Genomic DNA, 144,179 nt, shown 5'->3' on the forward strand with positions numbered 1-144,179 from the left:
TAATCTTTGAGTTAAATAGTCAATTGAATGTCAAACAGAAAAAAATAAAATTGATATTCACGTTATCTTGCGAGACCATTTCCATTGAGTGATTGAATGATTCAATGACACTTAATTGTCAGGAGGTATACAAAAATGCTGGAGAAACTCAGCGGGTGCAGAAGCACCCGCTGAGTTTCTCCAGCATTTTTGTGTACCTTCGATTTTTCAGCATCTGCAGTTCCTTCTTAAATACTTAATTGTCATATGTACATGAAATGCGTTGCTTTGCATACAACCCGGTAAAATGACCTAGGCGGTACACAAGTGTTGCCACGTTTTGGATAGACAAAACCAGGTTGGGTTGAAATGCACTGTGCTGAATACAGTCTAAGCTTTTACTTACCCTAAAGTCCCTACATTATTTTGTATATTTCAATTACCTGACCCATGTAATTTCCCCGTGAAAAACCGAATATTGTTCAGCCGCTTGCGCCAAGGCGGAGGATAATTCTTTGGAACGGGAAGAACACCATTAATACCGCTGCGATCCAATCTGCGGTGGGAGGGGGGAAGGGGGAACATTTAAAATGTTGAATTAGCTAGCAGTCAATTGAAAGGTTCGAATCTGCGAAAGACCAGCGGGAAGATAGCGCTAACTGGCAGAACGTCGCATCATTAAACGCATACACGATATAGACACAAAAAACCTGGAGTAACTCAGCGGGACAGGCAGCATCTCTGGAGAAAATAAATGGGTAACGGATCGGGTCGAGACCCTTCTTCAGACACCTATTCCTTTCTCCCGAGGTGTTGGCTGACCCGCGGAGTTACTCCAGCTTTTTGTGTCTACGGTTTAAACCAGCATCTGCAGTTCCTTCCGACAATATACCAAATTGGTCATCAAATTCACAAGGATTTTAACATGGCCTTCACTATATTGTTTATGTTTTAGACACAAAACGCTGGAGTAACTCAGTGGGACAGGCAGCATCTATGGAAAGAAGGAAAGGGTGACGTTTCGGGTAGAGACCCTTTTTCAGACTCATTTATGTTTAACTAACTCTACTTTTTGATTACAACAATTACAACAAAACGCGTAATTAATTGTCCTATATACCGGCAATGTACTTATTTCGCGGAATAACACAGAGGTAATCATATAACAATTAATAATACAATTATTTAATAACCGCCTTTAGAAACACCATTTGTGAGATGAATCTGAGTTAGTCTGGAATCAACATTTAAAAGAGAATAATACACAAAATACAACTGATAAACCTCATTGATGAAGATGTTGAAAATGTAATCAACTCGCGAAAGTTCAATCGCGTTGTTATTCAAGAGCAAGCCTTTAAAACAATGAAATCGAGCGGAAAATCTTGCAAATGCACGGGGGTATGTTGGTGTGGGGGGGGGCTGGCGAGGGGTGGGGGAGGGGGGCGAGGGAGGGCGCGGGTGGGTGCCGCCGCCGCCGCCGCCGCCTCTCTCTATGCCTTGCCCGGACCAGTAACCCGGTCACATCAAATTCGAACAGACCAAACGCCTATTTCCAGCATTTTCTGTTTCATTTCGTTCTCTCTAGGCGCCAGCTGAACATCCCGCGACACATTCTGATCAAGGATGAGTTGAACATTTTATTTTGCAACTCATTTGCTTTAAATGGAACGACCATTAATTTCCGTTGGTGCAAAACTCAACACTGGTGAATGTTTAAACAGGGCTATCTCTCCGTGACTCTAAATCAAAACTGATGCCATTAATGGATATCAACTTTAAAACAGGGTGGACACATAATGTCGTTTTACCGGCAGGATAAACAAATAAAATGTATAAGATATAATATATATAGATATATAACTAAAATGTATAAGATATAATATACATATATAAATATGTATTTTATGATATATATGAGTATGCATAAATGCTTATATGTACTCACACATATATATATATATATATATATATATATATATAGATGTGTGTATATATATATATACATTATACAGTATATAATGTATATACATTATGTATTATTTATGTATTTTTAAGCTGTATATATATATATATATATATAATATCTGTTAATAAAACGTACATCAGCATTTGAATATTGTTGTACACTTTGTCCCTAATTACGAGGGAGTTCAATAATCTAAACTATCTTTAATCTTCTGAAGATAGACACAAAAAGCTGGAGTAACTCAGCGGGCCAGGCAGCATCTCTGGAGAGAAGGAAAGGGTGACGTTTCGGGTCGAGACCCTTGTTTATAATGTTGGCAGCGAGGGAGTGAGACAGATCGATTTGTTTGCTAATGTTATTTTATAATTTTGCTTTAAAAAAAAAATCCGATTTATGAAACCGCAATCAACTTCGTTCAAATTCAAATAAAAATGCCCCCGGTGAAATTCCCAGTGGACTTTGATGCGCTAACAAGGATAAAATGATCATGGTTGTTTCTGTTGTGTTTCCGACGCTGTAGTTTGCAGTGGTCATCCCCGCAGTTGCCAGTTCCCTTTGCTGCCCCATCTCACGGCGGCTATGGGGGAAGAGATGCACATATGGGAACGAGACGCCCAGCAACAGGGGGAACGCTGTACAGACTATTGGCATTTCTTGGCGATCTATTCCCACCAGAAACGAGCGGGGAAATTTAACAAACCGATTGCATTTAAATGTGTTGCTAATTGAATTCTCAAGCACACCAACCAAGCCGTGCAGTTGCAGTTGCCAAACACTTCATCCCAAACACTTCAACTCCATTTTAAAACAGAACGCTGAGTGCAGAGTTGGCCTGAAATCTAGCAGCCCAGCGACTTTAGAAAGTTGCACTTCTCCGCCGTTGTAAATCGGAGTTGGTGGGTTTTTTTTAGCTCGCTGTGGATCAAGGTGTTGGGCGAAGGGGAAAACAAGGCCAGATTTACAGTTGTTTGTTTTGGAATTGTGCTGGCGATGGACATGGAAATTTTGTGTGTGTCCGTCATTGGATCCCGGGTTGCTGGTCGCTTTTCCATTGGTCGCTAGGAGTTGATAGGCACGCAGACCTCTCCTCTGCTGTAAAACGGAGCAGACGTTTGCATCAATCAGCCGGGGGTGGGTAGATGACAGTGTGCAGGGGGCAAGTAGGATAAACTCAATAACTCCTCTCCGCTAGCCAACGACATGCTAACTGGCACTGAGAGAGATGTGAACACTTCTGGACCTCTGTAACTTTCTGCGTCAGTCAAGGGCCGAATTTGTCGACGAATATTGTGGTTACTTTTCGTTTCCATTTGGGAAACTTCTACAGTGCACACACATACACACACACACACACACACCGCCTCTCAACCTCTCGCATTGGTGTCCTTGCGAGGAAAGAAGTCTGGGGGTTTGATTTGCGCGGCTGAACGAACGCACCCGACTCGGATAATATGAGTGAGAGGAGACGGTCGGCGGCCGCTCTCAGTACACGGGCCCACGCCTTCTCCGTGGAAGCGCTGATCGGGACTAATAAAAAGCGGAAAATCCAAGAATGGAGCGAGAAGACGATGGAACTGAGTGTGGACAGTATAAACCAGGACCCGGCGCTGGGAGACAACGCGGATTCAAGCCAGTGTATGGAGGTCAACTCTGGTTAGTGGCAACGTATCTCCAGCCGCGCTCTGCACACGCGTTAGAAGGGAACGATACACGCGTGGCTCGGGACCCGGACAACCCTTCATGGGAAATAGTTAATGCTCTGTAAAAATAACTCCCTCTCTCCAACCTTGTATTTCCCCTCACCCCTCCTCCCCCTCCCCCCTCTCTCTCTCTCTCTCTCTCTCCCGTTCCCGCTTGCATGGGTTTTCGTGAGAGGGAAGCACATATTCAGTTCCGTTTTTTAAAACATAAACGCAGTTTCTGCCTTAAAACGTTGGGACCGGCGCCGTGCACGCCTTTGGCCGGGTGTCATGTGCCGCCGCGTTGCCGCTAGCAGTGGTCTGGATTTTCTACGTAGTGCCGTTGTCGGGTCGCGGGTGGGGTGAGAGTTAAGATTTTAAAACTCGTTCCCACCGGCAACACTTCTTTCCCGTCCTCTAGCTGGCTGGTGGGTTGTTGAGGTCGTTCCCTTGGCGAGGAGTCCAGTTGTAATTGTGGTGCATGTCCCTAACCTGAATGACATTCAAGCACCGATGTGAGATCTCAAACTTGCTTCGTAAACTCCGAGCGAACAAGCAATTTCATTGCACCCCAGCGTGTATGATACGAAACTAACCTGAAGCAGAATAAACCCTGCAGAATGTACATATATATTATATCGAGTTGCTGATAAACCTCTGTGTTCTGCATTTGAAACATCCCTCGAACACCAATTCTCCCCGCCCGCTGCATTGTAATTAATTCAGAGACGTTTAAAGTCTCTCAGTCGTGCCCGTTTCACGGCAGTTTTCGTACAATCCGTTAGCTTTCCCCGCTCGCCCCTGAATGTGAAGCGATGATCGCAGTTCAATATCCAAATTCTGCCCAAAAATGATTTATAATCATTAAATCGCCAAGTGAATCCACAGAAAATATTTGAACATGAGCCCCAACAAGATTAAAATGTGATTTTCATGTTATGGAATGACATAAAATAGTAATTCTACCCCTGCCGTATACTGTTCCCCAGTGCACCTTCTGTGAATGAAGATACATATAACTATGATTTCATCTGACTCACAATACGCCTTGCAAAATGTGTTTTTATATTGTATCGTGTTGCTTACTGAATTGTATTTTAGGGCAGAGAAGCCCCCGATCGCTGTGTGATTTTTAATTAATTGAGAGTTAGACAGAGTGTGGGGTGTGAGCGCGGCAACAGCACCTGACGGTCTTGCCTGTCTCGCTGAGTTCCCTCTATCCAGCGCGCTGTGATTCACCGCGCTTCTCTTCACACGGGGTGAAGTTCCCTGCCCGTTTTAGCTCTTAGTCCCACCGCCGAGCAGTCACATACCCCGCCTGAAATAACACCCCTGGAGTCCCTACAATGTCAGAGTTACCACATGACACCATTTAGGATTTAATATAAAATAATAATACTCAATTAAATTAGTGTAGGGAAGTAAATGATTGCGGCAGGCATGCCCATTAAAATCATGATACTGTTTCTCTGCTTACTTCTTTCTGGCTTTTGTTTGAGTTGTAAAAGTGAAATCCATCTGCAGAAATGGCCCTAATTCGGCTTTGGTGCTTGGCAGAATAGTACCGTTTCCGACGGCGTGTATGTCCACCGTTTCCCAGGCGCGGGCTACAGGTAACGGCACCGAAATGACAGGTGTTTGGCCCCTTTGTGCTTCGCGATGGAGATAATTACACATTTCCAAGTTGCCTCTGGACTGCGTTTAAAATGGCAAAGGAATTGGCGTTGACATTTTTTTTGAAAAAAAAAATAATTCTGAGTGTATAGAAGCTAAGTGAGCGGGCACGACACTTCTGGCTGGTAGGGGAAGCATTGGATTTTGGGTCCCGCCAGCCCTGGGACTTCAGCTCTTGGTGGCGACGAATATTCCTCGACAAACAAAACAACTGTAGCGACTTAAATGGCGATTGTTATCCTCCTGTTAACCGGTTAGAAGAATATGCCCCGTCGCATCGACGAACTCTCATCCTGAATTTAAAAAATACAGGATATTTGAACGAGTGCTACAAAGTTATGGAAAAGCGTCTCTCTCGCCTGAAGTGGAGAATACATTTTCTTTTTCAGCGAGAGCCTCCACAGATATTGCTTCAGCCAGTGAAAATGAGCAGAAAAGTACAATACAATCTGCTGCTGAGACCATGTAGGACTTGCTTTTACAGAGAGGACTGCTGTTTACGTTCCAACACGAGTTCGCTTTCTTCTGCAGAATTAATTTTGAAACAAATGCCTACGGCTGATCCTAAAATCAGTTTATTAGTAATTCAGAGGCTGTGAAATTGATGTTTCAGAATTGGCTAATTATTCAAAAAAGGACAGAGGGATTTGGAGTTGAATATGGCTGCGGGGAGTTATTGGTCAAAGTGCTTTACAGGGCACGCTGATGAAAGGTCCCGACCTGAAATGTCGACCATTTCATATCCTCCACAGATGCTGCGCCACCCGTCCAGTTACTCCAGCACTCTGTATTTTTTTGAACTCCCGAAGACAGCATCTGCAGTCTCTTGGGGCTCAGAGCTGTTCCGTTGTCAGTGTAGAAATTCGCCCTCCAATTCAATCCTTCTCTCCCCCCCCCCTCTCTCTCTCCCTCTCTCTATCTATCTCCCTCTCTCTCTCTCCCACTCACACTCACACACCCCCCCCCCCCCCCACACCCACCCACACACCCACACACACACACACACACAGAATAAACCACGCTTCAATTAAATGACTTTTGCCCAATTTCCAGTAATGGTGAAATGTAATTTTAACAATTGGAAAAGGGCAGCCCCAAACAAATGAAATATTCTGGAAGGCTCCCCACCCGAAACGTCACCTATCCATGTTCTCCACAGATGCTGCCTGGCCCGCTGAGTTACTCCAGCACTGTGTGTCCATCTTTGGTATAAACCAGCACCTCCAGTTCTCTGTTGCTGCAAGATGATGTGAGCCGGTAGTTAAAGCGCCAGTTCTAAACGCAAACACAAATCTTTCTTCGTCGTTTAAATGTCTTCTACACTCGGTACTTCGGGGAACCTTTTCCATGGCCGTTTACTCCGGGTACGCGTCTATGTATACTTTGTAAACTTTTAGAGCATTGTTAATATTAACACCGGGGCCTCGGGCACCGATGTCTGCTGAGAACCATTCTCGATTCACATTTACAAACATCGAGTGAATAAGCGATTCTTTTTGCATTTTTACCAGTATTTCAGTGCCTGAAACTTCAATGCCACCAATAATCTCGAATATGAGGGCCTACATTTAGTAGATCAGTTTACTTGTAATTCCAAGTCTCGGAATTAGCTAAACATTCAAGAAGCTGGAGGACTGGCGGCTCCAAATGTAATTGGGAAGGTATTTACAATAAATATTTTGCAGCGCAACTTGTTTTGGGGTTTTGTTTTTGTTACACTGCAAGGGACGATAGTTAAGACGTTTTACATTCGACCTAACATACGGTTGGGTAGGGACGCCATTTAGTATTATATGTAATGCAGTTTGAGATCAATATTCTAGTTTGGGAACAACTGTGGAATATTTTACCAAAGGCATCCTCGATCTCCATTTCTAGAAGTAGTTTCACCTCAGTAGAACAAGGATTTAAACCGTGAGAATTGAAAGAAATAATATTTTAAATATTTTAGTAGGCACCTTGTTTCAATGCCAGTTTTATACTTCGAAGGAATAATGTCGATTATGCTATTTATTTAGGTAAATCTGCTAATATTTGGATCGGGCTTGTGTTTAAAGTCTTTAAACAGCGATTGGGATTTTTCTTTGGGTGTATATATTGGCAAAGGCGCCTGAGTATTTGGGAACGGACAATTTTGTAGTTTGGACCGATTTTTTAAAAAGTGCACCTCATGCTGCAGGGATATTCGAAATCCACTTGAACGATATAATACATATATATTCAGTGTAATATTTGTCGAAGGATTACTTAGAGGGAGAGACACGTTAGTTTAACGTCCTATCTCCAACTTTAGCAATACACCATTGTATTAATTTAATTTGGAACAGGCAATGTCATAGCTCTTTTTTAAAGCAAATATTAAATATTTTTAAAATAATCTTGCGTGGGATCAACGCGATCTTCGAGATGAGGCTAGGTTCCATTTTAGGACACATTAACTTGTTTTACAGTGTGTTATCTTGCGAATGGTATACATCCAGTTGGGGCGAGTTTTATAATTGGAATTGTGATCAAACTTTGTATTCTAAGCGAGAACGCGAAGTTGTTATAGTCGAGTTCTGCAGAAAATACGTTGCCTGAAATTATCTGAAGCACTTGAATGAATTGATGATTATTTTTTTGAATCTCAGTATTCGTACCATGAGTACATGTTATACATTGGGCGTAGTATTTTGGAAATTGGTGTCATTTCTATTTAAATTACAGCACCATAGTATTTATTGTAAACTATTCTAGTGTAAATTGTGCGATGCTTTTTCACGGTGCGAATGCAATTTGTACATCATCTGGTAGAAAGGACAAAACACTCATATATATTGCCACAATACAGTTTTTTGTAGTATTCCGAGGTTGTATAGTTTCACCGCCATAGTTATGACTAATAAGTGCTGAAGCAGTATTACGAAGCTAATGTAATACATCGGAAAAAATTCAATGTAATATTTTTGAACAGTCTGCATATTTTAAATTTCCTACTATTAAAAAGACTGTTGGGCATTTGCTGTGATAACATTGACGAGGCAGTATTTTAATCTCGCTTATTCGCGTAGAAATGGCTAGATTGTATGCTGTAAGTACGTTTTATTGAAGAGACAATTTTCAACATGATTTCTTTAAGGGTGCAGTTTATAATTTTGGTGCAATGTCTTACTTAGCACAACAGATATTTTAATTGGAGGTGAGGAGGTTTTGAAGAACCGGTGACACAAATCAGCTTGATATTTAAACAATTGCGGGGAGAGGGGGGGATCTTATAGAATTGCGGGAAGATTGAGGGGGGATCTTATAGAAACTTACAAAATTCTTAAGGGATTGGACAAACTAGTTCCAGGAAGATTATTTCCGATGTTGGGGAAGTCCAAAACTAGGGGGTCACAGTTTAAGGATAAGAGGGAAGTCTTTTGGGACCGAGATGAGAAAATCATTTTTTCCCGAGAGTGGTGAATCTGTGGAATTTTCTGCCACAGAAGGTAGTTGAGGCCAGTTCATTGGCTATATTTAAGAGGGAGTTAGATGTGGCCCTTGTGGCTAAAGGGATCAGGGGATATGGAGAGAAGGCAGGGATGGGATACTGAGTTGGATGATCAGCCATGATCATATCGAATGGCGGTGCAGGCTCGACGGGCCGAATGGCCTACTCCTGCACCTATTTTCTATGTTTCTATGTAAGAGGTTAGTTGAGTTTAGAGATGCAGCGTGGAAACAGGCCCTTCGGCCCACTGAATCCGCACTGACCAGATATCACCCCGTACAATAGTTCTGTCCTACACACTAGGAACAAATGAGCGGAAACAAATGAGCCGACAACCCTGCATGTCTTTGGAGTGTGGGAGGAAACCCGAGCACCAGGAGGAAACCCACGCGGTCTCGGGGAGAACGTACATACTTCGTACCGTCAGTGGGTCTCTGACTCTGTGAGGCAGCAACTCTACTGCCGCGCCGCCGTGCCGCCCAACCTGCAAGGATTTCAGAAACCCTGGCAATATTGGAAAGGAACTGGGATGTTTGGAGCAATTTATCACGCTTTACCTTTCCCCCTTTAACCTACCGAATCTTCAAAAACAAAATTAGGTGCCTAATGCAAGCAGCCCTCTCTCGCGATTTCTCCATACAGGCATTCTGTTCCAAAACATCTAAAGTGAAATTTTACCCCCAATTAATATTTTGACATTGTTTTTTTTTCAAAATTAATTGCAGGGAAAATAAATATACAACGGGCTGCAGTTCATTTTTGGCGAGGAGTTAAATTCTAAATCCAGCTCCTCACGTCCTGGCTGTTGAGAAAATAATACGTTCAAACCCAAGTTATTGGGAAAGTGTTTTAATAAAGAAAAATTATTGCTGAGGCACAACATAGATTTATCTAAGTAACTCTATATTTAGTTTTGAACTGTGTCCACTTTTAGTTAACTCTTAGTTTGGACACGGAATATCTGACAAAGAAATGAAAACTCAGAAAGCATTTGGTCAAAGTGTCCGCTCATGAAGGTGTAACAGATTGCGATATACCTTTACAATCAAATATTGGCTATACTTTTTTCATCGTTATCATTTGAAAAAAAAAAAACGGGTCTGCCTGATAAGATTGTTGTACATTGCTGCCTTTTTCAAAGAAAGGTGCATTTCTTAAATTGGATTTTATACACAACAGCTGTTAAATGTTGTAATAGTAAAGGTTTATTCTAACAAACAAGAACAATCTTTGTTGCAATTTCTGTTTAACGTTAAAAGAGGCGGCATTAAATTAAATAACTAATCACTGTAGTATTTTTGAACAAGCATTTGAAGAAGTCATATATTCCATTTTTTGACGTCTTATACGTATTAGTTGATGCCTTATGCAGTTTTGTGTTCGATTGAGAAAAACATAATTTTAATGCAACAATGTAGTGAAAGGACTGTTGGCGGAATACAGCCATTTATTTTGATCGATTTTTAAAAAATGACATTTATCTTTCTAATTTGTTTAGGAAATAACTACAGATGCTGGCTTACGCCGAAGATAGATACAAAATTCTGGAGCAACTCAGCGGGACAGGCAGCATCCCCGGAAAGAAGGAATGGTTCAAGACCCATCTTCATACACAAGAGGGGTCTTCAGTCTGAAGAAGGGTCTCGACCTGAAACCTCACCCATTCCTACTCTCCAGAGTTGCAGCCTGTCCCGCTGAGTTACTCCAGCATTTTGTGTCTATCTTTCTATTTTGTTTGTTCTGCAAGAGATAATATTTGATTTCAGTGTTGTGTTACAGGAGCAATACAAAATGCACCCACCTAATGTAAAAACCACCCGTAAATCTGCCGTATTTACATTGAAACATATAAGATTGTTAAGATTGTTAAGGGCTTGGACACACTAGAGGCAGGAAACATGTTCCCGATGTTGGGGGAGTCCAGAACCAGGGGCCACAGTTCAAGAATAAGGAGTAAGCCATTTAGAACGGAGACGGTGAAACACTTTTTCCTCACAGAGATTTGTGAGTCTGTGGAGTTCTCTGCCTTAGTGGAGGCAGGTTCTCTGGATACTTTCAAGAGAGAGCTAGATAGGGCTCTTAAAAATAGCGGAGTCGAGGGATATGGGGAGAAGGCAGGAACGGGGTACTGATTGTGAATGGCGGTGCTGGCTCGAAGGGCCAAATGGCCTACTCCTGCACCCATTGTCTATTTTTTCTGCTATCCATCAGGTCCTTCTTTAAAAGCCTTCACATCATCTATCATACCAGCTCCCCGAAACATTTGCTTGTTGTGCTCATCACCTCCTGTGTGATCATAGCTACATTGTGCATTTTCTTTCTACATGAAAGCTCTGAACACCAGGCATAATGTGTCTACATCTTCAAGCATTGCCTGAATAATATCTTCCTCGAGAAGTTCCTTGAGAAGAACTTTTTTCACACAGAGAGTGGTGAATCTCTGGAACTCTCTGCCACAGAGGGTAGTTGAGGCCAGTTCATTGGCTATATTTAAGAGGGAGTTAGATGTGGCCCTTCTGGCTAAGGGGATCAGGGGGTATGGAGAGAAGGCAGGTACGGGATACTGAGTTGGATGATCAGCCATGATCATATTGAATGGCGGTGCAGGCTCGAAGGGCCGAATGCCTACTCCTGTACCTAATTTCTATGTTTCTATGTTTCTATGTTTCTGCCTGAGCAGATCTTGCAAACCGTTGCAAAATGACAATCTATTCTTAGGTATTCATCTCAAGATAAAATATTAGCCAGGGTTCTTTTATATTTCAGAGGAAAACAGGCCTTAACATTACGGATTATTTGGAATTAAAAATAAGAAAGCAAATTAAAGGCATTTGGATAAATATATACAAAGGAAGGGTTTGGAGGGCTCTGGGTCAAATGCAGGCAAATGGGACTAACCTCACATGCCAATTGGTTGGCATGGACAAGCTGGGTCAAAGGGCCAGACTCCATTCTGAACAGGCCTATGACTCCATCTGAAAGGTGGTACCTTGTACAAAGCACCATTCTTCCATGCTACACTTGGTTTTAGCTTTTGATTGTGTTCTCCAACATCTAGAATGGGACTTTGATCCATAGTTCCTAGATTCATGGTTGCACAATTGAACAGGACATGGGGGGTTTGTGTACTCATCTTATCACCTTCTGGTGCTTGCTTTCAAATGCTCTCCTTTACACATCTCTGTATCAGACCCAACTAATCTTCCCCAATGTCATCATACAGTCTGTTGTTGATGTCAGCCTATTTCCAGCATCATTGTGTTGTGTCCGGGTGCAATCACCATGCATTTGTCTTACAGTCATACAGCCCTTTGTCCCAACTGGCCTACAACGACAGACATGTCCCATCTATGCTAGTCCTCCCTGCCTGAGTTTTGCCTACATCGTCTACATGTCCTATTCATGTATCTGTCCAAATGTTTCTTTAATATTGCGATGCCTCCTGCCGCAACTACCTCCACTGACAGCTCGTTCTGTACACCCACCACCCTCTGCGTGAAAAAGTTAACCCTCAGATTCCTATTAAATCTTTATCCCCTCACAAAAATCCTACGTTCCCCGGTTCTCGATCTCCCCACTCTGGACAAGAGACTCTGTGGATCTACCCGATCAATTCTTGATGCATCATATATTCCAGTCGTCTTTCCAAACTACTTACAAATATTGGTCTGCGTGTTTTATGGTATTTAAATCCCACCACCGCCCCATTCTGTGTTTTAATGTGACCATGGAAAGTCCAATAGATTAACTTCTGCCCCAAGACTAAAACTCCCTGCCTGGGGCTTTTCATTGCTGTCCCATGATGGAACCATTCTATCTACACATCAATTAGAACGTGGCTGGAAGCATGCTTATATCCGTATAACCATATAACCATATAACAATTCCAGCACGGAAACAGGCCATCTCGGCCCTTCAAGTCCGTACCGAACACTTATTTCCCCCTAGTCCCATCTACCTGCACTCAGACCATAACCCTCCATTCCATTCCCGTCCATATACCTATCCAATTAATATTTATATGATAAAACCGAACCTGCCTCCACCTCCATCCTTGAAGTATAGAAAATTACGAGAGGCATACATAGGCTCGACATTCAAAATCTTTTCCCAATGGTGAAAATGTAAAAGACTAAAAGGTGAGAGGGGCAAAATGTAAAGGGGTGTTTTTTACATCGAGTGTTGGGTGCCAGGGGTCGTGGTGAAGGCATATCTGATAGTGGTGTTTAAGAAGCTTTTGGATAGACACATGGATATGCAGGGAATGGAGGAGGGATATGGATCATACATGCAGAGGAGATCAGTTTAACAGGGCATCATGTTCGGCAGGGACATTGCGGGCCGAAGGGCCTGTTCCTGTGCTGTACCGTTATAGCACAGAACACAGTATCTGTGCTGAACATGATGCCAATACCGTCACGTATCTGCTTGCACATGACCCAATCCCTCCATTCCTCACACATCCATATGATGTTTCTGACTGAATCTGGTCTGAAGATGAGTCTCGATCCAAAACGTCACCCATTCCTCTCCAGAGATGCTGCCTGTCTCACTGAGTTAATCCAGCATTTTGTGTCTATAAAATATTCTGACTGTCTACCCTATTTATGCCTCTCATCATTTTATAATGGAGATACTGTTCTATGGAGATGCACTCAAGGAATTGCAGAATCTGGTTTATAAAACAAAAAGACACAGAGTGCTGGAGTAAGTCTGTGCCTGACCAACTGAGTTACTCCAGTACTTTCACTGACTCCGAACATGGTCCACTCCAGAAACATCAGGCTGATGCGCCAGTCCTTTGCACTCTATTCTGTACTGGTGCTTTCCTTCAGATGGAGCTTTAAATGCAGCCACTCAGGTGAGCAGGCTTCTATCAACATCTCGGGCAACATCACTGAGGACAGATTGCTTGATTGCTGCCCCATTGTCATTTATGAAACTACAAAACGGCTGAGAGAATCCTACATTTTAATAATAACCGCACTTTGAAAAAGTCATACTTCATTGACTGCAACACACGTAGCTATCTCTAAGGTCATGGAAGCTACTTCGTGTGTAACGTTGTCTTCTTTTAGAACATAAAAGTTTGAACAGTACACAACGAGAACAGGCCCTTCAGCCCACACTGTTCATGCTGAATGTGATGCCAAGTTAAGCTAAGCTTCTCTGCCTGCACATGTCCAGATCACTCCATTCCCTACATATCCATGCGTCCAATAGCCTCTTAAATGTTACTATTACTTGTTGCCTCCAACACCACTCCTGGCAGTGGATTCCAGGCACTCACCACCTTCTGTGTAAAAAAATAATTGCCCCATACAGCATAAATCTATGCCCTCTAGAAACATAGAAACATAGAAAATAGGTGCAGGAGGAGGCCATTTGGCCCTTTGAGCCAGCACCGCCATTCATTGTGACCATGGCTGATTGTCCCCAATAAATAACCAGTGCCTGCCTTCCCCCCATATCCCTTGACTCCACTAGCACCTAGAGCTCTATCTAACTCCCTCTTAAATCCATCCAGTGACTTGGCCTCCACTGCCCTCTGTGGCAGGGAATTCCACAAATTCACAACTCACTGGGTGACATTTTTTTTTCTCACTTCAGTCTTAAATGGCCTCCCCTTTATTCTAAGACTGTGGCCCCTGGTTCTGGACTCGCCCAACATTGGGAACATTTTTCCTGCATCTAGCTTGTCCAGTCCTTTTATAATTTTATATGTTTCCATAAGATCCCCCCTCATCCTTCTAAACTCCAGTGAATACAAGCCTAGTCTTTTCAATCTTTCCTCATATGACTGTCCCGTCATCCCAGCGATCAATCTCATGAACCCACACTGCACTTCCTCAAATTAGGAGACCAAAACTGTACACAATACTCCAGATGTGGTCTTACCAGAGCCCTATACAACTGCAGAAGAACCTCTCTACTCCTATACTGAAATCCGCTTGTTATGAAATCCTCTAGTCTTTGACATTTCCACTCTGGGGAAAATGTTGTGGCTGTCTACTCTATCTATGCCTTTTCCAGGCTATCTTCTAATATTAGTGTTAGGTTATTTCCCAAATCGTCCGTACCACAAACATTTGTGAATTTTGTTTGTCCTTCTTCCAGATCAATGCTTAATAATATTTCAGCCTACTTTTAGTAGAACCTTGTAATGTTGAACTAGAGGAGAACAGGAGAAAGGTCTGTCTAAGTCACTCAGCTCCACAGATGTACTTTGTTCAATTTCCATGCTGAATGGAGTCATTAGGATCTGCTAGGCTTCAGTCTGAAGTTACTTAATGGCCTGTCTTTTTGAAATGGATTAGCTTGGCTGGAGTCTCATGGATGAATTAGTCTGAAACTTCCAAGAAGAGCTAATGAGATTAATGATGGTTAATGAGCTAAAAGCAACAGAAATGTTGTATAATCATCACGAGGAAAAATTAATTTAGCGTGGTATTAGTAAACCATAAACTATTTGGCTGTTAATAAAGGAATGTGATAGCTATTGTACAAAATAAATGCATTAATACCACTACATGCTGTTCAATTGCTATTTAATATGTATATTTGTCAATTAAAGCAGGTAAATTATGCAGACTGTTCCGACATTGAGGGTCCTTTTACAGCACGTGATTAACCCAGTAGCTGACATATATCGTCTGAGTGTTGCTCACGATGTCCAGGCTTCATTTGACTTTTAGCTCAGGGTAGATAAAACATTCTCTGGAACAGAGCTGACTACAACTCATGAGCAGTTTGGAGAATGAATCTAAAAATACCTTGAATATAAAGGATAAAAGAAACACAAAAATGTAGCAGTCCCAATGCACCTTCTTAAAAATGTGTTTCACATTTGTTACTTTCAAAACTTCAGGCATTAATCCTGTTTCTAATAATCTCCTGAAACCATGACATGATCAATTTCCCTAACCATTTTTTAAGTATACTTGTATTGGTCCATCCAGCTTTTGTACTTTAATTTCCTTTAGCTCTCTCGGCCTGTCAGTGACTGCCCTGTCTGTAATTTTCATTTCTTTAAGGTTTTCCCCTTCCTCCCTCCACTTCTGAAACATTAACTCACAGTGTTCCAAAGTGCTTGTAAGGGTAATAATGTAATAAGACCAAGACAAAACAGGCAATCTGTGCACAGCAAGATTCCTCGAAAAATCAAATACTCGGAGAAACTGTTTGGTGATTATGTGATGTTGTTAAATGATGGTGTGACACAGTTTAGTTGATGGTGCGTCACTGTTTCACGATGGTGTGACACTGTTTGTTGATGATGTGACACTGTTTCATTGATGGAATGATACTGTGTAGTTGATGGTGCAACACTGTTTCACAATGGTGTGACTGTTTTGTTGATGGTGTGACACTGTTTCATTGATGGTGTGACACCGTTTTGTTGATGATGTGACACTGTTTGATGAATGGTGTGACACAGTTTTGTTGATGATGTGACACTGTTTGGTGAATGGTGTGACACTTTTTGTGGGATGAATGTTATAAATCAGTTGGATCAGCTATTATAAATCAGTTGGATTTTCACAAATGCTTGACATTTCTCTTACTCCTCCCTAACATTTGAACCTTATTCTACACTCACATTCTTCATCTTGACATTATATCTGTCCTTCTATTTCTACTTTTTAATTTTAAACAGAAATTGGATTTCTTTAAAACGTCCTGTAGTTTTGGGTCCTTTGCTTCCAGTTATCTCTGTAAAATGCACATTTAAAACTTCATTGTTTCAATACTTCTTAACTCCCTTAAAAGGTGAGCATGCAAACTATCGAGCCTCATGAACAAGTGCGTTTTCCCCAAAATTCAAGTCACTTTCTAATTAACTATCCATGTTAGACTAACCCTTCTTCTGCTCCCCTATCTGTTTTACCACAAGTTACATAAAACTGGAACAATCCTAAAAAGCACGCTTTTAATATATGTGAATGTATTTACTTTGAAGACCATACCATCTTCTGCCAATGTGCCAATTTTCTGTGCCAAGGTGAATTAGATGGTCTTTATGTGATTGCTCTCTATCCATTCATAGCTAGAGAATGAATTGTGATAGGTTCTATCCCCCTTGCCCACACCCCATACTTACCTGGGTCCTGCCAAGAGTTACACTTAGCAAGTTCTATATCCTGTGCATGTGTTACATCCCCAGTACCATTGTTCCAAGGCATTACAAACATAGGTTGCTATATTTGTAAATGTTAGCATTTACAAACATACGTTGAACCAGACTTCGCCACTCCTTCTCTTTATCCCTCCACTATCCACGACCTTGTTGAAAATCGAGTATTGAACAAACAGAAAATTCTCTAATCAAAGAGCTTTGTCTCTGCCTTGAACGTGCCACAAACTATCTTCTCTGATGATAGTTACTCCACCTCTCCCTCACTGAGGCTGAAGAGATCCAGTTTGACTTTGAGCCAAGCTTCGAACACATCTCCTCTCCATCACCAATCCCAACTTGTCGCACACACCTGGTAACACTCATCTCCATCCTACATGGATTACATATCCACGATTATTTAAACACCATTATTAGCCTGGAAATGTACCTGAATTATTCCAATCTCCTCTTGGCTAGCTTCCTGCATCAATGTCTTGGGCTAAGCTCACTAAAAAGCTTTGTACTTTTGCTGTGCAAGTCCTAGTTTTTTCCCAGGTCCTATTTGGACATCATACCTGTGCATGGTGACTATATTGGCTGTTACACCAGCGATATCTCAAATTGCCAACTTCCATCTTTGCTTTCAACATTTTTCATTGTCTTGCCTTTCCCTATTTTGGCTACCTCCTTTATTCCTGGAAACCTCCGATCATTCTGTGCATCTCCAATTCTGGCTTTTCAACATGTTAAGTTTTAAAACTTTCAGTTGAGTTTAGAGGTACAACGAGGAAACAGGCCCTTCGGCCCACCGAGTCAGCGATCCCGGTACACTGGTGCTATCCTACACACCAGGAACGATTTACAAATGTTATCAAAGTCAATTAACCGACAAACTTGTATGCCTTTGGAATGTGGGAGAAAACCGTAGCACCCGGAGAAACCCCATGCAGTCATGGGGTGAACGTGCAAACTCCGCACACATAGTCAGGATCGAACCCGGGCCTCTGGCACTTTAAGGCAACAACTCTACCACTGTGCTACCAAGCCATCTCTTTTAGTCCATGTACAAAGGTACAGGTCGAGTGAATGCACCGAGTCTTTTACCCAGGGCTGGGATATCAAGATGAGAGGACATAGGTTTAAGGTGAGAGAGGCAAAATGTAATAAGATCCTGAGGGGCAACATTTTCACACAGAGGGTGATGAGTATATGAACAAGCTGCAAAAGGAGGTAGTTGTGACAGGTACAACAATAACATTCAAATGATGACACAAAGCGCTGGAGTAACTCAGTCAGTCAGGCAGAATCTCTGGTGAACATGGATGGGTGATGTTTTGGGTCAGGACCTTTCTTCAGACTGATGAAACGGTCCTGATCTGAAATGTCACCCATCCATGTTCACCAGAGATTCTGCCTGACCCGCTGATTTACTCTGGCATTTATTTCTTTTTTTTGTAAAGCAGTATCTGTAACTTCTTGTTTCATTTGGACAGGTACATGGATAGGAAACGTTTAGAGGGTAATGGACCAAATGTGGGCGGGTGGTACTAGTGTAGATGTGGCATCTTGGTCGGCATGGGCAGGTTGGGCCGAAGGGCCTTTCTGTGCTGGATGATACGATCACTCTTACAGTGCATTCAGAAAATATTCAGACCCCTTCACTTTTTCCACATTTTATTTTGTTACAACCTTATTCTAAAATGGATTAAATTCATTTTTTAAACTTCAATCTATACACAGTACCCCATAATAAAAAAGCAAGCAAAAACAGGTGTTTAGAAATGTTTGCAAAGTAATTAAAAATAAATAACTGAAATATCACATTTACATAAATATTCAGACCCTTCACTCAGTACTTTGTTGAGGCACCTTTGGCAGTGATTACAGCCTCAAGTCTTCTTGGGTATGACGCTACAAGCTTGGCATACCTGTATTTGGGTAATTTATCCCATTCCTCTTTGCGGATCCTCTCAAGCTCTGTCAGGTTGGATGGGGAGCGTCGATGCACAGCTATTTTCAAATCCCTCCAGAGATGTTCAATTAGGTACCTGTCCGGGTCTGGCTGGGCCACTCAAGGACACTCACAGACTTGTCACAAAGCCATTCCTGCGTTGTCTTGGCTGTGTGCTTAGGGTCGTTGTCCTGTTGGAAGGTGAACCTCCGCTCCAGTCTGAGATCCAGAACGCTCTGGAGCAGGTTTTCATCAAGGATCTCTCTGTACTTTGCTCCGTTCATCTTTCCCTCGATCCTGACTGGTCTCCCAGTTCCTGCCGCTGAAAAACATCCCCACAGCATGATGCTGCCACCACCGTGCTTCACCATAGGTATGGTATTGGCCAGGTGATTTCCTCCAGACGTGACGCTTGGCATTCAGGCCAAAGAGTTCAATCTTGGTTTCATCAGACCAGAGAATCTTGGTTCTCATGCCTTTCAGCAAACTTCAAATGGGCTGTGATATGCCTTTTACTGAGAAGTGGCTTCTGTCTGGCCACTCTACCATAAAGGCCTGATTGGTGGAGTGCAGCAGATATAGTTGTCCCTCTGGAAGGTTCTCCTATCTCCACAGAGGAACTCTGGAGCTCTGTCAGAGTGACCATCAGGTTCTTGTTCACCTCCTGACCAAGGCCCTTCTCCCCCGATTGCTCAGTTTGGCCAGGCAGCCAGCTCTATGAAGAGTCCTGGTGGTTCCAAAGTTCTTCCATTTAAGAATGACCGAGGCCACTGTGCTCTTCGGGACCTGCAATGCTGCAGAAATTGTTTAATACCCTTCCCCAGATCTGTGTCTCGGAGGTCTACAGACAATTCCTTCATCTTCATGGCCTGGTTTGTGCACTGTCAACTGTGGGACCTTATATACACAGGTGTGTGTCTTTCCAAATCATGTACAGTCAATTTTATTTACCACTGGTGGACTATAATCAAGTTGTAGAAACATCTCAAGGATAATCAATGGAAACAGGATGAACCTAAGCTCAATTTTGAGTGTCTTAGCAAAGGGTCTGAATACTTATGTAAATGTAATATTTCAGTTAATTCTTTTAAATTACTTTGCAAAAATGTCTAAGCACCTGTTTTAATTTCTTCATTCTGTGGTATTGTGTGTAGATTGATGATAAAAAAAAGAATTTAATCCATTTTAAAATAAGGCTGTAATGTAACAAAATGTGGAAAAGATGAAGGGGTCTGAATACTCTCTGAATGCACTGCAAATACAGAGACTGATTACAGATGTATTAAGTAATCAGCAAGGCAAATGGAATGGTGTTTTATATTAGAATTGAGATGGAGGTAAGGAAGTATTTTCATGACCACACAGGATCTCGAAGTGTCGCTTCCCTGAAATTGTCCACACTGGTTTGTCTGAAGAATAGAGTTGTGAGTCTGTGGAATTCTCTGCCTCAGACGGCGGTGGAGGCCGGTTCTCTGGATACCTTCAAGAGAGAGCTATATATATGGCTCTTAAAGATATGGGGATATCTTAAAGATATGGGGATATGGGGACTTAAAGTCAAGGGATATGGGGAGAAGGCAGGAACGAGGTACTGATTCTGGATGATTAGCCTGATCACATTGAACGGCGGTGCTGGTTCGAAGGGCCGAATGGCCTACTCCTGCACCTATTGTCTATTGTCTATTGGTCCAACCTGAAAAGTTGCCTGTCCATTCCCTCCACAGATGCCGCCTGGCCCGCTGAGTTCCTCCATCACTTTGTGTTTTTACTCAAGATTGCAGCATCTGCAGGTCCCTGTGTCAGCATCTTTCTTTTTCAAACCTATGTTGTCGGGGATGTAAAGATTTACACTCACAATGCAGGGAAGCTAAAATGTAGGAAAGGCGACTGGAAGATGATTACGGACCTGTGGTTTTATGAATATCACATATGAATATGTAGAACGAAATATCATTTTGTTGAAAAATATTATCTGTTGCATGTTATTGTTGATTAATCATTCATAAATTTGTAGCATTTGGCTGTTCTGACTCACGGCTAAAAGTCTTGTAGACACAAGGAACGGCAGATGCTGGTTTACAAAATCACACACTAAGTAAGTACCACACACACTAAGTATCTGTGGAGTAACAATTACAGCACGGGCCAGGCATCTCATCTAGTCCGTGCCGAGAACATCCCCGATGAGCGACCTGCGCTCAGACCATTCCATTCCCTTCATCCATATTATCCAATTCCATGCATATCTATCCAATTGATCGATGAACATCGATGAGCGATGCTTTGAATCAATGTTTTAATGCATCCTGATTAGATATAAAGGCAACTTTGCACAGAAGTGGACACTTTGTGAACTAACAGCAGGCAGAGAAATGTAACGAGAAGATGGACTCCCCATTCTGAAGACGTTCATGTCCCCCACTGGAATATCTACAAGAAACGCTGGAGATCCAGTCTGATCACTGCCAGCTACCCCGACATCTAGTCCAAGACAACACAACCATCCCTGCTCTCTACAGACCGAATGCAACTCAGAAAGATCAAACGATGTCTAATATCTAAATGGTGTCAAGTTGGGAAAAGGGGAAGTACAACAGGATCGGGGGTCCTTGTTCATCAGTCTACGAAAGTAAGCATGCAGGTACAGCAGGCAGTGAAGAAAGCGAATGGCATGTTGGCCTTTAGAACACGAGGAATCGGATATAGGAGCAAAGAGGTCATTCTGTAGTTGTACAGAGCCCTAGTAAGTATTGTATGCAGTTTTGGTCCCCTAATTTGAGGAAGCACATTCTTGCTATTGAGGGAGTGCAGCGTAGGTTTACAAGGTTAATTCCCGGGATGGCGGGACTGTCAAATGCTGAGAGAATGGAGCAGCTGGGCTTGTACACTCTGGAGTTTAGAAGTATGGGAAGATATCTCATTGAAACATATAAGATTGGTAAGGGTTTGGACACGCTAGAGGCAGGGAACATGGCCCCAATGTTGGGGGAGTCCAGAACCAGGAGCCACAGTTCAAGCCATTTAGAACGGAGACCAGGAAACACTTTTTTCTCACAGAGAGCGGTGAGTCTGTGGAATTCTCTGCCTCAGAGGGCGGTGGAGGCAGCATCTCAGGATGCTTTCAAGAGAGAGCTAGATAGGGCTCTCAAAGATAGCGGAGTCAGGGGATATGGGGAGTCGGCAGGAACTGGGTACTGATTGGGGATGATCAGCCATGATGACAGTGAATGGCGCTGCTAGCTCGAAGGGCCGAATGGCGTACTCCTGCACGTATTGTCTATTTTCTATTGACGGGAATGTGATATAAACTTGGATATTGCTGGATTCCGGGAAAAGGCCCATCGTAGAACGTCCTACAAAAACACAGGCGAAACTAGTGGAAAAAGGACGGAATTGGGTTGAAAACAAAAATGCGCAAATTGTTGGAGTAACTGGGCAAATGAGGCAACATCTCTGGAGACATGGACAGGCGACGCTTTGGGTCGATCTGAAATATCACCTGTCCTGTTCTTCAGAGACACTGTCACTCCAACACTCCGTCTCTTTTTTGTTGTAAATCGGCACCTGCAGTTCCTTCTTTGTACGGAATTGGTGTTAATTTGCCCCCATTCACGCATACTGATCATTCGATTCATAGCTTGCTTGGGAAATTCTGCAGGGGACGAGATTGCAGGAATCTCAAAATTAATTCAATTAAATAAGAAAGCGTGTTAGCTTCGATGTTAGCTTAGAGAGAGTACAGAGGAGATTTACTAGAATGTTGCCTGGGTTTCAGCAACTAAGTTACAGAGAAAGGTTGAACAAGTTAGGGCTTTATTCTTTGGAGCGCAGAAGGTTAAGGGGGGACTAGATAGAGGTTTTTAAAATGATGAGAGGGATAGACAGAGTTGACGTGGAAAAGCTTTTCCCACTGAGAGTAGAGAAGATTCAAACAAGGGGACATGACATGAGAATTACGGGACTGAAGTCTAGGGGTAACATGAGGGGGAACTTCTTTACTCAGAGAGTGGTAGCTGTGTGGAATGAGCTTCCAGTGAAGGTGGTGGAGGCAGGTTCGTTTTTGTCATTTAAAAATAAATTAGATAGTTATATGGATGGGAAGAGAATGGAGGGTTATGGTCTGAGCGCAGGTATATGGGACTAGGGGAGAATACGTGTTCGGCACGGACTAGAAGGGTCGAGATGGCCTGTTTCCGTGCTGTAATTGTTATATGGTTATATGGTTATATGATTTGTGTGATACTATTCGGGGCAGTGAGGGTCGTGGGAGCAGAGTGGCGACGGGCATTAACTGTGCTATAAAAATGGCAAGGAATGGGAAATAATGGGAAAGGATAGGGAATGTTTAGAGGAATATAAACCATATGTGGGCAAATAGTTCTAGAGCAGATGGGGCATCTTGGTCGGCATGGATGAGTTGGCCGAATGGTCTGTTTTCGTGCGGTGGACTTTATGACGTTAATTAATACACAGTACAGAAATGATGCTACGCTTTACATAATCACTATATTAGGGTCGATGCCTCTTGTGAATCCCATCCGTCTCATTACGGAAGATAGGCACAAAATGCTGGAGTAACTCAGCGGGACAGGCAGCATCTCTGGAGAGAAGGAAAGACGTTTCGGGTCGAGACCCTTCCTCATTACTAGACAATAGACAATAGGTGTAGGAGTAGGCCATTCGGCCCTTCGAGCCAGCACCGCCATTCAATGTGATCATGGCTGATCATCCACAATCAGTACCCAGTTCCTGCCGACTCCCCATATCCCCGACTCCGCTATCTTTGAGAGCCCTATCTAGCTCTCTCTTGAAAGCATCCAGAGAACCTGCCTCCACCGCCCTCCGAGGCACAGAATTCCACAGACTCACCACTCTCTGTGAGAAAAAGTGTTTCCTCGTCTCTGTTCTAAGTTTCAAAATGAATCATAACATGGATGCACATTTATGAGCTGTCTTCCGCCAACCATTCCCGGCGTTTAGCGCTTTCTCAAATCCAAACATCTATGGGATGGGTAATATCTCGTGTATCAAACCCGAGTCGTCATCTTGCTTGTAACAACAAAGGCTGTTGCTCATTCCCCGCTGAGTTACTCCAGCACTTTGTGCCTATCTTTGGTATAAACCAGCATCTGCAGTTCTTTGTCCCCATTATCTGTTTATCTCTGTTGATTCCAACAAGGGGGTTAGTTGCACAAGGGGTGATTCCTGGTGCAGCCTTCCACATAAGGAACGATCGCAATGAGATGGGCGAAGGTTTTTTTCACACCAGCCGATAGGAGCGGGATGCGCAGTGCATCAATTTGTTCAATACGTGTTCACTTTGGTCCAAACTTTTCTCAGCTCTCAAAACAAAAGGCAAATGGTATGGCCTCCTGTAGATGCTACCTAGCGGTATAGAAATCGTGGAACGCGCTGGGACACTGTCAATGTCACCATTAGATCATGTAGTTAACGCATCCCAGAACGGAATAAAGAAAAACGCGTAGGGACGAACTGCAGATGCTGGTTTAAACCGAAGATAGACATGCTGGAGTTGCTCAGCGGGACAGGTATCAACTTTAGAGAGAAGGAATGGTGGCGTTTCAGGTCGAGACCTTTCTTCAGACTGAGTCAGGGGAGAGGGAGACTGGAGATGTGGGAGGTTACGCAAATAGCAATGAAATGTAGATTGGTTCGTTGTTGGCTGAAGGGGAGGTGACAAGGAGGCACACAAACAGCAACATTAATCAGGATAGACAAAAGTGCTGGAGAAACTCAGCGGGTGCAGCAGCATCTATGGAGCGAAGGAAATAGGCAACGTTTCGTCCCGAAACGTTGCCTATTTCCTTCGCTCCATAGATGCTGCTGCACCCGCTGAGTTTCTCCAGCACTTTTGTCTACCTTCGATTTTCCAGTATCTGCAGTTCCTTATAACCATATAACCATATAACCATATAACAATTACAGCACGGAAACAGGCCATCTCGGCCCTACAAGTCCATGCCGAACAATTTTTTTTCCGCTTAGTCCCACCTGCCTGCACTCGTACCATAACCCTCCATTCCCTTCTCATCCATATGCCTATCCAATTTATTTTTAAATGATACCAATGAACCTGCCTCCACCACTTCCACTGGGAGCTCATTCCACACCGCCACCACTCTCTGTGTAAAGAAGTTCCCCCTCATATTACCCCTAAACTTCTGTCCCTTAATTCTGAAGTCCTTCTTAAACAAAAAAATTAACCAGGACGGCAGTGAAGCTAGAACTAGAGTTGGACAGGACGGGGAGAGAGGGGAAGGGGTTAAGATTCTAGAAAGCGTCCAACGTTGTAAAATGCGCGTTAAACGTCTGGATCAGCTAGATGGAAACATCAAACAATCATGGGACGGGTAGAATCAATAGAAAAATAAACAGGAACTGTCTGCAACAATAGACAATAGACAATAGGTGCAGGAGGAGGACATTCTGCCCTTCGAGCCAGCACCGCCATTCAATGTGATCATGGCTGATCATCCCCAATCAGTACCCCGTTCCTGCCTTCTCCCCATATCCCCTGACTCCACTATTTTTATGAGCCCCATCTAGCTCTCTCTTGAAAGCATCCAGAGAACCGGCCTCCACCTCACTCCACTCTGAGGCAGAGAATTCCACAGACTCGAATCTCTAACAATGTCTGTCTGTTTTTAACTATATGTCCCGCTAAACATTTGGTGGAGAAATAAAGAACTGCAGATGCTGGTTAATGCCGAAAAAGACACGCAGTGCTGGAGTAACTTGGCAGGTCAGGCAGCATCTCTGGTGACATGGATAGGTGATGTTTACGGGTCGGGGCACTTCTTCAGACTGATGTGGAGGGGGGGAGCTGTAATAGCGACGAGGCGGATGCAGACACAAGGAACTGCAGATGCTGGTTTACAATAAAAAAGATACAAAGTACTGGAGGAGCTCAGCGGGTGAGACAGCAACTGTGGAGGGAATGGACAGGCAACGTTTCAGGTCGGGACCCTTCTACAGACTGAATCAATGCTATTGCATCGGTTCTATAAAGTCTCACACTTTTGAATAATTCTCAATAGGAGCTGATAACAGGCGGCGGAATTCCTACAACTTGTTTATTAAAAATGCAATGAATAAATGGTAGATGATTATATTGACAGGGAGGAGTTTTGAGACGGCAGACAAGCATATCTTTTGCACACAGTATACTAAAGATTAGGGTCGGTATAAGTGCACAAAACAACACCCCCGCCCACAGTGTCGGATCAGTTGGGTGATTGCATTTAACATTAGGATGCAGTAATATTCAGAATTGTATTAGATGTTGGCCTATATGTGACCTATCCCCACTGCCTGATGAAGTGCTGGGGCAACAGCGGTCCAGGCAGCATCTGTGGAGGGAATGGACAGGCGGCGGCTCAGGTCAATAGACAACAGACAATAGGTGCAGGAGTAGGCCATTCGGCCCTTCGAGCCAGCACCACCATTCAATGTGATCATGGCTGATCATCCCCAATCAGTACCCTGTTCCTGCATTCTCCTCATATTCCCTGACTCCGCTATTTTTAAGAGCCCTATCTAGCTCTCTCGTGAAAGCATCCAGAGAACCTGCCTCCACTGCCCTCTGAGGCAGAGAATTCCACAGACTCACAACTCTCTGTGAGAAAAAGTGTTGCCTCTCTCCGTTCTAAATGGCTTACCCCTTAATCTTAAACTGTGGCCCCTGGTTCTGGACTCCCCCAACATCGGGAACATGTTTCCTGCCTCTAGCGTGTCCAAACCCTTAGCAATCGTATATGTTTCAATGAGATCCCTCTCATCCTTCTAAACTCCAGAGTGTACAAGCCCAGCTGCTCCATTCTCTCAGCATATGACAGTCCCGCCATCCAGGGAATTAACCTTGTAAACCTACGCTGCACTCCCTCTATAGCAAGAATGTCCTACCTCAAATTAGGTCGGGCTTGGAAGGCGGGCGAAATATTCTGACCACAAAACATCCTACAATGTGAAGAAGGGACCCGATCCAAGATACAAGATACATTTAATCCAGAGATGAGGCATGACCTTTCTTCAATCTATCTTCGGTGTAAACCAGAATCTGCAGTTCCTTCCTACACAAAACAGCTTACTCTTCCGAGCGGCATTGAATTGGAGTGTGTGGATGGAGCTGGAGAAATGTATTTCACTGTATTACACGCTCCGTAAAACACAAGAGGTGGTCAAGGCCGTTCAGTGTCTGCTGTGTCCATGTCTGAAGCCTCCACTGCCACTCATCCACTGAGTCTCACCATTCATCCAGTGTCCATTCATCGCTCCAATCACTCGCCATTCGCATTACACCCCCCCCCCCCCCCCCCCCCCCCCCCCCCCCCCCCCGAGATCAGCTTTCTCCCCACGATTTAAACATTTCACTCCCCAGCAACCTTAAGTCGCATTATATGAGCTTTCAATAGTAAGTAACAGGGCTAGCGAAAGACTGAGGCATTCTCTTGGCTGTTAGATGGGATTTTACTTTAGACTTTAGAGATACAGCGCCGAAACGGGCCCTTCGGCCCACCGAGTCCATGCTGACCAGCGATCACCCCGTACACTAGCACTATCCGACACACTAGGGACAATTTTACAACATACAGACCGGTACAGTCCGGGACTGCATGACTATGACTCTAATCATCCAGTGTCTACAGATGTAATCACAAGGAACTACAGAAGCTGGTTTATATCATAGATAGACACAAAAGGCCTGGTGTCACTCCGTGGGCCAGGCAGCAACCCTGGAGAACATGGATAGATGATGGATTGACTAATATGTGTAGATATTACTCCATGTTCATCTCAGCGGAGTGATTAGCGTGCAACGAAGTACATTCGGTTTTCGAACATTCACACTGCAAAAAAATACTCTGAACATCTTTCCACTGACTTTCTGGATCGCGTTTCCTAAAGTATGAGTTTTAGTGATATTATCACTTCCAACCAATGCATCGTCCCATGGTTGCAGCGAGCTTTGGCTTGGCCTAAAGTCCAAAACAGATCGATCAAAACACTCGCAAAATCGAAGTCCTGCAAATATAAACTGAAACCAGGAAATTCTGGAACGGCTTGGCAGCTCAGGCATAGGTCTGATCTTTGGCAACATTTAAAGAACCCAATTCGATTTACATGTTGTACCCTTTATCTGTGTGGATGGCTTGATTATATTTCTGTATATCGTTGACTGGATAGCGCGCAAACAAAAGCTTTTCACTGTACCTCGCTCAGTACATGTGCCAATAATACACTAAACGAGGACACTAAACCATGTGAGCAGTTGTAACTGCCTGGGCATGTGTGACATGCAATTTATTTTACACACAGTGCTGGAGGAACTCAGCAGGTCAGGCAGAATCTGTGGTGGGGACGGACAGGAAACATTTCGGTCAGTCTGAAGAAATGTCACCTGTCCATTCCCTCCACAGATGCTGCCCGACTCGCTGAGTTCCTCCAGCACTTTGTGTTTCACTGAGGAGTCCAGCATCTGCAGTCCCTCTGTGTGCAATTTAATTGTATTTTTGTTAAGAATGAGAAGGCATATGAACTATGGGAGAAAGTTACTGGGTGAAATACTATCAATTATTTTAAAATTCAGAACATTGTTTATTGCAAAGATTTATTTTATTCTATTAACTGGATATTGTGAAAGAAAAAGTAAAAATAAGGCCTAAATTTATCTATATACTTTAGTCATGCAATCTGAGTGAGTAGGTCTTGGTTAGATAATTTTCTTGTAATAAAGCATTTTTATGATGCAATCAATGGATGATGATGCTTATATTGTGAAATGCATGGGCCCTTGATTAGTTTCCATTTCTAAGTAAATATTAAATTTAAAAACAATGAAGGTAATACCAATATTTAGAACATTGGTGTTAGAAAAGTACATTAAAATGGGGACAAAAGGAGCTATAGATGCTGTGCCTCAACCCGAAACATCACCTGCCCATCCCCTCCGCAGATGCTGCCTGACCTGCTGAGTCCCTCTGGCACTTTGCGTTTCGCTCAGTCATTAAAGTGATTAAAAACGGGTAAAATATACTCCAGATTTTCAAATGCTTAAAATTACAGACATTTAGAAAGCCTAGTCAGAGATAAGTGGCCTTTGAAGTCATCGCTCATCGTTACAAGAATTTCCCTTTGGTCCTGTCCAACTGTGATATGCAATTGGCAGTGTTGCAGATGCATGGATTTATGATCAAGGAATCTCAAGATGTGTGGAGCTGCCAAGGTGATGACTGAGGTTTATAAACCTTTTAATTAAAATTCTACACTCAATTCTAAATAGATTGGCAGAATTACATCTTTATATATAGAGTGCAGGATTTAATTAAATTAATTCCTGTTTGCCAATTAATATAAGATATATGGTGAGGAGCCAAATTGATGATGGATCCTTAGCTATATTGCTACATCAGTTTACTGTATCTACTTCACAGTTTACTCCTTTCATTTTGTCATTGGGAAAGTAGTGACATTTGAAGGTGTGGCAATATATTAGTGTGGTTATAGCAGTGGCTCACTAACAGATAACATGGAGACAAGCAGGATAAATGTGTGAAATTTGCATTGGCAATCTGTAACTAGTGGAGTGCCAAGGATCAGTGTTGGGAGTTCAACTATCTACAATCTGATATCAATGATCTGGATGCAGCACAGTGGCATAGCTGGTAGTCCAACTCAATGCTAGTTAGTAAGTTGTAAGGAAGGTAGAATGTGACAATAAAAATATAGGTAGGTTAAGTCAGCATGCAAATGCATTTGTGGATGGGGGGAAATGCAAGATGATATACTATGGAAAGAAGAAAGACGAAAGATTGAATGGTGGAATAGGCTTGATGGGCCAAATGGCCTAATTCTGCTCCGATCATTTATGAATATGATCTAATGAAATTAATTATTTAAGTAGAGTGAGACTGCTATCTGTGTATATGATAGTGAAGTCATTGATCTACATGACAATAAAATACTCTTGACACTTGACTCTTGAAACTTACGAGGCATAGACACGGTAGACAGTCACAATCTTCCCATGGTGGAAATTTCAAAAACTGCAGCTTTAAGATAAGAGTGGCAACATTGACAGGAGATGTGTGGGGCACGTATTTTACAAAGGGGACAGTTAGTGCCTGGAACCCGCTGCTATGACTGGAGGTGAAGGCTAATGTGATAGTGACTTTTACAGGGCTTTTAGATGGATATGCATAGAATAGAGGGATATGGATCACACGCAGGCAGAATGGATTAGTTTAGTTTGATATCATGTTGGACACAACATTGTGGGCCGAATGGCCTGTTCCTGTGCTGTACTGCTTGCTGTATGTTCTATCGACAAGACCAGCTTGGTCCAAAAGATGCCCCCACACTGCCCAATGCCGATCTGTTTCACTCTTGCACTGTGGTTACATGGAAGCTGTGATCTCAGATAGATGTCGAGTCCATTCACAAGCAACGATGCCCTTATTCACACCTTCCCGTAGCAAATTTGAATCTGCTAGCCGATCTAGTTGGGAGCTCGCCAGGTTGGAGTTTAGCTTTAGTCCAGTTTAGGGACAAAGTATGGAAACAGGCCCTTCGGCCCAGCGGGTCCATGCCGACCATCGCTCACCATTCACACTAGTTCTATGTTATCCCACGCTCTCATCCACTCCCTACACACATGCAGACAGCACATGAGATCGGGCTTGAACCTGGGTCTCTGGAGCGGTGAGCAGTGACTTTGATGGTTGTGCCACCACACTGCCTGCAAAGATTCACCACTTCTAAAGGCACAATTATCACACTTGCTGGGATTAAACTCCACCTGCCATTTCTCCTCCGCCCATATCTGTATCAGTCTTTATCCCACTGTATCCCATGACAGCTTTCTCCATAGTCCGTGACTCTAGCAGTTTCTGGTGTCATCTGTGTCTCTGGCACTGAATCGAGAAGTAGTCTGCATTGCATATTATTGGACTGAAAATGAATGCAAATCAAACTTCACAGTTAATCTTTTAACTTTTGGCTAAAAGCTGAGAAATTCCAGGTTTTAAATCATTCTTCTCTGTCATGAATTTATTACAGTACATGTGTGCATAAAATCTTATGGCACGGATTTTTAATATACTCGTTGGAGTGTCGAGAATCCCATCTGTTTGTCAAAGGTGTTTGAGATGTTGAGCGTTTTGTGGATGAGAGCTCACTCTAAAATATCTCTGTTGGTTTAGTTGAGTTACCCTTGTAGCGCAGCGTCTGGGACCCGGCCTCGATCCTGACTTTGAGTGCTGTCTGTGTGGAGTTTGTATGCTCTCCCTGTGACCATGTGTGTTTTTTCTATGGGTGTTCCGGTTTCCTCCCACACTCCAAAGACATACAGATTAATGTGGGTTAATTGGCTATGGTAATATTGTAAATTGTCCCTAGAGTGTAGGATAGTACTAGTGTACTAGGGGATTGGTGGTCGGAGTGGACTCGGTGGGCTGAAGGGCCTGTTTCCATGTTGTATCTCTAAACTAAACTAAACGGGGCACATCACACTTTGGAGTTAGCCTGGTCTGCCCCTGTAAGTCCTTGGGTCAAGTACTTCCTCTTGAGATGTGGTAACTGCTACTTAAGGTCAGTTCAAGGCTAATTGTTGTTGTTCGAAGTTTTTGGGAAAATAGCAGCGGCTTGCCGCTGCTCCTTGTTCCCCACCTCCATTACAGGAAGAAAAACAAAAAGAAAATAATTAGAAGGGCAAGGAACTGCAGATGCTGGAATCGTAGCAAAACACAAAGTGCTGGAAGAACTCAACGGCTCAGGTAGCCTCTGTGAAGGTTGATGTTTCAAATCGGGACCCAGCTTTAGACTGAAAAGAATTAGATACAAGGAACTGCAGATGCTGGTTTACAAAAAAAGCCACAAAGTACTGGAGTAACTCTGCGGGTCAGGCAGCATCTCTGGAGAACATGAATAGGTGACGTTTCAGGTCGGGACCCTTCTTCATTATAAAAAATTGACAAAGTGCTGGAGTAACTCAGCAGGTCTGAATAAGTGTCCTGACCTAAAACATTGCCTATCCAGGTTCTCCAGAGATGCTGCCTGACCCGCTGAGTTACACCAGCACTCTGTGAAACGTCACCTATCCATGTTCTCTATCCAGGATAAATGGGGATCCTGTGGATAGGGTGAGCTGTTTTAAATATCTGGGAGTCCACATCTCTGATGTTGGTCATCATGGTCATCACACGCCTCAGCACTCATGAGTAAGGCAATTGCCTTTACCACCTCAGGCAATTGAGGAAATTCAGAGTGTCTCCGAGGATCCTCCAGTGCTTCTACGCAGCGGCTGTGGAAAGCATCTTGTCCGGAAACATTACCATCTGGTTTGGGAATTGCTCTGCCAAGGACAAGAAGGCTCTGCAGAGAGTAGTGCGTTCGGCCGAACGCACTATGGGAACTTCACTCGCCCCCCCTGCAGGAACTATACAACAGGAGGTGCAACTCCAGAGCAAATAAAATCATGGGAGACCCCTTCCACCCCTGCAACGGACTGTTCCAGCCGCTACGGTCAGGCAAACGCCTCCGTTGCCATGCGGTGAGAACGAAGAGGTTGAGAAGGAGTTTCTTCCCAGAGGCCATTCGGACTGTAAACGCCTATCTCACCAGGGACTAACTTTACTGAACGTTTTTCCTTCCAATATTTATTATGTAAAATAATATGTGTGTGTTTATGATTGTGTTTATAGTTTGTTTGGTTGTTTGTCTTTTTGCACAGAGTCCGTGAGCATTGCCACTTTTCACTTCACTGCACATCTCGTATGTGTATGTGACAAATAAACTTGACTTATGACTTGACTTGACTTCTCCAGAGATGCTGCCTGACCCGCTGAGTTACTCCAGCACTTTGTGTCTTTTTTGGAAAACAATTAGATTTATTTTATTCACCGAATTTGTTTATATCTGTTATTCAACATGATTCCTAGAATGTGAATTCTGGTATACAAATTTAAAAATGAAGTCTGACACCCTCAAAAGTCTTCCACAAAATGGATATGAAATTGAAACGACGGTATGGAGGGGAGAGGCTGGGGAGGAGTTTATATGAAAGGCAGAACTGTTGGTAAATGAGACATAGGTGATGCTCGCTGTCTGCAAGCCTGCTTGCACAAAATGTTCATTTGTTTTGCACACTGAATGTTGTATTTTAATGGGTTACCAGGGCAGATGCATTTAGACTGTACAAAGTTAGTGGTATTAAGATGGAGAATTAATTTATGGAATGCACACAGAATAGATTCTCAGATCAGCACCTCAGGACACAAACTGAATGAGACAGAGCACTACGTCAAGAGTCAAGGGAGTTTTATTGTTGTATGTCTTGCAACAGCACAACTGATATGTAATCATATAACTCTGTAAAAACTATAAATAACAACAAAAAAGGTTCAGTATATATAAAAAACACAGACTAATAAATAGACAATAATAGTGTAAATTCAAAAATAATGCCCCCAAGTTCAGAGCCTATTTGATGTTTGTAGTGTTTAATAGCCTGATGGGCTTATTGAAACATGTAAGATTATTAAGGGCTTGGACACGCTAGAGGCAGGAAACGTGTTCCCGATGTTGGGGGAGTCCAGAACCAGTGGCCACAGTTTAAGAATAAGGAGTAAGCCATTTAGAACGGAGACGAGGAAACACTTTTTCTCACAGAGAGTGGCGAGTCTGTGGAATTCTCTGCCTCAGAGGGCGGTGGAGGCAGGTTCTCTGGATACTTTCAAGAGAGAGCGAGACCTGCCGAGTAATTGGTGGATACAGGAGAAAGGAATATTTGATAGGCAGATGTTTGGAACTAAGGGCAGAGATTAAAAGAGAAGGTATGAGACAGAAGGATTGAGGTGTTACTTGGATTGGCATGGACCCCACTCTGTGCCTTGCTTTGCTTTGACTAGGACTGAACCCATTGACCCATCTTCCCAGCCAGCAACCCCACAACACCTCACCGACATGGTCCGACAACCTATCTGAATGATTAAACGTACATTACAATGTGCCGCCAGTTCATTAGAGTACAGTCAGACTCCACGTCCGTGACGACTAGCGATCACCCCGTACGCTAACCTATGCGCATTAGGGACAATTTTACAACTTATCGTAGGCAATCAACCTACATACCTGTACGTTTCGGGGATGTGGGAGGAAACCAGAGCACCTGGAGGAAACCCTCACTGGTCACGGGGGAAACATACAAACTCAGTACAGACAGCGCCCATGGTCAGGATGGAACCAGGTCTCCGGTGCTATAAGGCAGCAACTCCCCCACCATGCAACCGTGCTGCCAACTAGGCACCATTTCAAAGAACAGCAAGTAAATTTCCTTGGTTACACAAAAAAGCTGGAGAAACTCAGCGGGTGCAGCAGCATCTATGGAGCGAAGGAAATAGGCAACGTTTTGGGCCGAAACCCTTCTTCAGACCTTCAGATCTTCAAGTAAATTTCCTTGGTGTCCAAGTATATTTAGACCTCAACCAACAGGGAAAGAATACATTTTTTGACCACTATCACAATGAGTATACATTCTCCATAACATCGATGACTACATGTCTGAAGTATTCTGCTGGATGTGAAGCTATTTGGGTGTTGGAAGGTTCTTTGAAGTCCCAAAGCTTTCTTTCTCAACTTGACTTGCATTTTACACGATATGATTTGGTCTTAAATTGTCCTTTGAAAGAGTCAAGCCATTAATTTTGTTGTGCCAACCACAAACGTGTGGCCCACCATGACTATTATCAATGATTCTAGCTGTCAGCAATTAATATCAATCTTACTAACGATGCTTCATCCTTAAAATGCTTTCTTCTGTGTCCGCTGGACTGGAGGGCGGCAGCTTTGACCACCCCTGGGCCGCGGAGTTTGAACCGGCCCGTTCGCGAGGTTTGGTGAGCCGCGGGACTGACTTACCATCACCCGGTGGGGAATCGCCTCAGCGCAGAGGGAGAAGACGAGGATAGAGACAGCAGCCCTAAGATTTTTGCCTCCATCACAGTGAGGAGGTGCTTGGTGGACTCACTGTGGTGGATGTTAATTTGTGTTTACTGTCTGTTCTGTTGTTTATTATTGTATGCATGGCTGCAGATACCAACATTTCCTTCAGACCGTAAGGTCTGAATGACAAATAAAGGATCTAATTCTAATTCTAATCTAATTCTAAATCCTCTTTTAAAATAGCAGGCCTGAAGACACAATAAAACCTGAAGACAGGGGATGCATGGTGGCACAGTGGTAGAATTATTGCCTTACAGCGACAGAGACCCGGGTTCAATCCTGACTATGGGTGCTGCCTGTACTTTCTCAATAGACAATAGACAATAGGTGCAGGAGTAGGCCATTCGGCCCTTTGAGCTAGCACCGCCATTCAATGTGATCATGGCTGATCATCCCCAATCCGTACCCCGTTCCTGCCTTCTCTCCATATCCCCTGACTCCACTATTTTTAAGAGCCCTATCTAGCTCTCTCTTGAAAGCATCCAGAGAACCCACCTCCACCGCCCTCTGAGGCAGAGAATTCCACAGATACGCGACCGTGTGGGTTTTCTGCGGGTGCTCCAGTTTTCTTCCACACTCCAAAGACTTGCAGGTTTGTAGGTTAATTGACCTCTGTAAATTGTCCCTAGTGTTGGATAGAACTAGTGTATCTAGTCAATCGTTGGTTGACATGGACTCAGTGGGCCGAAGGGCCTGTTTCCACGCTGTATCTCTAGATAAACTAAAACTAAAAGTATGTCATTGTTCATCATATGACCGAAACAGATAAACAAAAGCATGAATAAAAGCATTTAACAGTTTTGATTGACATGTAGGGAATAACACGAGACCACTGGTATTAACAGTTACTGAGTTTGAGTGAAATAAAATCTAATATTTTCCTTTCTCCTTTAGCTGATTCTCTGATGCCATTGAGTTTATTTAATGAAATAAATGATGTGAACAATTAAGTACATGCTGTGCATGTAAGCCAGGAAGTGAAGCTGGAATATTGAGTTCTGGAGGGAGAGAATGAGCTAGGAAATACACATCACACGTGGATTCTGGATGGCACAGGGTGAATCAGTCATGTCTTCCGCCACTATTCATGATGCAGAAAATCCACATGATGTGAAGGTCAGAAACATGGGCTTCGATGCAACCCTCCCCATAATTACAAAGCCTTAGGGGCGACGTGGTAGAGTTGCTGCCCCACGACACCAGAGACTCAGGTTCGATCCTGACTACGGGTGCTGTCTGTACGGCGTTTGCAGGTTCTCCCTGTGACTGTGTGGGTTTTCCCTGGGTGCTCCGGTATTCTCCCCACACTTCAAAGATGCGCAGGTTTGTAGGTTAATTGGCTTTGGTAAAAAAATTCTAAATTGCCCCTTAGATGTAGGATAATCCTAGTCTACAGGGTGATCGCTGGTTGGCGCCGGTTCGATGGGTCAAAGGGTTTATTTCTGCACTGCATCTCTAAAGTCTTAAAGTCTAAAGATACATTCATGTATTAGATATGGCAACATATTAAATTAATATATACATTAATACAATAATTAGATTTATTAAAAATGACCACAGTGCATGAAAATGATGAAACTCTTCCAAAATTTGAGTCATAGTTAGGGAGGTAAAATTTACAAAATTGAGAGAAAAATCCATGAGAGTTTGTCTCCAAAAGTGTTCCACTCAAAGTTAACATACAAATAGATAAATTCTACCAGATAAATTCTAAAATTCGATTCAGATGCTCAGAACTACCTTTATCACTTAGTTCCTTGTCTGTGTGTGATACCATGCGTCGGAGGATATCTCTAAGTTCTAAAAGAGAATCTCGACAAGACTGAAAACAAAGTCGAAGACAGAGCAGCGAATTGAGGTGATCTTGGTTAATTTAGTCAACTTTATCCTTGTGCCCTGGGGCGGTGAGTTGTTCACATTGAAAATTGTTTCCATGACATCCTGAGGTCACATCGTTGTTCAACTCAAAGATGATTTTCAAATAAATCTAATGTGAAGGGAACTTGCATCAGCTTTTGCGTTTGCCCTGAGGGCTGAATTCCACCTGGCAGCTGGAATGAAAAGTAACGGAAATGGCAAAAAGTATTTTTCAGACGTTTGGGCAAAAGAAGGCCATATGTCATAGTGACTGAAAACAGTTGCTTCACTCAACCTCACAAACCTCATGAACCAACGATGATTATTACTTGAGTGTTAGTTAGTTAGTTAGTTTAGTTTATTGTCACGTGCACCAAGGTATAGTGAAAAGCTTTTGTTGCATGCTTTTCCGTCAGTGGAATGACAATACATGATTACAATCGAGCCTTCCACAGTGTACAGATAAGATTGGTTTAAGAAATTGGGTGTAGTTTCTGCCTTTTTTATTTCTGATGTTTTGCATTGAAAGATACAGCATGGAAACGGGCCCTTCAGCCCCTCGAGTCCACACTGACCAATGAGCATGCGTTTCATTAATTCCAAGTTATCCCATTTTCTCATCCACTCCTTGCAGACTAGTGGCAATTTACAGAGGGCCAATTAACCTGCAAACCCACACATCTGTGGGATGTGGGATGAAACTGGAGCACCCGGAGAAAACCCGCATGGCCACAGGGAGATCGTGCAAACTCCACACAGACAGCACCCGAGGTCAGGATCAAACCTGGGTCTCTGGTGCTGTGAGGCAGCTGCTCTACCAGCTGTGCCACTGTGCCGGCCTTTCTAAGATCCAAATCTTCGGGATATTGCTGACATTAATTAATGCTGTTGGTCATAGAGTGATAGAATTAAAGAACTATTCGATTAGATTAGATTAGATCCTTTAATAATCCTTTAGAGGAAATTACAGTGCCACAACAGCTTCAAGACAGCCATAACACCACACATTTCCACAGATAGCTTCCATACTTAATAAGTTAAAATACAATGAATGAATACTAAAAAAATGCAAAATTATTTTTGTGCATTATAAAACCTTATAGCAGCTGGTATACAAGACTTCCTATATCCCTCAGTTTTGCACATTGGTGCAATCAGTCTCTGACTGAAGATGCTGCTCTTGATCACCTTCAGGGCGTGGAGTGGGTGAGTGGGGTTGGTCATTATTGAACCCAGTTTGTTCAGAGTTCTGGCCTCTGCCACCTGCTGGACCGTTAGTTGCTCAGCCCCGACCACTGAGCCGGCCTTCCTGATCAGCTTGTCCAGTCTGTTTTTGTCCGCTATTCGGGCGCCTTCTCCCCAACAGGCCACAGCAAAAAACAGAGCACTGGCCACCACTGAATGGTAGACACTGCACAGTAGGGGTTGGCAGATGTTGAATGACCTTAGCCTCCTTAAGAAATACAGTCGACTTTGTCCCTTCCTGTCCAACGACTCTTCCAGCCCAGCTCACTGTCAAGCTGCACACCAAGGTACCTGTGGTTGGCGACCACCTCCACCTCAGTGCCCCTGATGGTGATTGGTGTTGGTTGAGTCCTCCTCATCCCCCTCCTGAAATCCACAACTATCTCCTTGTTTTTTGTGGTGTTGAGATGGAGGTTATTGTGTGCACTCCACTCCACAAAGTTGTTAATTGTGTCTCTATACTCCTCCTCATTGCCCCCTTTTATGAGGCCGACAACAGCTGTGCCATCTGAACATTTCTGCACAAAGCAGCTGTTGGTGTTGTACAGGTATTGGCAATCCGCTGTGTAGATGGTGAACAGGAATGGAGCCAGCACAGTTCCTTGTGGAGCCCCTGTGCTGCTCATGATGGTGCTTGAGACATTGTTCTGTGGGCGCACGTATTGTGGTCTGAGGGAAAGGTAATCCAAACACCACAGTACCAGTTATGGATCCACCTTCATCTTCTCCATCTTCTCCCCTAGCAGTCGGGGCTGAATTGTGTTAAAGGCGCTTGAGAAATCAAAGAATGTAATCCTTACAGATGCTTCAGGGATGTCCAGATGTGTGTACGCCCTCTGCTGCATGTAAATGAGGGCATCATCGACACTGATGTTGGGCTGATATGCAAACTCTAAAGCATCCATTTGAGTTATTCAGCATGGAAAGAGGCCCTTCGGCCCAACTTGGCCATGATGACCAAGATGCCCCATCTACACTAGCCCTATTCCCCTATGCTCCACCTACTGTACTTGTAATTGATCTGATTGCATTTATTATTAACATTATCTGAACTGATTGGATCGCATGCAAAACAAAACCTTTCTTTGTACATCAGTACATGTGACAATATTAAATCTAAACTTAAAGAGAGGCACTGAGCCATCATTATTTACGAGCAAACTCAGAGATTCTGCTTCACAAAATGTTAGCTAACAGTGGAACGTTATCTTTTTCCCCCTGGCTTGTTCAATGTGTTTGTCAATGTCCCACTGAACACAGAATCGAGGGAACTATCTTTCAAGATTTATGCATTTAACATGGATAGTTAACAACACATGGTGGGGTGTTATGTGTGGGCAATATATACATGTCAGTGAGCTACAGGGTTGCAATTCAATTGAATGTCTCTGAAAATGTCCTAACCAGTGAATAAGCCCTAGGCACAGCATTGGTTTCCAGCTCATTTACTACATTCCAGTGTCCCAGCTGTTTGATACTTTGCATATTATTTAGTCTGAGAGTTCTATCACTCTATGATCAACAGCTACAATCAGACCATAAAATGGCCTCTACTTGGCCATTAGATAACGTCTGATCTAGCTGCCGCCGTGTGTCGACATATCCCTGATCTTCCACATGTTCCCTCCCTCACCTCTAATATCTCTGTGTTACCAGGTACTTCGACATTCAGTACAGGATTCAGTAAATGTCTCCTCATGTCTATGTCCTCAAAGGACTGGAGCCCTTGTCTTCAGTGTGCAAGGCACAGTGGTGCAGCGGTAGAGCAGCTGCCTCACAACCCCGTGGTCCTGGGTTCGATCCTGACCTCGGATGCTGTCCGTGTGGAGTTTGTCCGCTCACCCTGTGACCACGTGGGGTTTAGTTTAAATGTATAAACAATGAACTGCAGATGCTGGTTTCTACTAAAGATAGACACAAAATGCAGGAGTAACTCAGTGGTTCAGCTCTTTGTGTCGATCTTGCGTTTCAGTTTAGTTTATTACTATTGTCATGAGGTACAGTCTTTTAGTTGTGTGTTATCCAGTCAGTGGAAAGACCAGACATGATTACAATCAAGCTGTCCACTGTATAATGTTTACTGCAAGAAAGTCCAATAAAGTCCGATTAAGGTCTCCAATGAGGTCGATGGGAGGTCAGGACCAGCTTCCTCCCACATCCCAAAGACGTGGTGGTTTGTAGGTAAATTAATCCTCTGTTAATTGCCCCTAGTGTGTAGGAAGTGGATGAGAAAGATGGAACTAGTGTGAACAGGTGATCGATGGTCGGCACGGACTCAATGGGCCAAAGGGCCAGCGTCCACGTTGTTTCTTTCAACTCAATTCAATTTAAAACCAACCTCCTAGTCCTAGTATCCCCTGGTACGGCCAGTGACATAGTTTGACAAACCTTTGCGATGCTTTGGGCTGTTCTGCAACATTGTATAATTGCAGGTAAGCAAAAAAGCTGGAGAAACTCAGAGGGTGAGGCAGCATCTATGGAGAGAAGGAATAGGCGATGTTTCGGGACGAGACCCTTCTTCAGACTGATGTGGGGGTGGGGGGGGGAAGAAGAAAGGAAGATGCAGAAAAAGTGGGCTTGTGGGCGAGCTGGGAAGGGGAGGGGAAGGAGGGAGAATGCAGGGACTACCCAAAATTGGAGAAGTCAATGTTCATACCACTGGGGTGTAAACTGCCCAAGCGAAATATGAGGTGCTGCTCCTCCAATTTACGGTGGTCCTCCACAACACGGTGGCCATGGAAGAGACCCAGGACAGAAAGGTCGGGTTTGGAATGGGAGGGGGAGTTGAAGTGCTGAGCCACCGGGAGATCAGGTTGGTTAATGTGAACTGAGCGGAGGTGTTAGGCGAAGCGATCGCCAAGCTTACGCTTGGTCTCACCAATGTAGAGAAATTGACACCTGGAACAGCAGATGCAGCAGATGAGGGTGGAGGAGGTGCAGGTGAACCTCTGCCTCACCTGGAAAGATGGCTTGGGTCCTTGAATGGAGTCGACTTGTTGCTGTCAGAACTGTAGGGTACCATGAAAAACATGACTATAGTACAAAAGCTGACAGCATGAGTTGTGAAGTGAGCACACAGGAAGGAAGAGAACAGTGGTTTAATACAACATTCAGTATAAAGAGTCAGGAAATCAGGATACAGCTTTATAAGACTTTGGTTAAGCCTCATTGGGAGTATTGTGTGCAGTTACGGTTGCTCCATTACAGGAAGGATGTGGAGGCTTTGGAGAGGCTTCGGAGAGGTTCACCAGAATGGTGCGTGCATTAGGGGGATGGGCAACAAGGAGAAATTGGACAGGCGTGGATATTTTTCTCTGGAATGCCAGAGGTTGCACGTAGACTTGATAGATGTTTATAAATGATGACATCTATAGAGAAGGCAGACAGTCAGAACCTTTTTCCCAGGGTGGAAATATCAAAGACTACAGGGCAGAGCTTTGAGGTGAGAAGGCCAAAGTTTAAAGGAGATGTATCAAATAATTTTTTTTAAATGATGAGAGGCATAGATAGGGTAGACAGTCAGAATCTTTCTGAAGATAGACACGAGTGGCACGGTGGCGCAGCAGTAGAGTTGCTGCCTTACAGTGCTTGCAGTTGCAGCACCAGAAATGCAGGATTGATCCCGACTACGGGTGCTGTCTGTACAGTGTTTGTACATTCTCCCTGTGACCGCATGGGTTTTCTCCAAGATCTTTGGTTTCCTCCCAAATTCCAAAGATGTAGGTTAATTGACTTGGGTTTGTATGCTTGGTACAAGTGTAAATTATCCCTAGTGTGTGTAGGAGAGTGTTAATGTGCAGGGATCGCTGGTCGGTGTGGACTGACTGAAGGGCCTGTTTCCGCGCTGTATCCCTAAACTAAACCAAACACGGATAGCTGGAGTAACTCAGCAGATCAAACAACAATCTTTCCGCTTAGTTGTAAATGTCAAAGGCATTTGAGAGCATAGATTTAAGGTGAGAGGGGCAAAGTTTAAAGGAGATTGTGCGGGGCAATTATTTTAAACGGAGGATGGTGGGTGTCTGAAACGCGCTGACAGGGGTGGTGTAGAGGCACATACGACAGTGGTGTTTAAGAGGCTTTTAGATAGACACATGGATATGCGGGGAATGGAGTCTGAAGAGTGAAAATGTGCAAACTCCACACAGACAGCACCTGAGGATAGGATTGAACCTGGGTGTTTGGTGCTGTGAGTCAGCAACTATTGCTGTGCCACCATGCTACCCAAAGCATCAATGTCAAAAGGCACAAAGTGCTGGAGTAACTTAGCGGGCCAGGCAGCATCTCCAAGAACATAGATAAGTGACATTACAAGTCAAGCCCCTTCGTCTAAGCATCAACATCTTTCAGTAATGCAAAAATGGAAAAATGGGAGTTTTGTTCAATACAGGCTGCTTTGCCTAATTGACTCATTTGTAATGCTGTAGTCAACCATTTGGCCAGTTAGCTTTGGCCAACACACAATCTACAAAAATCTGACCTGAACATAGTTTTCACTGAAATATTTTTGGCAAACAACTGATTTCCACTGAATCCATTTTTATTTTGCCTGAATATGAAGGTTTTTCAGTCAGAATTGTGATGAACTTGTTAAATGAACATTTTTAGAATCAATTCAGTGTTTGCTACAACATAATTATGGATATCACTTCATTAACTGCCCAAGATCAATGATGCTTTTCTAGAATCCTAAACACAGGTAATTAGCGTAAAATGGCACCAAGACATGGCAACTCTTGCATATGGACTCAGTGGGCTGTTTCTATACATGTGGTACCTCATCGGGATTGTACTTATATATGGCAATCTTACTGATCTGTATGCAAAGAAAGTATTTCACTGTAGCTTGGTACCCATGATAATAAAGAACCATTGATTCCACTGATTCTAAGTCTCACAGTAATTCACAGAGATTTACAATAGATACAGTAATTCACAGGGATTTACAATAGATAGAATTATCTACAGAGCCTTTTATTTGATATGATTTCTAACTGGATAAACAAAATTTGCGAACATGTCATGGAATGAAGAAGGGTCCCAACCCGAAACGTTGCCTGTCCATTCCCTCCACAGATGCTGCCTGACCCGTTGAGTTCTTCCTGCACTTTGTGTTTTGCTCAAGATTCCAGCATCAATTCCTTGTAGCTCCAAAAACAGAGTTAACTAAGGAAGACACAGTGCTGGAGTAACTCAGCAGCATCTCTGGAGAACATGGATGGGTGATATTTGTGGTCAGGGCCCTATGCCAAACTTTTCTACAGTGTTCATTGGTCATCAGCAAGGCGCAGATGCTGACAATCTGAAATAAAAACATGGTTGTTGGGAAGAAGCTGTTCTTGAACCAGGAGGTCACAGTTTACAGGCTCCTGTATCTTCTTCCCGATGGCAGGAATGAAATGAACGTGTGGCCAGGGTGGTTCGGGTCTCTGATGATGCTGGCTGCCTTTTTGAGGCAGCGCCTCCTGTAGATCCCATCGATGGTAGGGAGGTCAGTACAGGTGATGGGCCTGGCAGTGTCCAACATGCTCAGTGGGTGTTCGAGTTGCCGAACTAGGCTGTGATGTAGCCAGTGGCATAACTCAAAACTATCAGGCATCAAGTCTCAAAATGTTGCCATAGTCATGTTCGGCTAATGTGCAGTTAATATAATAAAGTTGCAGCTCTGCAGTGTAAATAATCTGTAGTGCAAAAATGCCTCGAATGATGTTAAGGAACTTTATACAACAACTTAAAGCAGTTGCACCTTTAATTTAACAAAGCGGGCAAAAGTGCAATCTGGGCAAAAGGAGGAGGGGAGATATGGGATAAGGCAGAGTATAGATCTTTAAAATTACATTTTAAAAAGGTGATGATATGGGTTTAGGTTTATTATTGTCTAAGAGCAAGATGATAGTTCTCAGGAGGCCAGCTCCAAACTTTAGGATTAGATGACTATTCCAGTTTCTAAAGTTCCTAAGAGTTAAGCCAGGAGTGTTGTCATATTGTCATATGTACCAACACTTGCTTCATAATAGGCCTGCAGACACAATAGTCATAATAAGCAAAAAATTAATAAATCAATAACCTCAATACGAGTGCAAAAAAACCCAAATTCCTTATGGAATCAAAGACAATCTATAGAAGTTCATAGGGTTTATTATGTGTTATTTAGTTTAGTTTAGTTTAGGTTAGAGATACAGTGTGGAAATAGGCCCTTCAGCCCACCGATCTGTGCCGACCAGCGATTCCTACACACTAACACTATGCTACACACACTCAGGACAATTTTACATTGATACCAAGCCAATTAATCTACAAACCTGTACGTCTTTGGAGTGTGGGAGGAAACCAAAGACCTTGGAGAAAACCCACACAGGTCACAGAGGGAACGTACAAACTCCGTACAGATAACACCTGTAGTCAGGATCGAACCCGGGTAAGCTGTAGCTCTACCGCTGCGCCATGTTCCGCCCCTTATCTATGAGTATTTCTTTATAGACCTGTTCTGCTGCTGAAAGTTAGAATTTCCTTGTTCCTTTGTCAGCACATTCAACACTCTCTGTTGACTGTTGATAGTTGGGGGGGTTAGTGTTGTGCAGTGTTCAAGAACCTGATGATATTCTTCAACTTGGTGGTCACGGTTTTCAAACTTGTTGTACTTTCTATCCAAAGGCAGGTTCTACATTTCAGACTATCCTTGGTCGGACTTTGCTGGCTTTACCTTGCGCTAAAAGTTATTCCCTTCCCATGTGTCAAGACACAGTGAATAGCTCGATTGTAGCCATGTTTGGTCTTTCTGCAGGCTGGTTAGCACGAAACAAAACTAAACTGAACTGAGCATTGTATTGGTGTTTGTGGTGAGTAGTTTGCGATGTGATTTCCTGCGTGTGTTTGCAGAGTCGCAGCTGAGCTCGGATCAGGAGCAGAGCCCTTCGGCAGAGGGGGAGAGCCCAGCACAGCACACGGCCTGTTCCTACAGCTCTCCCACCGAGCTGGGTGCCAACCCACCCTCCTCCCTCACAACCTCCTCCATGGACGAGATTCAGATGGAACTACAATGTGCTGACCTGTGGAAGAGGTTTCACGATATCGGCACCGAGATGATCATCACCAAGGCGGGAAGGTTGGCCAAGATCTTTGTTTAATCTGTTAAATCTGTGCCATTTCATTAACCTCGGCCTGAAATCCTATTTTCAGGCTAAATCTTCCCAATGCTACAATGCCGGAGGAACTCAGTGAGTCAGTCAACATCTGTGGAGGGAATGGACAGGTGACATTTTGTGTCTTCAGTCAGCCTTGAAGAACATAGACCAGGGAGCTCAGCAACAGGCCCTTCGGCCCATAATGTTTGTGCTGAACGTGATGACAAGGCCATTTCTTATCTGTCTGCATATCTATGTGCCTATTCAAACGTCTCTTAGGAAAAGGGGAAATGCAACGAGACCTGGGTGTCATGGTACACCAGTCATTGAAAGTAGACATGCAGGTGCAGCAGGCAGTGAAGAAAGCGAATGGTATGTTAGTATTTATAGCAAAAGGATTTGAGTATAGGAGCAGGGAGGTTCTACTACAGTTGTACAGGGCCTTGGTGAGACCACACCTGGAGTATTGCGTACAGTTTTGGTCTCCTAATCTGAGGAAAGACATTCTTGCCATAGAGGGAGTATAGAGAAGGTTCACCAGACTGATTCCTGGGATGGCAGGACTTTCATATGAAGAAAGACGGGACAGATTCGGCTTGTACTCGCTAGAATTTAGAAGATTGAGGGGGGATCTTATAGAAACGTACAAAATTCTTAAGGGTTTGGACAGGCTAGATGCAGGAAGATTGTTCCCGATGTTGGGGAAGTACAGAACAAGGGGTCACAGTTTGAGGATAAGGGGGAAGTCTTTTAGGACCGAGCTGATAATTTGTTTTTCATACAGAGAGTGGTGAATCTGTGGAATTCTCTGCCACAGAGGCCAGTGAGGTTGGGGTTGGATTGGTAGATGGTTGGACAAAGGCCAGAGATGAAAAGGCAGAAGGGGTGAGATAAGGATAGGTGTGTGCATTGTGAAGACAAAGGGAGGTGTACAGGTGGAAGGGGAGGGAGGGGACAAATGGGTGTATGTCCAGGTGGTGGGGCACAGGGAAGAGGTGGGGATGATGAGGGGGAATGGGGTATCCAAGGGTGGTGGATACATGGAACAAGCTGCCAGAGGAGGTAGTTGAGGCAGGTACCACAACAATATTGTAAAGACATTTGGACAGGAACATGGCTAGGAAGGGTTTAGAGGAAAATGGGCCAAATGCAGGCAACTGGGACTAATGTAGATGGGGCATGTTGGTCAGCATGGACAAGTTGGGCTGAAGGGCCTGTTTGGGAAGTGTATGACTCTGAGTCATGAAGTAATTCATGTTGTCATGTCAAATAGCAAATAAAGTACATTAATATGTTTCACAAAAAGATTTAACAAGGTCACTCCGACACAGTCGTGCTGGAATAACTCAGTGGGTCAGTAGTCTGTACATTCCCTCCACAGATACTGCCTGACCCGCTGAGTTATTCTGACATGTTGTGTTTAGTTCTGGATTCCAGCACCTGCAGCTCCTTGTCATATAGTTAAAGAACCACACAGCGTGGAAACAGGCCCTTTGGCCCAACTTTGAATCATAATCATACTTTATTAGCCTAGTATGTTTTGAAACATAAAAGGAATTTGATTTGCCGTACAGTCATACCAATAAAAAGCAACAGAAACCACAAGAAATACATTTTAACATAAACATCCGCCACAGTGACTCCTCCACATTCCTCACAGTGATGGAAGGCGAAAAGAAAGTTCAATCTCTTCCCTTCTTTGTTCTCCCGCGGTCGGGGGCCTCGAGCCTTCCGTTGTCATGGCGATCGTGGTTCCCGTAGCCGGCAGTCTGGCCCTCCACGTCGAGGCTATCAAGCTCCCGTATCGGGGGGATCTCAGCTCCCCACGCCAGGCAATAATACCCCGGGTCGAACCTCTTGCAACTTTGGAGCTTCCCGACATCGGTCTCTACCTTATACTGCGAGCTCCCATCTACACTAGTCCCTATTGCTTTTGTATGGCCCATATCTCTCTAAACCTACCCTATCCATGTACCCGTCCAAATGTTTGTTAAATGTGTGATGGTACCTGCCTCAACTACCTCCTCCGGCATCTCATTCCACCCATCACCCATAGAGTCATAGTCACACAGTGTGGAAACAGCCCCTTCGGCCCAACTTGCCCATGCCGACCAACATGCCCCATCTACATAGTCCTACCTGCCTGCATGCGGTCCATATCCCTCTAAACCTATCCGATCCATCAATAGTCTAAATGGGTAGTGAAAAATGCATTCCTTTTCTGTGAAAACAAACTTGCCCCCTCAGGTTCCTATTAAATCTTTTCCCCTTCACCTTAAACCTTAAACCTATGCCTTCTGTAAACATGCTCACATATTTATACATCCATGGTCATGCATTCTTCAAATTATCATAAATTACATACATCAAGAAACACTCTCGGCTTCTCCCACCTCTGCAGCTCTGAAGACTTCCTGAATGCAAAGGGATGCCGCCAAGAATGAACAGGACTTGGATTCATGAGTTCTGAAGTTGCCAGCATCTGTTAGCCATGCAGACGTTGAAAAAAAGAATCTATTCAAATCAAAATTCCTATAAATTAAAAAGCTAAAATAATTTACTTAACCTTTCCCCCCCAATATTTGCATTTTTTGAAATGATTTATTAATAGAAATGTTGATCTGAGCTTGTTGGATTTTTTTTGCCCAAGCGTTTGAGGTCATTTTTTGAAAGATTTCCATCTGTGATGCTGCCAATTTCTCCTGGGTGGTACCTGCCGCTACTGATTGCAACATCTCTCTACGGTCCGGGGGAGATTTGCTTTACATGCAATGCCTCGGTCAATGAGGGGAAATCTTTTGTGTCTCTGCACTCAATGGTCCCCAGTGAACAGGAGATGAATATAGTTTAAACAGCACGATATAACACACAAGGAACTGCAGATGCCAAAATCTTGCAAAAAAGACAAAATACCAGAGATACTCCAGCGCTTTACATCGCCAGAGACCCAGGTTCGATCCTGACTACGGTTGCTGTCTGTACGGAGTTTGTACATTCTCCCCGTGACCTGTGTGGGTTTTCACCATGGTTCCTCCCGCACTCCAAAGATGTGCTGGTTTGTAGGTTAATTGGCTTTGGTAAAACAGGCCTGTTTTCCCGTTGTATCGCTAAACATTAAAGACTAAACAGCGGGTCAGGCAGCATCCCTGGAGAACATGGATAGGTGACGTTTCGGGATGGACCCTTGTAGGGTGGGGGGGGGGGGGGGGGGGGGGGGGAGAGCTAGAAAATAGAGTTGGGGGAGTGGGACACAGCCTGGCAAGTGATATGGGGATACACTTGAGAAGAGAGGGGGTGGTGTGGTGAGTAGCTGATGGGTAGAGTGAGTGATAGAGGCTGGAGGTGAAAGGGAGACAAAAGGGTGTTAGATATGAAGAGAAGAGAAGTGAAATGTAAAGCTGGGGGAAGGCATATGGGTGGGTGAAGAGGGTGGTGGGTTCCTGGACTCTGTCAGTGGTGGAGGTGGAGGCAGATATGATCGTGGCATTTTGGGGGACTTGTAGATAGGGCACATGGATATGCAGGGAATGGAAGGATATGGATTGCGTGCAGGCAGGTAAGAGGAGGTCTTGGCATCATGTTTGGCACAGAAGAGCCTGACCTGTACAGTACTCTTCCTTGTTCTGTTCCATATGAGGTGGAATTTCATTAGTTAGAGGGCGGTGAATCTGTGGGGTCAACTGTGGAGGCCAAGCCATTGAATATTGTTCATGCAGATATTGACAGATTCTTGATTAGTACACGTGTCAGGGGATATGGGGAGAAGGCAGGAGAATGGGGTTGAGAGTGAAAGATAGATCAGCCATGGGCGAATGGAGGAATAGACTTGATGGGCCGAATGGTCTAATTCTGCTCCTATCAATAGACAATGGACAATAGGTGCAGGAGTAGGCCATTCGGCCCTTCGAGCCAGCACCGCTATTCAATGTGATCGTGGCTGATCATCCCCAATCAGTACCCCGTTCCTGCCTTTTCCCCATATCCCCTGACTCCGCTATCTTTAAGAGCCCTATCTAGCTCTCTCTTGAAAGCATCCAGAGAACCTGCCTCCACCGCCCTCCGAGGCAGAGAATTCTGCACGCTCACAACTCTCGGTGAGAAAAAGTGTTTCCTTGTCTCAGTTTTAAATGGCTTCCCCTTATTCTTAATGGCTCCATTCTAAATGGCTTACCCCTTATCACTTATCAACGTGAACCTATTCCATAATTGAAGGTTACCTCTAAACTCTAGTGCTGTTCCAAACGCTGCTGGAGTTCTGCTTCGTCCAAGGAGGACCAAACAAACTGTTGGTTTGGAAAATATCAAAGCATGGTTTCATACTTTCCACTCTCCGCAGAACAGCTGCTTGCCCAACCTCCCCACCAGAGGTTAAAGGATTAATCCATGTCCAAACATACTGCAAAGAGAGGAAGTGTGTTCTCTAAGGCACATCAATTCTGATATAAATCTGTCATCACCTTCAACCTCATTGACCAATTCTAGCAATTAGGCTGCATTCAGGAGGTTTTTATTCTGAAATTTATTTTTCTCACAAGTTGAACTCTCTTTCAATGGTCACTTATTTCACCCTCTTCTCTGGAATTCGATGGCCAAAGTGATTGGTTGATTAAAAGAAACAGCATGGAAGCAACCCATTCACAGACTATCGATCATCCCTTCACACTAGTTCTATGTTATTCCACTTTCTATCCACTCATAGAAATATAGAAAATAAGTGCAGGAGTAGGCCCTTCGGCCCTTCGAGCCAGCACCGCAATTTAATATGATCATGGCTGATCGTCTAAAACAGTACCCCGTTCCTGCTTCCCCCCCCTTCCCCCCATACCCCCATATCCCTTGATTTATTTTGCCCTAAGAGCGAAATCTAACTCTCTCTTGAAAACATCCAGTGAATTGGCCTCCACCGCCTTCTGTGGCAGGGAATTCCAAAGATTTACAACTCTCTGGGTGAAAAAGTTTTTCCTCATCTCAGACCAAAATGGGCTATTCCTTATTCTTAGACTGTGACCCCTGGTTCTGGTCCCTCCCAACATCAGGAACATTTTATTGCATCTACCCTGTCCATTCCTTTATGAATTTTATATGGTTCTATAAGATACCCTCTCATCCTTCTAGTTTCCAGTGAATACAAGCCCAGTCGACCCATGTTTTCATCATATGTCAGTCCCGCCATCCTGGGAATTAACCTGGTGAACCTATACTGCACCCCCTCAATAGCAATAATGTCCTTCCTCAAATTAGGAGCCCCATTGCACAAATACTCCAGGTGCGGTCTCACCAGGGCCCTGTACAACTGCACGAGGACCTCCTTGCTCCGAAACTCAAATCCTCTTGCAATGAAGGCCAACATGCCATTAGCTTTCTTCACTGCCTGCTGTACCTGCATGCTTACTTTCAGTGACTGATGTACAAGCACACCCAGGTCTCGTTGCACCTTCCATTTTTCTAATCTGACACTATTCAGATAATAATCTGCCTTCCTGTTCTTGCCACCAAAGTGGATAACCTCACATTTATCCACATTATACTGCACCTGCCATACTTCTGCCCACTCACCCAACCTGTCCAAATTAACCTGCAGCCCCATAGTATCCTCATCGCAGCTCACTGCCATCCCAGCTGCTTAGGGTGTCATCCGCAAACTTGGAGGTCACATTTAATTCCCTCGTCTAAATCGTTAATATATATTGTAAATAACTGGGGTCCCAGCGTTGAGCCTTGCGACACCCCACTCGTCACTGCCTGCCATTCTGAAAAGGACCCGTTAATTCCCACTCTTTGCTTCCCGTCTGCCAACCAGTTCTCTATCCATGTCAATACCCTACCTCCAATACCATGTGCTCTAATTTTGCACACTAATCTCTTGTGTGGGACCTTGTCAAAGGCTTTTTGAATGTCCAGATACACCACATCGCCTGTCTCTCCCTTATCCATTCTACTTGATACATCCTCACAAATGTCCAGAAGATTATTCAAGCTTGATTTCCCCATCATAAATCCATGCTGACTTTGACCGATCCCGTCACTGCTTTCCAAATGCGCTGCTATAACATCTTCAATAATCGACTCAAGCATCTTCCCCACTACCGATGTAAGGCTAACTGATCTACAATTCCCTGTTTTCTCTCTCCTTCCTTTCTTTAAAAAAGGGGGGTTACATTAGCCACCCTCCAGTCCACAGGAACTGATCCAGAGTCGAGAGAACATTGGGAAATGATCACCAATGCATCCACGATGTCTAGGGCCACCCCCTTGAGTACTCTGGGATGCAGACCATCAGGCCCTGGGGATTTATCTGTCTTCAGTCCATACAGTTTACCTAACACCATTTCCTGAATAATGTGGATTCCCTTCAGTTCCTCCCTCCCACTAGATCCTCAGTCCCCTAGTGTCACACCCTATACACTAGGGGCAATTTAGAGAGGGCTAATTCACCTACAAACCCGCATGTTTTGGGGATATGGGAGGAAATCGGAACACCCAGAGGCAAGGAGCCACAAGGAGAACGTGCAAACTCCACACAGGGAGCACCAGAGTTCAGGGTGAAAACTAGGTGTCTGGTGTTGTGAAGCAGTGGCTCTACCTGCTGTGCCACTGTACCCAACCAACATGATGTGTTATTTCCAGGACTAAATAGCTTGGGGCCTGATCTGCTGCCAGACCACTGTTTGTGGAGTTTCATAGCAGGTGGGATAAATATCAGGGAACTTTGGACTGTCTTGGCTGCTAATCCGACTGCCCCATCCAGAACACTCAGCTGAAATAAATAAGAAGTTACTGACACCAGACAAATAACATCTGGTTTTGTTTGCCTTCGTTGGTTGGGGCATTGAGTATAAGTGCCAGGAAGTCATGATGCATCATTACGGGACTTAGGTTAGGCTGCATTTAGAGCATAGCATACAGTTCTGGTTGCCCCATTACTGGAAGGATGTGGAGCTTTTGGAAAGGTTTACCAGAACGCTGCCCTTGTTCGGGGAGTATTAGTCACAGGGACAGACTTGGGTTATTTATTCTGGAACATCGGAGGTTGAGGGGTGACCTGAAGGAAGTATATAAATTTATGGGAGACATAGATAGCGTGGACAGACCGAACCTTTTGCCCAGGAGGGAAATATCAAATACTTGAGGGCATAACTTGAGAGAAGGGCCAAATTTAAAGGAGATGTGCAGGGCACACAAGTTTTTTTTTAATAGAGGATGGTGGGTGCCTGGAACGTGCTGTCAGGGGTCGTGAAGTAAGCAAATATGGTTAAGGGATGATAGTGGCGTTTAGGAGACTTTTGATCGGCACATGGACATGCAGGGAATGGAGGGATGTAGACTTTAGACTTAACACTTAGATACTGCATGGAAACAGGCCCTTTGGCCTACCAAGTCCACGCCAACCAACAATCACCCTGTAAACTAGCACCATTCTACACACTAGTGACAATTTACAATTATACGGAAGCCAATTAACCTACAAACGTGCACGTCTTTGGAGTGTGGGAAGAAACCGGAGCACCCAGAGAAAACCCACGTGGTCACAAACTACGTACCGACACCTGTAGTCAGGATCGAACTTGGTTCTCTGCCGCTGTAAAGCAGCAAATCTACCTCTGCGCCACCGTGTCGCCCCCATGTGGATCATGCGGGCAGGCAATAAGAGTTGGTGATGTCATTGTATTCCACACAGACATAGTGGGCAGAATGGCTTGTTCCTGCACTGTTCTATAGAGCATTCTACATTGTAGGTGTTGCAGCATATGGGACTCAGGGCCCTAGCCTAACAAAAACCAAAAGGCTGACGGAACAGCCTTCTCATTCCCATTCCAAGTCAACATCTTGAACAGAATAGACTCTGCAAATGGTTTGCAACAAGTCGCTGAAAGTATAACGGGGAAAGGATTGTAAAATAATCACACAGATGTTACTAACCATTTTAAGGAAACACTTTCAGAATCCTACTCTGTTCTCATTTCATTCCGGACTACATATACGTGTCTAACATTGAAAAGTTTAAAAGCGGAGGAAATCCCTGGGGCAGTCAGTGTTAATAAAAATAGGCCTTTAATTCCACTCCCTAAACAGTTTCTGCCATATAATTTCACTTTTACTTATTCCCTAGTCAATTTTTTTTTTGACTGGGGGGCAAAGGCGACAATGGGAACTCGCATTGAATTTCAGTGCATTGAATTCTGAGCACACACCACTCTTGCATTATGCATCTATGTCACCACTTATTCCGTGCTCGCTAGGCCATATGTAAAATGGCTGGGGCTCAAAATGCCTTTGAAAGCGAGTTTGAAGCTGGACAAGAACAGACAGCTTGCAAATCAGGTTCAAATGGAATGAACCCTCCTTGGATTGATCAGCCTTGCCCAAAGAACCGAGTCCCCCTTTGTACATTTATTCCACGAGTGCAGAAACAAAACAGCAGCTAAAAACACTAAACACAAGGAATTCTGATACAGCTTCCTTGTTACATATTTGAGGATAAATAGTCCATCATTTTTGATACTGTCTTAAAAACTTCATTGTATCGTATTCAATTCCCCAGAATTTGCTTTCTACACCAAATTTCCCATTGAGGATACACTACTAGTTACAGAGTCCTGTCATTACAAAGACTGTGCACTAATTCCTGTCAAATACTAGAGCCACTTACACTCGTCCAATCATTCAGAACATGTCTCCTCATGATAACGCGAGCGGACATATTAATTGGCTGATTATCGAGCTACTGCGGAAGCTGGAACTCTAAAGTAACGCTGAAAATAGTGGAAATGCTCGACAGGTCAAAAGGCAACAGGGGATGGCAAAGAAACAGGACCTAGCCTCAACTCTTTCTTTCATGGTTGAAATGCCGGGATTGCAGAAGAAAATTATGCCCGACATTCCCATGTGTTATGAATAACACACAAAAAAGCATCTTGCATTAAAAGCATTTAATTTTGACGTATTGAAATTGAGTTGTATTCAATGCCTCAGAATCCATGGACTCTATCAATAGTCTAAGGTGGTGACAGATGAAATGAGGTGTATATTGCTTACCAGAGGGCAAGTCGTATGTAGAGTTGGTTTAAGATGGGTGAGTGTGTGTGTGTGTGTACAACTTAAAAGTCGACAATGAGAAATTGCCCCACAACTCAGACCCTGAGGACCAGGAAACAAAGAGAAGAGTCTATAGCAGGGCATTCGCTGCCCCAACAATTACCAGCCTGTTTGTAATCCCACTCGGGGGATGGTAATAATTTGGGAGATTTCAAGAGGAAAAGGTGAAAACAAATAACCTTTGAACCAATCTGTTTGAATGTTTTTCATAGGCGAATGTTCCCAGCCATGAGAGTGAAGGTTCTGGGACTGGATCCACATCAACAGTACTACATAGCAATGGATATAATCCCTGTTGACAACAAGAGATATAGGTAGGTATCCGCACACTTTGTCCACTCTTCACCACTGTACGGAGATTTAATTTGTTGCAAATTGAAAAATTTATTTTGAAAGAACCCACACACAGGGTAGTTGATTCAGTCTGAAGACGGGTCCCGATCCGAGATGTCACCCGTCCAATGTTCTCCAGAGATGCTACTCCAGCACTTTGTGTCTTTTTCTGTAAAACCAGCATCTGCAGTTCCTTTTCTACCTTCTGCAGGAAAGTTGGCTCACTAGTTCTGATTTCCGCTTTGTAGTGTTTGCTCCTCAGGATTGATTATCAGACCAACATGTGAACAGTTTTAGCTTAGGTTAGTTATGAATTTGCTGAAAGCATTCCTACTCAGGTGAGTTGAAATAGACAAAGCCCTTCGGCCAGGGTCAAGGAAAGAGCGTTCATTTTGCGGCCCTGTTTCCACCAATCTTTCCACTACCATGCACAAGCAGCGCATGAAGCAACAAGACAAACACTATTGTACGCAGATGTGACTTCAGCTCTGGCTGAACAACATCTAATCTTGTGTGTGGACTTGATAATAAGAAGAAGGCCCTTCGGCCCACCAAGTCCATGCCGACCATCAATCGGCCATTCATACTAGTTCGATGTTTGCCCACTTTCTTGAAACCCTTCTGTGAAAGATTGCATACATTGTCCTGATCCCAATGGACAAACTGGGGATCACCTTTGGGTGAAGGCAATGCACTCATCCCTCCAGTGGATATAGACATCAATTGGTCTACCCTTATATAGCACCTCACTCTTCCCTGGGTGTATCTGAACAACAATTGAGGAACAAAACTTTGCAGACAGCAAATCTAAAGCAAAAACAGAAAAGGCTGTGAACACTCCACAGGTTATTCTCATAGAGTGATACAGCATGGAAACAGGCTCTTCGGCCCAACATGCCTATGCTGACCATCGACACTAGTCCCAGTCCCCCCTGGCCTTTAGACTTTAGACTTTTGAGATACAGTAGGAAAACCGGGCCTTTGACACACCGAGTCCATGTCAACCAGCGATCACACTAGGGACAATTTACAATTTTTTACCAAGACCAATTTACCTACAAACCTGTACGACTTTGGAGTGTTGGAGGAAACCGGAGCATGCAAAATAAAACAGGTAGAATGTACAAAGACAACACCTGTAGTCAGGGTTGAACCCGGGTCTCTGGCGCTGTAAGGCAGCAACTCTACCGCTGCGCCACTATGCTGCCTGCATTTGGTTCATATATGCCTCTAAACCTTTCCTATTAACTCTGGTATAATCTGTCCTATTAAACGTTTCAGGCATTTCCTGTTTCTATTCAATCTATGCAGGGATGCTTTCAGCAAATCTATAACTCTGGCAGGTTTATCCTGACACAACTGTCCCTCCGTGCTTTGTGTGAAGGCTTGAGAGAGATTTTTGGAGATACTTTTTACATCCACAGCACAGCCCCATTGCAAATAAATCATTCCTCAGAGGTAGCGAGACCACATCTGCACACAACACAATATTAGAACTTTCGTCTCAACAGGGCACTATTTAATTTAAGAAACAAAACAAGGAACTGCAGATGCTGGCTTACAAACAAAGACACAAAGTGCTGGAGTAACTCAGACATGAGTGAAGAGGGGCCCCGAGCAGAAACATTGCCTATCCATAGAGGCATAGAGTCATAGAGTGTGGAAACAGGCAGTGTGTGGAAACAGGCACTTCAGCCCAACTCGCCCACATCGGCCAACAATGTCCCAGTTACACTAGTCCCACTTGCCTGCGCTTGGTCCATATCCCTCCAAACCTGTCCTATCCATGTATCTATCCAACTGTTTCGTAAATGATGGGATAGTCCCAGCCTCAACTACCTCCTCTGGCAGCTCGTTCCATATTTACCAAGTTACCCCTCGGACTCCTATTAAATCTTTTCCCCTTCACCTTGAATCTATATCTTCTGGCCCTCGATTCCCCTACTCTGGGTAAAAGACTCTGTGCATCTACCTGATCTATTCCTCTCATGATTTTGTATACCTCTATAAGATCACCCTTCATACTCCTGCGCTCTCATGGAATAGAGACCCAGCCTACTCAACCTCTTCCTATAATCTCACACCCTCTAGTCCTGTCAACACCCTCGCAAATCTTCTCTGAACCCTTTCAAGCTTGACAATATCTTCCCTATTACGTGGTGCCCAGAACTGAACACAATATTCTAAATGCAGTCTCACCAACGTCTTATACAACTGCAACATGACCTCCCAACTTCTACACTCATTCCATGTTCCAAAGGAATGCTGCCTGACCCGCTGAGTTAGTCCAGAACGTTGTTTCTGTTATTTAATGGAATAGGTATCTCCACTTTTGTACTCAAATCTTCCTTTAGTTAAAATTAGTTCCATTTGGAGATACAGCATGGAAACTGGCCCTTCAGTCTATCATGTCCATGCTGACCATCGATCACCCGCCCACACTAGTTCTATGTTATCCCACTTCCTGGTAGGCGGCAGATCATTTACAGATGTTAGCAACAAATATTTCTTACTCATTGTGTGTGTTTGAGAGGAAGTGATTAACGGTTTAGGGAATACAAGGTCAAAGGAGAAATGTGTAAATAATAGGGCATAGATACAAGGAACTGCAGATGCTGCTTTACAAAAAACGAGACAGTGCTGGAGTAACCCAGCGGGTCAGACAGCAACTCTGGAGAACATGGATAGGTGATTTTTTGGGTCAGGACCCTTCTTCAGACTGATGGAGGGGGGGGGGGGGGGGGGGGGGGGGAACTGGAAGGGAGGTGGAGGCAGATGTAGACACAAGGAACTGAAGATGCTGGTTTACAGTAAAAGAGAGAGTGCTGGAGAAACTCAGTGGGTCAGGCAGCAACCATGGAGGGAATGGACAGGCAACGTTTCAGATCGGGACCCTATTTCAGACTGAATCAATGGGAATATCTAATGCTATTGTATTGGTGCTATAAAGTCCCGCGCCAATCCTGTAGTGTTTAATAATTCCCATTTAATAAGAGGCCAATAAGTTGGAAAAGAGAGATGGAGGTTGGGACAAAGCTGGCCAGTTTAAGAATCCTTGGGACAGGTACATGGATAGAATATGTTTAGAGGGATATGGGCCAAACGCAGGCAGGTAGGATGTGTAGATGGAGCATTTTAGGCAGTGTGGGCTGTATAACTGTAGACAAGTATAACTCTATAACTATCAGTGTTAGATGGATACAGGCAAGTGGGGTTTGATGAGCAGACAGATGGAGTAAGTGACAAAGGCTGGAGGTGAGAAAGATGTCAGATAAGGGAAGGAGTGAATTGCAATGCCAGGGGGAGGAATATTGGTGGAGGTGGGTGTGGATGGGCTATGGGGGAAATGCATTGTTTTAGGTTCTGCTGAGGTTTTCTGATCTCAGGTGTCTCTGTCTGCAGATATGTTTATCACAGTTCGAAATGGATGGTTGCAGGGAACGCAGATTCTCCAGTGCCTCCTCGGGTCTACATCCATCCAGACTCCCTCGCTTCAGGAGATACGTGGATGCGACAAGTTATCAGCTTTGATAAGCTCAAACTCACCAACAATGAGCTGGATGATCAAGGACATGTATGTAGACCGCAATTATTATACAGTTTGCAGTAATGTTTATGCTGACCTCGGGCTCTGTTAATCTACCATCAGGTACAGATGCTCAAGTTAATGGCTGATAGCATGAATTAATTATCCCAGGGGAATCAGGGACCAGAGACAACATGGGCAAGGTGGGACTAGTGTAGATGGGGCATCTGGTAGGGAATTGAAGAATACAGTTGAACAGAGGGATCTGGGTATAATCGTGCATAGTTCCTTGAAGGTGGAATCTCATATAGATAGGGTGGTAAAGAAAGCTTTTGGGTGTGCTAGCCTTTATAAATCGGAGCATTGAGTATAGAAGCTGGGATGTAATATTAAAATTGTACAAGGCATTGGTGAGACCAAATCTGGAGTATGGTGTACAATTTTGGTCGCCAAATTATAGGAAGGATGTCAACAAAATAGAGAGAGTACAGAGGAGATTTACTAGAATGTTGCCTGGGTTTCAACAACTAAGTTACAGAGATAGGTTGAATAAGTTAGGTCTTTATTCTCTGGAGCGCAGAAGGTTAAGATAGAGGTCTTTAAAATGATGAGAGGGATAGACAGAGTTGATGTGACAAGCTTTTCCCTTTGAGAATAGGGAAGATTCAAACAAGGGGACATGACTTCAGAATTAAGGGACAGAAGTTTAGGGGTAATATGAGGGGGAACTTCTTTACGCAGAGAGTGGTGGCGGTGTGGAATGAGCTCCCAGTGGAAGTGGTGGAGGCAGGTTCATTGGTATCATTTAAAAATAAATTGGATAGGCATATGGATGAGAAGGGAATGGAGGGTTATGGTACGAGTGAGGCAGGTGGGCATTGTTCTTGGACTTGTAGGGCCGAGATGGCCGGTTTCCGTGCTGTAAGTGTTATATGGTTATATGGTTATATGGTTATATCTTGGTCGGCAGGGACAAGTTGGGCTGAAAGGCTTGTATCCTCTGTGACTATGTGACATAGGTTTAAGGCGAGTGGCAAAAGGTTTAATAGAAACCTAACAGGCACCTTTTTCACTCAGAAGATGGTGGGTATATGGGATGAACGTCCAGAGGAGGTAGTTGAAGCAGGTGCTGTAACTACATTAAAAAGACACTTGGACAGGTACATGGATATGAAGGGTTTAGAGGGATGTGGGCCAAATGCTGGCAAATGGGACTAGTACGGATGGGGCATCTTAATCAACAAGGACAACTTGGGCCGAATGGTCAGCCTCTGTGCTGTATGAATATGTATATTTGTAACATAAATAGACACAAAGTGCTGGAGAAACTAGCGGGCCAGGCAGCATCTCTGGAAAAAAAGGATGGGTGTCGTTTCGGGTTGGGACCCTGCTTCAGATTATCAGCATCTGTGGTTTCTTGTTTTATATTTTATAACATTTCAAAGCATTTCAGCGTAGCATTTTCCAATGCTGGAGTGGGAGAGGCGAGAGGCTGGAAGTTGTTGTGGGGGTCGAAGCAAGTTCAGTAGATGATCTAGGAAGGACTGAAGGGTCTCGACATGAAACGTCACCCATTCCATCTCTCCAGAGATGCTGCCTGTCCTGCTGAGTTACTCCAGCATTTTTGTGTCTAGCTCGGAAGGACAGTTGGATTAAGCTGCATGTATTTCAATGTGAGTGGCCTGAAAGGTAAGGCGGATGAACTCAAGATGTGAACAGGTAATTGCAACTGAGACGTTGTGGCCATTGCAAAATGTTAGCTAAGGGAAGGATAGGACTGGAAGCTTTGTGTTCCATGGTACAGGTGCTACATGTGAGGTGGTGATAAAAGAATAGCAAGAGTTGCTGGGAGTAGGCTGGGTCTCTATTCCATGGGGCGCAGGAGGAGAAGGGGAGATCTTATAGAGGTGTACAAAATCACGAGAGGAATAGATCGGGTAGACGCACAGAGTCTTTTACCCAGAGTAGGGGAATCATGAACCAGGGAACATAGGTTTAAGGTGAAGGGGAAAAGATTTAATAGGAATCTGAGGGGTTCCTTTTTCACACAAAGGGTGGTGGGTGTATGGAACGAGCTGCCAGAGGAGGTAGTTGAGGCAGGGACTATCCTATCATTTAAGAAACAGTTAGACACGTACATGGATAGGACAGGTTTGGAGGGATATGGACCAAGTGCAGGCAAGTGGGACTAGTGTAACTGGGACATTGTTGGCCGGTGTGGGCGAGTTGGGCAGAAGTGCCTGTTTCCACACTGTAGCACTCTATGACTCTATGCCTTTATGGATAGGCGATGTTTCAGCTCGGGGCCCTTCTTCAGACTCATGTCTGAGTTACTCCAGCACTTTGTGTCTTTGTTCGTAAGCCAGCATCTGCAGTTCCTTCTTTTGTTTCTTTAATTAAATAGTGCCCTGTTGAGACGAAAGTTCTAATATTGTGTGCAGATGTGGTCTCGCTACCTCTGATGAATGATTTATTTGCAATGGGGTTGTACTGTGGATGTAAAAAGTATCTCCAAAAATCTCTCTCAAGCCTTCACACAAAGCACGGAGGGACAGTTGTGTCAGGATAAACCTGCCAGAGTTATGGATTTGCTGAAAGCATCCCTGCATAGATTGAATAGAAACAGGAAATGCCTGAAACGTTTAATAGGACAGATTATACCAGAGTTAATAGGAAAGGTTTAGAGGCATATGAACCAAATACAGGCAGCATAGTGGCGCAGCGATAGAGTTGCTGCCCTACAGCCCCAGAGACCCAGGTTCAACCCTGACTACAGGTGCTGTCTTTGTATGTATATCACTCTGACTCTATGAATCTATTATGGAGGATGCCACAGGATGTCCAAATAGTCAAGTCAACAGTGGAATGAGTTTCAGCGAAGCCAGGAATACCAGCAGGTGTCCAACCACAAAATAAAGACAACAGTGACTCTTCAGTGGATTATTTCTCCACCGTTTACCATTGAGTTGAAAATGTCATTGGTACTGCTGGTGTTTGATTTCCACAGCTCTCACCAGCTAATTCTGCAGAGAATATTATTTTACTAATTTCTTTTCCAGCCATTTATACTTTGTCACCCACGTATTTATCCAGGTCATTGCATTCAAATATAGATTGTAACTGATAATGTTTTAAGAGACTAATAAATTAATTTAAACCTGAATTCATGCAAATCTGACATGACATTGGTTTTCTATATAGTTATTATTTAATACATTTTCTATTTAAAGATAGCCTATGAGCATAGTGGCACAGCGATAGAGTTATTGCCTTACAACGCCGGAGACCCAGGTTCGATCCTGACTTACGGATGCTGTCTGTAAGGAGTTTGTACGCTCTCCCTGTGACCGTGTGGGTTTCCTTCAGGTGCTCCGGTTTCCTCTCAATTGCCAAAGATATGCGGGTTTGTAGCATAACTGGACCTATGTAAATTGCCTCTAGTGTGTTGTGAGTGGAGAGAACATGGGATAACATAGAACTAGTGTGAACGGGTGATCGATGGTCGGCATGGACTCGGTGGAGTAAGGGCCTGTTTCCATGCAGTATCTCCAAACAAACTAAAACCAATTAAAACTTAAGCAACTACTAGTCATTTCTCACAACTTTATTATTAATTATTAATAATTGTTACAATTGTACAACTAATTGTACAATAAGAATTGTATGAATAACTGTACAAATAATAATTCAGTTGTTCGTTGCTCATCTTTTTTTACAATTAATTGTACAATAAATGGTTACAATTTAAGGGATAGTTTTGGTGAAGATTTAGCACTCAATAGATGATAGATGAATTTGGTGATGAATTTGAACTTTGCTGAAACGGAATTGCTGCTTTTCGTTTCAAACTAAAAGCTATTTTTAAAACCCGAGCTGACAGCCAATGGATAATTGCAAAGTTAAACTGCTCTGAGTTTGGTGAAAGCAATGAGCGCTCGAAGGTCAAAAATACCACAGAGCAGATGTTATCCAAACCTTCCATTCCCAAAATGTGCCTGAGTTAAAACATCGAAGGAACACTCTGTCCCAGTTCTGCGATGTTTTCCACCCTCTGTACTTTCAAGCCTCGGGTTCCCATTGATGCCATGGATGCCAACTCAGTGGGCAGTTATAACCTGTGACTTTATTTCCATTGGGGATTGGAGTGAAATCAAACCTAATTCATCACGATGACCATTATAAAAATGCAATGCCACACCTTTCTGTCAGATGTTTTCCAAAACCAGCTTACTGAAGTTAAAGGATATTATCAGATCAAAGAGGAAAAATTTAATGGGAAACTGAGGAGCAACTTTTTCACACAGAGGGTGGTGTGTATATGGAACGAGCTGCCAGAGAAAATAGTTGAGGCAGGTACAATAACAATATTTAAACAACATTTGGACAGGTACATGTATAGGAGAGGATTGAATGCATATGGGGCATACCTGGGTAAATGGGGAAACAACAAACTGCAGATGCTGGTTAATAGACAAAACCAGTCTGAGGAAGGGTCTCCACCCGAAATGATCCTTAACTATATTCTGCAGAGATGTTTAGTTTAATTTAGTTTAGTTTAATTAATTTTAGTTTAGTTTAGTTTAGTTTATTGTTGTCACATGTGGTACAGTGAAAAGCTTTTTGTTACTTGCTATCCAGTCAGTAGAAAGACTATACATGATTACAATCGAGCCATCCACAGTGTACAGATACATGATACAGGGAAGGGATACTGAGTTGGATGATCAGCCATGATCATATTGAATGGTGGTGCAGGCTCGAAGGGCCGAATGGCCTACTCCTGCACCTATCTTCTATGTTTCTATGATAAAGGGAATACCGTTTTAATGCAACATGAAGTCCAGTAAAGTCCGATTAAAGATAGTCCGAGGGTCTCCAATGAGTAGATGGTAGGTCAGGACCACTCTATAGTTGGTGATAGGACGGTGCAGTTGCCTGATAATAGCCGGGAAGAAACTGTCCCTGAATCTGGAGGTGTGCGTTTTCACACTTCTGTACCTCTTGCCTGATGGGAGAGGGGAGAGGAGGGAGTGAGTTACGACAGCACTTTATGTCCTTTTGTGAGTAAATGGGACCAGCGGAGATGGGGTGCCTTGGTCGGCAGGGATGTGTTAGGCCACAGGGCCTGTTTCCATGCTGTATGACTCTATCCCAACTTTCACCAGTGTCTAATTTGCCTGTGCTGAATGTAATCTCCAACTGCAGAATAAAATCTGCTGGAGGAACTCAGTGGATATTGCAGCAGCTGTGCAGGAAAGGAATAGTGAATATTTTCAATTGGGATCCAGGACTGAATCTGCAGGGTCTTGTATCAGCGAACTAATATGGGTGGTCATGGTGGCACAGAGGTAGAGTTGCTGACTTACAGCAAAAATGCAGCGCCAGAGACCCGGGTTCGATCCCAGCTACGGGTGCTGTAGTTAGTTAGCTTGATAAAAATTTAATTTATATGTAACCACTTAATTGGCTTGATAAAAATGTAAAATTGTCCAAGTTGGCAATATGCAGAGTAATGCCCTGCCGACTACAACATTCAGAAGGTTCAGAAGGTTGAATGAGATAGACATAAGAAGCTGGAGTAACTCAGCGTCCCTGGAGAAAGGGAATAGGTGACGTTTTCTCCAGAGATGCCGTCTGACCCACTGAGTTACTCCAGCTCTTTGTGTCTATCTTCAGTCTAAACCAGCATCTGCTGTTCCTTCCTACACGTGGTTGAATGAGATATGTTGTTCTACATTTCCACGCTACAGTGTCACCCAAAAGCGATGAATAAATAAATTGTTGCTGCCCAGTTCCGGTTTTATACCACTAATGTAATGAGGGGAATAGATTAGGTGAATACACATAGGTTTTTACCCCGGGTAGGGTAATCAAAAACCATGGGACATAGGTTCAAGGTGAGAGGGGAAAGATTTAATAGGAACCTGAGAGGCAACTTTTTACACAAAGGGTGTGTGGTGTATGGAACGAGCTGCCAGAAGAGGAAGGTGGGGCAGTTATTATAACAACATTTAAATGACACTTGGAAAAGTGCATAGATAGGAAAGATTTAGAGTGATGTGGGACAAAATGCAGGCAAATGGAATGAGCGTAGATTGGGCATCTTGGTTGGCGTGAACAAATTGGGCTGAGGGGCCTGTTTCTGTGATAGGCCCATGACTCTTTGATTCCAACTAGTTACCACCCACAATTAAATTGATTACTATAATCTTATCTCTACAACACAAGGTTGGACAATTGCACTTTGATCACTGGGAGAAATGAAAAATACTGGAAATACTTGACAGGTCGGACAGCATTTGAGTGAGAGAATAAAATCAGTTCAGTGACATTTCAGCAGAAGTGATGATATTAACTTTCAAGAAAGAGAATCCTGTCCTGCTGAGTATTTCCAGCATTTTTGTTTTTTGTTTTGGATTTCCGATACATGCATGACTTCGTTTATTACACCGTGAAAATCAGAATCATTCATATTTTTTGACAGCCAGCTAAGCTTGGGAGATTGGCTTGACTGGTTGCCAAGGCAATTTGGGTGGGGCTTATTCTGTGCTTCCCAGGTGAGGCTATTTGATGACTGTGTTGCACAGAGCTTTGCCCATCAGGTAGGAGTTGCCTTTGTTCTGGAAGCTGGCATATCTTGATCTGCTCAAAGTAAATGTTGACCTAACTGTTTGGGGACTGGCAAATGTTGGTTGCATTAAATAGGAATAATCTTTAGGTTATTAGGGAACTAGGAGATTGTGCCAATTTGAAAATATTGATTAGGTTTAGGTTTATTATTGTCACGTGTAACAAGGTACCGTAAAAAGCTTTGTGTAGGAAGGAATCAAAGATAGACACAAAATGTTGGTGCAACTCAGCGGTTCAGGCAGCATCTCTGGAGATAAGGAATAGGTGATGTTTTATGTGCCTATCCACACGGTAAAAATGTTTCTTTTGCATGTTATCCAAACATATCAGATAATGCTACACATGAATACAATCACCCCAAAGTATAAAGGAAGAGCCAAGACACAGATAGAGTGTGAACAATAGCACCTTAGCATCTTAGCATAGCACTTCCAGAGAAAATGTCCAATGTCCGTAATGTCCACTGGAGAAAATTGACTACATCCTGGCTGGTTACTTAAGATTTATACCAGAATGGAATTGTACAAGATTCACGATTGCTTGGAACAAATTCATTCTATTTTTTTAATAATCCTTGTTTATTTCTGTAATAGCGATTTAATTCAAATGTGAAATTCATACGAAACAAAATGGTTGCAAACATTTAATGACAAACATTCATAGTTTATGACTCACAATTCACAGTTACTCAAAACCAAAGCTTTCAATGTATAAACTGTAGGGATATGTTTAATTTTACTTTAGTTTAGTTTAGACTTAGGGCATGGAAACCGACCGAGCCCACCATCGATCACCCATTCCCACTGGGTCTATGTTAACCTCATTTCTCATCCACTCCCTGCACACTAGGGGCAATTTACAGAGTGGCCAATTAACTTGCAAACCCGCACGTCTTTGGCATATGAGAGGAAACTGGACACCCGGGGGAAACCTACGCAGGTCATAGGGAGAATATGCAAACTCCACATAGACAGCACCCGTCTCAGAATCGATGCTGGCGCTGTGAAGCAGCAGGAAATATTAGTTTTAATTTTCTGCAGCAAAGCAGAAAATGCAACACCTTTTTAATTTCCTGAATTATTATTCTCAGTAAACGGGGTGAATATACTGGGCTAACCGAAATTGACTAAGAACTAGTAAACTCATTTCACAGAGTTCAATTAAATCCATAGGGAAGGTATTTTGTTTTTCTTGCAGATAAAGGAAACTTTCTTTCTCTGTTTGATCTGGATTCCATCCCAGTTTCTGGAAGTGAGGAGGCAGTGTTAAAAAACATGGTACCATCACACCTTTCATCATTGAAACAGAATATGTTTTCATCTGCCATGGTTAGACCTGAAACCAAGTGTTAGTGTATACTGAGCCACCATGAACTTCATACAGACACATGGTTACTTACTATTGAGCTCTAGATCATTTGGATTCCCGAAATCGGACAATACGGTGCATTATGCAGTGAATAGGGACTATCCTATTTGGGTGGGACAGTGGCAAACTGGTGCAGCTGGTAGAGCTACTGCTTCACAGCTCCACAGACCCAGGTTCAATCCTTACCTCGGGTGCTTACAAGCCTAGTCTTTTCAACCTTTCCCGTCATATGGGGAGAAGGCAGGCACGGGTTATTGATTGGGGATGATCAGCCATAATCGCAATGAATGGCGGTTCTGGCTCAAAGGGCAGAATGGCCTCCTCCTGCACCTTTTTCTATGTTTCTATGTGCTGTCTGTGTGGAGTTTGCACGTTCTCCTTGTGGGTTTTCTCCGGGTGCTCTGGTTTCCTCCCCCATCCTACGGGTTTGCAGGTTGGCCCACTGTAAATAGTCCCCTAGCGTGTAGGGAGTTGATGAGAAAGTGGGATAACATAGAACTAGAGTGAATGGGTGATCGATGGTCAGCATGGACTCATTGGGCCAAAGGGCCTGTTTCCATGCTGTGTTTTTCAATTAATTAATTAATAATCTAATATATACATCAAATGATGCACATAATTTATTCTCCTTGTTTTAATATGCCTGCGATGGATTATAAATCAAATTACAGAATATTCTAATATTCCCACAATATTTTAAAACACAATATTTTATACTAAGGCCACAATATTTTAAAACACTTTCTCATCCAATCCAAGGAGCAAAAATTTGAGTTACTCCAGCATTTTGTGTCTACCTTCGATTTAAACCACTATCTGCACTTCTTTCCTATACTAAACATTTTTAGAATTATGTTCATCGTTTTAATTAGAAAACAACTATAGGCTGGGATACACGGGTTGAAGAGTTGACATCGGTCTGAAAAGGGCCCGACGCGGAGGCACCAATTCATTTTCTCCACAGATGCTGCCTGACCCGCTGAGTTACTCCACCACTTTGTGTTTTTTTTAATTTGGAAACCAGCATCTGCCGTTCCTTGTGGCTCCATCGAACATTTGAAGGCTCATTCGTGGTCAGTAGCTTCACTGCTTAGCTCTGCTTTAACAAGCGAGCGGTGTAAAATCAGAGACACGTGCAACTACAGATGCTGGGATCTTAAGCAAAACGCAAAGTGCTGGAGGAACTCAGCGGGACAGGCAGCATCTGTGGAGGGAATGGGCAGAGGACGTTTCGGAATGGGACCCTTCTTCACTCTGACTCACTGAATTCCTCCAGCACTTAGTTTTTGTAGATCTAAAACCGGGTTGAATGAGCCACTGCTGCTTGCATCAGCAGTTAAGGTTTTAACGTATTCCCCACTTAATACAGAGACACGAGGAACTGCAGATGCTGGAATCTTGCGGAGAATACAGAGTGCTGGACTAACTCAGCGGGTCAGGCAGCATCTGTGGAGGACGTGGATGGTTCTGAAGATGGATCCCCACCCGTAACGTCGCCTATCCATGTTCTCCACAGATGCTGCCTGACCCGCTGAGTTACTCCAGAACTCTGTGTCCCGCTCAATAGACTTCCCTGTTGAGCGCCTGCGAAATCGGCCAAGAAAATTGACTTTTATCTTCCCACATAACAATCTGTGCATATTTTAGTAGACGACTGCAGTGGCAGACTGGGTACATATTTAATAATTTAACCCGTTTCTCACCAGACTGCGAGTGCTATTTATTTTAACCAATAAAGGGAATAAAGGTACATATATATGCAGAGCTACTCCACCACTTTGATTTCTCCACAAGGTTACAGCAGTCTGTCCCTACATATTTATTTTACTGGGTCATTTAACTCATTTAGTAGATTATTTGAAAATAAAATTAACGCCTTAAAACGCAATGGTCGCGTTTTTATCCCAAAGTCTGGAAATGGCACAAGTTTGAAGCAAGTGCAAGTCCAACACTTTGTGAAGGGAAAGATATGATAGACACTCAGAACCTTTTTTTCCCCACTAGAAACATCTAGCGGGGGAAGTTTAAAGGCGATATGCCGGGCAAATACATGGATGTGCCAGGGGTGGTGGTGGAGGCAGATACCATTGTGGTGTTTAAGATACTTTTAGACAGGAACATGGATATGGAGGGATATGGTTACATGCGGTCTGATTACGATGGTCTTGGCATCATGTTCGGCACAGACATTGTGGGCCGAAGGGCCTGTTTGTTGTGCTGTACTTAATCGGTGCTGATTCTGTTTACGGTGCAATTCAAAACACGTTTTGCCTGTATATTTAACGACACAAAATATGAATCCTTATTCTCAATCTGTCCTGGTCTTTTTTAACAGATAATTCTTCATTCCATGCACAAATATCAGCCCCGGGTGCATGTGATCCGAAAGGATTTCAGCAGCGAACTGTGTCCGACCAAAGCGGTGCCAGGGGGAGAGGGGGTGAAGACATTCACCTTCCCGGAGACAGTCTTCACCACGGTGACAGCCTATCAAAACCAGCAGGTAGGTCTTGCTACACACACACACAACACACACACCCACACACACCCACACACACACCACACACACACACACACACACACACACACACACACCCACACACACACACACACACACACACACACACACACACACACACACACACACACACACACACACACACACACACACACACACACACACACAGTGCAGGAGGAATTCAACAAGCCACGGAGCGTATGTGGAGGCAATGGAAAGGCGACCCTTCTACACAGCGGAGAATTCAATGCACGCTTGGCTGGAATATTAATGCAAAAACATGTTTATAAGCCTAGGATCAGAATTAGACCATTCGGCCCATCGAATTCTTTATTGTATTCAGCTCTCCTCGGCTTTGTGTGCTCTGCAGAAAGGAACTGGTTTTTTTTTCCGACTTGCTGATCAAAGAAAGACCACGAGCTGTATATCTAGGCTGAGTTATTCCCCCTTCTCCCGCCCGGAAGGAGGTACTGAAACTTGAAAGCGCGCACCACCAGACTCAGGGACAGATTTCTGAACTGTCCTTCAATAAGCTAGGGTACTGTCCGATTCACCTCTACCCCATTGCGGCCATTGGCCTTTGTCTGTGGTTCTGCTGCGCTACAATGCTGAGAACTATATCCTGTACTCTGTATCTTCTCCTCTATTGTACTTGAGTTGCACATCAAAACCAAACAATCATCTATTATACATTTCCCTTCAACTTCACCCCCTTTGATGTCTCGTTTTCACATCTTACGCTTCCGCATCTCCGTGTCGCCCTCTCCCCTGACTCTCAGTCTGAAGAAGGGTCTCGACCTGAAAAGTCCCCCATTCCTTCTGGCCAGAGATGCTGCCTGTCTCGCTGAGTTACTCCAGCATGTTGTGTCTACTAATTTATTTACCTCGGTACAATAACGTGACAATAATGAACCTAAACCTAGATATACCAGCGGTACTGATTGTAAACCCTGCTCCCACCCGAAAGGGAGATCTCTACCACGGTTTAAAATCTATTTATACATAAAGTCAATAAAGGTCCTCTGCACAACATTCTTGCAAATGGGAATCACGGGGAAACAAAAGGGATTTCGTGATAATATCAAAAACAGGTCAAGGGGAATTAATTTACTCGCTTAGAAAAGTAAATCTCCATAGTGCCTGTTGGAAAAGATTCACACTTAAGCTTCTAATGGCGGGAGGGAGGTGGATATGTTTCCGAAACAGTCCCGAAACCCTTGCCCGCTAAATATTTGGTGCAGAAACAAAGAACTGCAGATGCTGGTTGGAGGATACAATGGAGTAATTCAGCGGGTCAGGCAGCATCTGTGGAGAACATGGATAGGTGACGTTTCACAGAGTGCTGGAGTAACTCAGCGGGTCAGGCAGCATCTGTGGAGAACATGGATAGTGATGTTTCGGGTCGCGGCCCTTCTTCACACTGATTGGGAAAGGTGGGGGGTGGGGGGAGCTGGAAGGGAGGCGGAGGCAGTTATAGACACAATGAACTGCACATAATGAACTACTGGTTTAAGAGGTTTTTGGATAGGCACATGGATATGAATGGAAGGATGTGGATAGCAGAGGAGATCCGTTTAATTTGGCTTCATATTCAGCATGGACATTGTGGGCCGAAAGGCCTATTCCCGTGCCATACTGTTCTATGGCCAGTGGATTGTTCACCTACAGTTTAATTTTAAGAATATATAGATCATGGTACACATTTTTTCAATAGCTTTAACGGTACAAGCGTCGCTGTGTTTAACTAGCCGGTGGGCCGTGATCGTGAGCGAAATGCTGTTGTCGTGAGCGGTTCAAACACAACTGATTGTGTAATTGGCAGGGTCTTGTCTGAGGGATCTGATAAACTAGGCCAACGGAATGTTATAAATGTGGCTGGGAAATACTGTCTCGTAATCTACAAAATATTGAGTCAGTCTTTACTGAAACTGCTGGCGTTGTAGACAAAATGAATGAGTGAGACAACTATAGGCGTTGTGTACTAAACGATCTCAATGAAAATACTTCTGAATAACTCCACTCAAGTATTTAGTTTCGAGATGCAGCATGGAAAGGGGCTCTTCGACCCACCGATTCCACGCCGACCACCGATCACCCGTTCACGCTAGTTCTATATTATCCTACTTTCACATTCACTCCCGACACACAAAGGAGAATTTACAGAGGCCAATTAAACTACAAACCCGCAGATCTTTGGGATGTGGGAGGAAACCGGAGCAAACTCCAGACAGCAAACTCCAGACAGACAGCACCCGAGGTCCTGATCGAACCCGTTTCTCTGGCGCTACGAGGCAGCGGATCGAACTCGGCGCCTATATTTAGATAGACGCGTGCCATCCATGGGACAATTTTGCTCGCAGTTATATGCAGAGCGAGCTGGTACATTCAGAGAGTTCTATTTTCCTCTCCTTTTGGATATTGGCTGGACAACTTGAATGAGATGCTTCAATCCTTGCATTCGCCTTGTTCTCCTGCATAAAGCGGCATCGCAACCGTTTACACCGTGCACGACTGTCTTAAAGCACAACGCGTGCAATGCTTTCAACCCTCAGGCAAACACAACACAAGCGATTAGAACGAGCCCCGCTACTAAAATCCCACCAGTCCCCGGAACAGCAACCTCAAATCGGCTCTAATTATTTACTTCAGATCGTCTTTATGTTTTTCTGTACGGACTCGAGATGAGATTATTTCTAATGAGTATGAAAATAAGTCTAACAACTCGACTAGTTTGTTGTAAAGGGTCAGGAACTGCCCGTGTTCCATTTAGGAATGACGAACGCTGCAGTTTGTGTTTTGTTTTAACAAACGAGTTCTGTGAATTCAAACATTGAAAATGTTGCCTATTTCTTGGGGAAATCGTTTGTGACAAATTTAATCCGTATTTTTAATTCTCAACCAAAAACTCAAATTGCGATATTTTGGAATGATCTAACATTTTTTTCAATTATAGCTCCTAAATGCTTTAATTCATAGAAACGGTGCATTTTTTAACATATTAATATTCAAACTCCAGTTTCTAAATGCAGGACATATCCTCCAAAATGAACCAGTTGAAACATTTTGGAATGATCTGACAATTTTCCCATTAAAACGTTTTTAATTATTTTATCGAGAGAAGTGCTGCATTTTAAAAATAAAAACATATATCTGTTCAAACTATAGTTTCCAATTGCAGGATTATATACTCCAAAAACAAACAACGATACATTGAAACATTTTGGAATGATCTGACTTTTTTCCCCATAAACTGACTAAATTATTAATCCAGAGTAATTAATGCTGCAGATTTTTACACGTTTCTGTTTAAACACTAGTTTTATCTTTCACCAAAAGGAATCAAAAATGGTGCTTGTTCCGTTGACTTCCTCCAACACTTAGTTCCAGAATCTGCAGTTCCTGTGTCTCTATTTGTGCTTGAGTTTGGCTTGTTCGCGTTTTATCTGATTTGGCGCAAACAAAAAAGCTTTTCACTGAAACCTAAACATTTCTATTTTAAACAATAATTCTTAATAAATAACCACGAGGCCGTGTAAAAAAAAAGGCTGAATCCATTAACGGAGCTGATTAAGTTAAAGTTGATACAATGTTTTTTTTTGTTACACCTTACTCTGGTTATCTGAACCTAGCTCGGTTTGCAATTAAAGTTGAGAATGGTGCGCGATTTAACAATGCCCGGAGCTTTTGATAAACCGTTATATGTTTTGGAGGCAGTTTTTTAATTCTCTAAAAGGTTTAAACATTCCTTCTCTCCAGAGATGCTGCCTGACCGCTGAATTACTCCAGTATTTTGTGTCTACCTTAAACATTTACATATGTTGATTCGGTGTCCACGAGATCAAAGAGGGGGGATCTGCGTGATATTGAAACCAAATTTGACACCGCACTCCAATTATAGTCAGGAGCAGGTGTGAGTTGGTTCCTTCGGGCAAATTTTACATCGCTGGACTGTGCACCAGATTTAGGAGAGCACATTGTCATTTCGTGAACGCCGCCCAAATTCCTTTCCCCGGCAGTGCGCGCACGGCAGAGTGAGCTCGGTCCTCTGTGTCGGCATTTATGCCATTTGAGGATTGGACTATCTGCATTAACCTTCAGGAGAGTCTGAAAAAGTCGTCCGTCCGTCCATTCCCTCCACAGATGCTGCCTGACCTGCTGAGTTCCGCCAGCACTTTGTGCTTTATTCTGTAACTGTGAGCGTTGGGTAGAGTGGGGCAGGCATGTTTGGGGAACTGTTTTGTAACGATAAAATAAAAATCTCCGTAATGATCAATCTCAAAATTAAAAGCCCTTTATTAAATTTAAATCAAAATTGTGAATATTCTTAAAGGGCATTTTTTAAGACCATGTCCTTTACGAAATGCAATTAACCAGCTAACCGCAGAAAAAAATCTTTACTTGGAATTATGTGAAAGCGGAACAAATTATTTTAGCCATCCAACGATATTTATATAAAATTGGTTCTTAGAAATAAGGCAACATTTCAACCGCTGTTAACTTCTCGAAGAAACTTCTCTTTATTTATTTTAAGGGTTTGATGTGCTTCTGGATTATACGTTATGCTGTTTTAGATGAATAATATTTGGCATTTTTTGTTTCCATTATTTATTATAATTGAACCGATTTATGATTTAGGTTTTTCCCCCCATTTTTGAGGGGGGTTAAATGTCCAATGAAGATACAGGGAAATGCAGCTTCCGTTCCTCCACAATAATCACGGCGCCCTCTCCTCTCCGCCCTCACCCCGCTTCAGCTACATCTTTCCCATCTCACCACTGTTTGATTCTTTCCATTTATTCTCCAGATTACAAGGCTGAAAATCGATAGGAATCCGTTCGCGAAAGGGTTCCGGGACTCGGGCAGAAACAGGTAAGGAGCTCAAATAACCCCGCTATACTTTAAAATGTATAATTCAGGGCGAGATACTTTTGCCCCTTGCATTGCAAACATTGTGATGTGTATGTAGAAAGAAAGGCTCGCAGACGCCTACTAACATTTGTGTCGAATTGTATTGAAATAAACGAGTATGCAATTTATTCGTTGGGCCCAGAAACTCTGCCCACGTCGACGAGGCGGTGTTTGGAGATTTTCTCTATTCCCTGCTGGCTGCCCAGACGCGCTTACTAATCACTTTTGAATTTACAAATGCAGAATGTGCTGCGTGCTTTGTTACTGATTAGTTACAGAGTGATACAGTGTGGAAACAGGCCCTTCGGCCCAACTTGACCACACCGGCCAACATGTCTCAGCTATACTAGTCCTCAAAACCTGTCCTATCCATGTACCTGTCTAACTGTTTTTATACGATTCAATACGTATTATTTTTTGTGTATGACTGGTTTGTTTTTGTGTATCATTGATTTTTTAGTCATATTTTCCGAATCTTCTTGAGAGTATTCAGCTGATAAACATATCGCTATTTTACCATATATAAAATAAAGCTAGTTTATCTTTTATAGTGTAACCGCGCAAAAACAGTTGTCGGTCCACGCTACAGTAGAATCTGATGGGGGAACTGCTTTTGATAAGCCCCAGTTTGTTGTATCCAGTCGTCTGTAATTCCAGTGGGCGGTGGGTATCAGGCGGAGTTGCCGCTTGCAACATCAGAGACCTGACCTCGGGTGCTGTCTGGACGGAGTTTGTGTGTTCCTCCCTGTGGCCGCGCAGGTTTCCGCCGGCTTTCTCCCACATTTCCCAAAGACGTACAGGTTTGTAGGTTAATTGGCTTCTGTAAATGTCTCTCGTGTGTAGGATACTGCTAGTGTGTGAGAATGCTGGTCTACTCGGTGGGCCGTTGGGCATATTTCCACGCTGTATCTCTACAGTCTAAAGTTGGGATCAATTTGGCGTTCCCTGACATGCTCACCGGGTTTCCATTGAGAGTTCATGCACTACTGACATCGGTGCAGTCGGCAGCAAGTGTCTCTTAGCACCAACTCGTTACACCTGGTTCAGCAGACTGGGGTTACATGAAGAGACCATGACTGGAAGCTTTAAGTCTAGCTTCTTCACCGCAACCACTACAAAACACAAACCTCAGTAATTATAATCTTGTCTAGCTTGCCTATGCCGGCCAAGATACCCCGTCCAAGCTAGACCCACATGCCCACATTTGACCCATATACATACATCCAAACCTTTCCAATCTATGACTATGTCCAAATATATTTTAAATGTGGCTGACCTGCCTCAACGACCTTCTCTGACGTGAAAGACGATGGTTGGACTCGTAGCTCATTGAGACCAACACTGAACTATTATAAATAATAATAATAATAATACATTTTATTTATGGGAGTCTTTCAAGAGTCTCAAGGGCACCTTACAAAAATTTAGCAGGTAGAGGAAAAACATGTAAGGGGAATTAAATAAATAGTAGAGACTTGACTGGTACACAAAGTAAATACAGAATTCAATACAAAACACAGTATGAGGCAATTAATGCACAGATGAATATCGGGTGGGAGATGGGAAGCCAATGAAGTTGTTTGAGGACTGGAGTGATATGATACCAGGATTTGGTGTGGGTGATGAGTCGGGCGGCTGTGTTGTGTACCAGTTGGAGTCGGTTGATGTAGGTGGAGCTGATGCCAAGGAGAAGTGAATTGCAATAGTCCAGTCAGGAGATGAAGGCATGGATGAGTCTTTCAGCAGCGGGCGGTGTGAGAGAGGGTCTGAGTTTGGCGATGTAAATAATCATTTACTATTTTTGTTCTACATATTACATTGTCTCTGCAAAATATATTTTATTGGCTGAGTTTTTGGTTGTACTGTGGACTTTGGTTTTGCACTATTATAGTTGTCCAGTATTATTATATGTGTGAATATTGTGTCTTTATTTGTTAGTGTGTTGATGGGCCTGTTATGCTGCTGCTGCAAATAAGAATGTTGTTCTGTTGCCAGTACTTGTGAGAATTAACCACTTCTAATTAATTCCTGTGAGTCCTGTTATAACCGGCCAGTGTGTTTAGGCACACGCTCTAAGGATAGAAAGTTTGGTGGAAGAATCCATTTTAATTTTAATGTTAATTTAAGTGCAGTAAGTTGGAGATTGCTGTAAGCCTGTGTTATTATAAATCAATATGAGGCAAAATGCAAAGGGGATTTTCAATTTCCATCAGTACGAAATTCACCATTTTTCTCATTTTAAATTATTCCTCATTTCAAACGGAAGATCAAATAGAACAAGTTGTCCAACAACTTTAGGCTGTGCACGCCACACTAAAGAAGAATTCCTCATTTGAACACGGCACCAAATGACATAGAGTCAAGAGTGTTTTATTGTCATGTGTCCCAGATAGAACAATGACATTCTTACTTCCTGCAGCACAACATAATATGTAAATGTAGTACACTGTAAACAATATGATAAAGGAGAGAGAGTGTGTGTGTATACACATACTCGCAAGTACACACATACACACACGCGCGCACACACACACACACACACACACACACACACACACACACACACACACACACACACAACACACACAAACGCATGTACATATGCACACACTCACTCTGAAAAAACAAACAATATTAGTACAATAATAATAATAATAATAATAGTCTATTGTAGTTCAGAGCTTATTTGAGGTTGTCGAGTTTAATAGCCTGATGGCTGTAGGGAAGTAGCTGTTCCTGAACCTGGACATTGCAGTTTTCAGGCCCCTGTACCTTCTTCCCGATGGCAGTGGTGAAAAGAGTGTGTGGCAAGGATGGTGTGGGTCTCTGATGATGCTGGCTGCCATTTATAGGCAGCGACTCTGATAAATCCCTTTGACGGTGGGGAGGTCAGAGCCGGTGATGGACTGGGCAGTGGTCAGAGCTTTTTGCCGTCATTTCCACTCCTGGACGTTCAAGTTGCTGAACCAGGCCACGATGCAACCTGTCAATATGGTCTCTATCTACTGTACACCTGTAAGTTCAAGAGAATCCTCTTTGACATACTGAATCTCCTTGATCTTCTCAGGAAGTAGAGGCGCTGATGTGCTTTATTTATAATTGCATCAGTGTGCTGGGTCCAGGAAATATTTTTAGAAATATGCACGCCCAGGAATGTGAAGTTTTTGACTCTCTCCACTATCGTCTCGTTGATATAAATAGGATTGTGGGTCCTCATCTTTCCTCTTCCAAAGTCCACAATCAGTTCATTGGTTTTACTGATAGTGAGAGCCAGGTTATTGTGCTGGCACCATTTGGTCAATCTCACTTCTAGACTCTGACAATTCACCATCTGTAATTCGTCCCACAACAGTGATGTCGTCAGCGAATTTGAAGATGGAGTTCGCACTGTGTCCGGCTACACAGTCATGAGTATAGAGTGAGTAGAGCAGGGGGCTGAGCACGCAGCCTTGAGGTGCTCCTGTACTGATTGTTTTTGAGGAAGAAGTATTTCTGCTGTAGTCTGTGGATGATATTGGAAATGATCAGACTCACACATAACGATTAGAATCCATAGTCTTTTATTAGCAACTCTGCAGAGGAATCACAAGGTGCTTTCATCTCAGTAAGCATACTAGTAGTCTGCCAGAGAGAGAGAGAGAGAGAGAGAGAAAGAGAGAGAGAGCGCTCTAATAAGCCTACATCCTCCCTCTTAAAGAATTAAAAGCAAATGCAAAACTACTGAGTACTACTTAGAATTAAATACAAATGTATGCTGCTGATTATACAAAGCACACTATATAGTATGTGGCAACAAACTGGAGGAAGTTCAGACATAGCCCGGGTACTTTGCGGTGGGCTTACAAACATGACCAGCATGTGTACGGTACAGTCCATCTCCTCCCGACATGATCGGTGGTGAAATAGGTGTCGGGGTTTGAAACAACATTCCCGGAGATGAAACAGGAGACTTTGGCACAGGTGGAGGTGGCATAGCCATCGGCAAAGTAACAGTATCAGAAACAGGTTGTGGTGCTGGTGCAGTCGGGCCAATGCCACTGGTGCCGGCTCATTCACATGTTGCCTATTGCGTCTGTAGGTGCCGCCATCGGCATTGACCAAGTATGAACGTGGCCCGGAGGCAGTTCCAGAAATGACGCCGATGTAGTCGTGACGTTTGTCGGTTTGCAGACACACCACTTGCCCCTCGGCTAGCGGTGGAAGCAGTCTGCTCGTTTTGTCATACCACCCTTTCTGAATGTCGCGCTTGCTTTGTAGTCTGGACTGGACTTCTGATGGTGGGACCACTTGCGAAACTAGTGCCTGTTTCGCCACAGGCAATGTGGCTCGGGTCTGCCTTGACATCAGACGCTGAGCGGGTGAACCCAATATAGGATTGCAGGAGATGTTGGGCAGGTTAACCAGGTCCAGGTTCACATCTGATTTTGCTCTGTGGGATCGTTCCATTCATTGTTTGGCACTCCTAAAAGTCGAGGATCCAACTGCAGAGGGATGCGCAGAGACCCAGTTCTGTGAGCGTGGTAACCAGCTTTTTACATTTTTTTATTTGATCTAAAATATTTATTCAAATATTAAAGGGGGTTCATGGCACCGGATGCGGCGCCCCTGCCTGGGAATTGAGACAATTCCCCCGAATGTGCCCCACTTCCTTACAGGCATGGCACCTTGGGCGCTCCGATGTCCAGAAGATGGTAAAGTCGCGCCCATCCTGCTGGACACAGAAGCGCCCAACAACTTCCTCCTCCCGGTCTAGCAATATCGTCAGCTGGCACCGGAGGGAAAGACGTGCCGTAGCTCCTTCCCACGGAACCCCTGGGATATTGGGGTGATGTCTGTAAGTACCTTCCCCAGGGTACTCCTGTAGATCCCTTCAATGGTGGGGAGGACAGTATCTGTGATGGGCTGGGTAAATGATTAGTACCTTTAAGGTGCTATAAAATGTAGCTTGATGGTGTCTGTCATATGATGCTGTTTTACAATATGTATTGATATTGACATGATACATTTTTGGAATTTTTTTCCCAGATTTTGAAATTCGAGTAGGTTGCTTTTTCAGCAAAAAAGATAGTTACCTGACCTATCTTAAACATAAAATGAATCAGTTCCGTCACATTGGAGCACATTTTGCCATACGATGAAGAATATTTGCTTGTGTTTGTTTTGACCAGTATCTGAGCACCAGTTTCATTGAATTCAGTGCCTGTAAATGCATCGTGTATACACCAAGATATTTGAAGCACGCGATCATGGTTAAAAACATCGATTCTCCATAATTAATCATTTCTTACGAATACCTTAAGCAGTCAAAATCAGCAAGCACAAAGCACAATTGAGAAATATACATGATATTAAAAGGGAAGAGATGCTGTTAAAAAAAATATTTGCACTTAATGCAAACTCCAAACAAATGACACACTCCACATTTGTAAAATTATTTTCAGGGCCTTCTGAAGGTGTTTAGCACTAACACGGTCATTAAAAAAACCTTATGTAGGAATGCCCAAACATTTTAAGGCAGCTTTAGTCTGGGAGTGGAGAGCAGCTTCAATCTGTTATCCTTGAAACCATTAATGCTTTTGCCAGGATAATGTTGTCAGTAACCCCTGGATTTTCATATTTAACTGGGAAGATGCAGAAACCGGAATTTGCCGAACCTAAACCACTTTTTGGGTCCTGACCCGAAACGTCGTCTGTCCATTCCCTCCACAGATGCTGCCGAACCTGCTGAGTTCCTCCTGCACTTTGTGTTTTGTTCAAGTTTCCAGCATCTGGTGTCTCTAGATTAAAACTCTTGATTTGGGCGTTTTTTAACCTAGTATTGTAGCTTTCGCACTACTACATCCAAGCTCCGATCATTGCTGAGCACATGATTGGTGTATTGGAGCTGAAGATACACTGCTGTTAGATCTGGGTCAAACTCGTGCAATAGGTAGAGTAAAGGGAAATATACAGAGTGAATAGTCTAGTTCTCTGTACTGTAGAGCAGTGATTCCCAACCTGGGGCCATGGCAAATTCCAGGGGGGCCACAGAAAATTTGGGATTTAGGGGGCCACCAGCTCAATTAAGGGGGGCACAGAGCTACCACCCTGTTGCCTCTTAAATTTCAGTTCTAATAAATTTAAATCTATGTAGTTGAAATATTTTTGATGTTGGTGGAATTGAATAAAAGAGGATATATGTGCAATTAATAGACACTGATATTTTTATGGAAGGTATTATAATATTGAAGTACTTTTTTTCCACTAATAATGTCGGGGGGGGGGGGGGGGGGACAGAAAAATTAAAAGATCCCAAGGGGGCCATGAGCTAAAAAAGGTTGGGAACCACTGCTGTAGTGCAATTCCACAGACAAAATTCCATGTCCACAAAGGGGTGCAGATGAATCAGATGGATGGATATTCCATGCAGTTCTACAGGGATTTTAGATGAGAGGGGAAAGATTTAATAGGAACCTGAAGGGCAACCTTTTTCACTCAGAGCTTGTTGGGTATATGGAATGAGGCGCCAGTTGAGGCGGGTACAATAACAGCATTGGAAAGTTGTAGATTTGGACCAAATGCAGGCAAATGGGGCTTGCCTAGATGGTGATTCTTGGTTGGCTTGGACAAGTTGAGCTGAAGGGCCTGTTTCTGTGCTGAATGATTTCATGACCCAAGAATCGGACAGATGTGTAACTGCGTTAATTTCTATAACCTGACATTAATGCGGGTTGCCAACATCTGAGGAATAGGAAGAGGGAGCGGAGGAGAAACAGGAAGGTTGAAAGTCATGTCAGAACCCCCATTGCCGTGAAATTAGGGATCAAACGTGTGATTCTGCAATTGGAAAGCACATTCACTCAAGACCCACTTTACTCTCCCCCTGTCTCTTCTCATTAGTGTCCCTTAATCAAAAACACTGAAGCACACTTTCCACAGCAGTTATGTACTTGCATCTATTAAATAAATCAAACACCAGTGAACAATGGACATACCCACTATTTATCCCATGCCTTGCAATCTGTCTGCCACATGTCTCGGCCTATTCTTGTCGGCCCACACCACGGCCACCCCTTGGCCGTGGCAGAGCTGAGGATGTCTGGTCACCCGGACACTAGGAGACAGTAGACAGCCTGCAGCATAACACCCAGCTGGTTAGGTTCTGCTTTGGACTGCACGCTCTGGTCCTAAGTGGCTGTCATTTGTATTAACTGACTAACAAGCAAGGACAATGGTGACATTTCAGTGATGGGACAACTAGACCAGAGGGATCCAGGTGTACAAATACATAGTTCCCTGAATGTGGCATCGCATGTAGTTACGGTGTTAGTGAAGAAGACCTTTGTGAAGAAGGCCTTCATCCAGTCAGGGAATTGATTATGTAGAAACAAGGAACTTCAGATGCTGTTTAATACACAAGGTGCTGGAGTCACGCAGCGGGTTAGGCAGCATCTCGGCAGAACATGGATAGGTGACGTTTCTGGTTGAAACTCTTCTGCCATCAAGTTTGAAGGAGCTCGGAGAACCTTTCTCTGAGTTGTTGGTGGGAATGTTGCGAGGACTCTGATCTGAGCTGTTGGGGGGGGGGGGGGGGGGGGGGGGGGGGGGGGGCAGGCTAGGACATAATTCATTCCACTGTGAGAGGCTAAGGGGTGATCTAATAGAGGGATATAAAATCATGAGGGGAATAGATAGGGTGAATGCACAGTCTTCTACCCAGAGTAGGGGAATCAAGAACCAGAGGACATAGGTCTAAGGTTAGAGTGAGCAAGGTTTAATAGGAACCTGAGGGGCACACAGGGTGATGGGTATATGGATCAAGCTGCCAGAGGTAGTTGTTCAGGCAGGTACAATGACAACATTTAAAGACACTTGGACAGGTACATGGATTAGCAATGTTACAATCTTATTTGGATGACCTGAATTTAAAGCATATAATTAGTTAGTTACCTAATTGTAGCTAATTACAAAATTCAATTACTAGATCTAAACATCTATCCATTTCTTAAGAAAAGGTTAATATTTTTAAATAGCCTAGGTGTCCAAATAACATTCACACAAGAATTCACAATATAACATGATTTTTAAATCTCATTGTCATGAATTTATAGGCCAAACGGAAGGAATTTAATGTTTAATTCCCGTAAATTAATGGGCATTTAAATCATCTTGTGAGTGGGTTTTTGTGGAATGTGATCGATTGGAACGTTGCGGTTGCAGTGAATTTGAAAATATATCTCGAGCAGGCAGGAAAAACGGCATTTTAACCCCCCCATAGGCGCCAAAGTTGCGCATACGGCCAGTGGCAGAAATGCAGCGCCGCTGAAGGTAGGTATTGTAACATTGCTACATGGATAGGAAGTGTTGAGAGGGATATGGGTGAAACGTAGTTATCTAGGATTAGCTTGGCTGGGGCATCTTGGTCAGCATGGATGGGTCTGTTTCCCTGCAGTATGATGATACTATGACTGTAATGTTCTTACACTCAGGGCAGCACATTGAAACAAATGCCACTCTCTTCAGTTGGATATCAACGTCTCCTTGTGTGCTGTTGCAGGGCAGATTCTGGGTGGTGGTCTCTTGCCGAAAGCCCTGTTCAACTGGTGCCAGAAGCCATGGCAGCAGCAGCAACCTCCACATTGACTGCAGCGCTCAGATGCTACATGGCTTGTTCTCTTGGTCTAACAGAAGCTGAAACAATGGCCAGCCAAGTGTTCCTGTGATGTTGGGTCCATCTATGTTAAAGTTGAACCAGTTTACCATTTTCCTGCTGGGCAGCATGGGCTCCACTCTTGTTCCAAACCTGGTGTGAAATGGGAGCTGGATCCCCCAATGTTCATTCAGTTTTTGGCAGCTGTACCAGAAGATCACACATGTATTTGGTGTACACTTCAACTCCTTTTGTATGTTGGCAGCCTTGTATGAGTCTTCACCTGGGACTGCTGTGGCAGGAGTAACATGTTACAGGGAGATCTCCATTTCGTTGGTCAGACTGTGTGTGGACCCTTTTCCTTGGACTTCATCATTCTCAATCCACTTGTTTTCTTCCCCCCCAGCCTCTTCTACATTTCTACATTAACTGCCTTACTTTCTCTAATCTATCCGCCTCTGAACTTTCAATACTCCGCTCACTGAAGACTAACAGCCCTGTCCCACGGTACGAGTTCATTCCAAGAGCTCTCCCGAGTTTAAAAAAAAATCAAACTCGTAAGCACGGAGAATGAACGTAGCGGGTACGTCGTAGCTCAGGGACATCTCTTAGTGGCTCATAACACTAACGTCAGGTACTCGGGAAGACTCGCTAGTGGCAGGTAAGCACGGGAAGACTCGTGAAGATTTTTCAACATGTTGAAAACTGTCCACGAGAGCCCCGAGTATCAACGAGTGGCCATTATCGTAAATCTCCGAGTTCGAGTCAGGGCAAACACGGGAGAGCTCTTGGAATGAACACATACCGTGGGACAGGGCCATAATACCAGCAATGTCATAGATCCTGAGGCCAAGGGTGATGCTGCTGCTACTTGGCAACCTATTGTGCAGAGACTCAGGGCCGGAAAACCAGAGGGGACATGACCCCCCCATGTTTTGAGAGGTGGGGGACATCTCCCCCAAGTTTCTGTAATCCCAATTTTAAAATCTCCGCTTTTAGCGCTGGATTGAGCCTCCGAAGCCTCGCACGTGTACGTGAGTGGGCGCATGCGCGCGTGGCCACCAAAAAATTGTGTCCCCCGTCCCCTCCATGTTTTGATAGCGAGTTCCGCTCTTCCAGAGACTGAACAACAGATCTTTGTCACTGCCTCATTTCTCCACCTCAACTGTGATCCTGTTACTTCTGGTCATTGTCTCGCACATGATCCAATCACTTAGGTTAATTATTCTCATGTGTTTCATGCTATCAGATCAAATATACCAAACATAAATACAATCAAGTTGAATGTGGGTACCACAGGTAGAGCAACTGGGAAGAAACTGAGTGCAGAATACAGTTCTCACCATTGTTGTGCATCAGTTCTAGAGACAGGTCGATGTGTACAATGGGGTACAAGTGAATCTTAGTTTATGGATGGACCCAAGACTGCAAGAAATAGCCAATAGTTGTGCATGTAGCCCAGTGTATCACACAGAACAGACTCCCCACCATTGACACCATCCACACTTCTCGCTGCCTCAGAAAAGCAGCCAACATAATGAAAGGCTTATGGTCTTTCCTTCTCCCAGCTCCCGTCCGGCAGAAGACACAGAAGCTTGACTGTGCGCACCACCTGACTCAGGAATAGCTCCTTCGCTGTTATCTTCTGAATGGTGCAGAGTATTGTCTCCAGGGTCTCCCTCCACGTCAGATTGTCATCTCCCAGACAGTCAGTGACCTTGCATCACCTGGAGATGTTTCCTTCCCACCTTCCATTCTCATTGTCCTCTGAGCTCGGACACCTCACCTTGATCCGCTCCTTCAGATCTATAGACATGTCTGCAGCATTGATTCAGCTTTTGTGTCTTCCAGGAAGATAAGATACAAAAGTTAATGAATTTTGCAGATAGTGAAGATGGTTGTGAACGGTTGCAGCAGGATCTGGATCGATTGGCCAGGTGGGCGGAGGAATGGTTGATGGAATTTAATACGGAGAAGTTTGGGACGTCAAACAGGGCAGGACCTACACAGTGAATGGTAGGCCTCTGGGTAGTGTTGTAGAGCAGAGGGATCTAGGAGTACAGGTGCATGGTTCCTTGAAGGTCGAGCCACAGGTAGATAAGGTGGTCATAAAGGCTTTTGGCACTTTGGCCTTCATCAGTCATTGAGTATTGAGTATAGAAGTTGGAAGGGCATGTTGGAGTTGTATAAGATGTTGGTGAGACCGCATTTGGAATATTGTGTTCAGTTCTGGGCACCATGTTATAGGAAAGATATTGTCAAGCTTGAAAGGGTTCAGAAAATGTATTTCGAGTGTTTTGTAGCTTTTTATTGGTATGACTGAATGGCAGATCAAATTCCTCGTATGTTACATAGAAAACAGGTGCAGGAGGAGGCCATTCGGCCCTTCAAGCCAACAAAACATACTTGGCTAATAAAGTATGATTATGATTATGTAAAGATTTACGAGGATGTTGCCAGGACTAGAGGGTGTGAGCTATAGGGAGAGGTTGAGTAGGCTGGGTCTCTATTCCATGGAGCACAGGGGGATAAGGGGTGATCTTATAGAGAGATATACAAAATCATGAGATGAATAGATCGGGTAGATGCACAGAGGCTTTTACTCAGAGTAGGGGGAATGAGGACCAGGGAACATAGGTTTAAGGTGAAGGGAAAAGATTTAATAGGGATCTGAGGGGTAACTTTTTCACACAAAGAGTGGTGGGTGTATGGAATAAGCTGCCAGAGGAGGTAGTTGAGGCTGGGACTATTCCATCATTTAAGAAACAGTTAGACAGGTACATGGATTGGACAGGTTTGGAGGGATATGGACCAAGCCAGGCTATTGTTGGCAGGTGTGGGCAAGTTGGGCCGAAGGGCCTGTTTCCACACTGTATCACTCTATGACTCCATGACTATAATAGTTCCCTCCTTGACTCTACTCTCCCCTCTCATTCAGTCTCACCCCACCTTTATCCACAACTCTGATGCCCTATAGCATTTACCAGTTTTTGAATCTGCCTGACTCATCTCACTATGGTCATCTAATCCATCTACACCACACATGGAGAACCTGAAGATCCTTTGATACCTTTTTGAACAGAAATCCAAGCTGTCCGCATTCGCCATCACTGCCTTTTATTTGTGGGCTCAACTCTTTATCATTCATTTAGTTTACCGAGGTACAGTGAACAGCTTTTTGTTTACGTACGATCCAGACAAGACAATTAAACCGTCCACAGTGCACAGATGAAGGGTACAACATTTAGTGTAAGATAAAATCCGATTAAAGATAGTTACATAGAAACATAGAAACATAGGAATTAGGTGCAGGAGTAGGCCATTCGGCCCTTCGAGCCTGCACCGCCATTCAATATGATCATAGCTGTCATCCAACTCAGTATCCCGTACCAGCCTTCTCACCATATCCCCTTAGCCACAAGGGCCACATCTAACTCCCTCTTAAATATAGCCAATGAACTGGCCTCAACTACCCTCTGTGGCAGAGAGTTCCAGAGATTCACCACTCTCTGCGTGAAAAAAAAGTTCTTCTCATCTCGGTTTTAACGGATTTCCCCTTTATCCTTAAGCTGTGACCCCTTGTCCTGGACTTCCCTAACATCGGGAACAATCTTCCTGCATCTAGCCTGTCCAACCCCTTAAGAATTTTGTAAGTTTCTATACGATCCCCTCTCAATCTTCTAAATTCTAGAGAGAAGATTGAGAGGGGATCTTATAGAAACTTACAAAATTCTTAAGGGGTTCTAAGATCTCCGATGAGAGGACTGTTCAGTTGCCTGATAACAGCTTGGGAAAAAAAGTGTTCCTCAATCTGGAGGTGTGCAGTTTCAAACTTGTGTACCGCTTGCCTGATGGGAGAGGGAAACAGAAGGAATGACTGGGGTGAGACTGGTCCTCGATTATGCTGGTGGCCTTGCCAAGGCATCGTGTGGAGGGGGTCAATGGAAGGGAGTTTGGTTTGTGTGATGGTCTGGGCTACATTCACAATTCAGTGTAATTTCTTGTAATCCTGATTGAAGCTGTTCCCAAATCAGACTGTGATGCATTCTGATAAAACACTTTCTTCGCTGCATCTGTGGAGGTTTGGAATTTTCTCTTCTGGAGTTATAGAGGCTCACAACATGAAAACAGTCTCTTCAGCCCAACTTGCCCATGCTGACCAAGATGCTGCATCTACACATGTCCCACTCATTTGTGTTTGCCCCATATCTTCAGGGAACGGGGGTTCCCCTCCCCTACTATAGATGAGGCTCGCACCAGGGTCTCTTCCATACCCCGTAACACTGCTCTCTCCCTGGGCACTTTCCCTTGCAACTGCACGAAGTGCTCCACCTTTCGCTTTACCTCCCCCCTCGACTCCATTCAAGGACCCAAGCAGTTGTTCCAGGTGCGACAGAGGTTCAAAACCTGCATTTCCTCCAACCTCATCTATTGCATCCGCTGCTCTAGACGTCAGCGTAGGCTTGGCGATCATTTTGCCGAACACCTCCACTCGGTCCGCATTAACCAACCTGATCTCCCGGTGGCTAAGCACTTCAACTCCCCCTCCCATTCTGAATCCGACCTCTCTGTCCTGGGCCTCCTCCATGGCCAAAGTGAGCACCACCAGAAATTGGAGGAACAGCACCTCATATTCCGCTTGGGCAGTCTGCACCCTAGTGGCATAAACATTGACTTCTCCAATTTCCGGTAGCCCTTGTTGTCTCCTCCCCTTTGCAGCTCTCCCTCAGCCCTCGGGCTCCTCCTCTTCCTTTTCCCTTTTTCCTTTACTCTCCCCATTACCCCCCCCCCCCCCCCCCCCCCCCACCCCCCCCCTCCCCCCCCCCCTCCCCCCCCCCCCCCCCCCCCCCCCCCCCCCCCCCCCCCCCCCCCCCCCCCCCCCCCCCCCCCCCCCCCCCCCCCCCCCCCCCCCCACCCCCCCCCCCCCCCCCCCCCCCCCCACCCTACATCAGTCTGAAGAAGGGTTTCGGCCCAAAATGTTGCCTATTTCCTTCGCTCCTTAGATGCTGCTGCACGCACTGAGTTTCTCCAGCATTTTTGTCTTCCCTCTAAACCTTTCCTTTCCATGTACCCGTTCAAATATATCTTTCAAATATTGTTCTGGTAACTGCCTGAACTATCTCCTCTGGCAATAGACAAAAAAAGCTGGAGTAACTCAGCGAGACAGGCAGCATCTCTGGAGAGAAGGAGAAGGGTCTCCACCTGAAACGTCACCCATTCCTTCTCTCCAGAGATGCTGTATGTCCAGCTGAGTTACTCCAGCCTTTTGTGTCTATCTTTAGTTTAAACCAAGATCTGCAGTTCCTTCCAGCACATACATCCTCGGGCAGCTCTAACACTGCCCACTTCCCCAAAGGGAACATAATGGGACCAGGCTCTGTAGTCTTTTGTAAAGCATGTGGAATATTCCTAGTTTTACCTTGAACCCCTCTTTTCTCCAGCACATTGTTGCCGTTCCGATGAAAAGTCATCAACCTGAAATCCGATTTGCGTTTCCTTTTTCACAGATGCTGCCTGACCTGTTGAGTATTTTGACATTTATGTTTTTTTTTAAAATCTCACAATGATTGAACTGTGAAAGTGTGTTTTTATTTCCAGGCAGTAATTTTGATTTTTTATGACTGCCGTTATGTAGTTCCCATCTTTTATGCATTAATAGAATTTTGAAAAGTTGCTCGACCAAACTAGTTCTTAGTTACAAAATATAAGGCCAGATGTACTGTGAGATTATAAATATAGGTGAAAATTGTACGGGCAGTCTTAAAAGAAACGCTTGCCACAATTTTTAATGATTTTATGAATTAAAAAATGACCTATGCTGTCATAATAGATTGTGATAAGCCTGTTTCAAATCTGCACTTTAGAGATGGATTTTAATATGTTGAAAGCTATTTGAAATAACCAATACCGACTGAACCAGAATGTTTTGCCAGTCATAAAGACATCAGAAGGAATGATTTAACTGCTTCATATCTCAGAATATTTAGTAATTGATAGGTACAGTATATTTCTGCGACACAAGCTGGTATTAATCTAGTAGCAATCAGATGATTCGTTATACCTGATGGTATTTCACAATGCAGATTACCACATGTTCACATAGTTTTATACAAAGGAACATTTCTCTTGACACAGAAGATATTAAAACAAAAACTGTTCTTTTCCTGTCACCGTGTGGAACTCTGGGCTATGCAGCTGTTTGGAACATAAGCCATGGAGCCATATGGCAGAGGACCAGGCCCTTTGGCCCTGCTCTGCCGACCTAGATGCCCCATCCATGCCAGTCCCATTTTCCATGCTTGGTCCTTATCCCTATAAACCTGTCCTACCCGTGAACCTGTCCAAATATTTTTTCAATGTTATTATTGAACCTTCCTCAACTACCTCCTCTGGAAGTTCGTTCAATATGCCCACCAGCCTCTAACTGAAAAGGTTGCTCCTCAGGTTGCAATATATCTTTCCCCTCTCACCATAAACCTGGATTCTCTAGTTGCTGATTCCCCTACCCTGGGAAAAAGACAATGGATGTATCCTATCTATTCCCCTCATGGTTTTATACACCTCTATTGGATCACTTGTCATCTTCCTGCGCTCCAAGGAATATAGTCCTAGCCTGCCCCACATCTCCCTATAGCTCAAGGCCAGAGTAATACTAGCTGCAACAACTACTCTCTCTGGCAGCTCGTTCCATATCCCCTCCCTCCAGTGTTCAACACTACCCACTGGTTTGGGTGAGTCAGGAGTTGTGGGTCCACACTCAGATGTTGAAGGAATATTTGGAGTGAAAGAATGGGCACAACAGCACCATTCACTGCATAACAGCACCAGAGATCCAGTGTTCGACCGTGACCATTCTTCCTGTGACCACATGGATTTCCTCCCACATCCCATTGATGTGTGAGATTTGTAGGTTTGTTGGCCTCAAAAATGTCCCCGTGTGTGGGATAGCACGGAACTAGTGTGTATGGGTGATCGATGGTCAGCATGGACTCAGTGGGCCGAAGGGCCTGATTTCATGCTGCATATCTAAAACTAAAGCTAATACAAAGTCACCAGAGCCACTCTGACAAACTACTAGGCCCAAAAGCAGTCCAGTTAATAATCAAATTCCCTTGCCTTTTCTTCATGGTCCTACAGTTCTTTTCAATTAATTTTGCACTACAGTCTCTTAAAGATGCAGAGAAATGTGAGGTGTTGCATTTTGGAAGCACTAACATGGGCAGAACCTACACAGTGAAGGGTAGGCTCTGGGGAGTGTTGTACAGCAGAGGGATCTAGGAGTACAGGTGCATGGTTCCTTGAATGTCGTATCTCAGGTGGATAGGGCGGTCAAAAGGGTTTTTGGCATATTGATGTTCTTCAGTCAGAGCATTGAGTATAGAAGTTGGGAGGTCATGTTACAGTTGTATAAGATGCTGGTGAGGCTGCATTTAGAGTGTTGTGTTCAGTTTTGGGCACCATGTTATAGGAAATATGTTGTCAAGCTGGAAAGGGTACAGAGAAGATTTACAAGGATGTTAGCAGGACACCCTCGAGGGTGTAAGCTATAGAGAGAGGTTGAACAGGCTATGAATCTATTCCTTGAAGCGCTGGAGGATGAGGGGATGGTCTTATAGAGGTGTACAAAATCATTAGCATTCATAGCAAAAGGATTTGAGTACAGGAGCAGGGAGGTTCTACTGCAGTTGTACAGGTTCTTGGTGAGACCACACCTGGAGTATTGCGTACAGTTTTGGTCTCCTAATCTGAGGAAAGACATTCTTGCCATAGAGGGAGTACAGAGAAGGTTCACGAGACTGATTCCTGGGATGTCAGGACTTTCATATGAAGAAAGACTGGATAGACTCGGCTTGTACTCGCTAGAATTTAGAAGATTGAGGGGGGATCTTATAGAAACTTACAAAATTCTTAAGAGGTTGGACAGGCTTGATGCAGGAAGATTGTTCCCCATGTTGGGGAAGTCCAGAACAAGTGGTCACAGTTTAAGGATAAGGGGGAAATCTTTTAGGACCGAGATGAGGAAAACCTTTTTCACACAGAGTGGTGAATCTCTGGAATTCTCTGCCCCCGCAGAAGGTAGTTGAGGCCAGTTCATTGGCTATATTTAAGAGGGAGTTAGATGTGGCCCTTGTGGCTAAAGGGATCAGGGGGTATGGAGAGAAGGCAGGAACAGGATACTGAGTTGGATGATCAGCCATGATCATATTGAATGGTGGTGCAGGCTCGAAGAGCCGAATGGCCTATTCCTGCACCAATTTTCTATGTTTCTATGAGGGGAATAGATCGGGTAGATGCACAGAGTCTCATGCCCAGAGTAGGTGAATGGGGAACCAGAGTTTCAGGTGAGCGGGGAAAGAAACTGAGCAGTAACCTTTTCATGCAAAATGTGGTAGGTGTATGGAACGAGCTGCCGGAGGAGGTAGATGAGGCAGGTACTATTGCCACGGTTAAGAAACATTTAGACAGGTACAAGGATAGGAAGAGTTTAGAGGGATATGGACCAAATGCAGGCATGTGGAACTATAGATGGGACAAGATTGGTTTGTGTGGTCAAGTTGGGCTGAAGGGCCTGTTTCAATGCTGTATGACTGTTTAAAAAATGTCATTTCATAAATTGGGTCACGCCATTTAATAAGCGGTGGTGTTTTGTGAACTGTTTAGTCTGAATAATTGAGCCTTGTCCACCAACTTTTATTTTCCACTTCGATCTTGGAACATGCATTCTGAGAACGATTTCTCATTAGTAATAATACATTTTATTTGCCACTGGTTGGTCTGTTTGCGGTGCTTTTGATAAACAGTCATTATCCGTTGTGCAGGAAGTTAACTCAATCTCTGCAAATATACTTGCACCAAATAGGATTAAAAAATCTTGGTGAAAAGTAGTGATGAGCAGCTTTTGATGGCAAACCCAAGATAAATATCCAATTGTATTTTTAAATGGTTTGATGTCAATCCTTATCTTTTGGTATTTTAACTATTGTGTTAGTGCGTTCAGCAACATTAGCATTTATAGCACACTAGACTAAGCGGAACCTGTTGGGTACCTGTCACAAGGGAGGCCTGGTCCCACCAATGCAACCCATTCCCCAATGCAATATTCCACCACTCACCCATTCCCCCAACGCAATATTCCACCACTCACCAAGAGCCCCCAACTGTGCAGGTGCGGCTCATTTCCCCTCATTCCCAGCACTCCCTCCCCCTCCTCTTCACCCTCCCTCTTTTTTTCCCTCTCCTCCTCCCCACCCCCAATCCCTCCCTCCCTCCCCTTTCCCCTACCCTCAGTCACTCCACAACTCCTCTGACCCCCTACCCCCTCCTATCCCTCCCCGACTCCCCCCCCAACCCCCCCCCCCCCCCCACTATCCCTCCTGACCTCCCCCACTGCCCTCCTCTCCCTCTATTCCCCGCTCCTACTGCTTCCACTCTCCACCCACTCTCCTCACCTCCCCCACTTTCCCCTTTTCCCTCCCAAACCCTTCCTCTCCCTCAATCCCCCCCACCCTCCCTCCTCACCTCCCCAGGATCTCCTCCTCCCCTCCACCAATTCCTCCCTCCCTCTTCTTTCCCCTACCATCAGTCACCCCCTCCAACCATAAAAAGCAGCATGTGCAGTTCTTTCCTCCCCGGGTCATTCATTGTTAGCTCGTGGCGGGCAAGGTCACCAGAGGTTGCTGTTTAGGTCTCCTAAGTGGGACAGAGGCTTAAGGAATGTAACTACTTTCTCTGGTAGCTTGTTCCATATATCCACCACCGACTGAGCGAAAAGTTACCTCTCAGGTTCCTAATAAATCTTTCCATTCTCACCCTAAATCTGTGTCCGCTGCTTGTTGATACCCCTACCCTGGGTAAAAGACTGTGCATTCACCCGATCAATTCCCTTATTATTTTATACAGCTCTACAAGATCATCTTCCTGCGCTCCAAGGAATAAAGTCCTAGATTGCCCAACCTCTCCCGATAGCTCAGACCCTCGAGTCCAGGCAATATCCTTGTAAATCTCGTCTGGTGTGAAGCAATAATTTTTAAGCAAGAGACAGTGAGATTCACAGATATGCAACTAGTGGAATATGTAAATAGCAGGAAGTGGTGTTTCTGTTTAGGTGGACATTTGCAGTCAAGGAAAGATGCAGCTCATAAAAATATTTGGGAACAGAAGTCTTTCGATAACTTGCTTAAGAAGGAACTGCAGATGCTGGAAAATGGAAGGTACACAAAAATGCTGGAGAAACTCAGCGGGCGCAGCAGCATCTATGGAGCGAAGGAAATAGGCAACGTTTCGGCCCGAAACGTTGCCTATTTCCTTCGCTCCATAGATGCTGCTGCACCCGCTGAGTTTCTCCAGCATTTTTGGGTACCTTCTTTCAATAAGTTTCCTGAATATGTGTGTTTCACTGATTAATTTCATTGCATCAACGTTAAAAGGAAAAAAGTGGGTTTGTAATTGAAAATCAAACTGGATATCCCTTCCCACGCGGTTGCGTTGAATCTAGGTGCCTCTCTCCAGCCCAACCTATCAATCCCAGCTCAACACTCTATGCACAGATAGGACTAATGTACAACATGCACAAAGCAAAGAAAAATGAGAATGCCAGGGTTGGAATAAATGACATTAAAACACACTTGATTAACAAAAAACTCCTCTTGAATCCAAAATATTTGAGGATGGAAACGGAAAGAGAATTGCCTAATATACAGGATGCATGTGGAAGCAATTAAATTGGCAAAATCTTTTTTTTGTTCTTCTGCAACATACGAAACGGTTTACACCATGTAGGAAAAACAGACTTTATTGCAGAAAAAGGAAAACAAACGAACAAAATAGAAGCGAGTATGGAATTCTGAGAACATTATATTGTGTTGATTTTTCTTTGTCAGTGGGACAGGTTGTTCACATTGAACATAGACCATAGAACAGTAATTAAGCAGAACAGGCCTGTGGGCCCACAATGTCTGTGGTGAACATGATGCCAAGACCAACTCGCATTTGTTGACTGGAAATCTACATATTGCACTTTTGGGTTACAAATTGAATGTACATTTGAATTTTAGGATTAGAATTTGAAGTTGCGATCCACAGTTGTAGCTAATTAGGAGAACAGGCGCTCCTTGTGTTCATCTACATCAATCCCGAGTCGTAACTCAATTTAACAAATGAAACACACTCACCAATTGGGAATTCCTTCTTGGGAATCTCGTCAGTTGCAGGTTACCAATTTATGTTGGTGTTAGTCCTTTGGAATCCAGTTGTAGACCTTCGGAGGCAAAACCAGGATGTGAATGTTCTCAGAGTTATGTTCCATTGGCACGCTGAAAGCCAAGACGGAGATCGCTCGTTCATTAAGATGAGTCTCCAACAAGTCTAGAAAGAATATTTATTACTATTTGGGACTTATTTCACCGAGACAGCTTGATCACCGATACCTCCCTGACTCTGTAAGGCAGCAACTCTACCACTGTGCCATTGGGCCACTCAAGTCACTTAACATTGTCAGGATTCTGCTCCCAATCCTTTTAATGAGCTAGATCTTTATTTGGCTGCAGTGCCCTTTCAAACACGCACCAGGCAGACAATACAACTCCCTGCTCACTGAAGTTGGATATGTGGTTGGAATCTTGTTGTGGTTAGCCAGTAATTTCATTTGGAGTGGTGTATGTTCTATCACTTCCAGAGGTTCCTTGCAAGGACGTTATTGTTTCATCTGCTGATTATGGCAAAGGGTTTGTTCAGGAGAGGCAAGGCGGATATTGGTGCATACCGTTGGTATTTTGATGCTGCCAGGGTTGGTGGTGGAGGCAGATATGATAGAGGCATTCAGATAGGTGCATGGATATACATGGCGTGGGGGAATCTGGATCACATGCAGACAGAGGAGGTTAGATTAACATTGCATCATGTTTGGCACGTACACTGTGAGCAGTTGGGCTTATTCCTGTGCTGTACTGTTCTATATGCTTGATTAACATTGTGTTGTGTTTAGTTTGGAGTATTGAAACAAATAGGTCCTTCAACCCACTGAGTCCACACGGACCATCAATCACCCATTGACACCAATTCAATGTTATCCCCCTTTCTCATACACTCCCTACACTCGAGAGACAATTTACAGAGGGAAATTAACCTACAAATCTGCATGTTTATGTGATGTGGGAGAAAACTGGAGCACCCGGAGGAAACCTACGCAGTTACAGGAAGAAGTTGCAAACTCCACAGAGACTCTGGGTCTCTAGTACTGTGAGACAGCAGAACTACCTGCTGCGTCACTGAATGAGTGGGTCTCATTCAATGTGGTGTATTCTTGGATTCTCAACTAAGCCAACAAACATCTTTATCTCTGGTTCCCAGTGGCATTTGAGTGACTGAAACATTGAAAATGTTGTGTTGCTTGTTTTGTGATGGAATGACACACTGGGACCTCTAAAAAGTTCAAACTAAATATCCAATGTTTTAATATTCCAAACATAATGACAAAAGTTTAAAAAATAAAATTTATGAATGGAATGAGTCGGTTAGGCTCTTTAAACATCTTACAGGATGGCGATCCGCCATAAATACCAAGAGCAAGAAACTATATGCGTACTGGCACCTTTTACAAATATAATACTGGAAATTTGCAATCCCCAGATAAGGAAGACGTACAAAGAGTCATAAAGCATGGAAACGGGCCATTCAGCCCACAAATTCATGCATCATCCACCTATTACACAAATCCCCCAGTTGCTAAACACTTTAAATCTCCTTCCCATTCCCACTGATCTTTCTGTCCTCTGTCTCCTCCATTGTCATAGTGAGGTTAGACGCAAATTTGAGGTACTGCATCTCATATTTCATTTGGGCAGCTCACAGCCCAGTGGTATGAATATTGATTTCTCTAACTTCAAGTAACCCCAGTATTCCCTCTCTCTCTATCCCTCCCTCACCCAAGTCGCACCAGCTTCTCGTTATCACCCAACAAACGGCTAACAATGGCCTGTTCCCTTTATCATCGTTACTTTTTATTTCATTCATTGTTCTTTATCTCTCTCCATCATCGTTGAAATCTCTTGTTTCCCTTTTCCGTAACTGGTCTGAAGAAGTGTCTCGACCCAAAACATCACCCATTCCTTCTCTCCCAAGATGCTGCCTGTCCCGCTGAGTTACTCCAGCTTTTCGACGGGTGGTGCCGCGAGCCGGCAGCTGTTCGTCCTTTCCACTTTTTTTTTGTATTTAGGATGTCTAAAAATGTGTTTTAGTGTTGGGGGGGGGGGCAGGAATTGGGGGAAACTTTTTTAGTCATTTACCTCGGTGGAATGCGACTTTTCTCCTAGTTGCATCTCGCCCTCCCTCGCGGCTGAACAGCTTGGATTGTTGTGGCCTCACCCGGAGACGGGTCCAGAGCTTCAGCAGTGGGCGCAGCGTGGTTTTTCCATATATAACCATATAACAATTACATCACGGAGGCAGGCGAGCCCTTGCGGGGGGTCGCCAGAAGAAGTGCTCCGATCGCTGGCCCGTGGACAATGACGTTCTGAAGCCCAGGTCTACGGAGCTTCTAGCCGTAGGCGCGGCGTGGACTTTCTGTCGCGGAGTCTGGGATCCCTTGCTGGGGATCGCTGGAGAAGAGCTCCGACTGTCGGCCTGCGGCCTATAACATCCTGAAGCCGTGGTCTGCGGAGCTTCTAGCCGTGGGCGCGGCGTGGACAGGTTACTGCCGGCCTGCGGCCTATAACATCGTGAAGCCCCGGTCTCCGGTAGGAAGCGGCTGATTCAGGACCTCCAAGCCGCGGCGTGTCCGTCCGTACCGTCTGTCGGAGTTTGGAGCATCCCGGCGAGAGGGCCTGTACATCGGGCCTTCAGTAGCGGCGACTGTGGAGGGTTCATGGCCCCGACCACGGACGAACAAAGGAGGAAGACTGACAAAGTTATTGCCTTCCACCACAGTGAAGAATGTTGATTCCACTGTGGTGGATCTTCATGTTATATTCTATTGTGTAATGTGCTCCTTTGTTTGTATGGCTGCATGGTAAATCAAATACCACTGTACCACAACTGGTGCATGTGGCAATTAATGTGAACTTGAACTTGAACTTTTTGAGTCTCTATTCAGTTTAAACCAGCATCTGCAAACTTCACACACACACACACACATAGCACCCGAGGTCAGGGTTGAACCCGGGTCTCTGGCACTATGAGGCAGCAGCCCCAGAAGCAGTTGGTGTTTATGTGTATTCGATGACTCTAAAGAGGGATATGGGCCAAAAACTCGTGTGGATGGGGCATCTTGGTTGGCATGGGCACGTTGGGCTGAAAATCCTGTTCCCATGCTGTATAAAGCTATGACTCCACCAACTGATGACCATGGTCTCAAAACAAATCTGAAAGTTGTATGTAAATTAGTTTTTTTTATTTTGTGCAATGTGATAATGAGGTTATGTGCAGTTTAATAATTCTGCCAAGTAATGTTTCTTCAGAAAATTTGTCACCCTTGGCAACCAATCATGATGTTTTAAATTGCAGCCTATGTTATACGATTTACTAGGTTGAGATGATGTATGCAGCAGAAACATTGCAATTCAAATACATCACAGAGAGCCACATACAGTAAATAAACCCAACGACAGCTCCATATGGGCTGTGGTGTTTGCACAGGCAACATGCACAGAGTATTGGACAGCAGTGATAGATCACTTCTCTGATTGAATGGAGCTTCAATCAAATGGATTGCCACAGGATTGAAACTACTGTACCTGTTGTACGGGGGCTGGCAAATGTGCGGGACAGCATAGGGAGAACAAAAATGCTTTGAAACTTGGCTGATGCAATGTAAAAATTAGACTGAGGTTGATTAAATACAGATTTGGCTGCAGGTTTGTTGTGTTATCTTTGAAATGACTTTGTGGAAATGCATTTGTAGTTTAGGATTTGTTTCAGGAGAAAAATTACAATCCACATTTGTAAAATCGTGGTTAAGTCCCTCCGTTGCTTGACATCATTTTGCTTCTGTCAGCTGGATTTCACATTGAGGATGTTTCCTTCTTTTTATATGCTGGGTTGTTTGGAATTTGCTCTGCCTCTGTTTAGAAAATTATGGTCAATAAGATGCACTATTTCAGAAAGGGATTACAGCTGTGATATGCCCTGGTGAACTTCAATTGTGTGGTCGGGTACACATAACACAGATGTAACTGAATAATTGGATTACTGGAGGCAATTTATTTTCTTGCCAGTACCAGGAATCCCTAGGTCGTGAAACACATACCCATGTACTAGTGTGTTAGATATGATAGAGTTGCATGGAAATCTGCTTGCTCCACAGGGATAGGCATAGATAGGGCAGACAGTCAGAACCTTTTTTCCCCAGGGTGGAAATGTCAAAGATGCACTTTTTCCTCTGTAACAGTAACGTCACAATGCTGTAACACTATATTCTGCATTCTGGCATTTATCTTGCTTGATTGCACTCATCTTTAGTTTGATCTGATGGATCGCAGGTAATCAAAGCTTTTCACTGTCATTGTACACTTGATCAGTGCTTTTGTTTTCAGGACAAGTACGGGGCAATAGCGAAAAAATGTTAAAAACCAGGTCTTTGAATCTTTAGAATTAAATAGTACAAAATGATTGTTAAATTTAAAAAGAATTGGTGTCAGGCCCTTAAACAGCTTGAAAACAAAATACACAGAGTGCTGGAGTAACTCAGCAGGTTGGGCAGCAGCTCCAGAGTACATGGATAGGTGAGGTTTCGGGTTGGGTCTCTGAGGGAGTTTGAGGAAAACGTCACCTATCCATATTCTCCACAGATGCTGCCTGACCCACTGAGTTACTCCAGCACTCTGTGAAATGTCACCTATCCATGTTCCCCACAGATGCTGCCTGACCCGCTGAGTTACTCCAGCGCTCTGTGAAACATCACCTATCCATGTTCTCCACAGATGCTGCCTGACCCGCTGAGTTACTCCAGCACTCTGTGAAACGTCACCTATCCATGTTCTCCACAGATGCTGCCTGACCCGCTGAGTTACTCCAGCACTCTGTGAAACGTCACCTATCCATGTTCTCCAGAGATGCTGCCTGACCCGCTGAGTTACTCCAGCACTCTGTGAAACGTCACCTAGCCATGTTCTCCACAGATGCTGCCTGACCCATTGAGTTACTCCAGCACTTTTCTTTTATAAACCAACATCTGCGGTTTCTTGTTTACACTTGCATCAGCTTTTAGGGTGACAATCTGCCATGGACACCAAGAGTGAGAACAATATGCATTCCGACATCTTCGTGTTTACAGAAACTGCTTGTGACAATAACAAACCAATACATTTGTACCTATTACCTACCATGTGAAATATCTTCATATAACATAGTGATGCTTATTTAAATAATAGAGAAAGTACATGTATGTAAGAATGGTATATACAAAGACTCATTTCAACTTTGAAACAATTGTGAAGGGATTATAAATGTAAAATTAAGCATTCACAGAAGAAGTTAGAAGAATAATGTATCAGAATAATCGGTTCCATCCAATAAAACAGACCGGTTAGAAGGTTAAGAATGGATTTTATGGGAAATGTTGAAACATAAATCTAACAGGAACAGTGTGAGAAAGAAATGCACCAGCTGGAAACGGGACAGTGTGGAGATTGATGTATGTGTTGAAGCTATACACAGTTATATTTCCTCTTTGCTTTCTTTTGATCAGGACTGGCTTAGAAGCCATCATGGAGACATATGCCTTCTGGAGACCTCCTGTTCGGACGCTCACATTTGAAGATTTTACCAACATGCAAAAACAGCAAGGTAAATGAGCCAGGAAACTTGATCTGACATTTAGTCCTCCTCTCTGTAAGACTATAGAATTTCTAACAGTCATTTTCACTGCTACTCTAACTGTCCCTTAAGATGATTCCTGTTAGATTATGTATCCAGTTCCTTCTCTGGAATACTCCAACCTGCATGTGTCATTATTCATTCCTTGCACTCTTCCACCAGTGCCAGCTGGATTTCCTGGTTACTAATCATTTTAACTCCCCTTCTTTTTCCATCACTGACCTGCCTGTCCTGGGTCTCCTCAATTGTCAGAGTGAGGCCACATACAAATTGGAGGTTACAAATAGCACCTCACATTCTGCCTGGGCAGCTTACAACCCAATTGCATGAAGCCAAGAAACTGCAGATACAGGAATCAGGCGTCGAAGATAAACTCAGCGGGCCAGGCAGCATTTCTGGAGGTCATGGATGGGTGACGTTTTGGGTCGGGATCCTTCTTCAGACTGGTCTCTGGCCAGACTGAAGAAGGGTCTTGACTCGAAACAGCACCCATTCCTTCTCTCCAGAGATGCTGCCTGTCCCGCTGAGTTAGATTTAGCTCTTGGGGCTAAATGAATCAAGGGATATGGGGATAAAGCAGGAACAGGGTACTGATTTTAGATGATCAGCCATGATCATATTGAATGGCGGTGCTGGCTCGAAGGGCCGAATGGCCTCCTCCAGCACCTATTTTTTTGTATGTTACTCCAGCTTTTTGTGTCTACATTCTGTGTAAACCAGCATCTGCAGTTCCTTCTTACACTTCACAAATTAATAAACTGAAATCCCAGTTTGAATGATTAAAAAGATACAGCATGGAAACAGGCCCTTTGGCTCAAGTCCACGTCGATCACCTATTCACACTAGCTCTATATTATCCCATTTTCTCATCCACTCCCTACACACAAGGGGCAATTTATGGAGGACGATTAACCTGCAAACCTGCACCTGGACGAAACATATACGGTGATCGGAGGAACGTGCAGACTGTGCATGGACACCACCCGTGGTCAGGATCGAACTTGGGTATATGGCGTTGTGAGGCAGCAGCTCTACCTGCTGCTCCACTGTGCCATCCTTCCTTGATAGATTTTAATGATGTTGGTGCCTGATAGAAACATAGAAACATAGAAAATAGGTGCAGGAGTAGGCCATTCGGTCCTTCGAGCCTGCACCGCCATTCAATATGATCATGGCTGATCATCCAACTCGGTATCCCATCCCTGCCTTCTCTCCATACCCCCTGATCCCTTTAGCCACAAGGGCCACATCTAACTCCTTAAATGTAGCCAATGACCTGGCCTCAACTACCTTCTGTGGCAGAGAATTCCACAGATTCACCACTCTCTGTGTGAAAAATGTTTTTCTCATCTCGGTCCTAAAAGATTTCCCCCTTATTCTTAAACTGTGATCCCTTGTTCTGGACTTCCCCAACATCGGGAACAATCTTCCTGCATCTAGCCTGTCCAACCCCTTAAGGGTTGAAATCTACACATAGGCACCAAACATCTTCCAGATGTAATTGGATGGCTGGTACTGCACCGGCCTATTAGAAAATACATTGGTATATTCATTTTATTTGAAATAGAGATATTTTTACCATTCTACCTTGAAACTGTTTCAAGGTTTTTGGGTGAAACAGCTGGTGGAGATGCTGCCTCACAGCGTCAGAAACACGGGTGTGAACTGTCTGTGTGGAGTTTTCATGTTTTTCCTGTGACTGCGGGGGTTTTGTCCAGGCGCTCCAGTTTACGCCCACATCTCAAAGATGTGCGTGCGGGTTTGTCAATCAATTGGCCTGGTGTGTAGGGTGTGGATGAGAAAGTGTGAAACATAGAACGAGGGTGATGGATGGTGTAGACTCAGAAGGGCCTGTCTCCATGTTGTATGACTAAACAAACGGAACTATTTATCCCAGTCTGCTCATGCAGATCTCTCAGGCTGAGGGAGAATATGTAAATCTGCTTTGAGACCTGGTTGAGGATATTCTTCACCTGTTTCTCTTTTCTCCGGAAAAGTACATCTTTCTGAAAACCACCATTGATTCCGACACTTAAAACTCACCACATGAGAAACAATGGTGGATAAATCTCTCACTTCCTCTTCTGGGGGGCTAAGCATTGATAATATTTTCTATACCATATTTATTTGCTAACATATTAGATTGCACAAGGCCTGTTTATGGTGAAGAGTCCAAAACAATTTTATTTCCCCAATTTCATAAAATTGATACAATATGGAAATTGTAGGCAAATTCAATTCTATTAATAATGGTCTATGCTGTCCTTTGGCCTAATTGGCACAGAATCTAGCTTTTGCTTTCATCCTGTCTAAAACCAATTGAGGGTTCTTGTATGAGCCAATTTCATGCAGCCCAGAGCAAAGCATGGAGCAGGTTCGCCTCACACTTCCCATTGTTTCCAATTGGAGACACATTCTATACATGTAATAAATCCTTGTTGCTCAAGACAGTCCTTTATGATGTCATAGCAAAAGATCATTGGGAGAATATTGTACCAATGCCAAAAGTTGAGTCAAATGCAGTGTTCTTCTCAACCAAGGATTGGAATGAATCCAAGGTTGGCAGATTGATTTATTTTCGTTTTTTGATTGATCCCACATAGTTACTATATTCTGTTAGATGCTGTATTTTATTAACAATCCATAATATTTGGTCTGGCAAACAGTGTTCTGTCTTTCCTCAGTCTGGTCTCCCAGGACAGACCTTGGGTTCACAGCACAAAGCTGCATTCTGAAATCATCACCGTTACTATATTAATTCATAATGTTTCTGAGAGATGATACAGGGAAGAAAATGTCATTGCTCTCAGCCTGAAAATTAGGCATAGTATAGAAGACATAGTGTTTTCATCAGACTATAGGGTAATGAGTTTCGCATCTACTCCCTGACTATCTGACAAACCAGCATCCATCTTCTGAATGTTTGGTCATATAAACATACAACACAGCCCCTTTGCCCCACAATGTTCACACTGAGCATTATGCCAGGTGAAACAAATCTCCTCTTCCTGCACACAGATCTATATCTCTCCATTCCCTGCATATCCATGTGCTTGTCTAAAGGCCTCCTAAAAGTCACTATTGCATCTGCCTCGAAGGTACACAAAATTGCTGGAGAAACTCAGCGGGGGTGCAGCAGCATCTATGGAGCGAAGAAAATAGGCGACGTTTCGGGCCGAAACCCTTCTTCATGATGGGGGGTGGGGGGGGAGAAGGAGGAGCCCGAGGGCGGGCGGATGGGAGGGTGGGAGGAGACAGCTAGAGGGTTAAGGAAGGGGAGGAGACAGCAAGGGCTAGCAAAATTGGGAGAATTCAATGCTAATGCCATCCGGACGCAAGGTCCCCAGGCGGAATATGAGGTGCTGTTCCTCCAATTTCCGCTGTTGCTCACTCTGGCAATGGAGGAGACCCAGGACGGAGAGGTCGGATTGGGAATGGGACGGGGAGTTGAAGTGCTGAGCCACCGGGAGGTCAGGTTGGTTATTGCGGACTGAGCGGAGGTGTTCGGCGAAACGATCGCCCAACCTACGCTTAGTCTCCCCGATAAATTGCATCTGCCTCCACCACCACTAGCAGTACATTCAAATCACCTACCACCCTGTGTTTCAAAAAAACCTGCCCCACACATCTCCTTTATACTTTGCCCCTTCTAGTTTTCTATATGTCCACCTTGGGGGGGAGGGGGGGGATGGTGGGGGGGTTGGGGGGGAGGGGGGGGGGGGGGGGGGGGGGGGGGGGTAGGGGGGGGGTGGGGGGGGGGGGGGGGGGTTGTTGTGGATGGTCCTGACTGTCTACCCATCCTCGATAAGGATCCAACCCAAAACGTCACCTATCCATGTTCTCCAGAGATGCCTCACCCATTCAATGCCTGACCTGTTCAATGTCTGACCAGTTCAGTTATCCCAGCATGATGTCCTTTTTTAACCCCATCTATTGCCTGTAAATTTCTTGCTTTTGGTTGTATAAATAATGACCTACTTTTCTTCCCAACCTATTGGCAGACTGTTCAGTCTAATAGTTTATTTTTTATTGAGACACAAGGAACACTGCACAACCTGGAACCTTGAGTATAACACAAAGTGGTGGAGTCACTCAGCGGATCAGACAGCATCTGTGGAGACATGGATAGGCAATGTTTTGAGTCAGGACCCTTCTTCAAGCAGAAGGATGAGCGGTGCTCACTCTATTGTTCAGCTGAAGAGAGACTGAGATGCAGATATCAGGATCCAGCATTTAAAGGGAAATTAATTTCTAAAAATCAAGTAGACATACATGGAAAGGAAATATTTACAGGTATGGGGGGGCAGGTGGGACCAGTGTAGATTTGGCATCATGGCTGGCATGGACATGTTGGGCTAAAGAGCATGTTTCTATGCTGTAATACTCTATGCTGGGTGGATAGAGTATGGAAACAGGCCCTTCAGCCCCACTCACCCATGCTGACTAAGATGTCCCATCTACATGTCCCAGCTGCCTACATTTGGCCAGGTCCCTTCCCGATGTTGGGGGAGTCCAGAACCAGGGGTCACAGTTTAAGAATAAGGAGTAAGCCATTTGGAACAGAGATGAGGAAACACTTTTTCTCACAGAGACTGGCGAGTCTGTGGAATTCTCTGCCTCAGAGGGCGGTGGAGGCAGGTTCTCTGGATGCTTTCAAGAGAGAGCTAGATAGGGCTCTTAAAAATGCGGAGTCAGGGGATATGGGGAGAAGGCAGGAACGGGATACTGATTGGGGATGATCAGCCATGATCACATTGAATGGCGGTGCTGGCTCGAAGGACCGAATGGCCTACTCCTGCACCTATTGTCTATTGTCTATTCTCTAAACCTTGGCGTGATCTTTGATTCCACCCTCTCCCTTGAGCCTCACATCCGCCATGTCATTAAACCTCCTTCTTTCATCTCCGCAACATCGCCAAAATCAGATCCTCTCTCACACCTCCCGCTGCTGAAAGACTCATCCATGCCTTCATCTCCTCCCGACTGGACTACTGCAACTCACTTCTCCTTGGCATCTGCTCCACCTACATCAACCGACTCCAACTGGTCCAGAACGCAGCCGCCCGACTCATCACCCACACCAAATCCTGGCATCACATCACTCCAGTCCTCAAACAACTTCACTGGCTTCCCATCTCCCACCGGATCACCTACAAAATCCTGATCCTCACCTACAAAGCCCTCCACCATCTGGCCTCCCCATATCTCACTGACCTCCTCTCCTACCAACCCTCACGGTCCCTCAGATCCACATCAGCCGGTCTCCTCTCCATCCACAAGTCCAACCTCCACAGTTTTGGGGACAGAGCCTTCTCCAGGGCCGCTCCCAGGCTCTGGAACTCCCTCCCCCAACTGATCCGCAATTCCGTGTCCCTCACCATCTTCCAGTCCCGCCTCAAGACCCATCTCTTCACCTCTGCCTATCCTTAGCCCCACGTCCCCCTCCCTTTTCATCTGTGCTTGAATCGCCTCATATTGTGTTTTGAATTGAATTCTGTCTTTAATTTGTGCACTAGTCATGTCTCTACTATTTATTTCATTCCGCTTACATGTTTTTCCTCTACTTGCTAAATTTTTGTAAGGTGTCCTTGAGACTCTTGAAAGGCGCCCATAAATAAAATGTATTATTATTAAACATTTCCCGTCCATGCACCTGTCCAAATACCTTTTAAATGCTGTTATAGTACCAGCCTCAACTACCTCCTCTGGCAGCTTGTTCCGTATACCACGTGTGTGAAAACGTTCCCCTTTAGGTTCTTATTAAATCTTGCCCCTTTCACCTTAAAAACGTTTGTGCTCTTGCTGTTGATTCTCCTACCCTGGGCCTTTCAACTGCATTTACCCTCTCTACTGAATGACATGCCTGGGGGGCTCTCCAATATGACAGACTTCACTTAACTCCTAGTCAGAAAACCTCAGTTTCCGTTGTCAGTGAAAAATCTTGGCTCCATCAACCCTCCCATTTATGGATGGAACAGACCCACTGGCTGTTTTATGTGGCTGTGTTACAAATACAACCACGCCTGCTTGTGTTTGTTTCACCCTGGTACAACAGACAACATAGCACTCTGCGTTCTCTAGCTCCATTTCTTCCCGAGTGTGAATAATGCTGTACAGAAGTTCACATCACATTCTGAAGAAGTTCCAACAAAAAACATCACATGTCCATTTCCTCCCCGGATGCTGCCTGACCCATTAAGTTCCTCCAGCACTATTTAGTTCAAGATTCCAGCATCTGCAGTTTCCTGTGCCTCAACATCATGTTCTCAATGTTACAAAATGAAAGGCATTTACATGTGGCCAGTCCAGATTGTTTGAGTATTGAATCAGACAGGAATGTTTGCAAATACTATGCAGGATTCAAATGAGATAAGAAATCAGAGACATAATCTTATGAACTGCAGTGTGAATCTCAGGAAAAGCATTTAATAGTGTATTGCTTAACTACAGTTTTTTTACATAAGAGCCATAAAAGGATTAGATTGAAAAGAGGAATGGAGATTTATATGTGTGAAATGTGATGGTAAATGCCTTCAGAGACAATGATTCTTCTGAAGAGGATTTGAGGCAAGGGATTGAAGTGGGAAGAGGTGTAAATGATTTAGCCTTTCAAAGGCAGCGTTTTTATACTTGGCTCACAGAAAATGTTGGCGTTTTATCCGAGTGCCTTTGAAAAATCAGGAAGCACTTACAGAGAGCCGTCTCTTGGGAGATTAGATAGCTTAAGCAAATGCCTATGTGTCGATTCAGCCAAGAGCGCTGATATATCAAATAACTAATGCTCATTCCATGCTGTCTTATGTTTTTATGTTCTTACTTTATCTCGACATTAAAATACATTTATTTTACCAATGATTAAGGTTCTAGTTTGGAGCTGTAACCCTTCCCCATTGAGTTCAGACACCATTCTCAAGCTCAATAGCTGGCGTCACAGGTAGTTAGGGTGGTGAAGAAGGGTTTTGTTCCATTGGCCTTCATCAGTCAGGGTATTGAGTATAGAAATTAGGAAGTTATGCCCCTGTCCCACTTAGGAAACCTGAACAGAAACCTCTGGAGACTTTGTGTCCCACCCAAGGTTTCCGTGTGGTTCCCGGAGGTTCCCGGAGGTTTTTGTTAGTCTCCCTACCTGCTTCCACTACCTGCAACCTCCGGAAACCACCTGCAACCTCCGGGAACCGCACGGAAACCTTGGGTGGGGCGCAAAGTCTCCAGAGGTTTCCGTTCAGGTTTCCTAAGTGGGACGGGGGCGTTATGTTACAGTTGTACAAGGTATGGATGAGGTTACATTTGGGGTGTTAAGTTCAGTTTTGGTCATCCGCTATAGAAAGGATGTCATTAAGTAGGAAAGAATATAGGGAAGATTTACAAGGATGTTGCCAGGGAATGAACTAGTTGGAGAGGCTGGGCAGGCTAGGACAGTGTAGGAAGGAACTGCAGATGCTGGTTTAACCAAAGATAGACACAAAATGCTGGAGCAACTCAGCAGGGCCGGCAGCATCTCTGGAGAGAAGGAATGGGTATTTTTTTTGGGGGGGAGGGGGCTGAGGAGTGATCACATAAAGATGTGTAAAATCATGAGAGGAATGGATAGGGTGAATGCACAGAGTCTTTTACCCAGGGTAGGGGAATCTAGAACCAGAGGGCATAGGTTTATTGTGAGAGAGGACTGATGTAATAGGAATATTTTTCACTCAGACGAATATGGAACAAGCAGTATGCACTGAAAGCTGCCTTTACCACCCTATCTACCTGGGAGCCGGTTATTGATCTTGAGAGTAGCATCTTAATGCCCCTGTCCCACTTAGGAAACCTGAACGGAAACCTCTGAAGAGACTTTGCGCCCCGCCCAAGGTTTCCGTGCAGTTCCCGGAGGTTGCAGGTGGTTGCCGGAGGTTGCAGGTAGTGGAAGCAGGTAGGGAGACTGACAAAAACCTCCGGGAACCGCACGGAAACCTTGGGTGGGGCGCAAAGTCTCCAGAGGTTTGCGTTCAGGTTTCCTAAGTGGGACAGGGGAATCACTACAGTTTTTTTACATAAGAGCCATAAAAGGATTAGATTGAAAAGAGGAATGGAGATTTGAAATGTGATGGTAAATGCCTTCAGAGACAATGATTCTTCTTAGGCGGTGCAGGCTCGAAGGGCCGAATGGCCTACTCCTGCACCTAATTTCTATGTTTCCTAATTTCTATCACTCATCACTCTCTGGGGAAGGATTACAGTTCCAGACTAGAATCTTAACACTGGAAATTATTTTATAACATTCTCCATTTGTCTTTGCTTTCAGGAGGTAGTACAGGAACTTCTCCAACAACTTCTAGCCCAGGAACTCCATCCCCTTCAGCATCTTCCCACCTGCTGTCTCCATCCTGCTCCCCGCCAACCTTCCACCTTACCCCCAACACCTTCAATGTTGGCTGCAGGGAGAGTCAGCTCTGCAACTTAAACCTGTCTGAATATCCAGCCTGTGCCCGAGGCAACATGGGCTCGTTGCAGAGTTACCCTACCCTAGCCGAGGGTGGGTACAACCGATTGCAAGCTCCAAACGGGTCTTCTCAACCACCTGCAGAAACCTTCGTGCCGCAGAGGACTTCTTCGTTAATTTCTGCAGTGCCCGCCCCTTCTTCATTACAAGGCAACAACAAGATGGATGCGTACAGCAGTCAACTGCCTCCATTTACTGCTTCCCAGTTTCAATACGTCATGCAGGCAGGAAGCCCGGCCTCTAATACCTCCTCATCTCACATGTTTAGCGGTAGTCATGTCCAGCAGAGCTCCTACAATGCCTTCTCACTGCACAACCCCTATAATATCTACGGCTACAACTTCTCCGCCTCGCCCAGATTGGCAGGCAGCCCTGAGAAACACAATGCACCCCAAAGCACTTTACTCTGTTCCTCCTCACCTAACGGGGCCTTCAGCGAGAGACAGTTCTTGTCCACAGGAATAGATGGGATGCATGTGATTGGCTCCGCTCCTGGCCAGCAGCCACAGAATGCCTGCGATGCCAGACAGTATGGTGCTGTCCCAGGGAGTGCTTCACAAATGTCAGTTCATATGGTGTAAAAGCAATATTTAATAAGAAAATCTTTACCTGAGTTGTCTATACACACACAGGACTCTGCACTAGGGCACCCCACAGTGGATTGATGTCAGTACCAGTCAGATAGAAATATTGCCTACAGACCACATTAAAATGGAATCTTCCCACTTGAACTGTCCTACAAAACCCACACACAATGATCTTTAGTGTTATTGGGATAAATAAGCCTTCCTATACAGATGTAAACAGGTCTCCGTCATTGTCTAGAACTTGGTGATATTTACCCTTGTACACAATTTACACACAAACATGTGGCTGAAGCATTTAAGTTCCAGAAAATGGATAACACCTATCCCTTTTGCAAAGGCAAATGTAATCTTGTTGATAATGGACAATGTATATTGTCTAGTTTTCAGTAAAAGATGCTTGCATTTCTTATGTATTATACCCTGTTTTGGGGGGTCTTTAGTGTGTTAAACATCCAAATTGGTGATTTACGAATAATCTAATCCTGTCATTGGCCTCCACATCAATCATAGTACTTTACAGATGGCCCATTCCAAAGCCACTTGCTTTGGACCCAATCAAAAGAACTTTGTTTTACGTTTCTGAGGAAAATAACAACTTTTTTTTGCAATTTTGCAAACATGTACTGTTGGTAAGATCTAACCTGAACAAAGTATAATAAACTCAGTCAGTGGCTCAATGGGAAAAAAATAAAATTATTTTTAATCAGTGCTGAAAAAAATCACTTGATGTTGAAACTTTATTTTAGAATGCTCCTGTTTGAATTGGAAATATTGCACTGCTCCAGAGGGCAAGTAGCACAGCACAAGTGTCATTAATTACGTTTTTGGGTGATAAACTGTATACGTCTGCCCTATTGAATTCCTTAGTCTGGTCTGTCCAAAAGGAATAGCTGAGAGGTATACGTAATCTTCTCATCTCTGGATTCAATGACAGCGTATCTTCATCCAAAGAATAATCAGCGTTTACTACAATTGCCTTGGAACTTGGTGCCTTGAATCTTTTGTGTTAAGCATTTGGATCTGCTAATGTGACAAATGGAAGCTTTTCCCAGCTGATATAATTGTGCCTATATTGAAGATCCCCTCACTCCCCCCACCCCCACCCCTGTAAACTGATCCTGTAAATCAAATTAAAGAGGTGTGGGGAATAAACAGTTCCTTTGCAAACAAAAGCCTCTCATTATTGGATTGAATGAGCAGAATAATTGGGAATGGGGCATGCAGCAGGGTGATTTATCCAAGAAGAACATAACGTTAAACCAGCCTCAGGGGCAGCAATGGAGCGATCTATTTTCCTTTAGCCAGGAGACATGGTGGCAAAAATTAAAAGTAGCAGTTGGAAGCATTAAAGAAAATAATGTCACTGATGGTCAGGAACTTGTGCTTGAAAATGTAGTGGAGGCAGGACATTTTTTTCCATTGAAAATGCACTTTGGAAGCGCTTGGAAGTTGAACAAGATACAAGGTTAAGAAGGGAGGGGCTGAAGGAGGGGTTAGGTTAGATAGTTCCCCTTCAGATTGGATAGACACAATGTGTTGAATGAGTTATATAGCTTTATGATTCTATGGATTTTGTGATGATGAAAAGCAAAATAGTTAATTGGAACAAGGGAGACTAGCACAATGAAATACACATCTCTGTTTCAGGGGACCAACGTCCTTAATTTGACTTGTGCATCTTCAAACAGTCCCCAAAATATTAGATTTAAAGAGCATTTCTAAATAAATGCTTGTAAATTTGGGCATTTTGTAAATTGTGCCTCTTTTGCAAAGTATCAGTGACCTCCTTGAATAATCCAATCAGATTGCATCCAACAGCTTTACTGCTGAGCTTTCTGCATTCTGTTATATTCTGTTGTATCCGCCTTGCATTCACTGGCACTTTCTCTCACTACACAAATGCCCACACCAGCATAGAACGCGGCACTTCACTGCAAATAATGTTCTTTGTCTGCACCAAGGAAGCCAACCACACAGGAACAATAAGAACAATTCAGTGGATATAACACTGCTTCACACACAACAGTATTGCGATTTCTGAAGGTTCTGGGAGAAGACAAAACTTTTGAGGAACTACCTATATCCACAGAAACAAACTCAGCAATATTATAGATCAATACTTACAAGTACTTGGATAGGAATAAGTCCATGTTACCCCAAAGAACTAACATTTTAGTTTTGGGAAAAAAAACCCCACAAAAATAAATAGTTAAGGAAATATGCAATGTTTTGGGTCGAGACCCTTCTTCAGACTGCTGTGAGGGTGGAGGCTGGAGGGGGGGGAGGAGAAGAAAGGAAGAGGCGGGGACAGTGGGCTGAGGGAGAGCTGAAAAGGTTTGGAGAAAGCAGGGACTACCTGAAATTAGAGAAGTCGATGTTCATACAGCTCGGTGAGCAACTGACATCTAGAGCAATGGATGCAATAGATGAGGTTGGAGGAGGTCAGCTGCTCTACATCGGTGAGACCAAGCGTAGGCTTGGCGATCGCTTCGCCCAACACCACTCGGTTCGCATTAACCAACCTGATCTCCCGTGGCTCAGCACTTCATCTCCCCTTCCCATTCCGAATCCGACCTTTCTGTCCTGGGCCTCCTCCATGGCCAGAGTGAGGCCCACTGTAAATTGGAGGAGCAGCACCTCATATTTTGCTTGGGCAGTTTGCACCCCAGTGGTATGAACATTGACTTCTCTAATTTCAGATAGTCCCTGCTTTCCCCTCCCCTTCTCAGCTCTCCTTCAGCCCACTGTTTCTGCCTCTTTCTTTCTTCATCCCGCCCCTCCCCCCCCCCACATCAGTCTGAAGAAGGTTGCCTATTTCCTTTGCTCCATAGATGCTGCTGCACCCACTGAGTTTCTCCAGCATTTTTGTCTACCTTCGATTTTCCAGCATCTGCAGTTCCTTCTTAAAAATAAATAGTTAAATCACCTCAAATTAAAAATACACCATCACAAAAATACCTTGTCGACAATCAATAGTCGTTTCTAAATAATATTTGAAGTTTCTTTAGATTTTCATTAAAAAATATTTGAAAGTAGGAACACATATTTTATAAATTAGATTTTCAGATTAAGCGTGCAGGTATAAACGAGATTAAGATTGCCTTTTAGTCACAACGATGTTTCATAGGTCATGTGCTTGGAATTCAACACCATCCTCAGTAACTCATGCAGCTTTGCATTAGGGAGATGAATGGGCTGGCCAATGTTCATGAGAAACTCAAGCACTCTACATCAATATGGGGAGCTCTATGGATAGGAATGGAAAAGCGTACTACAAAGTAGGGCACAAAATGCTGGAGCAAGTCAGCAGATCAGGCAGCAACTCTGGGGAAGATGGGTCGGTGACGTTTTGGGTCAAGACCTGAAACGTCAGCTATCTATATTCTCCAGAGATGCTGCCTGATCTGCTGAGTTAGTCCAGTATTTTGTGTACTCTTATGTATTATCCAGCATCTGCAGTTCCTTCTTTCTACATACCATATAGTAGAACTTGCACAATTAAATACAATGTGAGTTAAATAATCCAATACCAGTGAGCTCTGTTGGAGAGATCAGATATAGGGAGGTTCTGCTGGGCGGATGGTAGATTGTTCAGGAAAATAAGATAACACGAGCTAAATTTGAGTTGGAGTGCATAAGCTGGACAGTATCTTATAACCAGCAGTTGTGCAAAATGTAGTTTCTTGCACAAAGATTCCAAATCTAACATCTGCGGAAAAAAATATTATTAACCGAGGGATAATTGTGTCAGCGAGTGAGCTCATAGAATTTCAAAGCAAATAAAGTAAGATATTAGTAACTAATAAAACAGTTCTTATTGGAAATTCTAAAAAGTTTGATCTTATGTGAATCTACTGTTATTTTTTTCACTTTCCCACCATAACTTATGACCTTCTCAGTTATAACTAACTTTAAAAAAAAACTGCCAAATAAATAGTTGACCAAACATCTTTTAATCCACCGTTAGCACCATTGGACATTTGTGTTTAGAAGGGGGCTTATGATGTTGCTTCATGTTTAGATATGGGACCTTCCAGAGGGGGGGGGGGCACAGTGGCACAGTTGGAGGAGCTGCTGCCTCACAACGCCAGAGACCTGGGTTCAATCCTGATTACGGGTGCTGTCTGTGCAGAGTCTAAATGTTCTCCCTGAGACCACGTGGGTTTCCTCAGGGCGCTCTGGTTTCCTCCCACATCCCAAAGATATGTGAGTTTGCAGGTAAACTGGCCCTCTGTAAATTGCCCCCCGGTACATAGGGAATGGGTGCCAAAGTGGGATAACATAGAACTAGTGTGAATAGGTGATCGATGGTCGGCATGAATTTGGTGGGCCGAAAGGCTTGTTTCCATGCTGTATCTCTAAACTAAATGAAAACGAAATTAAACAGAACATTCTGCAAAAAACTAATGATTGCAGCGATGGGTTGCTCACATCTTGCTCAAGTTTAATGTCCCAGGTATTTGCTTACACAGTCTGTGTTACATCCTCACCCTTTGCGTCACCAAGTGCCAAACAAGTTCAAAGCAAGCGATGTTGACAACTTAGTGTAGACTAAGGTTTTACTTATATTAGTTTCTTTAAATATTAATCTTATTTTTGTAAGTACAAAAGCTAACGTGCTTATATTAGCTAAATTACATTTAACTTTGAGATATTTGATTTACTGTAACTGACATTAACTGCTCAAACTGAAATGATACTGGTTAACTGTTTCACAAATTTAATGAAAAAACATTTTTTGAACTATTTTGAGTTTTAAATAACGTGTAGTTCAAAGATCTATCCTAAATATTGGGCACCAGCCAAGAAATATTTGTGCTCTATTACTATACAGCATTGTTAAGATTTTGGAGGAAAAAAATCTGTAATACTTTATGTAAATACATACCAATTATTTATTATAGTTACTAAATTGTTCATTTTTGGAAGTTTCAAAACCGTACTTTTTTTTGAAGATATTATTAACAACTAGCAACAACAGAACGGAAGTAAAGTGTCATTGTTATTTTATTAAGGCTGATGCTCAGATCCTACAATCTTCAGGGATACATTGTGGGAATGAGTGCATTGGTATTACAGCCCAGTGAGTTTTGTATCCATTGAAAAAACTGTCTTAATGCATCGAGTTGCCCTTTAAATCTGAACGCGTGGTACAACTGCTGGGATTCCTATGGTGATTGACTATGTATGTGAGATAGCTTACAGGAAAGATAGTACAAGAAAGTTCAGGCACACACCACCAGACTCAGGAACAGCCTCTTCCCCCTCCATTGTCAGGCTTCTGAACTGTCCTTCCATCAACTAGGGTACGGTTCGATTCACCTCTACCCCATTGTGGACATTAGACTTTGTCTATGTATGTGTGACAATGTGCGCCAATGCTGAGAATGATATTCTGCACTCTGTGTGTTTTCCTTTGCTCTATCTATTGTACTTGGATTTGAACTGATTGTACTGTATGTATATCTGATTTGTTTGGATAGCATGTAAAACAAAGCTTTTCACTCTGCCTTGTGTCACAGTAATAAACATAGTCCTGGTCATTGTTGGTATCCACTTTAAAGCACAATAGTCACAGTTTAAAATCTCATTACCTCTTCATTTTGGATGCAGAGGAGACTGCAACAGTGTTCTGCCCACAAAGTCATTATGCTTTTATTGAAGGAAAATAGAGCTGCACAATTCTTTTAATTATTGTTTAGCAAATCAATGTAGAACATAAAACGCTATATAGAAAGTCCCAACTGTAGCAACTGCGGCTGGTTATTCTTGAAGTAAGGCGGTATTTCATGCAATGAGCAGAAAAAGATATTGATAATGAAGTCTTCTTTGGGTGTAAAATTTCAAGTAAGCTTCTTCCATGAGCAATGAAACATGGTAGTAAGTTTCCTGATATGTGATTCAATTCAAGTCACATAAATGGTATCATTTTACAAAATTTCATCAAACTCCCCAGAACTAAACAAAATCAGATTTGATGGATGAAAGCATTCATAAATATGTTTTGTGATATGTTGTTTATAAGGACATATTTATATGCTCATGGTAAATCAGTAAATATAGATAATTAAACCAGCTTGTTGGATAAATGTAAAATGTAAAAATAATAAGAAAATGCTTATACACAAAACAAAACTGTGTATATAATGAAGAGTAGAGACATGTTTCAATAAATAATTCTGATTTGCTTACCTTGTTATGGCAATGTATTTATTTTTTACACGCATGCACCTCATTCTCTGTGAATAAACCAAGGGGTTGTGTGCCTTCTCCCTGAGTTTAATGTTTCCAATTTCCTTGTAGGGTGCAGTAAATCACACCAAAAAAAATAATAATTTCAGCATTTGGAGTCTCCAAAAGTTGTGCACATTTTATATGTTGCAATAAATCAAATGGAAAAAGAGTTTAAATTTGTTGCAGGTGCAACACCAAAAATGTCACATGTCTATGATAGGTGTCCCAGATGTGGCAAGGATGAGCACACTCTATGGGGATGGTCTTGTGGGATTTGTTTTGATCTTTATGTGAGTTCAGTTAAATCTGAATCAGTGCACACAAACCACGAGGGAGAGTTTGGTTCGGGCTCTTCTGGCTTTGGTTTGTGAGTTTGAATCTGGTTCAAATCAATAATGATCCCTACTTCAAATTTTATTGAATCTTTGCCCTTTAATTATTGCATCGATGACGTACACATTTACTACCTCCAGCAAGATCCAGATAAAATTAATGTATTTCTCATAAGCTCCAATGTTACTTGTTTATTCCAGACGTGTTAGTTTCCCTCACTATCCCATTACTAATTCTGACAAAATTACTCATTAATTGTTCACTAGATCAAGTAAATATTAGTTGCATTGAAGCACTAAACCTAAATATAATACTGATTAATTCTATATAATAAAGTCATAGTCATAAAACACATAGACAACATGCCCATGCCAACAAAACTAGTCCCATTTGTCCACATTTGGCCCATATCCTTCTAAACATTTCCTATCCATAATGTTTAATAATAAATGAAAATTAACTGCAGATACCCAAAAATTGAAATAAGAACAGAAAATGCTGGAAGCACTGAGCAGGTTGGGCAGCATCTGTAGAAAGAACAATTGTAGTAAATATTTTAGGTCAAACCCCCTTCAGTATTGGTTTGCAGTGACCTTGGCAGATTGTATAGACTCTATCGGTGTTCTCTTTCCAGTGCCTTCAGATGCCTATTAGACAACAGACAATAGACAATAGGTGCAGGAGTAGGCTATTCGGCCCTTCGAGCCAGCACCGCCATTCAATGTGATCATGGCTGATCATCCCCAATCAGTGCCCCGTTCCTGCCTTCTCCCCATATCCCCTGACTCCGCTATCTTTAGGAGCCCTATCTAGCTCTCTCTTGAAAGCATCCAGAGAACTGGCCTCCACCGCCCTCTGAGGCAGAGAATTCCACGGACTCGCAACTCTCTGTGAGAAAAAGTGTTTCCTATTCTCCGTTCTAAATGGCCTACCCGTTATTCCTAAACTGTGGCCCCTGGTTCTTGACAGGCAGCAGATGACAGAAACATATAGGACAGGGAATATTGCTGCCTATTAGACCTTGAAAGTGGTGGAAGCTCTGAGGTCTCGATTTTCAAATATCCTTTTCATAGAAACATAGAACATAGGTGCAGGAGTAGGCCATTCGGCCCTTTGAGTCAGTACTGCCATTCAATATGATCATGGCTGATCATCTAAAATCAGTACCCCATTCCTGCTTTTTCCCCATATCCCTTGATCCCTAAGAGCTAAATCTAACTATGTTAAAAATTGTCAATTTATCGTCAATCAATCAAAGGCTTTGCTCATGCATTGAAATGGTTATTGAATTTTTATTTTTGATACCTGCCTTGAGTGGGAAGCGGCACAAGATATATGGGAAGTGGTCTTGACATTAACTGGAGTCTTGCCATTAACTGTCATTATCAGAGGGTGGAGTGGTGCAGCAAGGGCAGGTTGGGAGAACATCTTTGCCTTGTGGAGGTTGAGTTTACGACACTGTCCCATACACTTCAGTGATGGCTGGACTTTGATCTCTGAGCATGTCAAACGCAAACTTCATCTGGAATATGCAGATTGCATAATATGGAATGAATAATTGCAAACTAGTTTCTAAGATTAGCTACATTCCTGCATTAGGTTTGTTGGAGGTGGAATGCAGCATTGTGGTGAGGGCGTTTTGGAATGATCACACACTTGAGCATGGCGGCATGGTAGACATATTGTAACATCAAGGCTTGTGTGCTGTAAGGGAGCAGGTGTATTATGGCACTACTTTCTGTGAGCAGTCAAATCTGACGACAGTCCCTATCGTTGATGGAGTCAAAAACGTTTGGTGAGATCAATAAAAGTCACTCATTGCAACAGGTATGGTTCTTTGTGTTTATCCCAGAGCTATTAATTGCAGGGCTAACTTCATGGCCCTTGTGCTGATAATTGAAGGAGTCCATAAGATTTACATGGTCCGATGTGCATCTTGAGGTAAAGGGTTTGTGCTTGTATTAGTCTGCTTCTTCATGTGCCAATTCTTTGTTTCTGCTTAGAAACATAGACCTATAGAAAATAGGTGCAGGAGGAGGCCATACAGCCCTTCGAGCCAGCACCGCCATTCATTGTGATCATGGCTGATCGTCCCCTATCAATAACCCGTGCCTGCCTTCTCCCCATATCCCTTGACTCCACTAGCCCCAAGAGGTCTATCTAACTCTCTCTTAAATCCATCCAGTGACTTGGCCTCCACTGCCCTCTGTGGCAGGGAATTCCATAAATTCACAACTCTCTGGGTGAAAACGTTTTTTCTCACCTCAGTCTTAAATGGCCTCCCCTTTATTCTAAGACTGTGGCCCCTGGTTCTGGACTCGCCCAACATTGGGAAAATTTTTCCTGCATCTAGCTTGTCCAGTCCTTTTATAATTTTATATGTTTCTATAAGATCCCCCTCATCCTTCTAAACTCCAGTAAATACAAGCCTAGTCTTTTCAATCTTTCCTCATATGACAGTCCTGCCATCCCAGGGATCAATCTCGTGAACCTACACTGCACTGCTTCAATCACAAGGATGTCCTTCCTCAAATTAGGAGACCAAAACTGTACACAATACACTTATAATCGTGAGAATCCATGTTTGGTAAATAGACTTAATGTAGCATGTGTGAGCATATCTAATCACTCAACATCATTGTGCCTAGTGTCAGCAGGTCATTGTGTCATAGAGTCACAGGGTCATCCAGCACGGAAACAGATATTTCCACCCAGCTCATCCATGGCGACCAAGTTGCCCCATCCAAGCTTGTCCCATTTGCCTATGTTTGGCCTATATCCCTCTGTAGCGGTTTTGTTTCCCTTTACTCCACTTCGGGCCCAACTGCCCGAGTTATTCTCTCCCTTGTCAGAGGGTCAAACGGCCACCACTCCACTCGAGCGGTTTCCAAGAGAGAGAATACAACAAAAGGGATTCCCCTAGGTTCTAGACCTCGGAATTATGGTGGGATATGATAAAAAGGTTGAATTGACCAGAGTGTGCTGATGAGGGAAAACAGAAACCAAGATGGACTCAAAGCAAGTCTAAAATTTACAGGCTTTATTAAACAATGAGAAATCGAATCTCACCAACACTACATAATACGTGGCTAAACTTATGCTTTAAACTAAGACTATGGACGGAAAACTATCGGGCACGTCGTAAAACTTACTTTACACAATGTTACTTGCAAGTACACTCCCCCTTTCCCTTTCTTCTCTCAACCTCTATCCTATTTCGGGAACTTCACCAGGTCACTGGGATACTTACAGCTAGGTTGATGCAGGCCCACGAGCCGTCCAGCAGAGCAGAAAGAGAGCGAGTTCTGGCTTGACTCCGGCTTTTATACCTGAGTTTCCTTTGAAACCCCCAGGTGGTCCTCTGGATAAAAGGGTTCTTTTGATGATTCCCAGTTTCGATCTGGCATGAACAATAGGCTTCCGATGATAAGGGGTTTGCTGATGCCATGATCCCTCAGCCTGATCATTATCCCATCGCCTACATGGGCTCCCATTGTCCTGATGGATGGGTCATCCACGATGGTGATTGTGCTTGCTGCTGGCCTGTTTACCACCGTCTGCTGAGGCTTGGTACCTTCCTTTGTGTATCCAAGATAATCTCGTTTTCTCCGTCTCAGCCTTTCCTGTCCACACCATTCGCATAGTTGTGTGATGCCGAAGTCCACAGGCCAGACAGGTTTGAAACTTGAAACTGATTCTTTCTTTGTGGATTGTTTTTTTTCCCGTTGCAGCCAGCAAGTCTATCTTTTTAAAATGTCCATGTCCTTATCCGAGTTCTTCCATAATTTTGGAGGATTTGCCCCCAATAACTTACACCTCTAAACCTTTCCTATCCTCCACCTTCAACCCATTACAAATGTGGATCTTATCTAGGACATATTGCAGAGGAAGGTTGTAATTGAAAAGAGTCATTCATCACATTAGAAATTTCTAAACTTAATAGAGGAATTTGGGTCTTTTTCTGGATATAGAATAAACTGGAATAAAAGTGAAATCATGACATTAAAACCACAACAGAAAAATTTAAATATTTGGGTATTCAGATTACTAGAAAATATAAAGCATTATTCAACGCTAATTTTATACCTTTATTAAATAAACTTAATACGCTAATTAAATTTTGGAAAACACTTCCCTTATCATTATTAGGTAGAATAAATGCAATAAAAATGATCTTCCTACCACAATTACTATACCTATTTCAGTCTATACCGGTATATATACCAAAATATATATTTTTTAAATTAGACTCTAATATTACTAATTATATTTTGGACTATAGATCACATAGAATCACAAAAAAACACGTATTTAAACCAAAAGAGGTTGGGGGACTTCCGAATTTTATGTATTATTATTGGGCAGTGCATATTAAGAATATGATTTATTGGTTGGATAGTTCAACCCAACAGACAGAATGGATAAAAATGGAGAAGGAGGATTGCCATCCTTGTAATATGGGAACGATCCTCTTCTCCCCCAAAAAACTGAATAACACAATATATAAGAAGAACCCAATTATATATGGTACAATAAGAATTTGGAAACAAATAAAATGATCTTTAAAATTAAGAAATCTATCATTGTTAATGCCAATTGCGAATAACCCTTTATTTAAACCATCTCTTATTGATAAGACATATAACCAATGGGAAAGTCTCGGAATTAGAAGGATCGGGGATATGTACGAAATGGGAAACCTACTATCATTCCAACAATTACAATTAAAATTTAAATTGAAAAACAACCAATATTTTAAATATCTTCAGATTTGCGATTTCATGAAAAAATATATATAAGGATATCAAGAAATAACCTCTGAAGTATTGGAAGAAGCAATGAATATTGAAGCTGACTCACAAAAATTAATATCATATTTATATAATAGTATTCTAAATATAGACCTACCATCGACAGAGATACTTAGAGAAGATGGGAATTAATTTCCCAAATATTGATATTGAATATTTCAAGGCAAGGTGACTTGAAGACAAGTTGACTATTTGATTATTGGAATTTGGATTCCTTTAGCTTGTGTTTGCAAATGGTGTTTGCAAAATGCATGTGTGATATTATTAAAGAGGATATAATTTAAATTAACCAGTCAGAAAAGATAAAAGTATGTTATGCTAATAGATGGCTGAAATGGAGCAAACTAACAACAAAATTAAGTATAATATATATGTTTGTGTATTCTTACTCGTCTTCCTGATTGAAACAGAAAGTGTTTAGACTGGTTTAGTGCCATTATTTTTTAATAATCTAAGATTATCAGAAAACATGTTTAAGATAAAACTGCAGATGCTGGAAAAATCCAAGGTAGACAAAAAATGCTGGAGAAACTCAGCGGGTAAGGCAGCATTTATGGAGAGAAGGAATAGGCAACATTTCGGATCGAGACCCTTCTTCAGACTGAATGTTATGGGTCGAGACCTTTCTTCCGACTACCTTATTAGAGAACACGGTTGCTCTGGTCATGTGTGCATTTTCTGATGTTTTGGAATTGATAGTCTTGGCTTATAGTAACCCAAATCTCAAGAGGTTCAATCACCTGACAGATACTAAAGTCCAATAAGGAACTGAGGATAATATTTGGAAAATATTGAAAAGTGAAAATAAATGTGCCAGAAAAACTGGCTGAATTAACTGGAAATCTATGTTTGTTTACTTTTGCAGCAAACATCTGGATATCCATTATAACATTACCCAACTCTGAATAATAGGTATTTAAGAAGGAACTGCAGATGCTGGAAAATCGAAGGTAGACAAAAATGCTAGAGAAACTCAGTGGGTGTAGCGGCCCAAAACGTTGCCTATTTCCTTCGCTCCATCGATGCTGCTGCACCCGCTGAGTTTCTCCAGCATTTTTGTGTACCCTGAATAATAGGTACACCAGCCTGGCCCGCTGAGTTACTCTAGCACTTTGTTTTTTTTCTCAAGATTCCAGCAGTGCAGTTTCTTATGTCACCACGTTTGCACTTGCAAGTTATTGATGTTTCCCTGCGTGACACTCCTGCATAAGGTTGCAATTGTTTTACTCAGCCGCTGAAAACATAGAGTAGTGTCACAGTCTGCCCTCTCCTCATTCTCATCCACTTCACCTCCCAGTACTTTTCCACCGGTCCCTCCTTCTCCTCACCTGCCTGCCTGCCACTCCCCTCTCATCAGCCCAACTCTCCTCACCTGTTGCACTCAGTTGCCTCTGATCACCTATTAACCCGGTATATAGACTCTCCTCACCGTTCACACAGTGCCAGATTGTTCTCAGCATTCATGCAAGACTCTCCAGCGATTTCCCGACTGCCTACACGGATTCGAACCTGCCTGCCCCTGACCATTCCGTCCTGTCGTCTTCCCGGATATCACCTCAGCCTTCTGTCCCCGACTACAGCCTTCGTCCCGTACCTCCTGGTTTCTGTCTGCCTCTCTCCTGGGCTGTTTGGTGTATCCCTGCAACGGCTCCTCGACTTCGACTCTCCTTTCGTCTGTCCCTCGCTGGTTTGTTTGCATCGTGTGTTGGATCTCCTGGTTACCGGACCTTCCGCTACCCCGACTACGTCTCCTGCCCGCCCCTCTTCGGAACCCTCGCTCAATCCTGAGCCTCTGTGTGAGTACGGTGTACCCATTCCTGTGTTACTACTCGGTGTTACAGTATCGTAATAAAGTTCATTACCAATTATACCTGCCTGATTCTGTGCTGCTATTGGGTCCAAGCTATACCCGTTACAGAGAAGGAACACTCCAAGAGTAGTCTGTATCTGGAATGAGCTGGTCAGAGGAAGCTATCGAAGCAAATATAATTATGATTTTTACAATGAAGACTTTCACAAGATATTTGGATAGATATACAGATAGAATGATTTAAAGAGTGATGAATATGCCACCTTGGTCAGCATGGACAAGAGCCTGTTTCTGTGCTGTATAGTTCCATGCCTATAATGCTTTGCTGGATAGACGGACAGTTTTCTGTATCTTCATGTGATAGCATCACAATATATGTAAGTTGGAGACATTTACCACATCTTAGAGACTGTTACATTAGAACTGACCCTGGACAACAGGCTTCTATTTTGGAAGTATCCAACTGGAAGGGTGATATATTTATAAATAATTCATAGGTAGACACAAAATGTTGGAGTAACTCAGCGGGACAGTCGGCATCTCTGGAGAGAAGGAATGGGCGATGTTTCTGGTCGTGACCCATCTTCAGACTTGTTCTTCCTATAAATAATTCATTCTGTTCATGATGATCCAGTAACTTGGCACCAAACTCTAAATGAATTCTGTGCACATAACTACGTCACTAAAGTAACAAATTGCTCTGATATGGTTCATTTATTCTTTACCGACGTTTGCCAGCTCATTGACTTCATCTCCCAATTCCTGCGGGAATCAACGTCACCATTGGCCACCACATAATAAGTTATTCCATTTTCCTCTTCTCAGTGGAGCCAAAATATTATTTCTTCCCCCGACACACGTTCCTTTTATCTTTCACTTGTTGATATCTCGTAAGGGAAGAGCTTAAATGAATTACACACTTTACCCTGGACTGTAACCATAGGCCAGCTCAGTCTGTGGATGGTGGATTTGACAAATGCATTCCACCTGTTAAAGTAAGGAATGCTGAGTTAAATTTACGATGTCCTAATCGATGAAGCAACACAAAGTATTTTAATTTAAAAATCTGCAAGTCGACTTGAAGAAAATTAAAAACTTTAATAATGGATGGTACAAACCTTTGAACTGATGCTTATAAAGTGAAAAACACAAATGTTGAAGTTTAACATCTGAGTGGTTGGACTTCTCAATACGTTTCTTTAAAAATGGAAAATGAATAGTATGTTTGCACAGTATTTCATTACCACTGAATTCCCCACACCATTCCTCCTTCAAACCCCATTTGATCTTTGTCTTGCCATATTAAATTAATAATATTAGCGATACATTTTCTGTGACATAACACTTCGGTAACATTTTCTTTCACCTTTACTGCCAGATTTCAAATCAAGACAAGAGCAATATTATGTAGGTCTTATTGATTTAGGGTGCTTTCAGTTTGGACAAACTGAACTCATCTTCAACAGCCAGTTCCACAAAAATGCCCATATTATCTGATTGAAATGGCTGCTGAAATCAAGCCATTTGATTAATTTTAATTATTGATTTATATTTCTTTTAACTGGATGTCAACTAACAAAACTCACATGAGTTATAATTCCTGTAATGGTTAGGAGAATAAATTTTTTTCCCAGAGTAGGGGAATCAAAAACTAGAAGGCATACTGTAGGTTCAATGTGTGAGGAGAGGCCCCCTCGACCTTGTTGCTTTACCTCCCCCCTCGACTCCATTCAAGGACCCAAGCAGTCGTTCCAGGGGCAACAGAGGTTCACCTGCACCTCCTCCAACCTCATCTATTGCATCCGCTGCTCTAGATGTCAGCTGATCTATATTGGTGAGGCCAAGCGTAGGCTTGGCGATCGTTTCGCCGAACACCTCCGCTCGGTCCTCATTAACCAACCTGATCTCCCGGTGGCTCAGCACTTCAACTCCCCCTCCCATTCTGAATCCGACCCTTCTGTCCTGGGCCTCCTCCATGGCCAGAGTGAGGACCACCACAAACTGGAGGAGCAGCACCTCATATTCCGCTTGGGCAGTCTGGACCTCAGCGGCTTGAACATTGAATTCTCCAATTTCCGGTTGCCCTTGCTGTCTCCTCCCCTTCTCAACTCTCCCTCAACCCTCTGGCTCCTCCTCTTCCTTTCTTCTTCCCTCCCCCCCCCCCCCCCCCCCCCCCCCCCCCCCCCCCACCCTACATCAGTCTGCAGAAGGGTTTCGGACCGAAACGTTACCTATTCCCTTCGCTCCATAGATGCTGCCTCACCCACTGAGTTTCTCCAGCACTTTTGGCTACCTTAGATTTTCCATCATCTGCAGTTCCTTCTTCAACCTTTTCACACAGCAGGTGGCGGGCGCATGGAACGAGCTGCCAGAGGACGTAGTTGAGGCAGGTACTATAACAACATTTAAAAGACATTTGCACGGGTACATAGATAGATACATTTAGAGGAATATAGGCCAGACATGGGCAAATGGGAATAGTTTGTATGAGGCACCTTGGTTGCCATGAACAAGTTGGGCCAAAGGGCCTGTTTCCAGGGTATATGAGAAGATCAAAAAACTGCAAATGGTGAAATTCTGAAATAGAGTCATAAAATGCTGGATGAACTCGGGGGGGAAATTGATCACTGGTCTCTGGTGAAATATCCCTGTCCAAAGAAATGGGCATGGAGGCAGTGTCGGTGGAAAAAGAGTTCAACACCGTCAGAGTTCGTTGAGGTGCGGGCATTGAGTACAAAGCAGAGGCCTCTGCTGTGGACTGACCACAGAGTGTGTAGGAAGTGTTTGCAAAAGTGGGATAACATAGAACTAGTGTGAATGGGTTGCTGTTGGCTCAGTGGGCCGAATGGCCTGTTTCCATGATGTACCTCTAAACTAAACAGAACTTAACAGGTAAGAATTGCATTACCCTACAGTTAAGTGGTGTCCATTTATCATTTCATATCCAACATTCACCTATGATTTGAAATATAACGTTCTGCTACCATTCTTCTGTCTATTATTCCAAGCAGAACACTCTCCGTTTCATGATCCTATCTGTAATTCTTTACATGGTACAGCATTCTCCCCATCTTTTCATACCATCCCATTACCCAGTGTGGAATAAGCACATCAGCATTGCAATAAATGCAAGAGTTTTGAGTGATTTTCTCACAGTTTGTATCATTCTTGTACGACTGTGAAATTCTGATGATGTGAATTATGAAGCAGGTGGATGAAAGGAAACAGCAAGTCAGGAATGAAGGATATACATAACAATATCATTTTATGTTTAAACTATAAAATCTACCATGTGCACACAGGTGCGGCACCAATTTTAATTGTGGGAAAATGGAAAATATCGAAAAAAGACCTAAGCATTACATTAAGGTGGCTTAATATTTGTGAAGTGGGCTTTAACCTGTTTGACCTCTTAAGTCTTGACACTTAGATTTTTTAAAATTGCAGAAAGACATTGTGAGTCCAGTGTTTGTTCTGCAGCTGGTATAATGCACCCTAAGAGCGCTCAGCTGTTCTTATGCATGGGCTCAATAAACGACACCGGGTGAAAGGACTTAATATCACAGGCATCTGCTGACATTCTGCAGCCCTCTCCAACAAAACCAAGGTCACAGTCTCTCCAGAAATACACAAGCCAGATAGGCTGTCTTTGAAAATATTAAAGTGGAACTGCAGTTATTTATACCTTGTTCAATGGATGCCTGGAGTATTTATAGTTCCACTGAGGATTAATATCTGGTACACAAATCTTTAGGTACTGTGTTCTGACATTAACCCACACTAAAGACTCGGGCATTTGGCATCCAACATCAAACAAGATATTTATTCAATGCCTCCCATGGTCTTTTAAAAGATGCCACTAATAGCATAGCTTTGAGAAAAAATAATTCAATTTGCAGAAATTGTTACTGCTTCTTCTGTGACCTTTCAGACATCTTCAGGTCAGAAGCGGTAATCTGCTATCATCGACAAACAAGGTACAATTAAGTTTGCAACTCCACTGAATGATGGCGCCCACACCACCGTGCAACATGACCTGGATAACCTTTTGGTCTGAGAGGCAGCAAGAAATTCATGCCAAACAAGTGTCAGGAAATGGCCAAATCCAATAAGCATCTACCACCTGCTCTAAACATTTAGCAGTATCACCATAGCTGACTTTCCCACCATTGATGTCCATACGGTTATAGTTTAGAGTTTAGTTTCGAGACAGCATGGAAACAGGCCCTTTGGCAAACCAAGTTCACGCCAACTATTGATCACCCATTCACATTCATTCTATTCTAGAACCACTCTTGCATCAACTTCCTGCACACTAGGGGCGATTTGCCAGAGGGGCATTAACCTGCAAAGCCGCACGTCTTTGGGATTGGAAGGAAACTGGAGCACCCAAAGGAAACCCACGCGGTCACAGGGAGAACGTGCAAACTCTGCACACAGACCGTACCCAAGATCAGGAACACTGGGGTCTGGCACTGTGAGGCAGCAATTCTACCAGCTGCGTTATTGAGTTGACCTATAGCCCCAGAAACAGTAAGTGCCATTCAATGGCCGGGTGGTGTCTTTGTTGGTAAACCAGCATCTGCAATTCCTTGTGTTGAGATTTATTCTCTAATCCTTTAGTTATCTATTCTGATATTTGATTGGAGACCTTTTCTAGTAACGTAATATGTTGCCACCCTTCTATCTTGTTTCTTTTTTATTCCTAATATTTTATGTTCCTTCCTTGAACTCATTAGATCATATCACATTATCCGCTTAAAACTGTGTTACTCTGATATTTTTTCCTCTGCGCCATCTGTTGTACCTGCGTGTGTTGATCGAATTCATGAACAGCAAGTGACAGTAATAAGTCAGCACAGTATTACAAACGGAAGGTAGACAACATTGCTGGAGAAACTCAGCGGGTGCTGCCGCACCCGCTGAGTTTCTCCAGCAATGTTGTCTACCTTCGATTTTCCAGCATCTGCAGTTCCTTCTTGAACACAGTACTACAAACAGTGGGTAAGAACAGAAAGCAGGTCTGGGTTGAGTAAACAAACAAAAGATCACATCATTGATGGGAAGAAAGCAAGCTTCATTGTCATAGGAAGGTGTCTTCTGATCTAAAATCTAGAAATGCTCTTTATAAAACTATGCATTATTTGGGGTTGGGACTGAAACAAAATAGAAAGAGGGTTTCTAACAACATCGTATATTACAAAATAACCAGTTATGCTGGGACTTGACAAGTCGTTCAGCCTTTATAGAGCTGTACAACACAGAGGCAGGCCCTTCAGCCCAACTTGTCTATGGCAAGTTGGCATTGCTGGACCAGTCCCATTTGCTTCCATTTGGCCCGTTGCTCTCTCTAAACCCTTCCTATGCATATATCTGTCCAATTGTATTTTGTCTTGTGTTCGGCTGCAGAGCATTCATCTGAGCTACAGAGAGATGACTTTGGCATTCATATTTTTACTTACTACAAGGTACCCTTATGCATGAAACATGCGATCTTCTCTGAATCTATATATGTGTATATTTTGATCTAATAGAGCAGCAACATTATGTTGTGTCTTAAGAAGTGTAACAGTTTCACACGCAATCAGAAACATGTAGTTAGCAATAAAACTGAAAATGTTGTTTAATTTATGGTCATGCAATTAGTTGTAAAGGTGTTGCCTTGCAAAGAAACCTTTCTTTTTGGTATCTGCAATATCTGTAATATCTCAATGCATTCTGCTGATATTACAATGACTATTGTTACTGTGTGCTGTTCTGGTTGCCCCATCATGGGTAGAATGTGTAGGCTTTGGGGAGGATGCAGAAGAGGTTTACTAGAATTCTGCCTGGATTAGAAGATATTAGAAGATATTGGCTATTAGGGGTTAGAGAAAAGTTGATTGTTTTCCCTGGAGAATTGGAGGTTGAGGAGAGATCAGATAAAAATCTATAAAATGATGAGAGGCATAGATAGGGTAGACAGTCAGAACTTTTTTCCCAGTGTGGAAATGTCAAATACCAGAGGTGAGATGGGGAAAGTTTAATGGAGACCTGCGGGGAAAGTTTCTTTGTACAGAATATGGTAAGTCCATGGGTGGTGGTGGAGGCAGTATGATAGTGCCATTTATGAAACTTTTGGATAGGCACATGGATATGCAGGGATTGGAGGGATACGAATCACGTGCAGGCAGCGGAGATTAGTTTAACTTGGCATCACATTCAGCATTGGAACGGCAGGCCAAAGAATGGTGTCGACTTGAAACACCTTTAATAATTAATTAAAGATTGATTCAAGGTAAATTAAAAAAGATATGGAAAAAATCTATGCCGTTCCATCATTTTTTGTTGAAAAAGTATCACATATTGGTTTTGAAATTAGAATATTATTGGACTGTAATGTTTTGGGGAGTTGTCTGATATGGTTTAAGTAAGAGTATTTTATAAAGCTGTTAATTGTGATCTGAAAATTAAAGTGTTGTAACCGTGCCCTCTGCCGATCAAATTTATATGCACCAGTAGGAAGGATCAGATGAGCTTGGACTGGATTGACTACGAATTACTCCGTCCCAAAGGAACAACAGTTTACTCAGCACTTTTGTGTAAACCTGCACTTGCAGTTCCTTGTTTCCACAGCAACACCTTTAGATTCAGTTGCTGCAACGGAGTTGCTGAGATACTTAAATCAGTTTGGCCTTTCCCTTGCCAAACCTTAATTCAGTCCAAACAATCTTTACAACATCATTCACTTGTATGTCTTTCATCTGCCACATTCATTCATTATTTAACAAGTGAAAATCTCTTAAACTATTGATACTTAGAAACAGAGAAAATAGGTGCAGGAGGAGGCCATTTGGCCCTTTGAGCCAGCACCGCCATTCATTGAAATCATAATAATAATAATAATAATTTTATTTATAGAGCACTTTAAAAACAAACATAGCTGCAACAAAGTGCTGTACATCACTAATCATTGACAAAAAAGTTAATACACACCAAAAATAACAATCAAAAGAAATAGTAGGAAAAGACATGTAAAATAAAGAACCATCAAAAACACCACAAACAGAAGCAAAGCCTCAGGCATGGTCAAAAGCCAGGGAGTACAAATGTGTTTTAACACTGGATTTGAAGATGGACAGTGAGGGGGCCTGTCTGATGTGTAACGGCAGGGTGTTCCAGAGTGCCGGAGCAGCAACAGAGAAGGCTCTATCCCCTCTGAGCCTCCGACTAGACTTTGGTACCTCCAGGAGCAGCTGACCAGCTGACCTGAGGGACCGGGCAGGAGCGTATGGGTGGAGCAGCTCAGAGAGGTAAGGCTGATCGTCCCCAATTAATAACCCGTGCCTGCCTTCTCCCCATATCACTTGATTCCACCTGCCCCTAGAGCTCTATCTAAAGGGCCTGTCCCACTTACTCGCAAATTACGCAACCTCGTGGTCGCTTGAGGCATCCGGGCACCGTATATGGCCACGCGGGGCCGGTCCCACTAAGAAGCGCTGAGGTGTATGGAGTTGTGCAGGGCTGGTCCCGACAGCGGGGCACCAAAATTCTTGTAGTTAACAAAATCTTTGTGCGCCAACGGCCTGTCGCGGAACTGACGGCCAAAGTGGGACAGGCCCAAGACCCTGTCACGACGCAATGTCTCACCTTCAACAGCAGCAGAAGCAGGCAAACGTACGCCAAGCTTAGCCTGGGGCTCACGGCCGTTGCGGTCCGGATCCGCACCCACTTCTACTCCCAGAGCAGGGACAAGAAAATTGAAGATTGACACAAAATGCAGGAGTAACTCAGTGGGAACATCTCTGGAGAGAAGCAATGGGTGACGTTTCGGGTCAAGACCCGACTGAAGAAGTTTCGACACGAAACATCATCCACTGCTTCTCTCCAGAGATGATGCCGGTCCTGCTGAGATACTGCAGCTTTGTGTCCATCTTCAAATGACGTCACGTGGTCTAGACGGCTGTGCGGTCGCATGTAATTGCGCCCGACCTTCGCTCGACCGCCCCGGCTCAACGCGACCACGACGTCGCGTAATTTGCATGCCAAGGACACGTAAGTGGAACAGGCCCTTTACTCTCTCCTCAATCCATCCAGTGACTTGGCCTCCACTGCCCTCTCTGGCAGGGAATTCCACAAATTCACAACTCTCTGGGTGAAAAAGTTTTTTCTCACCTCAGTCTTAAATGGCTTCCCCTTTATTCTAAGTCTGTCCCCTGGTTCTGGACTCGCCCAACATTGGGAATATTTTTCCTGCATCTAGCTTTTCCAGTCCTTTTATAATTTTATATGTTTCTATGAGATATCCCCTCATCCTTCTAAACTCCAGTGAATACAAGCCTAGTCTTTTCAATCTTTCCTTCTATGACAGTCCCGCCATCCCAGGGATCAATCTCGTGAACCTACGCTGCACTGCCTCAATCACAAGGATGTCCTTCCTCAAATTCGGAGACCAAAACTGTACCCAATACTCTAGATGTGGTCTCACCAGAGCCCTATAAAACTATTTTTTTTTTTACTGATCTTTGCAATACATTTTCTAATATTTTCAGAATCTTTCTATGCTCAAGCACTAATTAAATATGAAATGCAATTTAAACAATGTGGTCTGATACATGATAGGATGAACCCTTGGTGTGAGTAGGCCTTTTAGATTATACTGTAGGTACCTAATTGTGAAGTTAATAGTGACCAGCTGTGTAATGTAAGAAAGGCTGTGTGCACTTGATACCTAAGCTATCATCTGGGTACATAAAATAGTACCTCCTGACATTATTATAAGTAATATTGAAAGAAGGAATCTGCAATCTTCCCATTGGCAAGAGTGAGTGAAAATACATCAGGTACATTTTAACCCGTGCTTATTTTTGTTTGCAAGGTGTACAGGAATCTCTAAAAAGTTTCTAAACTAGACTTTCAAATTGTAATTTTTGTACTCTTCAATTTTAAATTATCAGTATTATTACAAAAAAAGTGCTAAACAAAAGAAGGGGAATTGATGGAAAGAAAATGTTGATAATTGTAGTTTGATTTTCAATTGATATTTGTAGCAGCAACTTTTTATCTACAAAAAAAAGCATTGATTTTAACTGTTCGTGTTAGGTGGAAACTGAATGGGTGGACAACCAAAAAACTGGGACAAATCATAACCCTCAAGCAATTTTCCTTTCCTTTCCTTTCCTGCATGGTGGCACAGCGGTAGAGTTACTGCCTTACTGCATTAGTGCCAGAGACCCAGTTCTGTGAGCAATCTTCTTCCATGTGACTGTGGAAACAGAAACTATCTGCACGCATGTCCCTAACCAAACCAAGGCTTGATCACGAATTAACACAAGTCCATGATGGAGTACAGGAAAAAGATAGAGTACTTAGTATCATGTTGTCAGGACATGGTGCTGCAGTACAATTGCTGCTTTACAATGCTAGGGGCCCAGGTTCGATCCTGACTACAGGTGCTGTCTGTACGGAGTTTGTACGTTCCACCCACGACTGCGTGGGATGTTTCAGATCTTCAGTTTCCTCCCACACTCCAAAGATGTACAGGTTTGTATGATAATAGGCTTGGTATACGTGTAGATTCTCTCTAGTGTGTATAGTGTTAAGGGCCTGTCCCACTTACACGACCTTGGCTCGCAAATTACGCGACCTCGTGGTCGCTTGAGGCATACGGGCACCGTATGGCCACGCGGGGCCAGTCCCACTTAGAAGCGCGGAGGGGTATAGAGTTGTTCGGGGCTGGTCCCGACATCCAGCAGTGACCGAAATCTTTGCGCGCCAACGGCCTGTCGGCCCGCGTACGCGCGTAGGCGCATTGCAGTTGTACGCAGCGTCTTGACGGTGTATGCCTAGCGCTTGGTGTTGCATGATGACGTCACCGCCCGACGCCGTGCAATGCCCAAATTCAGTCGGCCCGTCTCCTGCCCAGCTTATTTGTAAGCATGACGTAAATTACGTCACACGCGAACTTAGCGCGACCTTAACGCGACCTTAGCACGACCTTAGCGCGAACTTCGCGCGACCTCCGCTTCCGGTTGGTCGCGCCAAACGCATGCAATCGCATGCAAGTGGGACAGGTCCTTTAGTGTGTGCGGATCGCTGGTCAGTGTGGACTCGGTGGGCCGAAGGGCCTGTTTCTGCGCTGTATCTCTAAACTAAAATTGAACTATACGTTACCTATGTTTTTAACCAACAGAGTTGGCACTTCATAAAGTGGGCTTTGGAAGAGAGGTTGCCTTGTGAATCTCTGCATATTGACGCCTGATTCCCACAGGGTTTGAGAAAAGAGAGAAGATTGCAATGCAGAGATCTGTGGCTTACAGTAAATAATGAAAGAAGGATAGAGTCAATGTTGAAGAAAACTGATTATGAATGTACTTTTGCAGCAGAAAGTGTACAGTTCACATGGTATGATATGCACAAACGCTTGATAGCTACAAGCTAACATGGAATATATTAAACATTGATGCTTGGGAATATAACAATGAACTAAAGTTGACGTTTTCCATACACTTATATGTCTTGCAAGAGGAATGTTATTTCTCTTTTCTTTGTTTTTCAAGATTGCTTTGGTTTTGAGTTCCACTTGTTTAGTTGGGAGGCCAATAATTTAGCTGATAATTGGTCAGAAGAAGGGTCCTGACCCAAAACATTGCCTGTCCGCTTCTTGCACAGATGCTGCCTGACCTGCTGAGATCTTCCAGTACTTTGTGTTTTGCTCAGCAATTTACCCTTGTTTTTGAAGGATCGAGTTGCAAATTCAGGAAAGGCAGGCTGCAAGAAAGCTATCATTATCCACCTGACTGCTGTTACACCAAACGTGTCCACATCTTTACTCAGTTATAAAGGTAATCTTTGGAATTTTAAAATCAAAGCCGGTTCAGTGGTCATGAAGCTTTTCAGACATCGCCCCTTCTTTCATTAGATGCGATGTAATTGTATACAGAGAACTAACTTGTAAAACAGCAACCCTATCCCTCTCATTCGCAGAGACCTTCAAGATCCTGTAACTCAACACATGGTCTCCCAAAGCTCCCATTAGACATGAAGCACTACTTCTCGCTGCATAACCGTGAACCATCCGCGGAAAGCTTGGATGGAAAATACCTTTGCAAACAAGCTCCACTGATGCAATAACTCAACAAGCACGTGGGCAAAATGTGTAAGAAAGAACTGCAGATGCCGGATAAAATCGAAGGTAGACACAAAATGCTGGAGTAACTCAGCGGGTGAGGCAGGGTCACCCGCTGAGTTACTCCAGCATTTTGAGTCTAGGCACGTGCTTATCTTGCTCATTAGGACCTGCTGTAGCCAATATAGTAAACTAATGCACAAGGAACAAATTGCTTTGTATTCTGGCTGCAGTAGTGGAAATCAAGGAGCACATACTAACCCTCTGCTCTTGATACCAGTTTTAGGATGACATCTTCACGTTACTTCATGAAACTTTCTTTTTCATGCTATCCAATCAGTTCAAATAATAGCATACATCGAGCCAAACTCGTGTACATTAGGTAGAGTGAAGAGAAAGATACAGAGTGCTGAATATGGTTCTCAGCATTAACCGTATAACCATATAACAATGACAGCACGGAAACAGGCCATCTCGGCCCTACAAGTCCATGCCGAACAACTTTTTTTTCCCCTTAGTCCCATCTGCCTGCACTCATACCATAACCCTCCATTCCCTTCTCATCCATTGCATTGTAGTGCCACAGTGGCAGTATTAAAATCTAATATCCCCATGGGGTAGAGGACTATTGGACAATCCCACAGCTTATGGAAGGTCTGCTCAGAAGCCCAATGGAGGGGAAGAAGCTGTTTCTCCATTGTGTGCTGCATGCTTTCAGTTTTCTGTAGCCAGATGGAAGTGGGGAGAATAATGAATGGGAAAGGTTTTCGAGTATGCTGGCTGCTTAACCCAAGACAGTGGGAGATGTAGGTGGAGTCGATGGTTGAGAGTCTGGTGTGTGTGTGATGAATTGGGCTCCATCCACAACTCTCTGCAATTTCTGCAGGAAGGAACTGCAGATGCTGGTTTACACCCAAAGATATGGCACAAAATGCTGGATTAAACTCAGCGGGACAGGCAGCATCTCTGGATAGAAGGAATGGTTGGTGTTTCGGGTTGACACCCTTCAGACCATGTCAGGGGAAAGGGAAACATGAGATATAGACGATGTAGAGAGAAGGTGACAACGAAGCAAACAGAGATATTATTTAATCGGGGACAGTTAGACTGGGAAGGGGGAAGGATGGAGAGAGAGGGAAAGCAAGGGTTACTTGAAGTTAGAGAAGTCAATGTTCATACCGCTGGGCTGTAAGATGTCCAAGAGAAATATGAGGTGCTGTTCCTCATAATTCCTCACAGGGACAGCACCTCATATTTCACTTGGGCAGTTTACACCCCAGCGGTATGAACATTGACTTCTCTAACTTCAAGTAACCCTTGCTTTCCCTCTTTCTCCATCCCCTCCCCTTCTTAGTTCTCCAACCAGTCTGATTGTCCCGATTACATTTTATCTGTTTGCCTCGTTGCCAGCTTCACCCAGCTAACAATGATCTATTCCACATTTCCTTGAACTTCATCTCTTTTGATGTCTCATTTTCACACATTACCTCGCTGAGTCTCCCTCTTCCCTGACTCTCAATCTGACGAAGGGTCTCGACCCGAAACGTCACCCATTCCTTCTATCCAGAGATGCTGCCTATTCCGCTGAGTTACTCCAGCATTTTGTGTGTCTCTCTTCTCTGCAATTTCTTGCGGTCTTGGGCAGAGCTGTTCCCAAACCAAGCCGTGATGCAACCCAAGCATATACTTTCTTTATTACATCTGTAGAAGTTTGTGAGGGACATTGGAGACATGGCCAATTTCCTCAATCTCCTGACAAGCTGCCTCGTCAATGTGGTTGGTCCATGAGAGATATTTACACCAAGGAACTTGAAGATCTCAACCATTTCCTCTTAGGCACCATTGCTGCTGATTTGGGCATGTAGTCCACCCACACGTCCTCTACTCAATAACTAGCTCCTTTGTCTTGTTGACAGTGTGGGAGTGGCAGCTGTCCTAACAACACGTTACTAAGTACTCTATCTTTTTCCTGCACTCCATCTTGGACTTGTGTTAATTCTTGATCAAGCCTTAAGGGCCTGTCCCACGAGCATGCGACTGCATGCGGCAAGCGTGACCAAACCAGAAGCGGGGGCCGCGCGGAGGTCGAATGAAGTCCGCAGGAAGTTCGCGCGTGACGTACGGCATCGAGGCGGCTGCAGCAGGCCGTTGCCGCGCGGAATTTTTGAAAACCGTCAGTTTTTCGGAGCCCCGCGGGATGTCGGGACCAGCTCCGCACAATTCCATACGGCTCCGGCAATCGAAGTGGGACTGGCCCCGCAATACGGTTCAAGCGACCACGTTAGGTCGCGCTTGCCGCATGCAGTCGCATGCTCGTGGGACAGGCCCTTTAGACTGGCTAGGGACCTGTGTACCGATAGTTTCTGAGTCTACAGTCACACGGAAGAAGATTGCTCATAAACCTCTATTCAAAGCTAGACAGTTATCAGTCTTGTCGAGCAACCTCACATCAGAACTAATCCTGAGTACCTCTTGATCAAGCTACAGATTTGTCCAACAATAGGAACAAGTCTGGTTTCCTCACTCTTCTGACCTGTGAGCTGTTCTTGATAGATTTTATCATGACATAAAAGGCAGGTCCACATCGAGAATGGAAGTGTAATGATTGAAATAATCCTTACATTAGAACAAAACACAAAGTGCTGGAGTAACTCAGCGGATCTGACGCGAATGGACAGGTGACCTTTCAGATCAGGGAAGGGTATCAATCTGATACGTCCATTCCCTCTGATGAGTTCCTCCAGCAATTTGTGTTTTGCTCAAGATTGCAGCATCCTTGTGTCTTTTTTTTCTTAAATTAGATCAATGGTTAATATTCATAAATAGTCAAAGAAAAAGTTTTCCTGTGAAGATCACAGTACACTCTTGTTTACTTCTGTAACTTGCTTCCAAGAAAATTCAGGAAGCAAATAGTTAATCAGAAAAGAACTGATCCTGGCAGTAAAGAAACGTACACTTTGGGTTGCAGTTTGCAGTCCAATTGTAGATTCCACCAAAGTCCATCATCTTGATCTTAATCCTTCGTGCCCTTCAGCAAATGCCTCGGAGAGTATTGTGACAAAATGTGCCGGGGAATTTACTAGCTTCTGGATTTGGCTTGCTCGGGTGAAAGAAACCCTGGGATCACATGTCTGAGTGGAGTCCAGAGATTCCATCCGCGCGGAATTTTTGAAAACCGTCAGTTTTTCGGAGCCCCGCGGGATGTCGGGACCAGCTCCGCACAATTCCATACGGCTCCGGCAATCGAAGTGGGACTGGCCCCGCAATACGGTTCAAGCGACCACGTTAGGTCGCGCTTGCCGCATGCAGTCGCATGCTCGTGGGACAGGCCCTTTAGACTGGCTAGGGACCTGTGTACCGATAGTTTCTGAGTCTACAGTCACACGGAAGAAGATTGCTCATAAACCTCTATTCAAAGCTAGACAGTTATCAGTCTTGTCGAGCAACCTCACATCAGAACTAATCCTGAGTACCTCTTGATCAAGCTACAGATTTGTCCAACAATAGGAACAAGTCTGGTTTCCCCTCACTCTTCTGACCTGTGAGCTGTTCTTGATAGATTTTATCATGACATAAAAGGCAGGTCCACATCGAGAATGGAAGTGTAATGATTGAAATAATCCTTACATTAGAACAAAACACAAAGTGCTGGAGTAACTCAGCGGATCTGACGCGAATGGACAGGTGACCTTTCAGATCAGGGAAGGGTATCAATCTGATACGTCCATTCCCTCTGATGAGTTCCTCCAGCAATTTGTGTTTTGCTCAAGATTGCAGCATCCTTGTGTCTTTTTTTTCTTAAATTAGATCAATGGTTAATATTCATAAATAGTCAAAGAAAAAGTTTTCCTGTGAAGATCACAGTACACTCTTGTTTACTTCTGTAACTTGCTTCCAAGAAAATTCAGGAAGCAAATAGTTAATCAGAAAAGAACTGATCCTGGCAGTAAAGAAACGTACACTTTGGGTTGCAGTTTGCAGTCCAATTGTAGATTCCACCAAAGTCCATCATCTTGATCTTAATCCTTCGTGCCCTTCAGCAAATGCCTCGGAGAGTATTGTGACAAAATGTGCCGGGGAATTTACTAGCTTCTGGATTTGGCTTGCTCGGGTGAAAGAAACCCTGGGATCACATGTCTGAGTGGAGTCCAGAGATTCCATCCTGACAACTGTGATGTTTACAGGAGGATTTGATGACAGTGGTGAGGGTATCACTCCACTCTCTTCACACACAATTTGGATTTGTCATCAGATTTAGAAATCTTACTGATTTATGGCCTTTCCATTGCTCTTTTCCATCGATTATTTTTCCTCTCCATCTCAATTTCTGCCCTGGTGACCTTTAAAATCCCATCATATTTATTTTTTTCCAGCTGTTTCTTTTTCCCATTCAGTTACGTTTTTTTGACATTTAAGTGGGATCCAATAAACGCGTGCATCAACGTCAGTACTGCAGTGTACTATCCTGCCCACTGCAAGTACACAAAGATTGTTATTGAGAGATAAATATTTCCACACCAGTTAACCGTGAGTTATAAGCTATCAAATGGACACCTTCCAATACAGAAGCTGGAGAGTCTAATTTTTACAGGGAATTGGGGGAAGGAATATTGAGAACACAGCACCACCGAGACTCCAACATGTTTGATGGAGACAGACTACGCCAGGCAGCATCTGTGGAATGAGGGAAGTCAAGGTAATATTTTAGGCCAATAAGGTATAATGAGGACTGAGAAATGTTGTAAGGAGTAAAAGAGACTAAATAAAGAAGGAAGGAGGTAAAAAAATGATTTACCTGTACAAGTCATTGTTGAGACCACACTTGGAGTACTGTGTGCAGTTCTGGTCGTCCGGCTTCAGGAAGGATGTCATTAAGTTGCAAAGGGTATGAAGAGATTCACCAGGGTGTTGCCAGGGTTTGTTGGCTTGAGTTATAGGGAGTTGGTTAGGCTGGGACCTTTTTCTTTGGAGCATAGGAGGCTGAGGGGTGACGTTATTGAGATGTACAAGATCCTGAGGGTCGAATAGTGAATCATCACTATTTTTCCTCGGGTAAAGGATTATAAAATTAGAGGGCAGCAGGCCTAAGGTGAAAGGGACAATATTTAATATATTAATTATTCACACAGAGTGTATTCTGTATCTGGATGACAAAACCGAGATGAGAAGAACTTTTTTCACGCAGAGAGTGGTGAATCTCTGGAACTCTCTGCCACAGAGGGTAGTTGAGGCCAGTTCATTGGCTATATTTAAGAGGGAGTTAGATGTGGCCCTTGTGGCTAAGGGGATCAGGGGGTATGGAGAGAAGGCAGGTACGGGATACTGAGTTGGATGATCAGCCATGATCATATTGAATGGCGGTGCAGGCTCGAAGGGCCGAATGGCCTACTCCTGCACCTAATTTCTATGTTTCTATGGATGAGCTGTCAGAGCAAGCTATAGAGATGGATAAATTAAGACTTTTATAAGCATTTGGACCGATGTATGGAGAGGAAGGGTTTAGAGGGTTATGGGCCAAATGCAGACAAATGGGCCTAGCTGGCCATGCCAACCTAGTGCATGGATTAGGTGGCCTGTGTTTGTGCTGTATAGTTCTATGACTACAAGTGGAAGCCTGGATGTGATTAAATGATTCAAGCAATAATACTCAGGAAGTAAAGCACGAATGAAAAGATATATCTGAGATTATGAGGATTAATATATTTTTGAAAAATATCAGGGTATACTAGAAGTATGCAAAATCAACAGAACATGGCTGGATAAGAATCTGCCATAGGCAAGGAAACAGACCCTCTTACGATGAGGTACATAACCATACTCAATCCATTTCTCAGCACTAAGCTCCTAGGCTTCATGCCATGATGTTTTAAGTACTCCCCACACTACTTCTTAAATGTTTTGGAATATTTGCCCTCACAGCCCTTTCTGGTAGTGGGTAGGAACTTGAAATTCTTGACCACCTCCACCAGTATCATTGACGCAGGCAGACTCTGGGGTTTCCTGAAATTGATTATTAGATCCTTCAAAACAACAATCTCCTGCCCTGTGTCAGCAAGATGAGGGATCTAATCATCATAGAAGGTAAATTCTATCTCCTTTTTGTAGCAATGTTACAACATTTTGACATTTTAAAAATCAAGTCTGCAAGTTATCCCATCAGATAAAGCATAAAAAGAAGTTTAAATTGACACATAATTCACTTTCATATCTTCAGTATTAAAAAATGTTATGCCCATTTTCATACTCTGAAATTAGCATCTTGTACCCTATTGCTTTTCCATTGACTTAAAGCAAAAGCTGTGATCGAGGACAGTCAAAAGCCCATAACTTTCTTTAAAATTAAGAGAACTGAAAGAAATGTTCAGTTATTATAGATTGAAGTATTCTGAAACAAATATGAAACAATCTTACTTGGATGACCCGAAATTAAAGCATATAATTAGTTAGTTACCTAATTGTAGCTAATTACAAAATTCAATTACTAGATCTAAACATCTATCAGTTTCTTAAGAAAAGGTTAACATTTTTAAATAGCCTAAGTGTCCAAATAACATTCACACAAGAATTCACAACATAACATGATTTTTAAATCTCATTGTCATGAATTTATAGGCCAAATGGACGGAATTTAGCGTTTAATTCCCGTAAATTAATGGCATTTTAATCATCTTGCGAGTGGGGTTTTGTAGAACGCAATCAATTGGAACAGTGCGGTTTGCGGTGAATTTAAACCCCATATCAGTAGAAAAAACACTGCTGGATTGTATGGGGCCCAAATCACATTTTTGCAACGTGAAATTTTAATAAAAGTCACCCTAAGAAGCAAGTTTATATGTAAAATACACGACTTGCCTTGCTTTGTCCCGTACGTGAGATCCGTTCCGTTGCCTGCATTGACGGCGTTAGAAGTCGCGTTTTATTATACTCCAGCGCTGAAATTGTCCCGTGGTTTTAAAAAAAAATATTCAGAGAACGGCAGTCGGTATGAATTTTCAGCATCAGGTAGAAGCCCGAGAAAATATAGCTCGGACAGGCAGGAGAAAACGCCATTTTAATCCCGCCCCCCCTCATCAAAGGCGCCAAAGTCTCACACACAGCCAGTGACAACCGCTGAAGGTAAGTTTTGTAACATACCTACTTTTTGTACTCCATTTTGTCATTGTTTGAGATCTGATCCACCATAGTAGTGTCATCTGCAAATTTGTAAATGGAGCTAGAGCAGAGTTTGGCTAAACAGTCATGAGTGCTTAAGGAGAATCCATATATAGCGACTGAGTGTAAAGGGAATATTCATGTATAATCTCTTCAGATTAATCCATATTATCCATCCTTCCAAAATGCATCACCTCACTTTTTCAGAATCTAATTTCCTTTGCCCTCTCTCTGTCCATCTTACCAACTGATTAACATTATTCTGTAGACAAAGACTATCAGTTCAGTTTCAGTTTTAGTTTATTGTCACGTGTACAGTGACAGTGACGTGTACAGTTCACAGATACAGTGAAAAGCTTTTGTTGTGTGTTAACCAGTCAGCGGAAAGACAATACATGATTACAATCCAGCCATTTACAGTGTGTAGATACATGATAAGATACACGTTTAGTGCAGGGTATAGCCAGTAAAGTCTGACACAAGAATTCACAATATAACATGATTTTTAAATCTCATTGTCATAAATTTATAGGCCAAATGGAAGGAATTTAATGTTTAATTGCTGTAAATTAATGGCCATTTAAATCATCCTGCGAGTGGGATTTTGTGGAACGCGCTGGTTTGGAACATTGCGGTTGCAGTGAATTTGAAGCCCATGTCGGCATGAAAAATACTGCTGGTTCTGATGGTCTCCAAGCCACCTTCTTGCAACTTAAAATTTTGATTAAAGGCATCTTAAGAAGCACTTATTAATGTAAAAATAAACAGCCTACCTTGCCTTGTCCCATACGTGAGATCCGTCCCGTTGTCGGCGTTCACAGCTTTAGAAGATGATTTTTAATTAGCAATTAAATTATCCAGCGTTAATTTTAATAAACTTAATAAAACGGCAGTCGGAGCAATTTTTCTTTAGCAACTAAACAGCCTAACAGAGATTATTTTGAATAGGCTGCAGAAAAATCGCATTTTAAACCCGCCCCCCTCTCAAAGGCGCCAAAGTCGCGCACACGGGCAGCGGCAGAACTGCAGCACCGCTGAAGGTAAGTTTTGTAACATAATTATTGATTGCTGAAGTATATTCTGTCCAATTTATTTTTCAAACTAGAAAGATCATGGGATATATCGGATGGAATGAAGTTGACCCACTATGCCTTTAAATAAAAAGGGACATGGTCGAAGTGTTTTGCCATCATAATAGACTTTCCCAGGTCAATAAAATTGTCTCAGTCTGGATAGTCTCTGTCCTACTGCAGTGGAGGTTCTGTTCTGTCACTCCTGCTCCAAGGAGTGATCCCAGGAATTTAAGGAACATGTCTTCAAAATGTAGTGAAACTTTCATCTTCTTTACATTCCTCTGTAGTGTGTTTTTAATGTTTCTTGATGTGTCTTGGATGGGGGGTGGTGTGGGCGGGTAAGGAGGGAAACCACTTTGGTCACCTCCTCCACGGAGAGGCGACTTTTTCCATGTCGCCTCCCTCATGGCGGAAAATAGAGGATCGGTGCAGCCTTTCCCGGAAACGCACCCGGGAGTTTAGCGGCCCACGCAGCGCAGACTCTTTCGTCGCGGAGTGGGCGAACCCTCACCGCTGGCCCGTGGCAGTCTGAAGCCACGTTCTGCGGAGCTACAGCTGGCGTGGCGTCCAGAGCCTGGGATCCCTTGTTGGGTACCTCGGAGGAGAAGAGCTCCGACCGCCGGCCCGCGGCCTAATTCTAACCGAAGGTGTAGCAGGGTCTTCCATCTGGAGCGGGATCCCTCGCCGGGGATCCCTGGAGAGGAGCTCTGACCGCTGGCCCGTGGCGTACATCAACCAGAAGCCACGGGCTGCGGTGCTCCCAGCTGGCATGGTATCTGGAGCCCGGGATCCCTCGTTGGGGACCCTGGAGGAGAAGAGCTCTGACTGCTGGCCCACGGTCTACTACTAACCGTGGGCGTGGTAGGGACTTACCATCCGGAGCGGGATCCCTAGCCGGGGATCCCTGGAGAAGAGCTCCGACCGGCGGCCCTGTGGTCTGCGGTGCTTTTGGCTGCGGTGCGGCGGGGACTTTAGATCTTCGACTGCCAGCCTGCGGCATACACCATCTTGAGGCCGCGTTCTCCGGTGGAGGAAGCACCGATTCAGGACTTACCAGGACTTATCTTGTCTGCACATCTGGACGCCCGTAGCGGTGATTGCGGAGGGTTGTGGTCCCGACCACGGGGGATAATGGAGGAGAATCGACCAAACTTTGTGCCTTCCACCACAGTGACGAAAGCTGTGGTGGATGTTTGTGTTAAATTATTATTGTGTATTGTGTGTTCTTTTTTTATTGTACCGCTGCTGGCAAATTCATTTCACTGCACTTTATGTGAAAGTGATGAATAAAACTGACTTGACTTGACTAGTATCATGGGAATATTGGCCCACTAGCGATGCATTATTTTGAACTGTTATTGAAGTAGACCTCCTTAGAATGCTGCGAAATTCAGTATATTTATTACTGTGTTCAAAACAAATTAATAACTTTTCTCTCCCATAATTTTGACTCCTGTTTCTAACCTTAGTATAATTCCTACCACTCGTGTGAGTCTTGGATATATCTCTCATGTGCTGTTCATACCACTGGCTGATACACAGAGAAACACAACTCACTAAAGCCACATAAAATGAGACTATTATCAGAACATTAGTCTTACCCCTCCATGGAGTAGAAACTGCTAAAATATCCCATAATTCGGGAGAAAGCAACATTAAATTGTGCAGCCTTCCATAATTTCCTTCTGGTAGAAAATCTCACTTTTACAATTGAAAATAGCATATTCAATCTTTTTGGTTTTTCAATCCACTGAAACCAACAATTCTAACTGTCATTATTTATTAAATTCTTAATTTGTTTTATTTTTCTCCTCTTGTTTTACTAATCAATGCACCAATCAGCATTTTGGAAGGTATTTATTCAGTTATTAGGACCTGGCATCGATGGCCAGCCTTTTATTGTCTGTTCCCAATGTCTTTACTTGTGGATTAAAAAGGTACTAGTATGCATAATAATTTTTCTGTTTTGATTTGTGATCAATCAACTTCTAATGTAATAAACTATTATTTAAAGGGCATGCAATCAATGCAACTGTTAAAAATTAAACATATTATTAAAACAATCTACACTAAAGGCCCCTTCTCCCATCTCCACAGGTTCCCGCCACTTGGACTCCCCGGATGGCCTTCTACCCTCTGTAGACCATTTTATTTCAAACTGCAATCGTGACATCAACCGTCTCAACTTTTCCACTCCCCTTACCTACTCTAACCTCTCCCCCTCTGAACGTACAGCCGTCCACAGCAACCCCAACATTATCATCAAACCCGAGGACAAGGGAGGTGCCGTGGTAGTCTGGTGCACTGACCTCTACCAGGCTGAGGCCAGGTGACCACTCTCAGCCACCTCCTCCTACTTATCCTTGGACCATGATCCCACAGATGTGCACCGAGCCTCCAACCTAATCGTTCCCCAGCCCCGCACGGCTCGGTTTTATCTTCTCCCCAAAATCCATAAACAGAACTGCCTTGTGTCTCTGCTTGCTCCTGTACCACTTAATACATTTTCCACGTACCTCGACTACATCCTATCCCCCCCCCCCCCCCCCCCCCCCCGGTCCAATCCCTCCCGACCTATGTCCAAGTCACCTCACATGCCCTTCCTAACTTCAATGATTTCCGTTTTCCAGACCCACACACCTTCATCTTCATCATGGATGTTTAGTTACTCTACACCTCCATCCCCCACCAGGAAGCTCCTAAAGTCCTCCGTTTCTTCCTCGACCGCAGAATCGGCCAATTTCTCTCTTCCAACACTCTCCTCTGCCTAGCGGAGCTGGTCCTCAACCTCAACAACTTCTCCTTCGTTCCTCCCACTTCCTCCAAATGCCTGCCTCTTTGTAGGGTACGTCGAACAATCCCTGTTCCAGGCGTACACTTGCCCTATCCCCAAACTCTATCTCCATTACATTGACGACTGCATCAGTGCCACTTCCTGACCATTAACTTTACTACTAATTTCCATGCTGCACTCAAATTTACTAGGACATATCCGACATCTCCCTACCGTTGTTTGATCTCACTGTCTCTAGTGATAGACTATCGACTGACATTTATTATAAACCTACTGACTCCCACAGCTATCTCGACTACACTGCTTTCTGTAAAGACTATTCCCAATTCCTCCGTCTACGCTGCATCTGCAACCAAGATGAGGTGTTCCATACCAGGACATCTGAGATGCTAAACACTTTAACTCCCCCTCCCATTCCCACACTGATTTTTCTGTCCTGGGTCTCCTCCATTGTCAGAGTGAGGCCCTGCGCAAATTGGGGGAACAGCACCTCATATTTCGCTTGGGCTGCCTGCACCACAGCGGTATAAATATTGACTTCTCTAGCTTCAAGTAATCCTTGCTTTCCCTCTCTCTCCATCCCTCTCCCCTTCCCAGTTCTCCCACCAGTCTGCAGCCTGTCCTCATTTACATTTTATCTCTGTTTACTTTGTTGTCAACTTCTCCCAGCTCACAATGATCTATCCTACATGTTCCTTGATCTCCATCCCCTTTGTCTTGTTTTCACACCTTACACTTCCTTTTCTCTGTATCTCACTCTCCCTGATTCAGTCTGAAGAAGGGTTTCGGCCCGAAACGTTGCTTATTTCCTTCGCTCCATGGATGCTGCTGCACCCGCTGAGTTTCTCCAGCTTTTTTGTGTACCTTCGATTTTCCAGCATCTGCAGTTCCTTCTT

At 43.6% G+C, this 144,179-nt stretch overlaps 1 protein-coding gene across 1 annotated transcript; it reads left to right on the forward strand.

Moving 5' to 3' along the window:
- Positions 1-2,550: 2,550 nt before the first annotated feature.
- On the forward strand, positions 2,551-110,165 carry tbx15 (T-box transcription factor 15). The gene is made up of 8 exons (XM_055644260.1): positions 2,551-3,601; positions 44,839-45,064; positions 54,392-54,493; positions 57,915-58,086; positions 68,372-68,539; positions 73,359-73,423; positions 98,773-98,870; positions 107,185-110,165. Exons 1-8 carry the CDS (start codon positions 3,400-3,402, stop codon positions 107,961-107,963), a joined length of 1,812 nt encoding a protein of 603 aa, XP_055500235.1. The 5' UTR covers positions 2,551-3,399; the 3' UTR covers positions 107,964-110,165.
- The last annotated feature ends 34,014 nt before the right edge of the window (positions 110,166-144,179 follow it).

The sequence above is a fragment of the Leucoraja erinacea genome, chromosome 13 (genome assembly GCF_028641065.1).
Source record: "Leucoraja erinacea ecotype New England chromosome 13, Leri_hhj_1, whole genome shotgun sequence".
NCBI lineage: Eukaryota > Metazoa > Chordata > Chondrichthyes > Rajiformes > Rajidae > Leucoraja > Leucoraja erinaceus.

Coding starts and splice junctions, on each gene's coding strand:
- tbx15 (XM_055644260.1), top strand. CDS start 3,400: ATGAGTGAGAGGAGACGGTCGGCGGCCGCTCTCAGTACACGGGCCCAC. Junction 45,065..54,391: donor ATCATCACCAAGGCGGGAAG/GTTGGCCAAGAT, acceptor TGTTTTTCATAG/GCGAATGTTCCCAGCCATGA. Junction 54,494..57,914: donor GTTGACAACAAGAGATATAG/GTAGGTATCCGC, acceptor CTCTGTCTGCAG/ATATGTTTATCACAGTTCGA.